This window comes from Pituophis catenifer, unplaced genomic scaffold (assembly GCF_029215685.1).
Source record: "Pituophis catenifer annectens isolate HBS135680 unplaced genomic scaffold, rPitCat1.0.hap2 SCAF_3, whole genome shotgun sequence".
Lineage (NCBI taxonomy): Eukaryota > Metazoa > Chordata > Lepidosauria > Squamata > Colubridae > Pituophis > Pituophis catenifer.
In genome coordinates this window covers 130,038,323-130,182,501 of record NW_027256883.1, presented here as the reverse complement: position 1 = coordinate 130,182,501, position 144,179 = coordinate 130,038,323, and the positions used below count along the sequence as shown (strand labels likewise).

The window sequence follows — 144,179 nt, the reverse complement described above, 5'->3', positions numbered from 1 at the left end:
TATAAACTACCAACAGGAATTTGGTATTAGAATTGTGTTACGCTCAACATTACTGCCATGATAAAATTTTGGAATAGAAAATGTGAATTTCAATTAGTCAGAATGATTGGAAGCAAAGGCATTAGTGTATGTTGGGGGTGAAGGAGACTCTCAAAAATGTCAAGATGTCTGTAACTCTGATCAAAGCCCCTTCCTGTTTTTTGCAGAAATTGTGTTTCCATTGAGGTCAACTGGATTGCCTTGTTCATTTGTAAATAACTATAGCAATATACACTACCATGTAAAAAGAGGTTTTAAGCATTGTTTAACAGCAACAGAAATGGCAGCCAGAGAGGGAATGTTATGGGTCCAATTAGTTAAGAATTTCAACTGGCAGGGTCTAGGAAGAGGGCCTTCTCTGCTATTGCCCCTGCCCTATGAAATAACTTACCCCTGGAGGAAGGGCAAGCCCCTGCTCTCCTGGCCTTCTGGAAGAGCATTAAGACCTGGCTCTGCCAAAGAGTGCCATGCAACCCTTGGGGTGCTTGGTGAGCTGAAGGCAGGGGTGAAATGCTCCCAGTTCAGACTGGATCACCCAATCCGGTAGCGATGGAGGTAGGTGGTTCGGAGAATGCTAATCAATAGTGGGTTTCACTTATCTTTGTTACAGGTTTGGAACTGTGAGCACACGTGTGTGTGTGCGCTTTGCTCTTGCACAGTGCTTCTGCGCATGTGCAGAACCTTCTGCGCATGCGCAGAACCTTCTGAGCATGCACAGAGCATCCATGATGATGTCCATGGGACATGGGCAAGTGGGCGGAGCCTCCCACCACCACCGTTACCAATTCGCCCGAACCAGTGTGAACCGGTAGAAACCCACCACTGGCGCTAATGCCTGACCAACAGAATCAGAAGGAATCAGTGCTGGTGGGCAGTAGATCCAGTAGATCCAGTAGATCTCTATCCTGCTCAGCTTCTGACAAGATTTATAGAAACGGGAGGGGAGAAAATCATATTTCTGAGAAACTTTTTCAATGAGTCACAAGCAATTGAGTTTTGAACCTCTTAGGGTTCTGAGAGCAAATATGACCCAAACAAGGTGTTTGAGTGTGGAGAACATGAGAACCTTCATTCATCTGGCATATCGTCCTGTGCCAGTTTTGCTAAAACCGAAAGCCAGACAAATACATGTTTGAAACATTTTATTGCCATGACATAAACCACCTGATACTATATTAGTCAGGAATTGTGTAATTATCCAATTACTAAGGCAATTAAGATTTAAAGATTCATAGAGAACATAACTTGTCTTGTAACTTGAACAGTTGGTGATCTGCTAGCAGAAGAGAGGCAGAGGCAGAGCAGAAACGGTTGTCTATAAAAATCCAGTTTGAGCCCCACAAAATTCCATGACCTTGTCTGAATAACAGGACAAGGAGCAAGAGGGATAAGAATGCAGATCCAAAATCAGAGAGGCGGCTGTTATTGTTGTTTTTTCAACAGAGGGACAAGGGTCTGGAAGCTGCTCATATATAACACCATATGTTGGAATGCCTTTATTAGAGGCCTTGCTATCTGCTTCAAGGAAATATGCAGATTGCCTATGTTCAATGCAGCTATGTGCCTGCCAAAATCTGAATCCAAATAACTGAGGGTCCGGGTCATCTGATGCTGCTGTAGGGATAAAATGACATCTTGGCTCTTTGCGTTGATCGTCTGATTTGTCTCTTCAGCTTTGGTCTCAGCTTTGGTCTCAGAGAATTCAGAGAAGAATTCTCTGATTTGTCTCTTCAGCTTTGGTCTCAGAGAATTCAGAGAAGACCACAGCACATATTCTGAACTAACTGTATATATCAGCTGCTTCTATCTATGAAATCCATCCAGTCTGCATTCTTGTTGTATCCCTCGCAGACGCTCATCCAATGGAAGGTATTGGTGAATATTGCCAGCACAACTCAGGAGATTGATTGGTGCTGTCTGTTTACCTGCAGCCTCTATTTGTCTTCTAAATCTCATCTTTACCAGATCTCCAGACCCTGCAAGTGGGAGGTAGAATTCCTGAATAAAAAGTCTCTTTTCCCATTGCAATCAGAGATAGCTTTTAATGCAGGGTAAACACAACTGGAGACAGTTCCCCGCATTTCTCTGTGTTGCAATATTTTCAGGATCAGACTCAATAAAGATAATAGAAGTTAGAGATTTAAATATATCTCTCTTTAATCATAATAGGCATTCTATATTCGCTGAATATTCAAGATAGAAGCAAGGAAAATGGGGAGGATGGCTCCTTATATATACAAGGGGTGGAGCCAAGAATGGGAGTGGTAAATTATGAATACATTAAAGTCCAAAGAATAAGTTAACCCCTGATGTTCCATATATACATTATTTACACATTAGAGAATAAGGCATTTACATCTGACAAATCCCCCTCTAAATGCCGGTTCGTTATACAACACCAGTTACATTCAGATTCAGGACAATATAATACATATAATTTAGAAGTTAAATATTTGTGTTGTTTAGAAGGTAAGGGTTTTGTTAATATATCAGCTAATTGTTCAGAAGTATCACAATGTATTGCTTTGATGAATCCGTCTTGAGATAGTTGTCTCACGTGCTTAAATTTTATATCAATATGCCTGGACCTTTGTCCAATTGCATCGGATCTAGATATTTCAATGGCCGCTTTATTGTCTTCATGCATAATAAATGGTAAAGTAGGTTTCTTCCAAACATCTGTGATCAAATCATTGAACCATACAAGGTTATTTGCAGCTTTAGACAAGCAAACATATTCCGCTTCTGTGGTAGAAGTGGCTACCAGTTCTTGTTTACCAGTATACCAGTAAACTGGACAATCGTTCAATAGAAAAACATAACCAGAGGTACTCTTTCTGCATGATGTATCACCAGCCCAATCTGCATCAGCATAACAAGTAATTTTTGGTTCTTTGTCATTATTTGGTTCCAATATTAAACAAAAATCTAATGTACTTTTCAGATATCTTAAAATTCTTTTGACAGCTTCCCAATGATACAAGGTTGGTTTGCTAACATATCTTGACAATAAATTGAGAGGTAATGCAATATCTGGCCTAGTCCAATTAGATATATAAAGGAGTGAACCTATAACTGATCTGTAAAATGTGTTGTCTTTAAACTCAGGGGAAGATTCATCAGTGTTTCTAAGAAAATCAGTTTGCATAGGTGTGTCACATGTTTTGGCATTATTTAAGTTACATTTGTTTAGGAGTTCAATAATTTTATCTTTCTGAGTAAGTTTGAATCCCCTTTTAGTTTTGTTAATTTGTACACCAAGGTATTTATTCACTCTACCTAGTGATTTCAATGAGAAATGTTCGTTTAACTTATTTACAAAGATTTCCCTGCTCTCTTTATGCTTTCCAATATATAAAATATCATCCACATAAATTAATACAAATTCAATATGATCATTACTCTTTTTTACAAAGAAACAGTTATCAGCAGTGGTGGCGTTGAAATCCATGGTCTTAAGTACTTTTACCAAACAATCGTACCATCTTTTGCCAGATTGCTTCAATCCGTACAGACTCTTATTTAATAACCAAATTTCGTTCTTATTAGTGTATTGACTGTGTGGTGCTCTTACATATATTTCCTTATCTAATTTTGCGTGTAAGTATGCAGTCTGTATGTCATATTGAAACACGTCCAGATTGAGTGCAGATGCTACTACAAGAGCTGTTTTGACACTCTCTGTTCTCACTGTTGGTGAATAAGTGTCAGTATAGTCTTCTGGATATTTTTGTGCATAACCTTGTGCAACTAGTCTGGCCTTGTATAAGGTATTACCTCCTTCCAAATTCTTAATTTTATAAATCCACCTGGTACCTATAATTGTTTTATCCTTAGGTGCGATCGCAGGTGTGAATACATTTAATTCTTGTAAACTTTCCATCTCTTTTTCCATAGCTAGTTCCCATTTTTCTCTTTCTTCACGGGGAAGTTTCAATACTTCCTCATATGTATTAGGTGTTATTTGTTCTCCATCCATATGCATTATGTAATCTTTGTATTTATTTGGTATTTGGTTTCTATTGTTTCTAATATTTCTTTCAGGTTTGCTATGGTTGTCATGCAAATATCTGGCTTCCTTTTTTGTTAATGTGTCTGTCTTTATTTTATGCTGACTATTTGTCCAAGTTTTGGTTTTGTTCTTACTTTTGTTAATATTTTGATTTTCTGTTGTTCCTTCCTCGCAAGATATATTATCTTTGCTTTTATTAGGAAATATTTCATTAAGGTGCAATTTAGACCAATTGGCCTGCTCATGGAACACAGCTGTTCTGGATACTATAAATTTGTTATTATTATCAATGAATCTGTACCCTTTGGTTCCAGTTTCGTATCCCATGAATCTTAATCTCCTGGATACGTTTTCTCCCTTTCTTCTCAATTGTTTAGGTATGTGTACGTCTGCAGTAACTCCAAATATGTGCATGTGTGCTAATTTGGGTTTTCTATTGTACATCACCTCATATGGTGTCTTATTCACAATACTGGACCATGTTCTATTTTGAGTGTAATTTGAATAATGTAAGGCTTCTGACCAAAATTGTTTGCCTAAACCAGCATCCTCTAATGTGCATCTAATCATGGTTTGTAGTGTGGAATTCTTTCTCTCTGCAATCCCATTTTGAAATGCAGAAAATGGATTGGACGTGAAATGTAGCATCCCTCTATCCTTTAACCATTGGGAGAATTCTTTAGACATGAATTCACATCCCCTATCTGTCATAATTTGTTTTATTCTGATATTATGCTGTGTTTCTATGCGTTTGTAGAATTCCTTAAATTTCTGAAAGGTTTCATCCTTGTGCTTTAATGTGTAAACAAAACCATAGCGACTGTAATCATCCACTATTGTTAGGAAGTAACGTTTTCTATAGGTAATTGATGGAGTTAATGGACCAACTAAGTCCATATGTACCAAATCAAAAATATTGTTAGTTGATCTGTTAGATTTTTTTGGTCTGGGACTGGTTTTTAGTTTGGTGGATTTACATACTGAGCATTCCAAATAATTTTCACAATTTTTTATTTTGACACCTTCTGCGTGTTCAGTCATTTTTTGTACTACGGGAAAGCTTGCATGTCCTAACTTCCTATGTAAGATGTGAGCACACTCATCATGAATTGGTTTACCTATTTTTGGTTTCTTCTCATTGTGTGTATTTTTGTTATCATGAGTTATTTTACATTCATCATTGTCACTGTTATTGACATTTTCATCATCTGCTTCAATACAATCTTCCATATTTGAATCAATGTTATGTAACCATCTTTCTTTGGTTATCAGATAGGGTAGACCCCCTTTTATCATCACAGTACCTACATTTGTTTTGTTCTTTTCTATAGTTGCTTTCCCCTTTGAGAAAACTATATTGATGTCAGATTCTCTGCTTAGTTTTATAGCACTCAGTATGTTGTGAGGTATTTCTGGGATTAATAATACCCCCTCTATTTTCCCTAAACCAGGCAAGGTCACATTTCCTCTGCCTAATACTTGAACCTTTTCTTGATTAGCTACCTTTATCACAAACTTATCTTCTGTAAATGAAGTTAATATACTTTTGTTGTTAGTGGTGTGATTTGTTGCACCAGAATCAATAAGCCAATTATTGTTCTCATCTTGTTGTGTTCTGGTGCTGTCTTGTTTATTTAGCCCATTTAGTGACCCAGATTTTCTCTCTTTTGAATTTTCTCTACCCCCTCTACTTTCTCTGTAATTTGGTGGACTTCTATATTTGTGTCTATCTGTGGAAGATTGTCTGTAATTGTATTTGCTCCTATATTCTGACCTATGTCTCTCCCTTGGGACTTTGGGACAGTCTCTTCTACTGTGTTCCCTGGATCCACAATTGTGGCATCTAAAGGCCTCATTATATTTATCTTGAAAGACTACTTTCCTAAAAGATTTGTGTTCTGTTTGGTTACTGGAACGATTTTTTCTTGAATTGTCTTCTGCTATCAATTTGTTAGATAGACTTTCTATTGATAAATATCCCAAATTAATGGTATCTAAGTGTGACATAAAGCTATCCCATGATGGATCAAGTGAATTGATAATAACACTTTTCATTGTTTGATCTGAAATCACTTCCCCCCTCAATTGCAGCTCAGCTCTTATTTTGTTTAGATTTATCAAATGCTCACTTATAGAAACCCCTGGTTTCACTCTAGAAGAAAAGAAATCCTTAGACATTCTTGTGGTTGTGGCTACGCTATCGCTGTGAAATAGATTAAACATGCATTGAATTATTTCTGATACAGTTAGGTTTGGTTTGATGCTATGATACATTGCAGGAGACACGCTAGAAATTATTATGAAAAATGCTCTATGATGTAAACAATCTATTTTTAAAGTCCAAGGTCTTCTTGGAGGACTAGTTATAAAGAATAGTAAATTTTCTTTCATGAAAATAACCTGAAGCTGTTGGTACCACTCTAAGTTTTGGGAAGTCACTGGGTAAGTTCCCCACATTATTTTGTCCATTACTTACAACCTGAGGCAGTCCGTGGTCTCTCAAGTGCAGGAAATTACAGAACGGCATTGGGATGCTTGTAACGAGTCTGCGCGGTTCTCTGGCCAGTTCAAGTCTTTCGGGGCCGTCTACGTAGTTTTGCACATGCGCGTTGCTCATTTCTTCTTTGGCGCCGTTGTGGAAGGTTCTCTCCATTTCAGCTCTCTCGATCCGCTCCTCTTCAGATGAGTCGGTCTCTGGCTCGGTTTTTGGGGCTTTGGTGATGGCGACGGTTCTTCTCTTTCTCTTGTGTGCGCTGGCACTCGATTCTGTCTGCGGTGTAGGACGGAATCGGCATGGCTCTCTGGGCTCGGGTGTCGTCGTTTTCGAAGTCAGGATGGGAGCGTGCAGGTCTTGAGTTGTCGGTTTGATTTCTTGCTTCTTCGTTGATGTCTTGGAGATTTTCAATCTTGGCCCAAAAGCAGCAAAAAGCGTTTTCATTGCTGACTTTACTTGAGACTTTGTTAAATCGTCTTCACTTTCTGATTTTGGTTCATCTGAAGAGTTTGAGACTTCTTTTTCACTTTCTTCGTCTGATAGCGTTTTTCGCGCCAGAAATTTTGAACTGAGCGTTTTGATTGGCTCTGCTTCACTCTCTTTTGAAGTTCGTTGAAACCAAGATGGCTGCCATTCAAAATTTCGCGCGAGGTCACATCTTTTCTTTTTTACAACTATTTTCTCAGTAGTCATTTCACTCACAGTTTTTTGATCTTTGGGTTTTTCTTTAATGACGTTTTTCTCTCTCGCTGCTCCGCTGTTCCTCAGCATCTCCTGGAGGTCCGCGATGAGGCTTTCATCATTCTTTTGGCTTTTTAGTATCTTTAATATCTCTGACCTGAGTTCGTTATTTTCTATCTCAATTTCTTCCTGGTCGTTGTTTTCACTCATCAGTTCTTCTTCTTCAGTGGTGTATTCTTCGGATTCTCTCGAAATCGCATTAGTGGATTCGTTGATCATCTCTTGATCAGTTTCTATTTCTTTGCTGTAGGCCCTGGTGTTGGGCCTATCTTTCTTGGACATTTTTAATTACTTATTGAGTCAATTAACCATCCTCTGCTACCAGCTTGTTGCAATATTTTCAGGATCAGACTCAATAAAGATAATAGAAGTTAGAGATTTAAATATATCTCTCTTTAATCATAATAGGCATTCTATATTCGCTGAATATTCAAGATAGAAGCAAGGAAAATGGGGAGGATGGCTCCTTATATATACAAGGGGTGGAGCCAAGAATGGGAGTGGTAAATTATGAATACATTAAAGTCCAAAGAATAAGTTAACCCCTGATGTTCCATATATACATTATTTACACATTAGAGAATAAGGCATTTACATCTGACACTCTGTGATCTCGAGAGTAAATATAACCCGAATGTGGAGGTTGGCAGCTGGGGCTCTGACCTCCCGATCCATGTTTCATGAGCTAACACACATTTTTTGAAATTAATGGGTCACATAGACATTTTAGAATTTAAATATGATTTCTGTCCTCACATAAAACCATTAATATCAAAAGTACTAAGAATTCTCTGAAGGTGGGTGGTGGTAGGGAGAATAATGATTTCTTGCTCTGGCATATTTCCAAGCATTTTAAATAGCTATACTAATATTTAAACTGTGAGAATTTTTGAGGTTTTATCCATTTATGTGTTTCAATGTAAAACATGATGTCCCACAAATAAGGAATGACAGAGGGATGTTAAACTTTTAAAACCACTATTGAATAAATGTACATAGTATGGAATAACAATAAGTAGTAAGTAAGTAAGTAAATAAGTAAGTAAGTAAGTAAGTAAGTAAGTAAGTAAGTAAGTAAGTAAAGTAAGTAAATAAAAAGCGTAGAGTCCCTGTAGAACATTTTGAATTCAAAACATTATTTTTAGCCATTCTGTCTATTACTAAGAATTGGTAATGTTCCTTTTTATTTCATTAGATATTATGTCTAATAAAATTTAATATTCAGCTGCACTTAAGGTAATGTTGGACTTGAATGATACATTTAGAGTTACATTAATTTCATAATGCTAATTGAACTTTTAAAAATTATAAAAAGCAGGCCAATTTATGAACTGGCATGCAGTTAAACTATGCAAGAGAAGACTACTAAGTAGTTCAATAAGTAGACTGAAATTCACATTGTAAGAGAATGAGTCACACCTTTGACAAAAACTTCTGTGAATGAATCGCCTATTAGATTTCTCTGCAGTAATGGAGGGGAGTATCCTCTGAAGAGAAAATTCTCAGGACAACATGTTCCCTTAGTGTGTGTGTGTGTGTGTGTGTGTGTGTGTGTGTGTGTGTGTGTGTGTACTGAAGAGATGGCTTGGCTAGGATGAAATATGAAGTCGTCCAGATGTGCACATTTCCATCAGTCAGCCTCTTTTGTGAACACAATGTAGACTCATACTCCACCAACGCTATTATCCAAGGCTTTGCTCAGAGCTATAAATAAATTAGTTGCTATTAAAAGTATTTCTAACTGTTCTGAAAGGTTACCACTATTACCCTGTTACTTTTCAAGATCATGCTTGATTCATGTACTGTAGCAGTTTCTAGAGGAGTGGTCAAGATAACTTGAAAACACAAGGCCAAAAGGTCTTACTGAAAATACAAAGCTTAGTAGCTGAGTAGATTGTAAAGCAATACTTTAAGTGTTTTACATTCTTAAATATGTATTGAAAATTAAGAGTATCTATTGGGGAGTTTTAAAAAGTCAAGATAGTGCCTATGACTATATGATCAAAACTCCAATCCTTTTGAATACTGTAGACAGATGTTTTGATCTTGGGCTATTTGCACTCTTTATGAAATTCCTTCATTTCACTATGAGGTATCTTAGATGTAAATCATGAATGATGGAACAAACGTTTCTGCTGGGTTGGAGGATATACTGATAGTCCTCGACTTACAACAGTTCAGTTAGTGACCATTCGAAGCTAAACAGCATTGAACAAAGTGACTTATGATGTTTTTTCACACTTATGACTGTTGCAGCATCCCATGGTCACATGATTTACATTCGGATGCTTGACAACGGACTCACATTTATGACAGTTGCAGTGTCCTGGAGTCACGTGATCCCCTTTTGCGACCTTCTGACAAGCAAAGTCAATCAGATTCACTTAAGAATTGTGTTATTAATTTAAGAATTGCAATGATTCACTTAACAAATGTGGCGAGAAAAGTCGCAAAATGGGGGAAAACTTACTTAACAAATTTTTCACTTAGCAACATAAAGTTTGGGGTCAATTGTGATTGTAAATTGAGGACTACCTGTATACTTCCATCTTGACTTGTATTATATTTGCACACATTTAATCTCTTTTACTTCTTTATTCCTATCTTCCTCAGCTGTGGACCACTGAATTCAGATTCTGAAGATCAAATTACTTACCGTATTTTTCAGACTATAAGATGCTCCAAAGTATAAGATGCACCTAGCTTTTTGGGAGGGAAAGAAGGGGAAAAAATCTGCCTCTGCCTCCCAACAATTTACCTCCTTGCAGCAAACAGCAAACAGCCTGGTCAGTTTCAGCACACACTGATTTAGCACAAGCAGCTGATTGGCGATGGGATCGGCCTCCTGGAATACTGCCTATCAGCTGTTCCAGGCTGCGGGGATTGTTGCCGCCGTCGCTGCCCATCACTGATGCTGCCTATTGCCACCTCTGTGTGCCCCATTTTTGGCCTCCACGCGTGCCGTTTTCAGCCTCCACACATTCAGTTTTGGCCCGTTCCAGGTGGCAGGGATTGCTGCCGCTGCTGCCTATCCCCCCACCTGGCAGGTGGGCAGGGCTTTGGCAACATTTGCTGTATAAGACGCACAGACATTTCCACCCACTTTTTTTCGGAGGGGGAAGTGCGTTTTATACACCGAAAATTACAGTAAATCTTTCTCATTGTTGACAGGAGGATATCAGCATAACAAAACAGGGGGGGGGGGCTCTCTATTAAAGTGATCTTTCTCAGTCCAGCTCGATTCATTGACTTTCATGGAAGATGAGTAAGCCAATGAACTTTAGAAACTGAGGAAATGAATCCCAACATCAGTAGAGAAAGAATGGATGCAACATCACCAATTTTAGCTCTTGATGGGGACGCTTTGGATCTCAACCTGAAACCAATGCCCACCTTACTGGTGGTGGTAGAGAGAGAGACTATACTGATGATATTTTTGTTCTAGAAACTAAGAGTTTGTTTGTTTGTTTGTTTGTTTATTTATTTATTTATTGGTTCGATTTATATGCCGCCCTTCTCTGGAGACTCAGGGCGGCTTACAATGCGTTAAGCAATAGCCTTCATACTTTTGTATATACCTGCTTAGTAGGGCTTTCGGGGCCCCCCTAAGCGGTGTTCTTGTTTATACAAAGTCAGCTTATTGCCCTCACAATCCGGGTCCTCATTTTATCTACCTCGGAAGGATGGACATACCTAATTCCACAGTCGGGTAACTGAATTAAACTGAAGACTTCAAATCTTAATAAAATCCATTATTATGATTAAGGATCAACATATTAAAAATAAAATAAAATTGTGATATGAGTTCAGACTGATCAATTTTATCACATTTGTACCAGTTATTTTTTTGTTTTCTCTTCAGCAAAAATATTTGGCTGCTGTGTGGGTAGTAGCCTAGTTGGAGTCTCAAAGTAAAAGATGAGTATAATTATGCTTCTGCCCTTCCTGGAAGTTATTACAGCAGGGGTGATATACCATCTTTGCATAGATTCCTGTAAAAATTACAAAGAAACTGCTGCACCGATTGGACTATTTCTATTTACCCAGAATCACATGGGCAAGTGTGGTCTGTTAGTGCAGTTTTGCTGAATCTGCCCTATAATAAAGTAGATAGACATTATGCCTAGCCCTAAAACTCTCCTTTCTTAAATTGCAGATGATTAATGTATAGTTTGCAAATTACCATTATGTCTATCAGGACTCTGTTGTTCCAGAAAAGGATGCTCACTTCAATAACTGAAGGCTTTGTTTATCATTCTACCTTATGATTCAGAGCAGTGGTGGGATTCAAATTTTTTTACTACCGGTTCTGGGGGCGTGGCTTGGTGAGCGTGGCGTGGCAGGCATGGCAGGGGAAGAATACTGTAAAATCTCCATTCCCACCCCACTCCAGGGGAAGGATACTGTAAAATCTCCATTTCTTCCGAATCAGCAACCAACTCAGGAAGCAGAGAATAGATGGGGGTGGGGCCAGTCAGAGGTGGTATTTACCGGTTCTCCGAATTACTCAAAATTCCGCCACCAGTTCTTCAGAACTGGTCAGAACCTGCTGAATACCACCTCTGATTCAGAGTAAATTAATAAGTTTGCATTTCTTAAAGAAATTAAAAACAGTGCTAATTAACATTCCTAAATACATAACATTTCAATTATAGTCTGTATTTAAAGGCAATTAGTCATCATCATTAGCCATAATGAGAGAACAATTGTTTTTTTGTATATGGGGAAACATTAATGATGTATGTGAAATTGTTCATTTTCTAAAAATAGATGGCCCCAATTATAACTGAATTTAAAATGTTACTGTTACTACCTGTTTACAACAGCTATTAATACTTGAAGTAAAACATGAATAGGATTTTTTTTAAAAAAAAAGTGATCTTAATCATAATGTCTCTAAATGTCAGCATAGAAAACTTGGAAAACCTGGAAAAAGAGAGTATGCTTCTGATAAATGGCACGCTGCCATTTATAAGAAATATATTAATGAATCTCAGTTCTCTGCAATTAAAGTATGTATATTGAAAATGTATAGCAAGATGAATAATATTTACTTATATTGCATTATAGGTTGCTTATCTTTTTACCTATAGAGTACAATCAATTTTTAAAATCAGTAAGATATCTTGTTTATAACTAGTATTATAACTAGTAAATTCCAGTAGTTAGTATTTCCATTTAAATGGAAACTTTAAATATGTGTTTTTATGTACAAGTCAGCTGGATTCTAAAAATAACTATCTCTTTCTATATGGATGGATGATAAAAAAAAGTTGATGCTTGACAAGCATACAAATATTTTTAATATAAATGGACAACATTATCAGTTGGATGATATAAATATGTATTAACTGCAGTCAGAAAACTACTCTCAAACAAAATATATACTGTATCAACAAGAGCTGTAACTTGTTGATAGGATAACAAATATGTTATTTATAAACCAGAAAGAAGTGTGATCCAACCAACCAGTGTCTGGAAAGGAATAAAGTGGCTCTGAAAGGAAATATTTGCCTAACTGAAATCAGAAAATTGACAATTAAGAAAAATTATCTCTCCGTTCACTGACACAATGTTCCTCTTTTCATGAAGTGCTGTAGAGAAGCAGAATGAGAATGCTCAAACAAGCATTGACTGTGAATTGTTGCCATTCCTAAGTGATTTTCAACTATGTGATAGAAGGATCACAAGCTAAAGGAGTGCTATAGAATTGTGGTCCCCCCCCCAGCAGAGTATTCATATGGCAAATAGAAAAGTGGGCAAATGAGGCTAATCAGGGCTTCACTGTAAGAACAGGTTATGTCAAGAACATAACTGTGAGCTTCAACACATCAATGTTCTTTCTTTAGGCAAACTTTAATTAAGAATCCAGGGTTTTCCTCTCAGCAATAATCGCATGAGGCAGATTCCCAGTCCAAGATGGTTAATGAAACTCAAGCCTAAAAGACTCTTCCCACAGCGAAGCTGAAGTGGACTTCACCAATCCTTGAGTAAGGACGGATATTTGCCATGCCCATTGACAATCCTTACATTGCCTTGACTTTGCCTGGCCCTCCCCACACCACCTTGCTGCCAGACACTTGTTTCCTTCCAAGACAAAACATGAAACCTCATAGACGACCCTCACTCTGTCAAGGATCTTGGATTATTTATTTATTTATTTATTTATTTATTTATTTATTTATTTATTTATTTATTTATTTATTTATTTATCTATCTATCTATCTATCTATCTATCTATCTATCTATCTATTTATTTATTTATTGATTGGTTCGATTTATATGCCACCCTTCTCCGGAGACTCAGGGCGGCTTACAATGCATTAAGCAATAGCCTTCATACTTTTGTATATACCTGCTTAGTAGGGCTTTCGCCCCCCCCCCCAAGAGGTGTTCTTTTTTATACAAAGTCAGCTTATTTCCCCCCACAATCTGGGTCCTCATTTTACCTACCTCGAAAGGATGGAAGGCTGAATCAACCTTGAGCCTGGTGAGATTTGAACTTGCAGTAATTGCAGGCAGCTGGTGCTATTTAACAGCGCTTTAGTCTGCTGCAGCACCAAGGCTTTCATCTCAAATGATCTAAGTGCCAGAGATCACTGTAACAGCATCACCAAAAAGGCATTAAGTTGTTAACCTAATCTTGTGTAGCTTCTTCTCCGGTAATATTGAACTGCAAACTAGGGCATACAAAACTTTTGCTAGACCAGTTCTTGAATACAGCTCATCTGTCTGGAACCCGCACTGCATATTGGACATTACTACAATCGAACGAGTCCAGAGATATTTCATGAGAAGAGTCCTCCACTCCTCTGCCCGCAACAGAATACCTTATGCCACCAGACTTGAAATTTTGGGCTTAGACAACCTAGAACTTCGCCGTCTTTGGTCCGACCTAAGCGTAGTACATAAAATTATCTGCTATAATGTCCTACCTGTCAATGAATACTTCAGCTTCAACCACAACAATATACGAGCACACACGAGCACACAATAGATACAAACTTATGGTAAACCGTGCCAAACTTGATTGCAGAAAATATGATTTCAGTAACAGAGTTGTTAATGCCTGGAATGCACTACCTGACTCTGTGGTTTCTTCCCCAAATCCCCAAAACTTTACCCTTAGACTGTCTACTGTCAACCTCACCCTATTCCTAAGAGGTCTTTAAGGGGCATGCATAAGCGCACCAGTGTGCCTACCGTCCCTATCCTAATATTCCCTTTTATTCATATCCATTTCATGTATTCATAATTATGTTTATAAGTATATCTGTTATCTAATACATGCTTGATGAAATAAAATAAACAAAAAAATAAAAATAAACAATAGATTTTATCTAGCTAGACTTTGGTGATGTTGGAATAAGAGGAAAATGCTACTTCGGCAGTGGTGTAGCTAAAGATGATTTAAGCCTATACAACTCTAAGAATGATTAACTCTAAGAGTTAATCAAGTGGACATGTTAGAAAAAAAATATATTGTTGGGATGTGGTGTGGACCAAGTGAGGAAAAGGTTTTAGAAGAAAAATGAGTCTTTCCACTCTGTCGTCAAATGATGAATAATAGCAAGCAAGAAAACAAGACGCCTTTTCCAAATTAATCTGCTTTTCTCTGACCAATAAATGTTGCTTGGCAAATTTTTTAAAACAGTCATAGGTCAAAGGATATTTTCCTCATTTCCTAGAAAAGTAAAGCTTTCCAGTTAATGATGATGGCATGTTATGAATTCAAGTGGTATTCCTCTTTCTGATTGACTGGGCAGTGAGCATTGTTCTGTGATGGGATTAGTATAGAGACACTTGTGGTTTTGCAAAGGTAACAGCTGATGTTTACTACTGTACTCATTCACATTGTTGCACCAGACAGCAATTCTGATTGTATTTCCTGAATGATAAGCTCATATGCTTAGAAAACAGACTTTCCCCCCTGTTTTTCTCCTTTATGCATTCATTCTTATTAAAGCCCTTGGATTAGTATTGAACTGAGCTGCTCCAAGATGGTACTGAATAGAGATGTTGCACAAAACAGAAAGTGTGATTTGTCTTGAGTTTAAACAAAACATCGCATCCTGAAAGATTCACTGAACCTGTGGGTCATGGGGTAACAGGACAAAACATATATCTTTTGGGGGCTGTGGGGTGGACTATGTTAAATTTGAATGGATGGATGAGGTAAGAAACACTATGGTTAACAGCTGTGGCCACCTCATCTTCCATTTGAGCCATGTCCAACAGCACTCAACAGTGCCTGGACCAGTGGTGGTTGTTCCCGGTTCTGTCCGGTTCTATGGAACCGGTAGTAAAATCGGCGGCCCCATTGTGAACCGGTAGTAAAGGTAAGTAGAACCCACCCCTGGCCTGGACCCTGGGAAATGCTGAGGTGCACTACACTAGATACTCTTTTTATTTTCACCCAACCCCAATGCATGGTGATGAAGGAATAAGAAGCATGCACTCCAGTGGTGGGTTTCTCCTGGTTGGGCCCGGTTCTGCCGAGCTGGTAGCGGTGATGATATGATGTCACCGAATTGGTTCTGCCCCCCGTCCCCCGCCACCCACCCACCCACCCCCTGCGTTATTCTTACCTTTTATTTGGCCCCACCCCCAATCTATTGCTGCCTCCTGAGTCCCAGCTGATGGCTAGAGGGAAAAAAACTGTTTCAACTCTTGCCACAGGGCTTCAAACGGCTGCCCTACAGCTGATCAGTGTTAAAAGAAAACAAATGAGTAGACCGGTGCCTGCAAAAATAAACGGGTAGACCAGTGCCTGCAAAAATACATGAGTAGATTGGTACAGCTCTACAAGCAGTTAAAAGCCTGGTAGACCAGTACCTCTGCTAAATCCTAAATAATTGTCACATGACCACCAAGCCACACCCACAAAATAAGTCACGCCCACAGAACCGGTAGTAAAAAAATTTAGAACCCACCCCTGATGCACTCATGACTAGAACAGAAGTTTAAGGTAAAGTGGGCATCACCGGTTAAAATCAGACACTTTCTCCTGGCTGAAGGTGGTAAATGGGAGGATCTGGTAGAGAGAGAAAACCAGATGGAGGAAAAGCTGGAAATCATTCTCTTCTAACATGTTGAATGGCTGTTAATACATCCTTCATCTAAGCAGCACCAGATATGTCTCATCTGATTTCTTTGGACCATCTTGCCACTTGTTGCCTGATGTCTACTTCCACCTTTCCTTAGAATTATCTTACTCTGCTTGTCTCTTCTTCCATATTTAAGACATCAATTCAATTGAGTCATTTGGAACCATTCACTCACTCACTGGGATGAATCCTGGGCTCATAACAGCATTGTATTGTAATATGCTATGTATTCCTTAAATGTCCATCACTTTGCTCTAAACCTTACCCAGGCTGAGCCAATAACAGGAAAGACATGACTGGCCCAAAGAAAACTTCAAAGACAATAACAAGAAGCCAGGCAACTTTCTCACATCACCAAAACCTGAATTCAACCCTTTCTACTCCAAACAACCATGTTTTGGGTTGCATCCAGAAGAAAGCACTATCGTTCCGGTTTGTTTTCAGATCGAAGCATCTGCAAAACTCATTTCATTTTGTATGTAAACCACTCAAACCAGCTGTTCCATTCTCAAAAATCCATATTGAATTGCTTTGCATTTCCTTAATAGTAAAGAATATGGCGTTGCTGCATGTTTTAAATTAGTAACCTAATAGTTCTTTTATGTTACCTTTGGGACATTTTTTTTTTTTTGAGGAATTACAGTGATAAGAAATACTGTAATTCCTTAATAAGAATACTGTAATAAGAAAAGGCAATAGATGTGTGTAAGAATATGCTTCTGCTCGATGTCTTAAAAGATGTGGTAGCTGAGTTTACCAGGTAAAATGTGATAGTTGAATGCAGTGGGGAATTGGCTCCTTAAAAAATCTGTATGTATGGTAGTAGAAGTAAAAATGGGTTGAGGTAGTGAATAAATGATAAATGAATGTCCACTGAATGCAAACATTAATGACCAGTATAAAAGAGGTTTTGCGTTGAATTGGTCAGATATAGAGAAAGAATGAGGACTAAATTATAAATAAATATATGATACTGTAGAAGAGTGAATGAGTTCAGAGAAACCGAAAGAAGTTAAGTCATGACTGAATCAAACTGATTAGATTCCCAAAAAGAAAAGGGCAGTGAGTTTAAAAACAAAAATCAGCGTATAAAATGAGTGGGTGAAAGCAAAAATGATTATAAAACTGTTACAGAATAGTTTAGAGAATGGAGTTGATTTAAACTAAACATAGCTGTATTTCCATTTTTTTCTTATCTGACATTTTAAATTTCTTTTGCTTAGTATTTTTAAAATCATTTTCTGCACTTTGCAAATTTTTGCCTACTCTGAAAAGGAATAGGATGTTGGGCGTAAAAAGGCATGAAAGGCATATTTCTCTAAAAAAGGCAAATTGACTCTTTTATAAGATGGGGTGTCAACTTATTTTCCAAAGCACCAGAAGGCAAGACAAGAAAGAATGGATGGAAACCAATCAAGGAGAGAAGCAATCTGGAATTAAGGAGAAACCTCCTAACAGCGAGGACAATTAACCAGTGGAAGTTGTGGGTGCTTCATCATTGGAGGTTTTTAAGAAAAGCCTGGACAGCCACCTGTCTAGAATGGTATAGGATCTCCTGCTTGAGGAGGGGGTTGGACTAGAAGACCTCCAGGGTCCCGTCCAGCTCTATTCTGATTGATTGATAGATAGATTGATTGATTGAATGACTCCTTCTATTGGCAACTATTAGAATGCCTAGAAACCCTGTCTGATTATTTCCTCATATCCTGCTGGGGGAAAGTACATATGATTATTTCCTCATATCCTGCAATGATAGAACGTATCAGAAGATATATTTCAAAATGTAGCATTTTGGGGAAGAGGTGGCAGAGAAAAGAAGCAGGGGACATGCAACAATTTCCAATGACGACAAGGGGTCCTAGTACCTCAAGCAAAGGGTCCCATTTAGACCATTTACTGGCAAGCATTTTCCTATCTACTTGCATGGAATCAATTCTTGATCTTTATAGATGAGCAAATACATAGATATTTACAAGCCTGATTTTAAAGCTTTCCCAAACTATATCTGACTACACACTTTGTGTGAGCGTGCCATTTTACAGCTTGTTTTGAAAAGTATAATTTGATGAACCACTCGCAGAAAGTCAGTGACTTCATTTCCTTTTGGAAATTTACACATTTTAAAACAAAGAGGAATTTTTTTTATTAGTCAGGATGTCGTCGTCGCTGTTGGATTTTTTTTAAAAATAGAAGATATTTCCTCGATGTGTTAACTATTTTAGGGAGCTAGAAAACAATTCTATGTATTTTAAAAAAAACCACTTGGACACACACCCTTGCACACATTTGGCAATTTGGAAAATAAACTATAATTCAAAAAGTTCTGGAATTAACTCAAGGCTGAATCCAAAGCAAAATTTGGAGAGTCAAAAACTTTGCACCTCACTTCAACTATCACGCAAAATATTTAATAAGCTGGACCTTTGTTGTTGATTTATTTATTGTTTACTTTTAATAGGTTTGTAGAAAATTTCCAGGAACATTTGATCTTTCTGGGAAAATGCAGATAGTCCTCGACTTAGGACAGGTCAGCTACTTATGACCTGGATTCCAAGTTCTAATGGCTGCCCCCCCCCCCAAGTCACATAACAACATTTTGCCTTCTCAGCAACCAGGTCTCATTTACAGCTGTTTGCAGCATTCCACAATCATGTAGCCACAATTTATTACATTTTTTGCCAGAAACCAATGTTTACTTCTGGTTTCCAGGAAAAAAATGGCAATTGCAGACAATGGATTTGCTTAACGACCGTAGCATTAGATTAATGACTGCTGCAAAAAAAATGTAGTAAAATAAGACATGGTCACATGGTGATCTGCTTAACAAGTGGCACAACCTACAACCATAAATTCAGGCTTAATTATAGTCATAAGCTGTATAACATTTCACAGTTATTTATTATGCTGGAATTTCCCTTAAATGTCTAATTTTTTTAAAATACATAAATAAAAAATAGTTTTCATTGTATTTTAACCAAATAGCACTAAGATGTTTTTGTAAAATGTCGTAACATGGAATAGATATGGAGGGTGAGTATGGTCCTGGAACCCCTTGCCAAATTATGCTTTTTGGTGTTCCTACTGCAAGTCAAAATGTTGATGCCATTGCCAATGTTCTTCAAAAAGTTCATGGCCACATTATTACTTAAGTTAATAACAGAGTTGGAAGGGACCTTGGAGGACTTCTAATCCAACCCCCTACTTAGGCAGGAAACCCTACACCACTTCAGACAAATGGTTATCCAACATCTCCTTAAAAACTTCCAGTGTTGAAGCATTTACAATTTCTGGAGGCAAGCTGTTCCACTGATTAATTGTTCTTACTGTCAGGAAATTTCTCCTTAATTCTAAGTTGCTTCTCTCCTTGATTAATTTTCCCCCATTGCTTCTTGTTTTACTATCAGGTGCTTTGGAGAATAGTTTGACTCCCTCTTCTTTGTGGCAACCCCTGAGATATAGAAATATATAAACCTATAATTATTGATAAGGCTAAAAAGGAGACATAAAATAGACTAACATTACATACAAATAAATTAATACAGTGACAATAATACAGATAAATAGCAATCATCAATATTTATACTAACCTTCAGGTATAGATTGGTTATACATGGCACCAAATGAGGCAACCTGAGAAAGTTATGTCAGGTTTCTGGTCAAGTGGGGTGGGGGTAGGGGAATCAGAAATAAGCACAAACAGAGCCTTGATAGTACAGGGGTTTAGTGCACCCTGTTATTAACACAGCTGCCTGCAATTTCTGCTGGTTCGAATCTCTCCAAGGCTCAAGGTTGACTCAGCCTTCCATCCTTTCTAAGGTAGGTGAAATGAGGACCCAGTTTGTGGGGGCAATAAGCTGACTTTGTATAAAATATACAAAAGAATGAAGGCTATTGCTTAACGCATTGTAAGCCGCCCTGGGTCTCCGGAGAAGGGCGGCATATAAATCAAATTAAAAAAAAAAAAAGCATTGCAATTTCTACCAGCGAAGTTCTTCAAAATCAGATAATGTGTCTTTCAAGATGCCTGGGAAAGAGAGCCACAAAGGAGCATGAGGCTTAGGGATTCCACCGAATCAACACCATGTAAGCATAAATGCTGCTGAAGCCACCCAGTATCACTGACAATGAGATGGGTAGCATATAAATGTAATTAATTAATTAAATACTGATTGAGGAATGTAGTGCAGCCAAGATGAAGGTCTAATGAAATTTCAGAATTAAAACTGAGGAGAGATAAGATGGTGGCAGATGCCCATTTGAGAAAAATTCCAAAGTTGGGTAAATACTTGCTTACCAGCTTACTAAAGCCAGTTGGGTAGTTTTAGTAGTTAAGGCACCAGGCTAGAGTAAAAGCCAGAAGTCTATAAATCCCACCTTAGACATAAAACCAGCTGGGTGGCCTGGGACCAATCATTCTCTGTCAACCCTGGAAAGGAAAACCTGGGAAAATAACTTGCCAAGAAGTCTGCAGCGACCTGTCCAGGTAATTGCCATGAGTCAGCACTGACTCAAAGGCACAAAAGCAACCAATCAAACAACTGCTTCTCTACCTACCAAGTATTTTAATCGTACTTTTAACAGTATGATTAAAATGCTTGGGCGTTATTATAGTTTTTTCCTTGCCTGCTAGTTTTCCCTTTAGCAAATTTAATGGTATGCATCCCTTGACATCTTCACTGCACAAAGCAGTGAATGAGGCCTTTGATCCAAAGACGTTGTCTATTCTTGATATAAAACATTGCCCATCCTGACATGATCTACACTGGGTACTCCAGTTGCTTGGTGGACAGTTGAATGAAGAAGACCATTTAGAAGAAAGACTATGAAGATAGAATAAAGATTGGGTGGAAGGATAAGAGAGAATAAAGATCAAAAACATGAACACTTCTCTTACATTATTTATGCATGCACATGCACACACAGAGAGAGACAAAGAAACTACTTTTAAATGCTGCTATGTGGACAAACAGATTAGGGAATCTCTAAGTAATTGTTCAACTTGATTAGAAAGTAGATCCATCGGTTCATTTTGCTTCTCCTTGCTCTTCTCTACTATCGCATCCTGTGATGATGATGATGATGATGATGATGATGATGATGATAGAGAGAGAGAGAGACAGAGAAAGAGACAGAGAGAGGGAGAGATATTAGCACAATACATGGTTTCTGTAGTGCTTGGGTAGATTCTCTGTCTTTCTGAGAGTGAAGGCAAAAATTTCAGAAAAGTTATGATTCCCTTCTAATACGTTTCAGTGCATTCCACTTTGTCAACATTTATCCAGAGCAGTAGAGTTCTATACAAAATTCAAAAAAATGTTTCAGCTAATAGCTGCGTAGATGAATCCGTGTTGATTGCTCCCTATTGTTCCAAAACAGGAGTCTTACTCTCCCAATTACCATAAAGAGATGTCATCAAGAAGCAACCCAGTGATAAAATTAATATCTATATCATTTTGTAAGCTACCCAGAGTCACCATAACAGAGAAATGGGCGTATAGATTTAATACTAAGTTTACAAAAGAGATATCTGTAAATGGTGAGTATTCCATAAATGTAGCGCTTTCTCTGAGCTAGTAATAACCGTGCTTTGTTTTTCATTTAAAATCCTTTTATAACATAAAATTTTGGCATGTTTTATATTGCTATATATTATGCCAAGTCTCCTCCATTAAACGATGTCATCTTAAAAGACCCCAGGACAGTGGTGGGTTGCCCCCGGTTCGGACCAGTTCTATAGAACCGGTAATAAAACCAGTGGGAGGCTCCGCCCACCAACCCTGCCGTCATCAGAATGCTTCTGCGCATGCGCAGATGAGCGTGCGGCCCCATTGCAAACCGGTAGTAAAGGAAGGTAGAACCCACCCCTGCCCCAGGAGATACCTTCTCTGTCATAGTGCTTACCCTCTGGAACCCCATACATTGCAGATAAGTACAAATCTCATCTTGAAAAGATCAAGCTGTATCTGAACTCCTAATAAGAATTTGTGTGTGTGTGTGTTTGTGTGTGTGTGTGTCAATGGTGGGTTGCTATCGGTTTGCCCTGGTTCGGGAAAACCGGTAGCGGCGGTGGCGGGAGGCACCGCATGCTCCCAAAGTGAGTGAGCCCACCCACGTGTTCCCAATAGCAAACTGGTAGCGCTGGGATTTGAAACCCACTACTGGTGTGTGTGTGTGTATGTGTGTTGGTAGTATTTTAGATATTTTTTTCTTGACATATAATGCTGCTTTCCACTTGTTTTAAAACAAAATAATCTCTTTTACATGCATAAATTGTCCAGTCATTCCAGAACTGGGCAGCCTTCTAAGTCTAAATAATTATGATTTGTCATAGTTAGCTGGATGCTTAAGACTGGATTTTGCATTTTTATCCGCCTACCAAGTTCTTCCCAAGGATGTATGTTGTTCCAAATAAAGCTGCTTTTTGCAATTGTCTGCTGATGATTTTGTCAATGCTGATTGTTTTCAAATATTGCTCCAGCTGTTTTGGAATTGCACCCAATTACTAGTGGTACTACATCTTTGCTTTCTTTTGCAACAGTTGTTCTACTTCTATTTATAGGTTCTTGTATTTTATAATTTTCTCCAGTTTTTCTCTCTTCTTTTCTGCTGTCCTCAGATATTGCCACATCCACTATCCAGACTGTTTTCTCTTTCTTATCAACAGTTATTAAGTCAGGGGTATTGTCTATTTGAATTCTAAAATCCTAGAGCACTTTGGTTTCTTCATTTTCTATTACTTTACTTGCCTATTTGTGGTTTCACCAGTGCTTGCTTGCAGAAAAATGGCATTTCTTATAGACCTTCCAATGCACTATTGTTGCTTCTTTTTCATGCTGTTGTTTGTAGTCAGTGGTGTTTTCTTGTAGCAGCTAACCAGGTAGTCCACAGTTTTTTCAGCTTCTTTGCCGAGACGGCACTTGCTGTCTGTTGCTGTCTTTTCAATTCTGGCTTTGCATGGATTTGTTCTTAAAGCTTGGTCTTGTGCAGCCAGAATTAGCCTCTCTGTTTCTTTCTTCAACTTTCCTGCTCTTAGACACTGCCAAGCCTTGTTGTTATCTGCTTTGCCTGCTGTTTTTTTTTTTTTTAATGTAGTGACAATATAATACTTTGCCTTGCCATTACTTATATCTATTCTTCATTTGGTCTTTCTTGTAGATCAGTTTGGCTCCTACAGACTCAGTAACTTTTCCTAGTATGCTAGCTCTTCATTGTCCTGCAGATATTCTTCCAGTGCCCTTTTTTCTTCTTCAGCTCTCTGGTGTACTTGCAACATTCCACACCCACCTATTTTCCTTGGTATGTAGAGTCTGTCAACGTCAACTCCAATGATGGGCATGATTCATTGTCATTATTTTTCTGATTTTCCTATCCAGGGCTTTTATTCCCCATCCGTTATTCCAGCTGTGCATCTAATGACTAGAATTTCCCACATGTTAATTGCCTTGATCATATTTCATCCATCGAGATTGAACCTTAAGGTCTTCTTCACTATGTTGATGTAGTCCCTTCAGCTGGGGTTCTTGATGTTATTTCCATAGGACATCTTGATTTCTTCAGTTTTCATTATTTTCTCCTGTAGATGGTGAAGGTGGCACATTTGAAAAGTCTTGCCTATATATATGGACAATGTTGAGCAGAGATTCTATTTCAGATGGTTTTCTATACACCTTTAGATCACCTATTTAAAGAAGGTGGAAGTAGCCGAGCAGATATGTTTGATGTTTGATAGCTATGACATGACTTGTTTAGTATTGTTGTCAGAGGAATCAGTGCAATAAGAAACAGTAGTGATGATAGCAAGTCTCCTTGATAAATTCCTCACTTGTGTGCCATCGATTTTTGCCCAAAGCTTTTGATATTTCTACTGAATCCTGTTACTTCTAAGCTCTGATTATTTAATCATGGAGCAGGGAGTCAAATGACTTCTTCCTTCTCTTCCTATTTTCCAGCATCATCTTGTCAATTAGGATCTCATCTTTTATTCCTCTGCTGTTTGGATGATTTCCTGTCTGGCCAGGTGGAAAGAGCTTCTTTTCAACAAAAATGCAGCTAACACACCACATTGTTATAAAAATGCCGAATCCAGTCTAAACTTCTGACTGTGCGATAAATTAACAACAACAACAACAATAATAATAATAATACAACCATTATGAAACAAAAAGCCTTAATTTTTTAAAAATCTTTAAAAAGCCTTAGTTTTTTAAAAATATTCACTAAAACAAACTTGTTTTTAACAGTTGTCTAAAATGGGCAGCTAAGAGCCCAATCATTTCTATTTTCACATTGAATTCTCTGGGTCCTAGTTCACTGTGTGTGTGTGTGAAATTATTGTAATATGGTGATGAAAGTTCTGTGAATGAGGATGTTGAACTTCTATGACTTCTAGTCTACCACAGGAAATCACATGGTTTATTTTAAAAGGTTTGTCCTCTATTTAAAAAGCGGTCAAAAACTGTTATCTAAAGTTGCTCATGCTAAATCCTGGGTAAACTAAAATGGTTTAAAGACAAAACACAGGACTCTTATCAGCAATTGGTAATGCAGACACACAGTTTACAGTTCAGGTCATGCAATCTCAGAAAAGTGGGTTAACCAAGCCAATTATGGTTACATTAAAGTCAGATTGTAAACTCTATCTGCCATGTTTCTGTTGTCAGGGATTGGTTCACACTGAGATTTCAAAGACTTTCAGCAGAAGTATTAACAGAGATCAAGTACCAACCTAAAGCTGCAAATCACTAGATCATTTACTGATTCCTATAGTGAATTTCTCTTGCATCAAAGGTTGGGTATGTAAGCCATACCCATTTTAATGGGTAGTCTCCCTACTCTGGAGGGCAATGTTCATGTGGATTCTTTATACACCTTCCTTTACTACTTCAAATTCCGCAGTCTTTTCAATTGCTTCTCCTAGAGCAGAAAGGACATTAATAGTCACCTTTACAAACCAATCTCAGGTAAGACAGTAATATTTTCATTGCAACAGCTACAGTAACAGTCCCACCCCTACCTATATCTCAGTGTGAACTAGACAGGGGCTTGTCTGAGGCTTTTTCTCAGGTGACTTTCTTGGCCTAAGCTCAACCCCTCTTATCTGATCACTGGTAGTCACTCTTCCCCGTACCCTTCAAGGCCAGTCCCCCTTCCCTCTACATTAGTGGCTCCACACCAATCTCTTTACTTCTTAGGAGTGGCTTTTGCTGGGGCACACATTCATTATGGTTGATGCTCGTTTTTAATATAGATTAGGTTTGCATGTTACAGCAAGTCAAAATCGTTATCTATAGCTTGTTGAAAAAGCTACGCACTCTTGGGTGTGCACAACTTGCAAAATACAAACTGTACTTTAAAACCATCACAGGCAATGTTTTGGAATAAAACCATGATATACGAGCTATAGCCTATTTCTGAACTGTTGATACGAAAGAAGGCAATGTGCTAGTACAGGGATCTTCAACCTTAAACACTCTAAGAGCCATTTGGACTAGTTTCCCACAGAAAAGAAAACACCGGGAGCCACAAAACCCTTCCTGTGCCTATTTCTTGAGCAGCCACAAAACTAGCATATGTAGTTGAATTAAATGTTCTGTTTTCTTCTGAAATTTTACTTTTCTTGGATTTATCCATGGTTGGCCTACCAGAGGTTGAAAAGGTCAATAAATCGAGTACCGGCAGGTGTTGCACATTGGCAGTTGTGACGCATAATTTGAGTGACAGGGAGCCGCAGCAGAGGGGTGAAAGAGCCACGCGTGGCTCCAGAGCCACTAGCATATGTAGTTGAATTAAATGTTCTGTTTTCTTCTGAAACTTTACTTTTCCATGGTTGGCCTACCAGAGGTTGAAAAGGTCAATAAATCGAGTGCCAGTGGGTGTTGCACATTGGCAGTTGTGACGCATAATTTAAGGGACAGAGAGCCGCAGCAGAGGGGTGAAAGAGCCACATGCGGCTCCAGAGCTGCAGGTTGCTGACCCCTGTGGTAGTAAATGCTTCAAGCCTCTCCAGTTTTGCCTGACAGAAGAAAAAATAGGTACAACAGATCTTTTGCAGTTCCAAATCAGTATATTGGAGCCTACAAACTGGCAATTATAAAGGAATTACATCTAAGAGCAGCTTTACATAGATCACGGCAACTAAAATAGAAATTTTCTACAGTACTTTATTCATCTTCTTCTAAATAAAGATCTGAATTTATACAACCCATATAAATTGGCAGAACCAAATGGCAGAGCCAATTTTCTGTCAAACACTTTTCCATTAAAAACTTAAACAGAGTGTCATTAAGTAATAGCATGGCATCTGTTACACTTTGTTCCCAGAGCTTTCAAACTCTTCCTAATGACCCATAAACAGTCATGAGAACCTCCCAGGTCTTACGGAATACCAAATGGAATGCATAACATTTTTTTTAATCTAGCACCTAGTGAGGTATGACCTCAATCTGAGTATTAGCTCAGAGATGCTGAAATATGATAGGATCATTATTTTTGGTTTCAACGTTTCATCATATTGTTTAATCACTCTGAGCCAAACGAAACTGTCATCTATAGGATTGTACAATTGCAAGGATGGCTTTTTAAAAGCAAGGCTTGCAGCTAAGGAGGTCTGGATTCAGATTGGATCCTGGCAGTTCAAATTAGTATTTGCTTTGGAAGATCTTGGCTCACCGAGAAATAGAAAAATCATTCCAGAAGGTGGTCATAGTAAACAAATAGGACTGCCAAAAATCAAAGTAAAACTATATGGATATGTCTATGTAGTAAGCAGAAAGACTTTGCTTACTACATAGATTCAAAGGACTCTCTACATTTAAATATGTTTTTATTTCCTTGCGAGTGAGAGAATTTTTTTTTATTCAATGAAAATAACAGGTACAGGACCTCACTCACGTTCACAGCACATCAAAGCCTATCTTTACAAATCAGGAAGGTCGGAATTTGTAATTGGCTTCCATGCAGTTGTTAATTACAGTGTTGACATTTAGCCCTGTTTTATTTTGAAAACTCAAATTGAAAATCCCCTTTGGAAAACTAACCTTAAGACTATTTTATTCTGACTCAACGATTAATTTAATTTAATTTAATTTAATTTAATTTAATTTAATTTAATTTAATTTAATTTAATTTAATTTAATTTAATTTAATTTAATTTAATTTAATTTAATTTAATTTAATTTAATTTAATTTAATTTAATTAATTCAATTTATATGCCGCCTTTCTCCGAAGACTCAGGGCGGCTTACAATACATTTAAAAAACCATTATAAAAATATTTACAAATTAAAACATTAAAACCCATTCACACCATTCATGGCCAGATCTCACACGATTGCAACAGCGAGATCAACAGCCCCCGGCCTGCCGGAATAGCCAGGTCTTCACCGCTTTTCAGAAGGCCAATAGGGTGGGGGTGGTCCGGACCTCAGGAGGTAACTGGTTCCAGAGAGCTGGGGCAGCCACAGAGAAGGCCCTCCCCCCAGGCCCACCAGCCGGCATTGTTTAGCTGACGGGACCCGGAGGAGACCAACTCTGTGGGATCTTACCGGTTGCTGGGAACTATGTGGTAGAAGGTGGTCTCGAAGATAACCTGGCCCTGAGCCATGTAGGGCTTTAAAAGTAATAACCAACACCTTGAATTGTGCCTGGAGACCAATAGGGAGCCAGTGCAGCTCGTGGAGAATTGGTGTAATCTGGGTGTATCTAGGCGCACCCACGATAGCTCGCGCGGCTGCATTCTGGACCAACTGTAGTCTCCGAACACTTTTCAAGGGTAGCCCCATGTAGAGTGTGTTGCAATAATCTAACCGTGAGGTGACAAGGGCATGTGTGACTGTGAGGAGAGCCTCCCAATCCAAGTAGGGTTGCAATTGGTGCACCAGGCGAACCTGTGCAAAGGTCCCCCTAGCCACAGCTGTCAGATGTTGCTCTAATCTTAGCTGTGAGTCTAGGAGGACACCCAAATTGTGAATGGTAAATTTCTATGGACCAATCAATGTGCCTCAATAGATTAAAGAACCCCTCACCATTTCACTTTATTATTGCAGAATTTAAACTCTGTTTCTGGATAACAGAAATAATTTTTTTTAAAGATATTAACAAATTCAAGACAGAGACAGGGGTTCATAGGCAAGATATACAAGGACTACAGTAATGTTGAAATAGATTTGGAGATTAGCATGTACCAATCAACAATTGGATTACACTATAGCAAATAGCAAAGAAGCTATTTAAGCCTTAAGGTGGGAAAGCTTCTGAACATGAAGGTATTAAATCCATATGAAAGTTCATTTCCCCCCAAAAAGTATTTATTTCATTATATTTTTAAAGACTCAAAGTAGATATTTTTACATTACTATTGGACTCCATCTAGGTAGTTCATGTTTCACATGGTTCGGTCTTCAAGCCCCATTCTAGGCTAGTCATAATGTCAAATATTTTTTTGTTCCATATATTTAGAAAATTTTTATGTTTTGCAGTCTCATCTATTACAATAAAGACGTTACATTTTGTGCGTACTGAACACTATATTATTTAAAAACACATCTCAGATACAATAATGTGATCAGCAGACTTGTGTGCATGCCTGTGTGAAATACATGGACTCGACTAATGAAAGAAAATGATTTAAATTGCAATCATAAATCATTTTTAAACAGCATGGGAAAATTCTATAATTAATTTACTATTTCCAAATGGAATTTCTCAAGGGGAAGAAAAATGGTGGGAAGAGAGAGAAGAAGGAATGTGACCAGAGTCAATTTTAAATGCCCAAAAGAAATGGATTGCTATTCTATCCCATTCCAAATCATTTCAAATATGCATTATATAGTAATATCAAGGAGTCCAGGCAAAATTAAAGATGAGCATGTGAAAATGGAATAAAAGAAAAACAAAGTATAATTAATTTATTGTTGCACATAAAAACGAAGTAGCTTCCCACTCACCCAACATATTTATTTTTACTAGCTATTCTCAAATTGACTTATAGCTACTTAAAAATGTCCAAAATGTCAGTGAAGATTTGCAGCAATTATGACTCTTACATAAGAAAATGATTTTGGAACGTTTATATATATATATTTATGAGCGTGCTAAGAATTCAAAAACAGTAGCTTGGCAGTAATCACAGATATAACAAATATGCATGTATTACACAAAAATCACATCATTTATACCACAGAGCCCAATTCCATGACCAGCATAGAAATCCAAATTAAAGCATCACTGACAAATTGGTGTCTAATCTCACTTCCCCAAAAGGAACCTCCACTTATCTAGGTTTCTAGTTTCACTCTTGTACTTACTATTTTTAGTGTTGGAATGTTTTTTTAAAATATTTAATGAAAATCTCTTAAGTTGAATTCATTATTCTGTGTCCTGCAATTTGGAATTATGAATAATAGTTTTTGCCAAAACATTCCAGGTATTGATCAACGTTATCACTGAGTCAGTCTTCTCAATACTAAATAATTTCCAATTCCTTCAATGTTTGTTCATACAACTTAGTTTCTAGGCTCCTAACCATCTTTTTTGCTCTTCCCTTTATTTGTTCCAATTTGTCTGAATCTTTTATTAAATGTGCTGTCCAGATGTGGTCACAATACCTGCAATTCAAAATAAAGCCTGACCAATTCAAAATAAAATAAATTATTATTTCTCATTATTTAGAAACAATAGACTTTGCTTTTGTCTTTTTTCAGCAAAAGAAAACCACATCATATTTCTGTCTCACTCTGCAATCCACTACTATTCTAAGATTTTTTTTTTCCACAAGTACTACTACAAAATCAGGTATCTCCATCCAATAACTACAGTATATATTTATTTTTTATGTGAATAACTTTGCACTGACCTCTGTTAAATTTAATTGCTATTTTCAGCTCACATCCCTAATTTATCAAAAAAAGTTTCAGATTTTATTTCTTTCCTAGGTTATTAACTAACCTACCCTACCTATCTAATTATACGCTATCTGCAAATTTGATTTAAGTATTCTTGTCATCTTTATACACATTGTGGAAGAATAAAAAATGCTGAAGAATCCAAGGGTGGACATTGTGACACCATTTAGTTGAGAAATAGTTAATAGGTACTCCTGATTATGATTTTTGGGTGAACTAGATGGCCACATAAACATCATTCCATTCAATCCATATTAGCTTGCTATTCAAAGTATGTGATAGCATATCTTGTTAATACTTTGCTTGCCATCATTTTATCTACAATATTCCCACAATCTACTGAAGAAATTACTCGGTGAAAAATAAGGTAAGGTTAGTCTGGCAATACGTGCTCTTCAATATACCTATGTTTTGACAAACCCATGCTGACTTTCCACATTCTTTTCAAGCTTGTTATAAATCAATCTTTTTTAAGAATTGCTTTAGAATTTTTCCCATGTGTTGATGTCATGTTTGAGTCTCCCCCACCCTTTTTTTTTTTTTTGAAGATCTGGATAATTTTTTTCCGTTCATCTGTTCTCCAGGATTTCACAAAGATAATATTTAACATTATAATATATATTAATATGACAATATTACACAGAGAGAATCAATTTGTAGTGGTTAAGGTATCAGGCTAGAAACCAGGAGACTGTTAAGTTCTAGTCCCACTTTAGGCATAAAGCCAGTTTGGGATCCAGCCAAATTTTTGCTAATCATGGCTCTATCAATCTCAATCTTCAGTTTCATCATTCTGCTGTCCACAGTTGAATGATACATAACATAACATATCCTCTTGTGGGAGAAGACTTGGAAAAAATAGTTGAGTAGCTCTGCCTTTCTTTTGTTGTTGTTGTTGCCTGTTAGCGCAGGGGTATCAAACTCGCGGTCTGCGGGCTGGATACATCACATGCTGGCCACACCAACCCGTTTAGCAAAGGGGAAAAAAGTTGTGAAATGTCATGTGACAACAACGTGACGATGCGAGTTTGACACCCCTATGTTAGAGTGTTGTGTAATAAATTACTATGGTAACATAACTATTTATACTAGATGTCAGAGTGTTTACAGCATGACTATTATCCGTGTTTTCCTGAAAATAAGACCCTGTCTTATATTTTTTGGAACCCCGAAATAAGTGATTGGCCTTATTTTCGGGGAGGTCTTATTATTTTGGGGCACATGGAGCAAGATGGGGCTCCTCTTGCCATCTTACCTGATTTCCAGGTGGTTGTTTACATATTTTCAGGGAGGGATTATTTTTGGGGGGAAGGCTTATTTTAGCACACGCTCAAAACCCCGATTGGGCTTATTATCAGGGGATGTCTTATTTTTGGGGAAACAGAGTAATTTGAGACAACCCAGGAGCAAAATACAGGCCACAGAGGTTTTGTCATTACAAACTGGTTTATGTACAAAACTTCTATATACATACATACATACACGTGGTAGGCAATCAATCAGTCTTCAACTCTGCACGGAGAACTACAATGCAGGTAGAACACAACGAGGAGAGAGATACACCCTCTAATGGCCTCCCTGATATAGACAGCTTCTTAATAACCCTGCTGACTCATCCTCAGTCTTAAAGGGCTGGTCAGCTTTAAATCATCATTACCCTGACACTATGCACACATTTATATTATGCACATGACACATACACCAGAGCTACCAATTTAATATATCTATATCTATATCTATATCTATCTATCTATCTATCTATCTATCTATCTATCTATCTATCTATCTATTTCATTTTTGGGCACCTTGCTTTTCTTTGAAGAATCCCAAATCAAAAGAGGATATGTTCCGATATATGAAACTTGAAAAATCTACCTAGCTGATACAAAATGAGAAATTGCTATCTGATTAGTAAACATACCTTCTTCTTGTTGTTGTGCCATATCCTTCATCAGACGCTGGCGATCGTGTTGGCGATCCTATTTTTATTAACAGCTGCAAGAAAAAGTGCTGTTGAAACATGCCTACAGAGAATTTTTAGTAACGATTTTTTCATTCAGTTATTGGGGAGAGGGGGGAAGTTTTTCCTGTGATAGTCAAAAACATTCTAGTGGAACAGAAGGATCTGCTAAGCATCACTTCTAACAAGAAACTGTCTATTTTATAATTCTGTATATCACAAGTAAGTTTACATATATACATACACCCATAAAATAAAATGGAATTTTTAAAGCTAGCCGTTCTCATTTATGAGATGTTATCCTTCACAGTTAAATCCCATAAAGGAGGAGTGGAAAAATCTCCTCTCACTCAATGGTTGCATTATTTCCATAAGCCACAGTAAAGAAGATCAAAGTCAAAATGAGGCAGAATGAGAGTCACACAAATACTGTATAGACTCTCAGTCTCTATCTCACACACAGAGATCTTCCCTCAGCTCCAGAATGATCAGCAATCAGACCTGAAAAGGCTTAGCATTGAAACTGGTTTGCCACTTAAATGGTTTCTTGCAGAGTTTCAACAAACATAGAAACAAAAGAAGAGCTCTTCCAGGGCCCGTTTCAATCCAGTATTTTGTTTTCCACAGAGTGTTCATATAAATGGTTTTAAAATTCTCCTAATGCATAGAAGCTTAAATGTAGGCTTATGCCTTTAAAAGGATTTGGAAGGAAAATGTTTATTTTATTTGCAGTCAATGGTTACCACACCCTGGTTTATATAACCAAACAGAATTTGCCCACCTTCTGAATCTTTAAAATAGTTCAACCTTCTTAAGAAACACTTGATCCTAGTGAAACTAGTTGAATAATGCAGATGTTATTTGCTTCTCCTCTACAGCAAATGGATTAGAAGTGGATTTAATGTGTCTAGCAAGAACAATCGTTAAAAGTTGACTCAGTTTTTTAAATATAAAAAACATTTTAAGTTGAATTCCAGCACATATGAGTTGTTACGTTATCACAAACAAAGATTATGCTGTAGACTTAAACATAACAACCCAGAAATATATTAATCAATTACATATATACTGTAATCAAGGTTGAAGACTTCAATCCTGAAAAGTTGTTCGAGTCCTATGAATGCTTTCTAGTGAAACCAGATGCTCAGTCATGTCAAAATAAAATTTCAAAGTAATCTTGTTTAAATTATGCTATAGGGTTATCTTAAAACATCCTTTGGAGACAAAGACTTAATATACAACAAATTTCATCTTAGCAAGAAAAGGAAATGTTATATACACATACAACACACCAAAATATGAGGAGTTGAATAAATTGCACTAGTAAGCAACTAAGACGCATTAAATTTACAGAAAGGAAAACATATGGCTACCAAATCTGGGTTGAAAAAAATGTAGATAACGATAAGCTGGAAGCAGTGAAATTTGAAAACTTTAACACCTCGTGGTGGTTTGGATTTTCACAGCCCAGATTTGATAAACTTAATGAAAATAGCTTCCGTTTACAAATTGTTTAAAATTGTTGTTGTTATCTAACTTTGCTGTTTTTGTTAAATATTGAATTTCAAAACTTTGTAGTTGTTTTTATAGGTCAGCATTTAGACTAAATTACTCATGAAAAATACCACTTAATTACTTTCAATGGAACTATCTAACTAGCCATGAAATCTAGAGACAAGTTGCTTAGAAAAGCAATCTTTAAATATGCCGATTAAATGGATTTATTTCTTTATTATTATTTATTGAATTTGTATACCGCCCTACTCCCGAAGAACTCAGGGTGGTGAACAGCCAAAAGATAAAATACATAAAATACAAATGTTAAAAAACCATTAAAATGCAATTAAATAATTTGGCCCAGAAAACAAAATTTAAAACACCCCAATTTTTTAAATTTAAAATTTAAAAAATTTAAAAACAGTTTAAAAGAGAGGTTAGGCCAGGTCGGCCTGCTGGAATAGGAATGTTTTGAGGGCATGGCGGAAAGTGCGCAGATCTGGGATCCTCCGTATCTCTGGGGGGAGCTCGTTCCAGATGGCGGGTGCCCCCACAGAGAAGGCTCTCCCCCTGGGGGCCGCCGGTCGACACTGTTTGACCGACAGCACCCTAAGAAGCCCCTCTCTATGGGAGCGTACTGGTCGGTGAGAGGCTACTGGGGGCAGAAGGCGGTCTCGTAGATATCCCAGTCCTCGGCCATGGAGCGCTCTAAAGGTGGTAACCAAAACCTTGAAGCCCACCCGGAAGACTACTGGGAGCCAGTGCAGCTCACACAGGAGGGGGGTCACATGGGAGCGCAACATCGCTCCCATAACCACCCACGCAGCCGCATTCTGGACCAGCTGGAGCCTCCGGGTGCTCCTCAAGGGGACCCCCATGTAGAGAGCATTGCAGTAGTCCAGGCGGGAAGTGACAAGGGCATGAGTGACCGTAATTAATGAGTCCCGATCCAGAAAGAGATGCAACTGGTGAATCAGGCGAACCTGATAAAATGCCCTCCCGGCCACAGCCGTCAAATGCTCTTCTAAAGACAGCTGTGAGTCCAGGAGGACACCCAAGTTGTGAGCCCTCTCTGTGGGGGCCAATCACTCGCCCCCAATAGTCAGTGATGGCACCAACTGACTATATCGGGACGTCGGAAACCACAGCCACTCAGTCTTGGATGGGTTGAGCCTGAGTCTGTTACTCCCCATCCAGATCTGTACGGCCTCCAGGCACCGGGACATCACTTCAAGGGCATCATTGGGGTGGTTCGGGTTGGAGATGTACAGCTGAGTGTCATCAGTGTACTGGTGGTACTTCACTCCGAAACCACAGATGATCTCACCCAGCGGCTTCACATAAATGTTGAACAGAAGGGGTGAGGGGACCGACCCTTGTGGCACCCCACATACAAGGGGCCTTGCGGTTGACCTCTGCCCCCCTGCCAACATAGATTGCGACTGGTCAGAGAGAAAGGAGGAGAACCACCGCAACATGGTGCCTCCCACCCCTAACTCTTCCAGCCGGTGCAGCATGATACCATGGTCGATGGTATCAAAAGCTGCTGAGAGGTCTAACAGGACCAGGACAGAGGAGCAACCCCTGTCCCAAGCCCTCCAGAGATCAACCAATGCGACCAATGCCGTTTCTGTGCTGTACCCAGGCCTGAAGCCCGACTGGAATGGATCCAGATAAGCCGATTCATCCAGGTACTGAGGGAGCTGCTGTGCTACCACACTCTCAACAACCTTCACAACAAAGCGAAGGTTGGAGACTGGACGGTAATTAGCCAACACTGCCGGGTCCAGGGAAGGCTTCTTGAGGAGAGGTCTCACCACTGCCTCTTTCAAGGCGGCGGGAAAGACACCCTCACTCAAAGAAGCATTTATAATCCCCTGGAGCCAGCCTCGTGTAATCTCCCGAGAGGCCAGCACCAACCAGGAGGGACACGGGTCCAATAAACATGTGGCAGCATTCAGTCTACTCAGTATCCTGTCCACGTCTTCAGGAGTCACAGAATCAAACTCTTCCCAGATAATATTCTCAAGACCTGCCTCCATCCTCCCCCCTAAATCTACCCCATCAGAGTCCAGGTGTTCCCGAATCTGAACAATTTTATCATACAGATACTGTACAAAATCCTCGGCTCTACCCTCCAAGGGGTCCTCCCGCGCTTCCTGAAGGAGCAGGGAGCAGGTCACCCTAAACAGGGCGGCCGGGTGATTATCTGATGATGCAATAAGAGCGGAAAAATAGTTACATTTTGCCGCTTTTATCGCCACTAGGTAAATCTTAATATCAGACCTTACCAGTGTTCGGTCAGATTCAGACCAGCTGGCCCTCCAACCGCTTTCCAGGTGTCTTTTCCGGTGCTTCATCTCCGTCAGCTCCTCGGTAAACCAAGGAGCCAAGGGAGATCAGCACCGAGTCAGAGGCCTCAAAGGCACGACCCGATCCAAAGCACCAGCGGCCGCCTTATCCCAGGTGGCCACTAGGTCTCCAGTCGAGGCGTGAGCCTGTATAATATAGACTAAAAAAGTAAGATAGTTGTATTCTATTCTGTAATAATCTATTAAAGTTTGAAAAGGCAACCTCTATGATGGAATTTTCTCCAAGTAGCAAATCCAGATCATTTACACTTATTGTAGAGACTTTACAAAATCAATTTCTTACAGTTTTGCCTCTAGCTCAATAGCTGTAGAGATGCAAATTCTTCCACCGACTTCTCCACAATATCTTCTCCATAATAGGCAACGTGATTGATCTAGACAGATAAAAAGTGGATATCTAAACAATCCCAAATTATTGGTATAACTTCTATATGAGTATTTGTAATTTTCCATATAATCAAACAAAAGTGTCTCTATAGTCACTACGCTAACTTTCTGATTCAAAGTTTTGATGCAATAAAACTCTGTTAACTATTTGTTCTTTGTTTCTTGAATGAAGAGCTGAAGAAACTTCTTGGGTGAGAAGTGAAATGCCCCTTCAAAGAAAAACCAGAAAGTCCAGTTGCCTCTTGAAAAAGCACCTTTGGGATATTCTTTGCTATAATATTTTCATTATAAGATCATTCATTCGCTTTTTAAAAGTTTTGGTCCTGTGTGTGTTTCTGAGATTTGAATATGCTTAAGTTAAAATAGGTAAATTAACCAAGCCTAGCTTTAACACATTTATTTTACCCTTCATTTCAATAAATTACCCCATCACCTGCTTGGGGGAACTTGAAAGACACAAAACTGGGTCATTTCATTGTCACCAGTGTTAAAAATTGCTCATATTTTTGTAGGATAAAGAAGAGAATATATGGGTTAATTATTGCATTGTTCATTGAATTATTGTTATGATCATTCTCATCCTGATTATAGAAGGCATTGACCAAGAGCTAAAGTTGAATTTGAAGTAGAATCCAACAGTAAGATGCTTATTCATTAGAATGTTCTCTTCTTCCCTGATCTCCCAGCAGATTCCTAGGTGCCCTCAACATCCACAGTAAAGAGATCCTCCAAAGATCTTTTGAGGTTGCATATATCTATACACCATCAATAGAAACTGTTTTCGGGGGGGGGAATCATATACAGACTTACAATCATTTCTTTATGACTATTCAAAGTGACAACAGCGCTGGAAACAGTGACTTTCGACCATTTTTCACATGACCACTGTAGCATCTCCATGGTCACTTGATCAAAATGCGGGCAATTGGTGTTATATTTATGACAATCGCAGTATCCAGGGGTCATGTGATCACCATTTGTGATATTCTGACAAGCAAGTCAATGAAGAAGCCATATTCACTTGTTGTAGTGTTACTAGCCTAACAACTGCAGTGATTCTCTTAACAGCTGTGGCAAGAAAGATGGTAAAATGGGGCAAAACTCATTAAACAACAGACATTTTGGACTCAGTTGATAGTAAATCAAGGACTATCAACTGAGTCCAAAATGTCTGTTGTTAAGTAAATCAAGGACTACCTGTACTGAGTTGCTTCATTTATCTTTATTTTACAAATCAATGCAATAACTGAACATGTCTTTTTTCAAATCCTGATCTTTTTAAAATAAAAACAAGGTACTATAGATTAAACAGTGTATTACATATTAACTTTATAAATTTAGGTATTTATGACACCGGAGTGCTTTAAACCTATTTTCAACCTGACATCAAAGCCACCATAAGTCAAATTCTTGATTTAAAATTAATTGAACATAATTCAATTAAGTTGGTACTTTAGTCCTAAATTGAGGGCACCAAATATAGTCGTTTTTCAATAAAACCATGGATAAACGTTATTTGATGTCTCCAGTTCACTAGTTACTTCACCGGCTGCTGAAATCTTTCCATGCTAAATTCCTAAAGCATTATATTGCTCTGATTTATATGAACATAATTTCAACAAGATGCCTGAAGGCATATTAGTATTGATAACAGGTACCAGTATCAACTTTCTGAAATTCTTAAGCAACAGCATTTTTCGACTAGTTTCAACTTAACATACTTGCTCAAGTAGAGTGTGTTTATGAGAGTTCAAAAGAAAATACTCAGCATTTGTCATAAAAGCACATCACCTAGCCAATGCAAATACAACTTCGGCGGAAACGATCTCACTTGTAGACGACCCTCACTTTGTCAAGGACAAAGCTAACTAGGGCATACAAAACCTTTGCCAGACCAATTCTTGAATACAGCTCATCCACCTGGAATCCATACTGTATATCGGACATTAACACGATTGAGTGGGTCCAGAGGTATTTCACAAGAAGAGTACTCACAATAGAATCCCTTATGCCACCAGACTTGAAATTCTGGACTTGCACAATCTGGAACTGCGCCGCCTGTGGTCCGATCTAAGCATAGTTCACAAAATTGTCTGCTATAACGTCTTATCTGTCAATGACTTCTTCAGCTTCAACCACAATAATACACGGGCAAACAATTGATACAAACCCAAGGTAAACCGCTTCAAACTCGATTGCAGAAAATACGACTTCAGCAACACAGTGGTCAACGCCTGGAATGCTCTACCCGACTCCATTATAGTCTCAAACCCTCACAGCTTCAAACTCAAACTGTCTACCGTGGACCTCACTCCATTCCTAAGAGCTCCGTAAAGGGGGCGTCATAAGCGCACCAGCATGCCTACCATCCCTTTCTTACTGTCCCCATTTATCTGTACTTACTTCCTTTGTTTATGTTTATACCTATACCTGCTATCTTGTACATGTTTGACAAACAAATAAAATAAATAAATAAATAACTGACTGTTTTGTAACTTTATGGCTATACTGTCTATACATTCTAAATGTATAGGGACCATAATTCCCAGGAACCCTGGCTCCTAAAATCTGGAAGTCACCAGGCTAGGAAATCTGTTCTATCTGTTGTCAAAACAAATGTGTTAATGATGTTAAATGTTGTTAAATGTTGTTAAATGTTGACTTTCAGAGCAGAAATATATATACTTGTCCCCAAGGGACAAGTAGCTCATAAATGTATTTGTATTTGTTACATTTGTATCCTGATGCATTCAAATTGACTCTTACCCAAACCTTTACAATATATGGTTAATTAAATGCACTGACATTAGATTCTGAATACCTGTACCCAAAACAAAAATAAAATAAATAAAATAAAATAAAACACTAATTCACTAACATGGAAGAGGAAGAATGGGATATTTGCTGAACGTGCAGTCAACCAATCTTTAAGTGACCTCGGCACCTATTGTAGGTTCTGCCTTCCTAAGAGCCAAGAATGAGCAGATATTGGGATAAAATAGGGAAAAATATCTTCATTACTAATCTCTATAAAAACATTTGCTCCCTGTTTCTCTGATCTGTAAGCAAACTGCAAGACCTTCTATCTAGTTAAGAAATGGATGGAGCAGCTGGCAACCATATGGTACTACATGCAGAAACCGTATAATGCAGGCTTGATTAAATGTGGGCACCCTAGAATGAAATGCTATTTTTTGTGATGGTTGTCTCACCTGGTCAACTGATGGTAATATTGTGAGATAGTAATAGCTCAATTTTTAAAAAGTGAGTTTTCCTGAGGGTGGAGCTCAACTTTGTGTTTCTCCAGCATTATCTAGCAAGTCAACTATTAGATCATTCTGGCTTTTAGTTCTGTTGAAAGCCAGATAAGCGCAACAAGGAACAAGGAAAGGAATCCAGGATCTCTATTCATGCAATGAATTCATATACATCTATGTAAAGAAAAAGCTACCGGAAGCCATGTGGCAAAGGGAGACAGGGCTAGAACACACACATACAATTCAATAAAATTAATTAATTAAAAGTAATTAAATCCACAATATTGATTAATTAAAATTTATTAAATTATGAACATTAATAAAATAAAATAAAATATCTTAAGATAGACTGACATTTTAACTTATAGGCAATTTTAATCAACACACTTTTCCCATTCTCTGTCATATATACACAAATCCTGGTCATATGTACTTTACATATTCTCCTCCCTTATTTCAATAAAGAAGGGGCAGAAAATATTTTTAATAGGGAAGGGCCTTCTCCCCACAAGGGCAGAGTCTGATTTCTTTCAGAAAAGAAATTTCAGGGAGGAAATGAGGAAAAGAGGAAATGAAGGGAACAAAACTAGGCACAGATGTGAGCAAAGGAAAAAAAATGAAATCAAGGAATGGATGAAAATAAAAAACAGAAGCCGTATTTAGATCAACAAGTAGAAGTTAATCTTCAAAGGCATCCATGCTTCAGATGTTTGCATCCACTTACACCTCTTACATATTCTTATATTTTCAATCATTCCAGAGACACCCTTCCACTCTCTCACAACTCATAGAACGTATGTGGGGAGTAACCTTTCAGTAGGAAGGTTTTATATATACTTATATACATTAATGCAGTAGGGGGATTTTACTGTGTTCTATTTAGACAACTTTTTCAGAGTTTTGTATCTATCACCATCCATCATTTCCTCAATAAGTGAGATAGTATATTTGATTTTAGAGATAAGCAATTCATGGAAATTTTTATCTTGACCTTTAAAAAAAAGAAAAGAAAGAAAACCTACATCCCTTCTATTCAAATATAGCACTACCAATTGCCCAGCTAAATCCAAATGTCATGTGTTCCCTTTCTCATTCTTCAAATCATGATTGCAAACTAAGCTTAATGAGAAAAATGTCCTTCTTAGCATTAGTACTAAATCATAGCAAAGAGGGAACCTTTGAAAGGGGCCAAGAGAAGGAAGAAAAAGAAATGCATAAATTTGAAGTCTTCTTAGTGTATCTTAATAGGAGATTATTAATGGGCTCAACTAGACATACTCTCTCTTAGGGCTTTAACTTTCCATTGAATTATTTAATTTCTCCCCTATTGATCTAGAATCCCCTCCTCCTGATTTGCTCATTTAGATCATCCAGTAAAGAGATTAAAAATTATGCCCAATTCCTGCTGGCTTTGCTAAAAACTACTTTCATACATAAAACAGAGAAATGTTACCAAATTAGCTCATGTAGTCCTAGACATATTTAATCATTTTAGTATGACTCCAGAATTATTAGTCAACTGACAAAAAAATTATTAGTTTACTTTCATGAAATTTGGTCATGAAGGAAATAAAACTTGCGGTTTTAATGTCTAAGTACTTCACTTAGAAATATTTCTTCTTGCCAGACAGGATAAACTGTCCTGTATGTACAAGGGCATAACTTCTAATATTTGGAATGTTGGAACTGTTTTCTAAAATATATTTCTGCACAACTGTCTTTTCTAATTACTCTGTTCTTTCCTTTCTAGTTCTAGTTTATATCAGTGCCTTATTCTAGTAAACACATTTTAAAGTGTTAAAGGAAAATTTATATATTAATTCACTCAACAAGAATAAGCAAAGCATCTTCAACTAATGTGATTCCAATGTATGTGTTGCGTAATTTTAAGGATCAGACTCAATAAATGATTCAAGAATGAAGTATTCAAACATAACACTATTTATTTACAGTAGGCATTCTATATTCTCTGAATGATTGTAGATAGAAGCAAGGAGGAGGTGCATACATCCCCTTTTATATTAACAAGGCGGAGTAAAGGATGGGAGTGGTTACATATGAATATATTAAGGGAGGAAGAATAAATTAACCCCTGATACCCCGTGTATATACAATTCCCCTATTAGAGAATAAGGCATTTACTTGTGACAAATCCCCCTCTAAATGCCGATTCGATATACAGCAATAATTACATTCAGATTCAGAACAATACAAAACTTGTAATTTAGAAGTTAAATATTTGTGTTGTTTAGATGGCAAAGGCTTAGTCAATATGTCAGCTATTTGTTCTGATGTTTCGCAGTGAACGGCTTTAATAAATCCATCTTGAGATAATTGTCTTACGTGTTTGAATTTGATATCTATATGTCTGGATCTTTGACCAATAGCATCAGATCTAGATATCTCAATAGCAGCTTTGTTATCTTCATGTATGATAAATGGTAATGAAGGATTTTTCCAAATATTTGATAATAAATCATTAAACCATACAAGATTGTTGGAGGCTTTAGACAAACAAACATATTCTGCCTCGGTTGTTGATGTAGCTACTAAATCTTGTTTTCCAGTATACCAGTAGACTGGACAATCGTTAAGAAAAAATATATAACCTGATGTGCTTTTTCTGCATTTAGTATCACCTGCCCAATCCGCATCAGCGTAACAAGTGAGAATTGGCTCTTTAACATTATTAGGTTCCAGTAGTAGGCAGAAGTCTAAGCTGTGCTTTAAGTACCTTAATATTCGTTTAATGGCTTCCCAATGATACATTAAGGGTTTGCTAACATACCTGGATAACAGATTGAGGGGTAAAGCAATATCAGGTCTAGTCCAATTAGAAATATACAAAAGGGAACCAATAACTGATCTGTAAAGTGTATTATCTTTAAATTCAGGGGATGATTCATCCATGTTTCTTAAGAAATCTGTCTGCATAGGAGTATCACAAGTCTTAGCATCATTCAAATTACATTTGTTTAGGAGTTCTATAATTTTATCTTTCTGAGAAAGTTTAAATCCTTTTTTGGTTTTACTGATTTGAACTCCAAGATATTTATTTACCTTTCCCAATGATTTTAAAGAAAAATGTTCATTTAGTTTTGTTACAAATGTATCTCTTTTCTCTTTATGTTTACCGATATATAAAATATCATCCACATAAATTAACACAAATTCTAGAGAATCACCCTCTTTTTTGACAAAGAAACAGTTGTCTGCAGTGGTGGCATTGAAATTCATAGTTTTGAGTACGTTGACTAAACATTCATACCAACGTTTGCCAGATTGCTTTAATCCGTACAAACTTTTATTCAATAACCAAGTTTCATTTTTGTTTGTGTATTGGCTATGAGGTGCTCTTACATATATCTCTTTATCAAGTTTTGCATGTAGATACGCAGTCTGTATGTCATATTGAAATACATCAAGGTTAAGTGCAGATGCTATAACTAAGCTGTCTTAACACTCTCAGTCCTTACTGTGGGAGAGTATGTGTCTGTGTAATCCTCAGGATATTTTTGAGCATAACCTTGTGCAACTAATCTAGCTTTATATAATGTGTTGCCTTCTTCCAGATTTTTAATTTTGAATATCCACCTGGTGCCTATAATAGTTTTGTCCTTAGGTGCAGGGGTAGGTGTAAATACACTTAATTCTCGTAAACTGTCCATCTCTTTGGCCATGGCTAATTCCCATTTTTTTCTTTCTTCAATGGGGAGCTTTAATACTTCCTCGTATGTGTTTGGTGTTGATGCTTCATTATTCATGTACATTATGTAATCCTTGTATTTGCTTGGCACTTGATTTCTGTTACATCTGATTGTTTTTTCTGGTTTGCTATCGTTATCGTGTAGGTATCTTGCCTCCTTTTTTGTTAATGAATCTGTTTTTATTCTGTGGTGACTATTTGTCCATGTTTTATTTTTGTTTCCATGTGTGTTGTGATTGAGTTCTTCTCTATCTATTTTATTTTGATGCTCAGTGTCTAAATTTGTGGTTGGGAATATTTCATTAAGATGTATTTTAGACCAATTGGCCTGTTCATGAAATACAGCTGTTCTAGAAATTATGAATTTGTTGTTATTATCAATAAATCTGTACCCTTTTGTACCTGTTTCGTATCCCATGAATCTAAGTCTTCTGGATACGTTCTCTCCTTTACGCCTCAATTGTTTTGGTATGTGTACATCCGCTGTGACTCCAAATATGTGCATGTGTGTTATTTTGGGTTTTCTATTGTACATTAATTCGTATGGCGTTTTGTTTATGATGCTGGACCAAGTTCTATTTTGTGTATAATTGGAATATAGTAATGCTTCTGACCAGAATTGTTTTCCTAAGCCAGCATCTTCTAATGTACACCTAATCATGGTTTGTAGTGTCGAGTTCTTTCTCTCTACCACTCCATTTTGGAATGCAGAGAAAGGGCTAGATGTGAAGTGTAGCATCCCTTTGTTTTTTAGCCATTGGGAGAATTCTTTTGACATGAATTCAGACCCCCTATCTGTCATGATTTGTTTTATTTTAATATTATGTTGTGTTTCTACACGTTTGTAAAACTCTTTAAATTTTTGAAATGTTTCATCTTTGTGTTTCAAAGTATAGACAAATCCGTAACGACTATAGTCATCTACAATAGTCAGAAAGTATCGTTTTCTATATGTGATTGATGGTGTTAATGGACCAACCAGATCCATATGTACCAGATCAAAAATTTGATTAGTTGATCTTGTTGCCTTTCTTGGCTTGGGATTAGTTCTGAGTTTTGTGGACTTACATACTGAGCATTCCAAATAATTTTTACAATTTTTTATTTTAACACCTTCAGCATGTTCAATCATTTTTTTGTACTACAGGAAAACTAGCATGTCCCAATTTTCTATGTAAAATATGTGCACATTCATCGTGGATTGGTTTTCCAATTGTAGGTTTTTTTTTATTGAATGTGTCATTAATAGATGTGTCTTTGTGGTTATGATTTGTTTCATGTTCCTCATTATCACTATTGCTATTGTCTTCATTTTCTATGTTAGTGTCATCTTCCATGTTAGAATCAATATTGTGTAACCATTTTTCTTTTATGACCAAATATGGTAGACCCCCTTTGATAATCACACTACCCAAGCTTGTTTTGTTTTTCTCTAGTGTTGCTTTTCCTTTTGAGAATACTATATTTATGTCAGAATCTCTACTTAGTTTTATTGCACTAAGTATGTTATGAGGTATTTCTGGTATTAATAATACCCCCTCTATTTTTCCTAGACCGGGTAAGTTTACATTTCCTCTACCAATAACTTGAACTTTTTCTTGATTGGCTACCTTAATTACAAATTTATCTTCTATAAAGGAAGATAGTATATTTTTGTTATGTGTTGTGTGATTAGTTGCCCCAGAATCAATGAGCCAATCATTATCCCCTGAATGTTGTATGTTAGTTATATTATGTTTATCTAATCCATTTAGTGAACCAGACTTTCTATCTCTCAAATTATCTCTGCCCCCTCTATGCTCTCTATAATTAGGTGAGTTTCTATATCTATGTCTATCAATGGATGATTGTCTGTTATGGTATCTGCTTCTATAGTTATGTTTTTGCCTTTCTCTAAGAAATTTAGGACAATCTCTTCTACAATGTTCTTTGGATCCACAATTGTGACATTCAATTGATTCTCGATATTTTTCTTGAAACACTACTCTCTTACTTTGTCTATGTTCTATGTGAGTATTACAGCGACTCCTTCTTAAATTATCTTCAGCTATTAGCTTATTTGATAAATTCTCTATGGATAAGTATCCTAAATTAATTGTGTCTAAATGCGATATGTAGTTATCCCACGATGGGTCTAATGAATTAATGTTAACACTTTTCATTGTTTGATCTGAAATTATCTCTCCCCTTAAATGTAGCTCTGCTCTGATTTTGTTTAGAGATATCAAATGTTCACTTATAGTAACCCCAGGTTTTATCCTAGCTGAGAAGAAATCTTTAGACATTCTTGTAGTGGTTGCTACACTTTCACTATGAAACAATTTAAACATGCATTGAATAATTTCTGAGACAGTCAAGTTATGCTTAATACTATGGTACATAGCAGGAGATATACTAGATATTAATAAGTAGAATGCTCTGTGGTGCAGGCAGTCCAATTTTAGAGTCCAAGGCCTTTTGGGGGGGTTAGTTATAAAGAATCATAAGTTCTCTTTTAGAAAAACAACCTGAAGTTGTTGACACCATTCCTGCAAATTAATACCATCTATTCTCAGTTTAGGGAAATCATTGGGCAAGTTCCCAATATTATTTGTTCCATTACTTACAACTGGAGGTAGTCCGTGATCTTGTAAATGTTGATAGTTGCAGAATGGTGTGGGTATGCTTGCAATGAGTCTGAATGGCTCTCTCTGCTCTTCATGTCCTCCGTAGTTGTCTGCGTGTGTTTGCGCATGCGCGTTGCTCATTTCGCTTCTGAAGCTGTCGGGAGAGGTTCTCGCTGCTGCAGCTCCCTCGTAGTGTTCTTCTTCCGATGACTCGGTCTCCGGTTCGATCTTGGGTGTCCAGGTGACGACTGGCGCTTGTTTCTTTTTGCTGAAATAGTTCTTGTTGAGGTGTCTGGTTCCTGGAATCGTCTGTGGCGTGGGGGAGTATTTACAGGGTTCTCTGGGTTCAGGCATCGGTGCTCTCGTAGTTTGGATAGAAGCGGGTAGATTCTGAGATGTTTGCTTGCTTGCTTGTCTTTTCTTTATTCCTTGATTGCTAGCTTTCGTTGATTCTTTTGTAATTCTTAATTTTGGACCGAATGTTGTAAAGAGAGTTTTCATTGCTGATTCTATTTGCATTTCGATTGAAGTTTCTTCGATGTCTGTATCAGATTCTTCTGAAGAGTAGATTTTTTTCTTTTTTGCTTTTTGCATTATGTAGGGCTTTTCGCGCCAGACATTTTGAATTCTGTTTTCTGATTGGCTCTGCTTCGCTCATCTTAGTGGTCTGTTGAAACCAAGATGGCTGCCATTCAAAATTTTGTGCGGGACCGTTAGTCTTCTTTTTTGTTATATTCTTATCTACAGGCAATTCGCTCACCATTTTTAGTTCTTTAGATTCATCTGTTACGATGTGTTTTTCTCTCGCTGCTCCGCTGTTTTTTATGATGTCTTGGAGGTTCGCGATGAGGTTTTCGTCATCCTTTTGGCTTTTCAAAAGTCTCAGTATCTCTGATCTGAGTTCGTTGTTTTCTATCTCGTTCTCTTCCTGATCATCAGTTTCATCGAACATCTCCTCGTTGTCTGTAGTGCAGTCTTCAGATTCTTTTGTTATTATAGTTGTGGATTCATTGATCATTTCTTGATCCGTTTCCATCTCTTTATTGTGTGCCCTGGTGTTGGGTCTTTCTCTTTTGTTTCTGGAGTTTTCTCTCTTAGGCATATCTGATTTTTATTGAGTCAATCCAACCATCCTCTGCTACCAGATTGTTGCGTAATTTTAAGGATCAGACTCAATAAATGATTCAAGAATGAAGTATTCAAACATAACACTATTTATTTACAGTAGGCATTCTATATTCTCTGAATGATTGTAGATAGAAGCAAGGAGGAGGTGCATACATCCCCTTTTATATTAACAAGGCGGAGTAAAGGATGGGAGTGGTTACATATGACTATATTAAGGGAGGAAGAATAAATTAACCCCTGATACCCCGTGTATATACAATTCCCCTATTAGAGAATAAGGCATTTACTTGTGACAGTATGTTTGGTTAATTACTCTTTTTATGGAAAAGATAATCTTAATAAACCGCTCCATTCAGCAAGTATCCTAATTATCTTTCTGTATATTGTGTGTGTGTGTGTGTGTGTGTGTATGCGTGTGTGTGTGTGTGTGTGTGTGTATAAATAACACAGGAGCCATGGAATTCTTTTTGTTATTTAAAACTGTTTAGAACTTTGGGGAACTTGAGAACACTCAAGGAATGTTTGTGTCAGCAAAAATATTGTCAGAGGAAATGTATCTAAGTCCAAGAAAAAATTACTGTGAAGCAGTAAGCTTTTTTGAAAAAATCAGTCAGGATGACAAAGTCATAAGCATGATCAAAAGCACAGGAATCACCAAATACAGAGACGGGAACAATTGTTTCCAAAAATAAAAGCGATGAATGTGCCATTCCATAATTATTTGGACTTGACAGAGTTAATAAATTCCTTCAAGTTGACCTCAACTCCTGCTGACTAATGGATATTTTGCTTTCTTGGCAACAGACTGGAAGTCATTTGCCTTCCCTTTCTTCCCAGATGCTTTTTTGATTTTCTGGTTTAGTTGAAAGCTCTAAAATACGCTGATTTTCTCCCATATACTGTAAATACTAACCAGAGTGAATTCTGTTCATTTTTTAAAAATCAAAATCAAGGTTGGAGGGCAGTACCTGATCTCATTAAAAGCTAGGTCCTACCACCCAAACAAAACTTTTCAAAATGTAGAGTGGGAATATTACAAGTTTCAATTTGTTTTGCCAGTACAAAACTAATTAAACTAAGCCATGTATTCCAAATTCTACATTGTAGAGGATATGGTTCAAAGTGATAAATATTGATTATAATTTGTACCTTTACTATTTCATATTTTAGTTCTTTCATAACAATCTTATGTTTATTTTCCATTTCTCCAATTCAGAAATATTTCCCTGTAGCTTTTCTACACTGTTCACTGATTTATCTAATTGCTTTTTGGTGGGGGGAAATCAAATACTTTCCTTAATACGTTACTTTGACACGTTAGTATATAGATATACATAAACCAACACCCACCCACAAAACAGAAGGGATTTTCCTCTAATAGCAGAGGAGAAAAAAAGAGATTTCAGGAAACAGATTGAAATCCCAGCTGAAAATCCTGGCGTTCCTAATATTATTATCATATTATGATGAATCAAAACTTTATAATTCAGTCTGGGAGAGTCTACTCTGACTTCAGAATTGTCAAAGTTAATACTTCAGTGCAGTATAATGAAAAACTCAGAAACAGTTATGTTCCTCGGTGTGAGCACACTCGTTCATCCGAATTTAGTTTGTGGAATATTAAAGAGAAAAAGTGCAATGTTTAATGAATAAGACTGGGAAGATTGCAAAGAGGCGGGAATTTAAAATAAATATTATGAAAATCTGGTTGAACAATGAAGGGAATAGAAGCAAAGTATACAAAATTGATTCTGGTTCATATGCTTACCTATGTTATATTGAAGTTTACTATGTCATTTGAACTTGCCATTTGATCATGGCTTGCTGTATTTATTAATTGCTTCGTTGTTTGCTTGCACTTATATACCATTAAATCTGCCAAGGACATCCTGCAGATTCAAGCTATCAATTTAATTCAACAATTCAATTTCTCTATTGAAATTATTGGTATTATCTTTAAATTTAAATATATGATTTCATAGATGTTTATTTCTTTCTTGATTTAAACCAGTTTGGTTTAGTGGTTAAGGCACCAAGCTAGAGACCAAGACACTGTGAGTTCTAGACCACTCAGGTATGAAAGCTGGCTGGGTGACTTTGGACCAAATACTGCCTCTAAATCAATGATGTCAGGCTCAGATGACAAGTCAGTCAGTCATTTCCTGTCACAGCCAATGGATCAATATTTGGTTGTTCAAAAAAAAAAAAGAAAGAAAGAAAGGCAGAGCCTTTACTTATGGGAGAACACTGAAAAGGAAAACAAAACCACATTTTTTTTTTCGATTTTAAAAACAAACTTTATTCAATATAACAAGATAAAAGATTGTACAAAACGTTCTTAATTCTAAAAAAGAAGGTACAATTCTAAATTACATATATACTAAAAAAACTAATAAACAGGATTATCTATCTATATTTGAACATGTAAGTACATATATACATTAACCTTAATTTCTTAATGACGGTGTAAATTTGTTATCCTTAATTTCTTACTAAGTTTAAAAACCACAATTTTGATAGAACAATTCTGGTACAACAACGTCATAAGCAATGGCAGAACTCTTTTCTAAATCTCCCAGGAAGAAGCTCCATTTCTACAATTTTCCAGAATTCTGTTAAGCAAAGAACAAGCTTCTTTTCTGAGGAAAAGCCATTGCATTAGACCAGAATCATATCCAAAGAAACAGTGATTCTGGCTTTGGATCCCCAGCCATCACAAAAGGGAGGAGGAATCAAGTGTCTCCTGGGATGTTTATAGGAGATAGTCTAATTGCATCTGGAGAATATAATCCTGCAAGCCACCCCATTTAAGGACTTGTTTGTAAACATCAGCCCTTTGAATTACACCAAGAAGCAAGAATCATTGCACTACCTGAAGTACAAATATAATATGCTTGTGATGCTGGGTGCCAACCTATAGTTAATACCAGACCATTGCATTTTGCACCTGGCTAAAACTCCCAAGGTGCTTTCAAAGGGTGTGATTTGAAAGAGATAACATATCCCCAATATTGCTAACTATCGATGATGGCATGAGTCACCACTCTTTTCCAGGTGAGGGCCACCTTTCTTTTCCAGGTAAGACCACAACTTGTCTATAGCCAGAGTTGGACAAAGGTCCTACCCACTCCGTCCCCCAGTCACAGTATTCACCTGCCATAAAGCAATAGCCATGAATCTGCCAAAGTTGCAGATCTGGTCTTACAAAGTTTATCTATCTTATCAATAGACATAATTTGAAGTGTTAGAAATTGCCCAGATGCAAACAGCATCCCTGCTTTGCAGGGATTTAGCCTCAAACCATTATATCTCATCTAACCCTAGCAGCATCCAGATACTGAGTCAAGGCAAGAGCATTTCCTCATAGGCCAGGAAAAATATAAAACTGTATCTTTTGTTATGCTGTGATAATAATATATAACCCAGCCAATAAATTGTCTGTCCTGGAATCGTCATGTATCTGTTAAGAAGCAAGGAGGAAAAGGCTGAAATCTGTGGTATCCCACAAGGAAGAGATTATCTGGTCAACCTCTTCTAGTCCAGGGTGTCAAACTTGATTTCATTGAGGGCTGCATCAGGGTTCTGTTTGACCTTGGGAGGGCTGGGGGGGGGGCATGGCCGGGGTGGGCATAGCCATCTTGACGTCACTCCTGTTGGGGGCGTCTGTGGTGGCCCGAGCGCTCTGTCAGTGAAAAAGGGGCTCCTGAGCTCCGTTTTTGGCTGCCATGGCCTCCTACAACCTTCACACAGCCCTCCGGAGCTCCGTTTTCACTGGCAGAGGGTAGTAGGAGGCCGTGGCAGTCAAAAACAGAGCTTAGGAGCCCCTTTTTCACTGACAGAAGCACCGCAGGCCGGTTCTTTACTGTTACTAGGGTGGCCCCCAGGTCAGATCTAAGTACCCAAGGGCCGGATCTGGCCCCCAGGCCTTGAGTTTGGCCTCCAGGCCCTGAGTTTGGCACCCGGGCCTTAAGGTGGTCCAGAAAGATACGATGGTTAATGGAATCAAATGCAAATGAGTTTAAAAAGAACAGGAATGGTGCATGCACGGCAGAGGAATAGATATAAAACTAAAAGCATAAGTGATCTGATTGTTTACGATTAAAGACTGAGAGAATTAGGAAAGCTTACGAAGATGTTTTAAATATGTTCTGAGTAGGAGATAGATTTTGTGGATCCTAGGAAAAATGGTAAAAAAGTTAAAGAAATTAAGTTTAAAGGGTAAGGAAGATGACCTTGACATAGATATACAGGAATCCTAACCTAGGTAAAGGGGACTGAAACATTTTTTAAAGTCCAGACCAACAAGATAACCTTTAGAAGCAACCTTTAGATAACCTTTAGAAGCAATCTCAAGCAGAAACTTCCTTAATTCATGTAAGTATAAAAAGGAGGAAGAGGTATAGCAAAATCAGAGTTGCAAGATTCAGTTTTATAGCCAATCTCAATAAAAATAGTTTCAGCCTACCTGTAAAGTTGATTTCCTGGTCTGGTTTATCTGGTGAGGCTAGCCAAGTAAAGTGATTACAGAAAAAGTAAGTGCAAGTCCTTTCCCAATAATGAACAGAAAAAGAATGTGGAAAAAGGAGGATATGGAAACCTCTTGGAAATTGCAAAAAGAATTATATTACAGTGTGTCAAAGAATTGTGTGGTGCTAGAAATGGAAAATCAGGGGAGGGGTAAGGTTTATTAAGTGAAATCGGCTGTGAATGAGAAACAAATGCTATATAAGAGAATAATTTCTGAAACAAATTATGAGAGAAATAGATGGCATAATGTATATGTAAAGGAAAATATATTTGCAAACAACAGAGGAAGAAAATATTAAGAAAAAACGCAGAACAATTTTGATAGAAGTAAAAAAAACCTTTGAAAATGGATGAACAGAATTGATTTCAACAGAATTATTGAAGTTAAAAACAATAATCATGAAATTATTTGGGATGAAGCTGCAATGAATGCTGGAAAGAGCACTATAGAGATTTGTATAGGAATTGATATGGTATAGCAAAAAGTGCAATTGAAACTAAGACTATTAATGGTAGTGTTCAAGAAAAACCTATGATAGAAAAGTAATAAATGCCTTGAGAATATTGAAAAATGGTAATTCTGCAGGTGTGGATGACATAACTAAAGAAACTTTAAAATATAAGTAGACTTTACTTACAGAATGTTTGTGCAATTTGGTTAAGGTATTATGAAGGATGCAATCATGCCTATTCTTGGGAACATGCAATTGATGTTCTCTTTCACAAAAGGAATGGTAACAAAAGTGAACGTGATTGGTTTAGATTATTACATGTACCTGGAAAGGTGTTTGGAAAAATTATGATTGAAAGTGAACAAGATGTGACAATGAACAAAATCTAGGAGGTGCTATTTGGCTTTATGCCAGGCAGGGAGTGTCTTGAACAAATGTTTGTGTTTCAGCAAGGCATTGGGAAATGTGTGAACATGGGAAAGTTAATTGAATACCGTATTTGTTGTTTTAGAAAAAGCTTATGATAAAATGAACAGGTCTGAAGTATGGAAAGTTTTGTGTGACTATGAAGTTGAATGGTAGATCTAAATGTAGTCAGGATGGTATATTTCTTAGTCTTATTGTTGGCTAAGAAGCCAAATTATTTCCCATTGATAGATTTTACGAAGCAACAAGTACAGATAATACATGAATGGCACAGTAGTTTTTCTTAACAAGGAAAAATTAAATGAATAATTACAAGTAATAGATAAATGAAGAAAAACTACTGCAAAATATATAAATTTGGGAAATGTTTACTAAAGAGGGGGAAATGATTGGAGACATTTGCAAATGTTGGTAGAGGAAAGCGAGAGTTGGCTATATCAGGAAAAACATAAAAGGCGTGTCCAAAGCAGTTTGAAAGGAATGCTTGTCTGTATTGTAACACAAAAGGAGATAGTGTCCGGAATGTGTGAATGCAGAATATATGTGGGCTGAATATGAAAGTGATTGTCATGAAAGTACAATGAGGTGGTTTAAATGCATAGAGAGAATAAAGACTGAATCACAAACCAATAAATGAAGGAAGAATGATTGAGTTAAGTGAGAGGCAAAGACTGGGAAAATCATGGGTAGGATGGAGTTGATGAGATCCTTAAAAATTTTGAATAAATGGATGTGGAGGAAACACAGGTGGTTTACTAAGGTCAGAAAGATATGGAGAAATATAGGGAATGATGCTGATACTGTGTAGATTGGGTTTAACTATATTTTCTTTTTTATATTCTTTTAATAATATTCTTATAATTTTATAAATTATGAATTTATCATTTATAAATTTGAATGTACATATTTAACAATAATTTTTAAATTTAATTTTGTAATTTATAAATTATTTCGTATTTTTATTTACATTCTTAGTTCGTATCTTTTTATGGGGTGTGCCCATTTTCTTACGCCTTTCTTGCATTCTGCGTAATGTTGCTTACATCAAAGAGAAAGCACCTGGATATATCTGCATGTATGTAATGGATAATGGCTTCTAACAGCTAGGAAGAAACAAATGAAATGGAACATAAGAGGAAGTAAGAAAATAGAAGAGATAGTTTGTGATACTCATTGTAACCATGGTTTAATATCTTGTTTGAACTGACCAGGTATGTTTAATTGATACATACTGCAAAGCCTTCCATATTTTCCCAGGGTGGCTTATTTTATTTTATTTTTTAAATTTGATTTATATGCCGCCCTTCTCCGGAGACTCAGGGCGGCTTACAATGCATTAAGCAATAGCCTTCATACTTTTGTATATTTATACAAAGTCAGCTTATTGCCCCCACAATCTGGGTCCTCATTTTACCTACCTTAGAAAGGATAGAAGGCTGAGTTAACCTTGAGCCTGGTGAGATTTGGACTTACAGTAATTACAGACAGCTTGATGTTAATAACAGTGCTTTAGTTTGCTGCGCCACCAGGCTCTTCATTTAATTTAACTGGTTTTGATGACCATTCAATTTAAAACATTTTGCAATCCTGCCTAAGGTTACAAACTGGGGAAGACTGACTTGCAAAAATAAGCAGAGATGGTCATGACCATGCTGGGATGAGTGATTTTATTGTTTAGCAGATCTTCCCTCTAGGGTAAACAATTTTGTAGGATAACATGCAATAGCAACAACAAGCAACAAGAAATTGCCAGTTATGTAATCTATTTAGAGAAAGTGTGTATCATTAAAAATTGAGCAGCATGACAGGAAAATATACATATATAACAGTCAGCTTGTCTTTATTCTTGGCAGGAAGCTTCTTTGTACACAAATGCATTCTACAACTTTTTTTGTTTTTACTTCTGGGCTGCAGTATTCATACTTCTAAAAAATGTGTCCTCACAATTCTGCCTTAAAAACAGATTATATTTGGAAGGCCACTGGTACTAATGCAGATCAGAATGAATAGATCATTTCCCATATACAGTTTCTGCATCCTCCAATAGCCAAACTGGATTTTGGGAACTACTCTATAAGCAAGTTAAACATCAACCTATATAATTTTGAAAGAGATTACTCTGAAGTATTTGAATCCAAAGAATCTTGACTTTTGTTTTTCGTACAGGAAAACTTTCAGTAAAGTGCAGAAAACCTGTTTGGAAGGGTAACTAAGCAAATAATAAAGATTCCTTGAATTTTTAAACTAAATGCCTCCTGCAAAGAATCAAACAACTATCCTCCTTTAAACGACAACAGGAAAGACATACTAAGCTAAAGGACAGCTAAAGGATTTAAATCAAAAGCTGTCAGTTTCAAGCACTGAATGTACTTTCAGTCAAAATTATGACCAGTCTAGACATGAAGAGGTGGCAGATTTCAAACTCTCCTTCAAATCACACCCTGGTAGTTGTGGTAATGGTAGTTAGCATTTAAGTTAATATTTAACTTAATAATGAGAATACACCCTTTCCAAATGTTTTATTTGTTTATTTATCCTTAAACTGAATCTTATTTCTGAAAATTGAAAAATGTCTTATTACTGAGAACTTTATAGATACTGAAATTAAACAATGATATTTATAGTTCCAACCCCCCCGCCCCACCTTGGCTTTCAAGATACGTTTTTAAAAGAAAAATCTGGCATATCAGAAGATTGGGGGAGGGTGAAAGAGGAAACCCATTACTTATGATTTGGAAATCTCTGGTTTTGCTATTTAGTATTTGGATATTTCTATATTTGAACAATAAATTCAATCTGATATTTTAAGAGTTGCATTCTAGATCCTCCAATGTATTTCCAAAACCTCTGTACATTTGCTGCCCAGAGTCAATTTGGATAGGGTGATATATAAATATAATAAATAAGTAAATTTGAGTATGATATCATTTGTCTCATTTACACTGGATAGAGGGTTCCTATCTTAATATTTGGTTTATTGGCTTCAGTAAATATTTTGACAAGTCTCCTTGATAGTCCTAGATGGGAAAGGAAATCTTTCATATTTCTTGGAGTAACTTTTGCTTGAATCTTGAAAAATAAGATAAAAATCAGGTAGTAGAATACAGACCACCAAAATAATAACTTGTGTATAATCCATATTCTTTTATGGGAAGTAATTAAGATAAGGTGTTTTTTTCTTACTCCAGCTAAAGGCCTGTCCTCTAGATTTGGAAGAGAAATATAGCAAGAAACCAAACTGGAACAAATCTAAGTGAAATCCAGAAAATAGAGGAAATTGTGCATGTGCTACGGTCCTTCCCGCTTTTAATTGGTTACCTCTCTAATACGGTTTTCTAACCAAATGTTGCAGTAAAACAGAGAAGGATTACATAATTCATGTTCTACAAACAATTCCGATTTATGTCACATTTACTGACATCGACATGTGTTAACATGTTAAATATGTTTTAGATTTTTTTTAATGCATCAATTTCCCTGTGGATGATAAGTTATGGATTGTAATGGTAGTCATTTAATCTGTATTGAAGATTAGGTAATCATTTAATGTTAGATAAATTGGTCTTATATAGGAACCATAAGTAAAGAATATGAATATATATGTTATGCTGGATATTTAATATATTTATTTCAAAATAAGTATCTTAGTATCTTAGTATATATATTAATGTTCATATATATGTGTGTGCAACATGTAGATAATACATTTTATGCATACACAGACATCCTTGTACAAACTAAGTAAAATACAATCCAAAGAATGGTGAAATGCTATCAGTATTTTTCATGGCTAAAACAGAAATGAGTTAAAAGGTTATATTTCTTAACAATTAACAGTAAATGAATATAAATAAATAATCAATCATTTCATTAAAAGATTAGTATTTTCTACTTTTATGCATTCACCTTTTATTCCCATTCAAAATTTTATTATCATTATCTCTCTGTATGCTCCCATGCTTATTTAATCTTGAATGGAACATCCTTAGTCTTGGTGATAAAAATTGCTTGATGGAATCTTTTAATAAGAATAAAAGTAGTTAATAATCAGGCTGTGCATGTCAGTAGCAATGCAGACTTGTTCAGTAGGTTTTTAGATACTTTATTTTCATGTTGGTAAAAGCGTAAGGGTATTTTCTCATGATCCCAGAAAAGTTTACAATTATACAGGAACCCACAATTTGGGGTGGATTATTTCCTTTAAAGAGTAATATTCCCTCTGCTGCTCCTTGGTAGCTCACTGAATACCTTCCAATTTGGGCAGTTCCTCTTCCAGTGTCACACTGACGTGTTCCACTGTGAATGTCCCCTTGACTTTCTTATCAGAATGCTGGAATGGGCCGTCATTTCTTTCTGCAATGGACCATATTTAGTCGGATCCCTTATCTATGGCCTGCCCATCATGAGTTATTTCTAGGAGTATAGGTTTAATGTTACTGGAATGTGCAAGCAATTAAAGGATCGCTATTGGTAGTTGCAATACACTTAAATAATAATTTTGATTACCAGAAAAATAACATGTACAACAAGACTCAAAATGATATAAAATGCACATTACAGTAGTTGGTATCTATCATGATTCATTTATTTAATTTGTAGGATGACAAGATACATATTAACCAAACAATATTAAGAATGTTGATATACCAAAGAAAAGTAAACAGCAATGTAGTAGGTATATAGCTTAGTTAGTTAATTAGCCTACTATAATACTCCGCCAATTTAATGAGGTAATTCTAGAATTAAATCCCTTTATTTTCAATAGGCCAATCCTCAAATAGGACTGCCGCATTAATATCCCATTATTATCTACATTAGCAATAATTTTAAAATGTAGATTCTGGAGTTTAGAATGACAATTGTAGCTCTTCTTGGCTGAGTTAATGATTTAAAAGATTGCGCAAACTAAAATAATTCTGGCTGAAACAGCAAAAGAATATTTCAACATCTTCCAATCCAAAATCTTTAACCATATAATTCTTATTCCCCCGCCCAAACAATATCCTCCAGATGTATGGCCTACAATTCCCAGAATTTCTATCCATCATGGAACTCTGGGAACTATAACCCCAACATATCTAAAGACTCTCAGGGAAAGCTGCCATAAAACTGCTATTCTTCAGAAGATTGACACTTCTGATCTGTAGACCTATTTAGCTCTTTGGGCTGGTGAAACCGATGGTGTAGTATGCTTTGCACTGCCATATTATCACCGCCCTCCCGATGATAAGCATCTTCCCACGATCTGTATCAGCAGATTTGGAAATCTCACTGTTTCCAGTTTTAAGAAACAAAGGAACATATTTTTAAAACATTAATAGCATGACAAAACTTCAGGAATTAAAAAAACAGGACTCAGTTCTAAGGCCTGTAAATCGATAACCAGTATCTACCTGAACACCTGCTCGTTGACAAGGCAACAGTAACAATTACAGCCAGCCAGCACAGCTGATTTGGTATTTTGCCAACTGTAGTCCAATATTTCTGCAGAGCATCAGATTATGGAAATATGGGCATGTATCAATAGTTATTAGGACGTAATTAAACTAAGGTGCAAGTTGTCTGCATCAAAGGTAATTAGAAGAAACCAATACAGTTTTTGAAAGAAAGAACACACTGTAGAAAAATCAGTTCTGTAGATCGTTATGTAATGAATGAGGGCAGGAAACAAGATTTGCTGGATGTAATTCCATTCCTTAAAGTACTGCAGTAATACTTCATTTTTAACCACAATTTGTTCCTATCAGTTCCAAAAGACAAAGCAGAATTTAGAATTCTACAATTCCTAAAACAGTCACTTTGTTGACAAACGCTGTTAACTAACTGGGTTTTTCTCTTGTGGTTTCTTTAGAAAAGAAAAAAGGTGAGCCTTAAACACACAAGGAAGCCGTGCCCTGTTTTAAAGATAAATTACAATACATGTCATTGCACACAGGCATCAAAATATCCCACCTTCCCGTAATCTAATTATGTCAGAGATGATGGGCTATAATTCCATTTATTGTCTTCTAATATTGTATGAGCCTTGGTGGCGCAGCAGACTAAAGTGCTGTTAAAGTAGCACTTAGCTGCCAGCTGCCTGCAATTACTGCAAGTTCAAATGTCACCAGGTTCAAGGTTGACTCAGCCTTCCATCCTTCCAAGGTAGGTAAAATGAGGACCCGGATTGTGGGGGCAATAAGCTGACTTTGTATAAAAAGAACACCGCTTAGGGGGGGCCGAAAGCCCTACTAAGCAGGTATATACAAAAGTATGAAGGCTATTGCTTAACGCATTGTAAGCCGCCCTGAGTCTCCGGAGAAGGGCAGCATATAAATCGAACCAATAAAAATAAATAAATAAATATTGTATGAGAGATCATGAGACCTGTAATCCAATATACATAAATAAGGGTTAGGTGGGAACTTGGGCGTAACAGTTATTCTCTATATTCATAATAATATTTAACAAAACCCGTATCTATGTAACTTTTTTGTACTTCGAAATGGAAGAAACTACTATGTTTACAATTGGAACCTCCTGGAGGAAAAGATACGAAGAAAAAGAAATGACAGCACCATTTCATTATAAAGAGCTACATCTGTTTTTCCACAGAAGTAGAGCTTAGTATTTGCCAGCATGAAAAATGCAATCTCATTTCTGCCAACTAAATCTACTGTGCTTTAAGAAAATCATCTTGAATCTGTCTTGGGATCAGGCAACCTGAGAAACCAACTTTATGACCAAATCTTGTGATGCTATTTAGAATCCCTCTATAGCATTCTCACCTCAGAATGCGAAATCAGTTAGATACTCTAAGAATGTACATGTGGGCAACATGTATTTTCCCAATGTAGATGAGAACATAGATAAACTTCGACTCTTAAGTCATACTCAATAAGATCAAGGATAAAATATAGCAATATGTATGAAAATACAAGTTATCACCTTGTTGGTTGCTGTTTCAAAAGAAGAGCAAGTCCAAACTTCAAAACTTGTACAAGTGCCTAAACTTCAATACGTGTGCAAGTGCCTAGATTCAGATGGCTAATACAATACGTTGCTGAATAAGACTAAATAATTTTCCAGGCCAGCACTTTATTCTCATAATTAAATGCCTGTAGAAAATGAGATAGCATCCTACTGCTCATCATCCCAAGAGATAAATGGTCTCTGATACTAGTATATGTTCTTACTCTCTAGAGTTCAACACATTCTAGTAGCAGAAATTTGGGGAAGGGAAGGGAAGGGCATTATGTAATAAGTGGGATCTCCTACAAGTAATTGTGCATGATATTTACCACTTATTTTAATATTCTATGCATTTAACAGGATATACTTTTATAAAAGACTGTTAGCTCTAGATTAGAAGCAAGATGTAGGAATAAATGTTCAATGCTGTCACAAGCTCCTGTTTAAAACGATTTATGCCCTGACACAGACAGAACTCATACAGTATTAAGCCACAGTATTAATCATAGTTTCATTAACTAAGCCGCAATTATTTTGTGTGTATATAATACTAAACTATAGGGGCTAGATTCATGCATTGTTCTTAAGCCAAAATCCAAAACAAGTGAATTAACTTTGTCAGATTGCAATGATTTTAATGCCTAAAACTATCCACATGATCCTCCATGGTGAATGCTACCTAGGATTGCACTAAGATCTAATAAGATTAGGGCTGTACACTTAAACCAAATAATACAACCTAGATCTATTTAATAATGTATGGAATTTATATGCCTCCCACCTCAATGTTGCAGGAAGTCTGGGCAGCTTAAAAAAAAAAGATTAAAAAAAAAAGAAAATACAAAACAATTAAAAGTTTAGAAAGTTTAAATAAAGGCTAAAAACCAAGATGATAAGCAACATGGGGGCCACAGCCACTTCCAGCATAAAGCACCCCTATCGGGGGCCCAGGCCAGCTGGTAGAGCCAGGCTTTAAGGCCCTTCCATAAGGCCAAGAATGTGAGCACCGACCTCACCTCCAATGGGAAAATAATCCAAAGGATGGGGGCCACAGCAGGAAAGGCTCTTCTGCTGGATCCTCCCAGCTGAATTTTTTTGGCAGATGCAATCCAAAATAGGCTTCTTCCATGGGAGCAAGTGGGAAGGGCTAATCCCACTGGAGTAAAATGGCTCTTCAGGTAACCTAGACCCATGCCATAAAGGACTTCAAAGGTCTTTGAATTGGACCTGGAAGCAGACTGGGATCTAATGCAACTCACATAACAGCAGTGTTACATGGGCTATCCTAGGAGCCTCCAGAACAGTCTGCACCATTGTGTACTGCACCAGTTGTAGCTGCCAAATGCTTTTTAGGGGTACCCTCATGAGAGCATGTTGCAGTAATCCAACCAAGAGATAACCAGGGCATGAGTGACAATGTGCAGGACCTCATTCAGCTTCTCTATACTTTATTATTTTCTGGTACCATTCATGTAATTCCCATAGAACTCCGCTTTATGACATTTAACAAACACGAAAACGTAGAAGCCATGGTTCCAAAGAAAAACTAAATTATTTGTGTCAAATTGTCTTTACCAATGGAATTATAAAATCAAAGTGTTGTAATTTAAATATCAACTCAGAGAAATAAAGAAGGTGAAAGCATAACAGGAATCATTTCTGTTTTCCCCAGCTAAAGAAGTAAAATTGTGTAATTTTCCAATGAGAATTCTTGCATACAAACTCTGCCCTTTGACCTACAGTTCTGCTTTAGCTGTATTCCCATTACTTCTGGTTTGGCTTGTAGCATAACTGACAAGTTCCTGCTTGCTGAAATATCAGGAAACTCATCAATTTTTGCAATCATTCGAAAGACGCTATTCTAATTCGAAATAAATCCTTACTCATAAAGCTATTCAATAGTACTTGAAAATTTTCTCCAAAAATTGTATTTTTGATAATCTATAAAATGCTGCATTAAAATCTGTTTTTCTTATGCAATGTATTTATTCCATCAGCCAGCATTTTTAGTCTGGTGAAAAGAGTACATAGTTGAAATCTCTCTTTCTCTCTAACTTGTAGCAAAGATAAAGTAAAAAAAAAATGTATGGAATTTTTACCACAGAATAGCAGCTATGCATTTATTTGATTGTATAGAGAGTTTGTTCCCCCAAGAACAGATATATTCTGTCTGCTAAACACAGAGCTCTTAAAGAGCCCCCAACTTTCCAGAGAACCCCAAAATTCCAGAGCACGTCAGGCAGGATACAAAGGTTATAAGAGCGTGTGGGCCAAAGCACTGGATCTTTTTTGTACTATGGAAATGTTTCATTTGCTATTGCAAAAGTTGAAAAGCTGCTTGTGGATTTGCAAAATAAGACATTGGAATCTAAGTTATAGTGCATTGAAACAATTCATTAGCCAGACTGATGAAGCAAAGTAAGAGATACAGATATTGAGCTAATAGTCTTTTGGAGATCCAAATTTAACATTCATAGAATGCACACATAGCACCTAATGGGAACACCTTAAAGCAGACATACCTTTTTCTGGGTTCAAACATCAATTATTTTAAGGTACTCATGACAGGTGCCAATCTTTGCTACAAATCACATTTTGATATTTGAATCTGGACCTCTACACAATAACAAAATGAAATTCAACCTAAATTAAACTACATTAATTGAAATTATGTTGAAATTGCATCACACTTGATCAGGACATGACTGACACTACGTGCCAATAAAAATTAATTTACATATTACTCCCTTAGTGGATTACAAAGAACTGACTAAAGGAACTTACGCCAACTATGTGCTGAACTAGCAGATCAAGAGCAAACATGAAGCACTTCAAAGGAGTTTCAAGCAGACAACTAGGATTTTGCTTTCTTTCCTTCTCCTCCCACATTTTCCAGAAACTGAAATGTAATTAGCTAATATTTTCCCAAATTGGAGCTCATACAATCTTCATATAATTACCCCAACATTTTTGTCCCTCACCATTCCTATACTGTATGTTCAGTGGCCCATTTTTTTGATCTGATGCTCTCCAGATATTGTGGAACAGAGATAATGAGATATCTGGAGAATTTAAAATTAGGCAAGGCCGTTAAATGTGATGCTTTTTAGATGTTTTTAAATGTTAGATTGAGATTTTATATTTTAATGCACATATTAAGTTACGTAAATTAAGTAAGTAATAAATTAAGATTACATATTATATAATCTTCATAATAATTGTTTGCAGTACCTGAACATTTTGCATATGACAACAGTTAAAAAAAATGTCTCCAAGAAACCTGCTGGATGCCTCCAAGACACCTGCTGAATTTCCAATCCCTGAAGATAGTAATTTGACTGAAAGGGATCAAGATAATTATTTCCTTTAAGAGCTTCTATAATTGAGCATCTATTGTTTTACTGGAAATAAGAAAATAAACAGTTGAAAGCCATGTTTTAATGGAAAGATGAATTTGCTTGCTTTTACATATTTTCTGAGACCATCAGTCAGGAGGGAGAAAATAAAATATTTCTTTGCCTTAAATCAGCTTCTTTAAATGCTGCAGCTTGCTTTGTGGAATCTCTCCTGCACAACCACATAATGATATGGTCATTAGTCAAAGCCCCTACTTCTTTTCCCACCCATAATCAGTCCCACTGCAGAATAAGCATCAATTTAAGAGTTTTGAGTAGAAACCAATTGTTTTCCAGGAATCCTCCTTTCAAAGGCAAATATGATATGTTTAGGACAGGGGTCAGCAACCCTCTGCTCTGGAGCCACATGTGGCTCTTTCATCCTTCTGCTGTGGCTGTCACTCAAAATATGCGTCACAACTGCCAATGTGCGACACCCGCCAGCCTGCAATTTATTGAGCTTTTCAACCCCCAGTAGGCCAACCATGGATAAATCCAAGAAAAGAAAAGTTTCAGAAGAAAACAGAATGTTTAATTCAACTACATATGCTGGTTTTGTGGCTGCTCAGGAAATAGTCAGGCATGGGACGAGTTTTGTGGCTCCCAGTGTTTTCTTTTCTGTGGGAAATGGGTCCAAATGGCTCTTTGAGTGTTTAAAGTTGCAGACCCCTGGTTTAGGAAAAAAGCTCGCTTCAGGCTTCTAATAGGCTCTGGAACTCTCATGTTGCTTTACATTCAGCATACTTTCGTATCAAATGTGCTACCCACATTTTGAGAAATGTTTAGCCTTTTCACTATTGGTGTACATCAGTGTTTTTAAAACTTGGCAACTGTAAGATGGGTGGACTTCAACTCCTAGGATTCCCCAAGTTTGAAAAACCCTTATGTATGCCATCTCTCTAAACTAGATTCCTCAAGCTGGTATCTTTCAAATTTGATTCATAATGCTTTCCAAGTTTCTAGCCTGCATGAAAGGTGTGGATTGGGAATGATAAGAATTGCAGTTCCATTTGCCAATGAGGCATGAGGTTAGGGAAACTTAACTCTAAAGAAAAAGGTGTTGTTGAGAGGCAACAACACGAACAGTAGCTTTTATATCAAGAATGACCTTCACAGCCAAGATTGCGTTGAAAAGTCAAGGGGAAAAGTGATTTTTTGTAATGTTTTCCTATTTACATGGATCAAAAATTACCATAGCATTTAACTTTCTTTTCTTGTTTCTGATGTATCAATTAATTCCCAAGAACAGTATCTTTCTTTTAATCCCTTTTAAACAAAGTAATTACAGAGTCTTTTTGGTGTAGTATTTAAAGCACGGGACTAGAAGCTGAGAGCCATGAATTCTAATCCTTCCTTAGGCACAAAATCAGCTGGGTGACTTTGAGCCAGTCACTCTCTTAGTCTTAGGAAGCAAGCAATTGCAAACTACTTTCCAAAAAAACTTGTCAAGAAAACTGCAGGGACCAGTCAAGGCAGTTGGCAGGTGTCAACAGTGACCCCCCCAAAAAAGTGTCTGATGAAAAGGACATAGACATAGAGTAATAATGATTGGCCAATAATATTGCCATCTGCAAAACAGATCTGTCTTACAGTGCTGCCTAAACCAATTTTTATGGAGGCAGAAGGAACTGTATGATCCCGTGAACATCTTTGCAGTTCAGATTTACCTAAAACTACTATCTTATTAACATAATCACGTTTTATTCCAAATATTAATATAAAGAAAGTTTTCTTCTTCTCTTGCTACCCCACCCATGTTTCGGATGTATATTGTAAAAAGGGCATCATCGGAAATTATCTGGACACTATTCAATGGAATTTAAACACCCAATGATATTATCTGACAATATCTCTATTATTAGCAGGTTTAGCATTACATGCATTCTCAGAAAGGTAAACTAGGGTTGGACCTACATACTATTTGCATGAGACACCATCAAGAAATAGGTTAGAGTAAAATGTCCCAAAACAAGCAAACAACCAAAAACCACACACAAGAAGCCATGGAGTATGGAAATAGCAAATCATTTTTATTTTGTTGCCAGGAAGTATATGAAAGTATCTCTCAAAGTCAAGCTTGAGTTGAAATAGAAATTACTTTATTATAGTTACTATTGGTATACATCACTTCAGATTTGATTTTAGACATGTCCTTTGGAGCATGGGAGGGCAAATAGCACTTTCCCGCACTTCTTTAAAGCAGCCACATCTTTGCCCTATATTCTATAGTAGTTGCAGAGGGGAAAATACAAAATAGGAGCTGTTTAATAATTACCATTATATTGGACATATTTTTGTATTATACACTTACAAAACTAGCAACAATGCAAAAAATAAAATAAAATAAACAACCCAGCAGATCTTGTTTTTGTTAAGTTTTTGTATTCAGGAAATCAGTACAGTAATAGTTTACTATTCCAGTCTGCACAAGTATGCTAAGGTTCTTCTCTCCATCTTTAGACCAAAAAAGAAAGAAAGAAAAAGAGAGAGAGGGAGGGAAAGAGAGAGAGGGAGGGAAGGAGGGAGAGAAAGAGAGAGAGAGAGATATATTAAATCTTACAGAAATATGAATGCAGGCTTCCTAAAATGGAATCTAGTGTTATCTTGTTATACCACTCCTGACTTCAAATTGAGGTTGGATTACATTATATGTAAGCAAAAATATTTGCTATAAATGAAATATGAAATCTTGAAAACACAAATCCATATAAACAAGATACTAATCCACGATTAATTAAAATGTAATTTGCTAGATTAGCCTAACTGCTTGGGTTCATACAGCATACAGAACCATAAATTAAATATGCTGACATGCTTTGCACAAACAGACTAAACTGTAGACTGATCAATCATGCTTTAGATTAGTGCATTTCATGTATCTACAGTTAGAAGAAAGTAACTGGATAAATACCATAATATAAACAGTATTACCCCTTGTTTTTAACCAGTACAATTATCACTTTCAATAAATTCTTCTAGCCTCCTTTCTTTTCCCAAAAGTATCATAATTAATGTAGCTGAGGGAAGAAAGATTTTTCTTACATTACCTCTTTTTCCCCCCTCTTAGCAAGATGCCTTCTTTACTACATCTACATTTTAAAGATAAATTTAATCTGTGCAACTTTCTCCAGCATCCAAATGTAACACAATGGTGTAAATCCCTAAATAATATATATATCTATATATCTATATATATTAAGATACAGTAGTTCCTGAAAAGCTAAGTGAAAAAATATCTGACATTGGTCCCAATTTACCTCTCAAACAAATATAGACTATGGATTTCAGAGAAGGCGGTACTGTATGTTTTGCGGGTGGTATATTTTGTGAGTCTTGGTAGAATCTGTGATTTTTACATTGGATCCACTCGAAAGCACCATCAGATTACAGGCTACATCTGCTTATATTTTTATGTGGAGTTGATGATACAGTAGTTATGGTGCAGACGTCTGGATCTCATGCAACTGGTGCGTGGAATCATCTTAAGGTTACAGTATTTGAAATATTATCTCTACATGGACGTCAGACAATCATTAAAAAAAAATGAGGTTAGCACCATAAACTATGTCAGATTTATAACTGTTATATGTCCACAATCTGTGATTTGAGAGTAGTTTCAAATGGAGTTCTTACCAAAGATTTTTTGCACTGAAGCTTAAAACCAAGTGTCAACCAGAGCATCTTAAAGAGAATCTTTTATTAAAAACAGCATGGAAACCCGAAGGTAGACATTTGATTTCGTACCTTTGGTTTTTAAGTTGCATTGGCAGAATGGAGAGAAAAAAACCCCAAACCTATTTACTTCCAATTCTGCGATGGGATCCACATGCCCTCAGAACCGGTCTACTGATTCGTGGTTCTTGTACACCCCCTTGATTTCAGCAAGGGTCGTTTCTCTAAACTGCGTTAGAAAAAGCATAATTATCCATTTTCCTGTCGCCCAGCTCTCCTCCTCCTCCTCCCCCTCCGCTACAGACGGCGACGGCGATCCGTGGCTGGCCCGTTGGTGCCCTTTCGTTCCCGCGCATCGCGGGGCGGAGCAAGGGGGAAAGCAACCTTCACCCCTTCGAGCCTAAGGCTCACTTCACCGGCTTCTTTTCCCCTCCGAAGTCGGTTGATTTCCACCCTAGGATACCTGGGCCAAAGGCGAGGCCGCTCCTCCCTTTTCCCGCCGCTGCTCACCTGGCCCAGATCCTGGAGAGAGAGCGAGCGAGAACCCACAAAGAAGGAGCGGTTCATCTCACGGCGGTGGCTCCCGGGCGTGAGAGCTGAATCACAGCCAGCGCCTGAGTGATTCAATGAGCCTCTAAGCCACCCGCCGTCTGTCCGAAGAGTTTCCGGAGGGGGGAGGGGAAAAGAGAGGGGGGGGGGAGGAATACTATAAAAGAAGGAAGAACCAGCCAACTTTTTAGTTAAAGCCGCTGTCTCGCAGGCACACACACACATACACGCGCGCTCACGCAACCCTGCTCTCCGTTTCGTGAACTCCCTTCGAAGAGTCCTGATGGCCCGGCGGCGTTTTTCCAGGACGGGAGTATCTGGCGCTCCAGCCTTGCTGCTCTGCGCGGTGCTCGCTCTGCTTCCCTCCGATTCAGGTGAGTGAGTGAGTGAGCGAGCGAGCGAACAAACGGTGCGCGGTCCCTTCCTCCATCCTCCCTCCCTCCGTCATCCCCGAGATGCCCTTTTTCGCGCCTTTGGACTTGGTCTCTGCGTGGTCTGCTTTCCCTCTGGAGGGGTTAGGCTGGATTTTCCTTGTAGATCCTGGCACTGGCCAATGCTTCTGAATCGCCAGTTTCTGTTTTTTTTGTATGGTTTCTTTCATTGTTTCCCACGGTTTTGCTATTGTTGTTGTTGTTGTTGTTGTTGTTGTTGTTACTACTACTACTATTACTATGATGATGATGATGATGATGATGATGATGATGATGATGATGATGATGATGCACAAAAATGACAATATGCACAGCAAACGAGATAACCATGCTGGATTTCGTATCCGAAATCACTAGTTGAACACTTCCCAAGCTTTTAGGACTGGGTGATGTATCGGGGAATTATGCGAGCAGATCCCAGTAAGGTGGCTTTCTGCAGCTGACCAATGGTGATCTTGTCAGCGCCAATTATTTTTAAGTGCTTGCCTAGGTCTTTCGGCACAGCACCCAGTGTGCTGAGTACCACTGGAATCACCTGCACTGGTTTATGCCAGAGTCTCTGCAATTCGATTCTCAAGTCCTGATATCTGATGACTTTTTCAAGTTGTTGTTGTTGTTATCATCATCATCATCATCATCATCATCATCATCATCATCATCACATTTTTAAATGTTCAATTGACTGAGTTTCATGTAAATGAATAAAATAATAATAAAATAATAATAATTATTATTATTTGAAATGGGCTAGAAGTCATCCTTGCATTTGGACTGCAGCGCAAGTCCGGTCTGGCTCTAGGGATTTGAGCTGACTAAGTTAAAAGCAATGAAACTGTCTGTGGGATAGAGGGGCTGCTCATCATTCTGGACATTTGGGCGGGGGGAACGGTTCAAGAAGTATGGAAAATACCAGAAAGGCTCAAGAAGTATATTGTGTTCAGAATACGCTAAAGCGTTAAGGATATATATTGTTCTCTAATCAAATCTGAGTATATTTCTCAAGCGCAAATAGAAAAATGGCACGATTTAAGTCCATATAGTCTGAATATCAATTAAGTATTTTATGTATCAAGTTTATTTGCCACCCATCTCGTGCTTCAAGGTGTGGATAAGTTTAGTGAGCAATTTATCATCTATTATTAACAATAGAAAAAAAACCAAGAATGTTTTCAAAGCAATTAAGTACATGTATAAGTGTTGTGCAATATTGGTACGCTTTTAAATCCTGTGTTAGTATCACGGTGGCATATTGAAACAATGCAGTTTCTTAATTTAATATCAACAGGGTATGGATAGATCTATTCCAGAAAAATGTTATGAGCTGACTAGCTAAGGAGAAGGCTTAGTATATCTGTAGTATAAAAATGATTGGAAGTGCTTTGAACCTCACATAAACATAATATGTACCTGCCTTTCATTAAAACAACCTGATCTTTTTTAGTTTGTGTACCTGATAAAAATTTGTAGTTGCTTTAAGAGTTGCACTGATGTTAGTAGGTATCTTAAAGCAGCATCTTAGGAAAACCTGCAAAAAAGCTGGACTACTTTAATAAATTTGCAGACACTGCAGTCTTTCAAGATTGGAAATACTTCTTCCCAATCAATGTTTAAGTGGGCACAGCCTTACTAAATTGTAAATCTTCAGTATAAGAACAGAGATGTATATTCATATATAATTGTTTCCCTGGATAGGTTTCTGTGTGTGAATGGGCTGCTTCTTTATTCTCATCTGATACAATTAAATGTAATATGCAAATGTGGAATGGGATTTTGGTACCAACTGGAATTTAAAACTAATGTGGATAATAACTAGAGGTGTTAACCACATTTGCACTGCGTGGTTAACAACAGAAGAGTCACTTATTACAGTATGGTTGAAAAACTGTGTGGGACAGAAATAAGATGGCAAAACACATATTCATAACACATAACACATGTTAACCACCTGGAATGCTTTAACATGCATGTAAAGATTCATAAGAAATGTTTATGACCATTACACAAACGTACTGCACATGATGTCAGTAAATTCACAAACTACAGAAAATTTTTGAAAACCTGTATTTAAAATATAATTTTCTTCTGAGTACATTATACAGTAGAGTCTCCGTTATAATGATAATCCTTAAAAGAAGAATTTAATCTAATAATACCAAGAAGCAAATAAAATCTAAAGAATCGCTTTGAATAGCTATAAAGCCTGCCAAAGACTGTTTTGTCACATGTAGTCATGTTTTCTAAAGAAGGAATGGAACTTTACGGTACCTTTCAAACTGTTCAATAGGTATGAGGAGCATATAAATGCAATTTGTATAAAAATGGTAATCATTGGAGCCTAAGGAGAGATATTATGCATTCTTAGACTTCCCTTTTTCTCAAGTCATAAAGATAAGAGCCAATCATCCTTTGAGTTCAATATTCTTTTATACAGGGATTAATCTTGGAAAGGCCCACAAATAGGGCATATATGAAATATAGCAGACAACTACAAAATGGCATAAAAGAATTAATATTTTCCAACAGAAGAGATTATATATTGCTCAGGGTGGAACTGTGCAGTCCTTAGTGCCCTCTGAGCTTGGGTGTTTCATTATCTGACTAGGTATCTACTAGTACTAATGATTGTGGAGTTTGCTCTCTGTTTATGTACAATAGTTTGCCCTGCAACTGTTGGATATGTGTGTGTGCTTTTCTCCTTGGTAGTTCCTTGATTACGGTGTTCTTTTCTGCTTCATTGTTTGTCTAGTGTTAATTCCTGCTTATCTGGGTGTATCTGCCGGAAAGGATATGTCCTGATCTGTTTGTTTCCTTCTTACCTTTTACTTTTACACAACATTCAAAGAAACAATAAAAAAGCTAAGGAAGAAATAAGACCAGTACACATCCTCTTCGGCAACCTACACCCAGATAAGCAAGGATTAACACCAAACAAAACATCAGACAAACAATCAAGCATATTTTAATCAAGGAACTACCAAGGAGAAAACCATGCCCCCCTTACCCTGGCAGATAAAGCTGCTGTATAGTAAACAGGGAACAAACCAGGGGTGAAATACTCCCAGTTCGGACCGGATCACCCAATCTGGTAGCGATGGCAGTGGGTGGTTCGGAGAACCAGTAAGAAAAATCCCTGCAACCCCCTCCCATGCCCAGCTGAGCTGTGCAATCATCACAGGCTGTTTTTTTAACCTTTAAAAGCATTTTTTCTACAACCTCTTCTACCAAAAAAAAAAAAAAAAGGCTTTTAAAAGTAAAAAAAAAAGCCTCTGATGATCACGCGGCTCAGCTGGGATCGTCAGAGACTTTTAAAAGCATTTTTTTCTTCAACCTCTTTGGCTGAAGAGGTTGTAGAAAAAATGCTTTTAAAAGTAAAAAAAAAAAAAGAAGTTGGCCATGCCCACCCAGTCACATTACCCCACCCACCCACCCACCAAGCCATGCCCACAGAACTGGTAGTAGCAAATTTTACATTTCACCACTGGAAAAAACCCCACACTCAGTTGTATTGCCTGTGTTACCTAGTCACTTAATGAAACATCTGTAAGCGAACAACCAAATTCAGAGAGCACCAAGGATTCCACATTTAAACACTTCTTTGCTAGCACTGAAAGATTATCCAGATCTTTGCAATGCAGATTTAATAGTCCTAAAAATTCCACTTCCAGTTTTTCTACAGAAATTTCATATGCCCACCATAACTAGTAACCCACTCAGTGTAAACAAAATTACAGTATCTTGATTCATATAACATTCTAAGCTAACATGAGGTTAGATAGTCTTTGTAGAGGATGACGGGAACCTAAACATTGAATTAGCATCTTGGGTGAACCACTTTAGCTCACTGAGAAATAATATAAGTTTAGATGTTCAGGTCCAGCATATTAAATGTTATTCTGTTCAATTTGTTCAATTTGTTATGGTTGCCCACTATGTTAAACTCTGGGCAGTTTACAGTTTTTTAAAAAACAAATAAAATGGTTAAAAACATACATAAGCAGGCAATCATTACTAAAACAGTCAAAATAATAAATAGCATAAATATGATGGATCCCACAAACACATTACCTCCAGGCCTGAGAACCAACTAGATCTTCTGGATCTCCAAAATAGCGGGGATACTGTACTAGAAACCAATGGTAGTGACAGAGAAGACATATTTCCTTGGTCCCACAAGATGGCAGTCTTTAAGTGAAGGAACTGGATTGCACGCACTCTGCCTGCATGTGCGGAAGTAATTGGAGATATGTGGTCCCTCAAATAACCAGATAGATAAACAACTATGCCATGAAGAGTTTTCTGGTGATGACCAACACCTTGAATTGCATCCAGAAGATTCCAGGCAACAAATGCAGTTTACGTAGCAGCAGTGCCATATATACATAATGGGAAGTGTCCATTAGCGCACTTACTTTGTTATGCAGGATTAAACATCATGTAAGAACCTAGCCAATGTGTTGGTACTAATGCAGAATCTCTTAGATATTCTAAATCTTCTCTAAATGTATGTTTTTTGCATGTTTTGGGTTATAGCTCAATGGACAAGTTAGAGGAAATTATGAGTTACAATCTATTGATTATAGAAGACTGCTTTATTTATAGTATACAGATTCAGCCTGTCTCAATTGTTGATTCAAGGAGACTCTCTGTTGCATGAGGAAATAATATATCTCATTTTTAAATTTTGGATTAACACAAATTAAACCACATGAACTATAATTCCTGCAATCTTTGCAATGAGAGCCAGTTTGGTCTAGTGATTAAAGCACCAGCCTAGCAATCAGGAGGGTGAGTTCTAATCCCACTTTAGGCATGAAAACCATCTGGGAGGCTTTGAGTCAATCACACTCACAGCCCAACCCACCTCACAGGATTGTTGTTGTGAAGAAAATAGGAGGAGCGGGGAGTATTATATATATGCCACCTCGAGTTATTTCTAAAAACCATAAAACTGGGATTAAAAATAAAAATATAAAAAAATACCTAGCCACTAGGGATTTGTTTGCTGAGAAGTCATACAAGTTGTAGACCAACCTACCAGAAAGATACCAGGTTGGGAAGGTCTGACTTATATTCCAATTTCAATAAGTCTTTTAAAAAAATAATTGATAAATTATTGCGTTTATAATATTGTTAGAGCCTTAAACAATGCAACAGTCCACACAGAATATTGTAATATGTGGAAAAACCACTAAATCATATTCCTCTCTATACATTTTCAAACAGGTAGCTCTACAGTACAGACAGCTGTAAACATAACTTGGTCATCAATCAATTTTAAGACTGTGCTCCGCTGGGATCCAAAACCAGTTGGTTATGTTTATACAGTTGAAATGGACGGGTAAGTTAATGTTTGGAAACCATACCTTTCCTTAGGTATTTCATCTGTTGTAATGGAGCAGTTTGAGAAATAACAAGAATACATATATGAAAAAACATCTCCATGATGTAACTTGATATTGGACATGAATTGACACTGTAAAATGAATACTATTGATTTCATATAAGGCTATAATTTGAAGCATACCTGCTTACATAAAACATGTAACAAGTGTACATTGTTGAAAGAAGAAATATGATACTCATCTAAATTTTCTTAAAGGTCTCCCTACATAATTTTTAATTTCCCCCCTTTTATGGTATGTCCCCTAGAACTCTTCCAATTTCAGGGGTAAAATTGAATCATATCACCTCAAGTGTTGAATCAGCTGGGTGCTTCAAACTTATAGAAGGCGACTTCTGTTTATATCTTTCACAGGCATAGACATAGGGCCCAGATTGAAATAAACAACCACTATGATCTGGGCAGTGGTGGGATTCAAGTAATTTAACAACCGGTTCTCTGCCCTAATGATTTCTTCCAACAACCAGTGTGCCAAACTGCTCAGAAAGTTAACAACCGGTTCTCCCGAAGTGGTGCGAACTGGCTGAATCCCACCACTGAATCTGGCGTTTCAGAAGGAAGTGCTTTGATTAAATATTGAATCTATCTGTAGTAGAGATTGTTACTATATTCCTTTAATGTACTTAGTTTTTATATCAATTTATTTGTAAGCTAGTTAATTTCATATTATATGTTTTATATTTTTTATTTCTCTCATTAACTTTTTAAATTACCTATAATTTTAGCTGTCTTGTATTATTGCATTTCTTAGTACTTCTAAGTCTGCTGTGAAAGCAGTTGTGTCTTATTCATTGTAGCAGTACAAAATATTCAAGGGCATAAAGGCCATTTCATGTTTTCCTAGTTACACTGTTTATCTCACTAACATGGACAATATTACTGCTGACCTTCAAAACATGTAACATTTTGCATTTTGACTATATGGATCAAAGTGAAAGTTATGTATTATGTATGTGGCCAGGATGATATCCATTTTTTTTCTGACCACTGCAAGGCATGTATGTATAACAGTCTTACTTCTCACACATATGCATAAAATGCTTGATTTATATTCTTGATCTTAATCTTTATAGGGATCTCTTAATACGAGATAAAGTATGCATTCATACCGATAAAACTGTATGTGATGTTACTAAGGTGACACTTCAGAATTTAAAAGATATTTACGTGGCACGCATATATTCTGAAATACCATATGATGGAGATAATTTGGAAACACCTCCATATGAAATTTCTTCAGAGTTTGTACCTTACACCCAAAGTAAGTATAATAAATATGATATATATTCCACTATCTTTAGTATATTTATACACAGAAAAGAAGATTAGGTATAAAGACTTATAAGGAGTGTGTTTTTAAGATTTATAGGAAAGCAGTACTTCCTGTTAATAGTTCAGTTTTGTAGTTTAGTTTTGAGAAACTGAATATTTTACATAGAGGTAGTCCTTGTCTTACGACCATTCATTTAACAATGATTCAAAGTTATGACAGCTCTGGAAAAAGTGATTTACGACCTGTCCTCAAAGTTGCAAATGTCACATCACACACTTGCAGTTACATCATCACAATTCAGGCACTTAGCAACCAGCTTGTATATATGACCAATTGCAGTATCCTGTGATTTGTGACCTTCCCAGCCAGTTCCTAACAAGCAAGATTGATTGGGGAAGTCAGATTCCTTAACGACTGTAAAATCATGTCTGGTCACATGATGTCTCACTTAACTACCCCTTGGTCTAAGTTGTCATAAGTCAAGAACTACCTGTATAATATATGGCTCTCCCAACTTTTAATTAAAAGCTAAAAGGGAGGAAAGGTAATTTATTCAGTTGGAACAAATCAGCATTAGATTTAATTGTTTGTTTCATTTTGATTTATTTATGGAGGATGTCACTGTCTTCTTCCTAGGGCTGAAAGAAAGTGACTGGCCCAAGGTCCCCCACAACCAGAGACTTGTTTAGGTAGTCACCAGGAATCAACCCTGACTCAAAGGCCCGCAAACACATTTTATGCAGCTTCAGTCATATACTATATTTTTATAATACCCATTGTAAATTGACCACACACAAAAAAAATAATCTGTGCTCAGAAATAAATAAATAAATGTTTGCCATTAGAACTGTAATGCATTTTCCCCCAATTTATGACAGCTGGTTTTAAAAAAGGGGGGGATGTTCCTTTTTTTTTGTTCCTCCCCATTCTATACAATTTCTTTGCCCAAGAGTTACAAGAACCTTTTGAAAATAATAACATTTGTTGTGCACTCTTTTTACATTATAAAAAAATCAAACTCGGTCATACTTTTTTCCTAGCTGAGCTTGGAACGCCAACCGTAACACATTTTGAACAAAAAGATGGAAAACTGAAAGTGGAACTAGCCGATCCACTAACACCGTATATAGTTAACGGTACCTCGCAAACTATCAGGGACATATTCAAAAATGATCTGGAATACCTGTTACACTACTGGAAGGATCAGAGCACTGGCAAGGTGAGAACCTAATTTCTAAAAATGTTTAACTTTTCCTGCTCAGCATTAACACTTTCTTTTTAAAACTCATTTGAATGTAAAAAAATAGTTCTGTGCTGTTTGACATTTTTTATTGTAGAGTGGGGTATGGTTCTCAACAATAAAGTTGAGTGGAATAAATGAAAAAGCGTAATTACAGCTAGTCCTTGACTTATGACCACAACTGAGCCCAAATTTTTGGTTGCTAAGCAAGACAGTTTGTCAGTGTTCCGACTAATGCGCCCATTGAAATCAGAACTCTGAAGCATGCAGATTCTTCGAAGAACATGTTTATCAGATGCATCATATCGGCACAGCCTGTAAAAGCCAACTCAGAGGTTTCCCGTGTTTGCAGCATAATTAAAAGAGCAATTGTTCCCCTCCCCAAGTGTCCCAGGTCACATTGTCCAATTATGATGTTTGGCGGGTTTCTTGGTTGCTCCTCTTCTCCTTCAACAGCCACCTGTTGGGATGACCTTGGTTCCCATGAGAAAGCTTTTTGTTATGACTGGTAGTCAGCCTATCTATTTTCCTTCCCCCCTCCCTCCAAAGTTCATGGCAACTATGAGGCGGCTAAAGATGGCTTCAGCCAGATTCGCTTCAGAGTTGACACAGCTGTTAAGTAAGCTTCACCCCATTTTACCCCTTTTTTGCCACAGTTGTTAAGTGAATCATGCAGTCATTAAGTGAGTCTGGCTTTGCTTGTCAGAAGCCAGCTGGAAAGGTTACAAAAGGTGATTCCATGACCTCAGGCTACTACAAATATTTACCTTCCGGTTGCCAAGCACCTGACCATGAGGGATACTGCAACAGTTCATAAGTCATTTTTTCAGTGTCATAAATTTGAACAGTCCCTAACTGAATGGTTGTAAGTAGAGTAATATATTTGAAAGCCTTTATGTTAATTCTTATATTAATAGCAATAATCATACACATACTGCTGTTTCTACAGCACAGGTAATCAGGTAGTCCTTGGATGTGTGACCACAATTGAGCCCAAAATTTCTGTTGCTGAGACATTTGTTAAGTGAACTTTGCCTCATTTTATGACCTTTCTTGCCACAATTGTTAAATGAATCAGTGCAGTTGTTAAGTGAGCAACATGGCTTCTGATTTTCCCATTGATCCCATGATCCCAGGGATACTGCAACGGTCATAAATATGAACCAGCTGCCAAGCATCCAAATTTTGATCATACAACATGGGGATACGTTGCAACGTTGTAAATGTAAAAAACAGTCATAAGTCACTTTTTTCAGTGCTGTTGTATCTTTGAATGGTCACTAAATGAACTGTTGTAAGTCAAGGCCTACCTGTAGTCGATTATAATTTGCAGTGTGGTGAACTGGAATATCTGCAGATAACTCTTTAAATACTTTTTTTGTTGCTTTTCAGAAATTAGCAAAGACGAAAACCAATCAATTTGTAGTTGATGTTGATAAAGGGAAGAGCTATTGTTTCTCTGTTCAGGCTAGTATTCCAAGCCGCTTAACTAACCAGAAGAGTCAAGAAAGCCGTGTAAAATGTACCAGTGTTAACAGGGAAGACTTGGATGGTATGTATTATGTGATTTCATACACGTTTCCTATTAAGAGTACAAAGAGTTGTGGTCTCACTTTACTCACTTTACTCAGATTGCACAAGGGATGATCATAAAAAAATTTCTTTTCATTTTGTTGCTTCATATGGATTGCACCAACTATTTTTTCCGCTAAGAATTGAGGAAATTCTTAGATTTCCATATTCAGAAAGATCACAGATCTGTGAGGACTGAACTATTCAGAGCAGATAAATATCTCAGGGTATAATAGTCCTTCTTGTCTAAATACCTACATTAGTTTGTTAAGCTAAGGTTATTCTTTGGATCCACTAACTTTTCTACACCAGCTTTGTCAGAATGTCAGTGCCTCTGGAATGTTTCCTCCCAGTTAGAAAGAAATGCTTTGGATTTATTATACCATTTAATGCCTCATTAATGTAGAATAGCTTCAGCCAGGGCAACGTTCAGATAAATACAAAGCATGCATCTAATTCAACTGACGTTGCATTTGTCTTCTTTCCAGCTCTAGATTTGGACAAAATCCTCATAATAGTAGCTGCTGCTGTCGGAGTCCTCATTCTGATTATTGTTTTAACCGTGGTGATATACAAGTGTAAAAAAGCAAAGAGCAGATCATCAGAAAAAGAAAACATGCCTCCAAATTTGTAAGAGCTAAACACTTAGCCCTGATTGATCAAAATGCTTGATATGCATTAATGTTGCAATGATGCCGTGGGGAAAAAAAAAACCTCTCTGGAAGCAATAATAACTGACTCTTCGTTGTACAGACATTTATAGTTTCTGTGAAACATCTGATTTTAAAACACTATTTGAAACTCCTGTTTTAACTTCACTGTTAAAACAATGAGAACTGTTTGAAATATATTAACTGACATATATGATGAAATGTTACCATTTCTACTGCACTTTTGGTAACATCTTTTTATATTGGGTGTTCTGGGTACATTAACTGGTGATAAAACTATAGGAATGAGTTTTTAGCAGTCTGATTTTGCATAAAAGGTATGGTACAAATTGCCCTTAAACGTTAGAATATATTGCAAGAAAATAACTGATAAAAAGGGAAAGATTCCCTTGAGCTGAACTTGACAATTGACCATGGAAGTGGTTCAGAAATGCCTTTCTTGGGCAGATATCTGGCAATAAGTCTTAAATAATTATTCCGTTTTAATCGAAACTGTGTCAACTATTTCGGCTGGTAACATGTTGTTGGCTGCCATTGCCAGAACTTAGCACTTTAAATATGTATTGGTAATTAACTGCTGGACAGAAAGAAATCTTAACTTTTTAACAATTCTGTATAAGTGTAAATACAGGTGATGTGAATTGAGGCTCTTTGTGGTACTATAATAACTTATTTATGATTTTTATGAATGAAAGTATATTTGTATATATTGCATTTATTTATTTAATATAATAAAGGTAAATGGGGACTACAGAAGTACGTTTCTTGATTTTGGGGATTCGGTGGTTTTTATTATCAAATGTTTTGCCAGTGCCGGCTAAAAATGGGCTTGTCATTGTACATTTTAAAACTCGTCAAGTTGACAGCTAAGCCACAACATTAATTGAGAAATTAGAGGAGAAATATATTTTCCCCTCAAGTACCATAATTAGGATTTCTTTTAACACATGCATTGTGCTTCTGTTCATTTCTGTACTGTAAAATACATACAATTACTTACAGAAATACATTTTGAGTGTGCCAACATGAACTCACTAGTAACACAAATCTTAGCTCCACCATCTGACAGAAAAATATATCAACCATGGTTTACTCAACTGATGATTTATAAAATTCATAGAACATTCTCTATTTGAAATGCAGAATATATTCCTATAATTCCTATTTGTGTTCTGTGCTGTAAGGAGTTCTTTACATAGAAAGTATAACTATGTTGTAAGGTGTTTGGGGTTTTTCTGCAAGTGGAGAAGTACATGTATATAATGTTAGGGTGGTACAAATAAGTAATTGTAATTATACATTTTTATAAACATTAAGATCCTATTTAGAAACACGGGTGGTCAACTAGTATCATACATTATAACAAGGTCAGCGAACAAATCCAGGCTATCAAAAGGTATGTCAGGAATGTAATTAGGAGCTTAATATAGAATGTGGTTTCTTGTGACTATTTTGAATAAAAAACGTGCACATGCAGTACAAAGTTCATTCTAATCTTTTCACCTAGATAACATTTCTAACGTAAAACATTTAACGTAATGATTAGATGGTAGTAGTAAAATTAAGTTTTAATACAAAATATCAAATAATTTAAATAGCCATAAATCTTCTAGATAGACTACATTGGGGCACTGAGTTTTGCAGCAACTGCCTTGCACCGTTTAGAATTAACCAAGAATATGTTAATTAATTTGTGTAACATTTCTCATCCCCCACTCAACTGCAATAAAATTAATTTCACTGTTTCAATTCATATGAAATTTGTATCAGAAATAAATTTACTGCTTTTAACAATCTGTAGATCACGGGGATCCACAAAGTTAGTACTGGAACTGCCTATTGCGGACTCGAATAGGCAGAATGGTAAAAATGCTCATGGGTTTCCACCACGCAAATTAAGTTGCTCATGACACTTTTGGAGAGTTTGTGAACTCCTGACCTTGTTTATTGCTAAAGCTTTTCCATCTATCATCATGTTTGATCTTTCTTGTCACAGTACACTCGCTTCTCAGCTTCATCCTGTTAAATCCATGTCAATTACTTCTACAATCTGTAGAACAAGATTGAACAGCCTTTTCTATCTGGTTTAGGAGACTAAAACTGTCAGTAACACATGAATACTTTCTCTAAGAAAGAAGTGATCCAGGCTACAACGTGGATATTAAGATATTTTTATTTATTTATCTAATTTTAAAACCTCATAATTTCCCCCACAGAGAGGGATGGCATTTTTTTAGCTATTCTAAAAATAAATATTTCGGAGATTATTTAGGCAATCATTCATTTCGGTACTGTATCAAGGCTGGGATGTTTAGAGTTTAATTACAGGTAGTCAATTAAGAGTTTAACAGAGTTGGAAGGGACTTTGTAGGTCATCTAGTCCAACCCCCTGCCCAAGTAGCAGACCCTGTACCAGGGGCTGGAAACCTTAAACACTCAAAGAGCCACAAAGGTCCTAACCAGAAGCCGACATTCAATTCTGGAGCCAACCGGAAGTCCAGTTCCCCCATCATAGTCTCCTCCTAGTGCAGCATCCTTTTTCCTCTACCTGTCCTAACTGAAAGCCCTATCGATTGTGGACGTGACCAGTAACAGGGAGCCACAGCAGAGGGATGAAAGAGCCACATGCGGCTCCAGAGCCGCAGGTTGCTGACCCCTGTCCTATACCACTTCTGACAGATAGCAGTCCTGTCTCTTCTTGAAAGCCTCCAGTGATGAAACTCCCACAACTTCTGAAGGCAAGCTGTTCCATTGGTTGATTGCTCTCACTGTCAGAAAATTTCTCCTAATTTGAATCTCTCCTTGATCAGTTTCCATTCATTATTCCTTGTCTGGCCTTCAGATGCTTTGGAAAATAGCTTGACCCCCTCCTCTCTGTGGTCCTCAGCTTACAACTGATCGCTTAGCAACTATTAAAAGTTACAATGGATCCCCCAAAATGTAATTTAGGACCCATTGGAACATATCCAAAGTTGTGACAGCTGCCCCCCCACCCATGATCACGTGGTCATTTTTTAGATGCTTGGCAACTGGCCTGTATTTACGACAGTTTGTAGCATCTGCGGTCATGTGATTATAACTTATGATGATTTTGCTGAAAACCAATGTTTGCTTCCAGTTTCAAAAAAAAAAAAAAACCCTCCAAAAAAAACGACCTAAAGGGTTTGCTTAACAGCCATTACAAAAAAGGTCATAATATCAGGTCAGTCATGTGATGACCTGCTTTACGATCTTCATAACTTACAACCAGAATTGCCAGGGTCAATTTTGGTTCTAAATCGAGAACTATCTTAAACAAAAGTAATTGGGGAGCCATTCCAACTTTCCTTTCTCAACCCCAAATTTAAAAAATAAAATAAAATAAAATAAAATAAGGAAAAGACAGGAAAAGGTGTTACAAATCAAGACCACCTTGTAGAATTATAAGATAAGGTAAATGCATCAGTAAAATATTGAAGTGAAAGTGCTACGGTAGTAAGAATTTCCTTTCTTCACATTGTGTATACTTTTACATAGTGTTTAAAACCACAAATGACTCATTTATCACATCTCTCTGTATTCTCTCTTGCATTACATCATCCAGCTGATTTTTATTCATTTTACCTCAAACTTTATATTGATTTTACTCTACAGCAAACATGTTACATAAGACACTGAAATGTTGCTCATTTTCCTAAAAATATATCAAAAGAAAGTTTCTCAGGAAACTAATTTTGTATCCAGTATCATATTTAATGCTTTCTTTACTATGTAGCACATCTATTGCACACATTTCTCTCATAAGCCCATCTTTCTTCTCCAAAACCAAATTCAATTGATTTTTTTTACTGATTTGTGTTTTTCACACAGCATGCTCTGTTCACTTGTTTTAATTGTGTAATGTGTGGATGAGTTTGGGGAAAGAGATGCTGCCTAGGAAGTAATAAGTCAAGAGAAAAGGGAGCCCAAGGATTTAATGGTCAGAGAAAGAAACGTAGGAAGGACTCACCCAAATTTATCAGATGGTTTCAGGTAGAAAGTTTGTACCTTCGGACTTGCAAAATTCAGTTAATGTAACCTTACAATAAGGTATATTTAGTTATCTGGTTGCATTTCCTGTCTGGTTTGCTTTGGAGGGGGCTGACCTCAGCGTTTCAAGTCTGAAGTTACAAACTTCCCTCTGCCATTTTTAATCATTGGATAAGTTAGGACGCATCTTTCCTAAGTTTCTTCCTTGGATAGTTAAGATTTGGGGGGCTCCCTCTTCTTTTGTCATATTGTGTCCTAGGCAGCATCTTTTCCCCTCTTTCCCCAAGGTCATCCATACATTCCATTACATAGCTTTCTTCTACCAGAGTCCATCCAGTCCAGTCTAGCACAATAAATAAAAATCCTAAATTACTATTTTTGACAAAGACACAAATCACATTTGAGGGAACTAATTATTGACTGCATAATTTCAAAATTGGCTACCCAGATTTGGCCTTTCCTGTAAATTCCAGCAGCCCAGACTGTCCTATGTTTGATGATTCATATGTTTTTGGAAAGTTACCAGGACAAGTTTTTTTTCAAACTGGAATGAAAGAAAAATGTTGTATCAGTACTTCACACTAATGTTACAGACAGACTACTATAGATAAACTAGTATACCACTAAAGCAGACCTCTGTTGCAGCAATAATTCTTATAAAATTATACATATCTCTCCCCATTAAAAATGAAATTTAATGTCCTCTGATGCTTTTGAAAGATTTTTCCCCTTCAGTCCTTCCTTTCCACTTTAAAATCTTGCAGACTGTTATTGAATTTCATCATATTTGGATGTTCCATTCAATGTACTTTAAAAAGTGTAACAACAATTGGAAGAAAAAATTAAAATGCGAATGAACTATAGATCCCTTAGTGTTAGCTATAGCGCCTTCAAAGATATAGTACTCACACTGTTTTCCTTGGATATTGGATTTGAAATGTAGAGGATGACAACTTGAGAGCAGTCTTTCCTTAACTGGGGCCCCTCCTAACAATTTCCTAAATTTTCTGGCCACAATGTCCATTTTTGAGGATTGTGGTTGTTGAAGCCTTCATGATATCAAATTCTGAGAAGACTGTTCCAGAGTATGTCATTTTTACACTTTCTGACAAAAGTAACACAGACCACAATCCCTTCCGGTGAGAAAATGTCTGGGAATAGAATAAGAATTAGGAATTTCTGCTCTTAAAAATCATGTTGAACTATTATTTTTATCAGGATCCTTGGTAATTTGGTGAATTGCGAATGAGGCTAAGAGTTGTAGTTCAACAACATTTGGATCATCATCATCATTGCAAAAATAATATTCTTTTAAGAATCATTATTGTGCAATAATTGGAAGGATGGATGGATGGATGGATGGATGGATGGATGGATGGATCACAGTGGAATATTGTCTCTAATGCCTTTTGGGAGCCAGCAGCACTGTGGGAAACATCCAGATCTCATGCTATCAAGCCACTTATTCATCATTTACCCATTTAGAGGGACATTATATTTGAATATCTAATATACCTTTTTGAGCATGAAAATGTACTTTAAATTGGAAGTCAAACCTAGGAAAAATTGTGAAATATTAAGATGAACAAAACAAAAGGGACTGCATGAATCAGTGTATGGAGATGATGGAAGCAAGGATGGTGCGTAAGGATAGAAGGATATGGTATTATAATTAGTAGTATAAACTTTATTTTCTTTCCTTTTATTTTACATTCTTTCTTTTAATTTATTTTCCCATGATTTGCATAATGCTGCCAATCCAAAAGGAAATTAGATGATAATGATGAAGATGATGATGATTTATTATCATCCTGACTCTCATTGACTTTGGATGGCTCATACAATTAAAAAGTACCATAAAAGTACCATAAAATCAATAAAGATAAAATATGGCAGGCACAATAAAGTGGGGGGTGTGTGTCTCACTTTCCCATACTGGGGTGAAGAGCCAGGTCTTCAAAGTTGTTCTAAACAACACCCAAGTGGGGGTTATTTGTATCTCAGGAAGAATCTTATTCCTGAAGGCAGTGCAGCTACAGAGAAGATGGGCTTCCAGTATTTCAACAGATAACATTGGTCCAGCAAAGGAACTTGGAATGTGTCCAACCTGCAGGATTGAATCAGCCAGGCAGATATCATGGGGGACAGGCAATCTGCCTCAAGTAACCAGGTCCTATGCCATGAGGGCTTTAAAAAAATAACAAGCATCTTGTATTCAGGGGTGGGTTCTAATTTTTTTTACTACCGGTTCTGTGGGTGTGGCTTATTTTGTGGGTGTGGCTCAGAGGTCATGTGACTAGGTGGGTGTGGCTAGCTGGTCAGAGTCATTTCTGAAATGTCCTCGCACTTACGACCAGTCCTCGCACTTACGACCTGACTCATTTGTTTGCTTTTAACACTGATCAGCTGTAGGATGGCCCTTTGAAGCAGAGTTTAAACAGTTTTTTTCCCTCTAGTCATCAGCTGGGACTCAGGAGGCAGCAATAGATTGGGGGTGGGACCAAATAAACGGTAAGAATAACGTGGGTGGGGGGGGGTGGGGGGACGGGGGGGACGTCATATCATCACCGCTACCGGCTCGGCCAAACCGGACCAAACAGGGAGGAACCCACCACTGCTTGTATTGCACTGGAAGCATACATATGAATCATATAAATGTATTAATTTATTAATGTATTAATTTAATAGTAGTAACTGTGAGAGGGATCTTGAGTCCTAGTGGACAACCATTTAAATATGAGCTAGCAGTGTGCTGCAGCTGCCAAAAAAGCCAAGTTAGTTCTGGGCTGCATAAACAGAGGGATAGAATCAAGATCACATGAAGTGTTAATACCACTTTATAATGTCTTGGTAAGGCCAGTGGTGGGTTGCTCCCGGTTCTGCCCGGTTCCGCCAAACCAGTAGCGGTGATGATATGACGTCACTGAACCGGTTCTGCCCCCTCACCCCCCACGTTATTCTTACCTTTTATTTGGCCCCACCCCCAATCTATTGCTGCCTCCTGAGTTTCAGCTGATGGCTAGAGGGGAAAAAACTGTTTAAACTCTTGCCGCGGGGCTTCAAAGGGCCGCCCTACAGCTGATCAGTGTTAAAAGAAAACAAATGAGTAGACCGGTGCCTGCAAAAATACATGAGTAGATCAGTGCCTGCAAAAATACATGAGTAGACCAGTGCCTGCAAATATAAATGGGTAGATCAGTACAGTCTGGTAGACCAGTACCTCTGGTAAATCCTAAATAATTGTCACATGACCATCAAGCCACGCCCACAAAATAAGCCATACCCACAAAATAAGCCATGCCCACAGAACTGGTAGTAAAAAAATTTAGAACCCACCCCTGGGTAAGGCCACACTTGGAATACTGCATCCATGATGTAAAAAGATGTGGAGACTCTAGAAAGAGTGTAGAGAAGAGCAACCAAGATGATTAGGAGACTGGAGACTAAAACATATAAAGAACGGTTGCTGGAATTGGGTATATCTAATTTAATGAAAAAAAGGACTTGGGGTGACATGATAGCAGTGTTCCAATATCTCAGGAGTTGCCACAATTTATTCCCCAAAGCACCTTAGGGCAGGACAAGAAGCAAAGGATGGAAACTAAAGGAGAGAAGCAACCTAGAATAAGGAGAAATTTCCTGAAGTTAGAACAATTAATCAGTGGAATAACTTGCCTCCAGAAGTTGTGAATGCTCCAACACTGGAAGTTTTTATGAGGAGATTGGACAACCATTTGTCTGAAATGGTATAGGGTATCCTGCCAGGAGTTTAGACTTGAAAATCTCCAAGGTTCCTTCCGACTCTGTTATTCTATTTGTGATTCTATTTTACTATGTATATATTAACATACAGATTAATAATACAAATACAAATTTTCATAGAATCAAGTGCTGTATTGTTTTCACACAGTAGACGTCTTGGTAGATACTTGGTAAGACAGTAGATTCTATTGTCTAAATAATAAAATTATACATTTCCCTGGTGTATCTCATACATTTGTGGGTTTCTCTTCTTTTTACGTACAAAATAAGTCTAAAATTTTATAAAATATGTTTTTATAAAATATGTTTTATTAAAACATGTGATATATGCTTCCCCAAATGAATCTTTCAGAAATAGAATTCTTTTCCATATATAGAGGTATAGGATCTTCGGTCCTCTGAATAATAGGTGGAGAATGAACATTCTTACGGTCTTACAGGATTGAAGTGTAAAGTAGTTTTCTGCTATCCTTCTACTCATTTCTAAATGATTTGTACATAATTCTTTTGAATTATAGTATACAACGCCTGTGAGTCACAGGAAGTTACTGTATTACATCACAGTATTATATGAACTGAAGGTTTGCAAATTCTTCGAAATGCAAAAAAGTGCATACAAAGCATCTCTTTCAGTGGAAAAGTGCCCAATGCTCCATATTCTCTCTGCACATTTATGGAATGGCTTTTGAATGTGGCACAAGAACCTAGAATAAGTCAATTAATGTTTGAACAATTCCTGCAATCTATAAAGCACCTCTTTCAAATGACTAATATGGTCTTATTATGAACTAGTATTGCATTTTAGAACTACCACACCTATCATTGGCTGAACACAACAACTTCCTTCTAAACACATATAGCTATCAAATTCATCCCAAAACATTTCAGTTGGATTAACTGAAATTCAAGCTAGAAATATGACCTATGGATGTCAAAATTAGCTTCTCCTGAAGTTCATGTACTGGGTTTTCTAATTATTTATTCCATATTCCTTAAATGCCTCACTTGGCATCTTCTGGTGTTTTTTTTTTAATGTAAGCAATTATAGACTTACTTGTAATATTTAAGAGTTTTTACTGCTATGTCTATTACTCTTCAAATTGATGTCAAAGAGTGTACTGCAGCACCTTGGGGCAATTGTTCTTACATTGCAAATCCTCTAACAACAAAAATCAGCTGGCTGAAACTGTTATTTGATCACCATAATTCTTAGATGGGCTGACACATGTATGCACAGCAAGAATTTATAATTTGAAGCCAGAGTGCTTGCGGTCAATAGCCTCTTAGGGGAGGCTAGAATCACAGTACAATTTGTGTCTCTCTGCTTTGCAACAAGATTTGCATGTTGTCAAATCTCATACAGCGCTTATGAGTTTGCTTGCTCGGCTGCCATGAAACGGGGGAGGGGGGGCAGGGGGCAGGAGAGCTACTGGAATGCCTGGGAGGGGGGAAGTGAGCTGGTGGAGAAGAGAAGAGAAAGTTTTCTTCAGCGTTTTCTTTGAAGCTGATAACAACTCAAGGTCGACCGTTGTGGCATAGCAGAAGGATGGCACCATCGGACATTGCACCCCACATGACCCCTGGGGGGGAATGTGGATTGAATAATTTTCATTGGACAGTTGGGGGAAGGATTTGGGGGATGCTTTCTATATGTAATTTTCACGCCTTTTGCTTCAGACCTTGCTTTTCTTTGGTTGCATTCAGTTCATACTCAGTAAAAGTACCTTTCTCTATGAAAATGGAGTCGGGGTTTTTCTTTCTTGAGTATTGAAAGGAGGCATACCTGACAGTCATACTAGTTCCTATCTTAATCCATATTATATATAAATGTCAACAAGGGTTTTATAATGATTTTTTGATACAGGGACTGGCAACCTTTGCAAATGCTAGACATTGTCAGGCCTGAATATAAAACAAATATTTAAGAATAGTTCTCACATTATTAGTTCATTAAATAGAACAGGATTCCCAAGAATCAACCCTGAGATTTTGTTAGAATTTTGAAATCTAGAAGATTCATCTATTGTATGTGATCACAATCATTTACAAATGATTGGATTTGGGTTTTATATGGACACCATCTATGAGCCTCATAAAGCACTGATGACAGTTTATGTTATGAAGGTGGCATAATAACATTATCTATGGTTTAAATCTGCATATTCCTCTACCATCTCATCTCAGAATTTTTTTTTTGCAGTGCTTAAAATTTTTTATTTGATTCTCAATTATACTAAAACATAGAAGTATGCATTTGCACATGACTGGAATTGGGCATCATCAAACCATATTAACTATTCATAAAAAGGTGACATGTACATGAAAACATTAGCACTATAGACACATGTAATTCATGGGAATCGTGTCCATTAATTTCCAAATACTGTTCAATGCTTTGTACATTTATGCGTATTAAAAGCATCTTTCCTATAAGTAAAATTAGAATAGACTTCATATATGAAACATCTTTGTATTTAGAAGAGATGTGTGCTTATCTGAATTCCCACATATTCTGTGGTTAATATTAAGAGGTTTATTATATCTATAATATAAACTTTTTTTATGGAAACAACTAGGATATGTTAATATTCCTAAGGTTATTAGCAAAGATTATCCTGTCTTCATTTGCTGGAGAAGCTGGATCCCACGGAGAAAAAAAATCCTTAAATTCCTTAAAACTTAAACAAGTTCTCCAGTTCTGTTGAAAGCTTTAAACAGGAGAGCCTTCTTGAAATGGCAAATTGTGCAATTTCTCAAGTATCTTCTTTCTACATTTCCACAATAAGTTTAAAAGTATGCGTTCATCTAGCATTTCCTGTTTTTAAGCTCCAGTGATGGGGAAAAAGCAGCTTGAATCAACTAAAAACAGATATGGTGAATTTTTTTGGGGGGGGGGGGGGGGAAACCATTTTTTCTAGAATCTTTTTTCTCACAAGGATAGCTATCAATGATGGAATGTTCCAGAAGATTAAGGGTTTCCTGCTTGTTTTTGCGTAACACCACTTCAGATAGTGGATCATATACATTTGTTCTTTTATACTCACAGCAAAAAGGTGTTTTACCTAGAATGAATTGGCATACTGGAAAATGATAGCGGGTATCATGTTGTAAAGATGAGTGGATATTATGCTAATAGCAGCAGAAACTGAAGTATCATTGCCAGAGAAAATATAGAGACAGAGTTGGAATCTGGATTTATGGTAGAGAATGGTCCACTTTCACACATACTGACCTGCCATTAAGTCAGGTGGAAGGAAAGTATCTATTTGTATCCCAAATTGTAGGATTGCCATTTCTTACAGTAAATTACTTCTGCCACCAATCTAGGACTGTTTTTCCTCCCATCCTTTACTTGCTTATTGATTGAGTGAGAAGCGTTTTAAATTTTATTAGTAAGCCTCTCCCTGATGTCTGAGCAGATAAAAGCTGTAACACTTACCTCTCCTGAAATCCAAGATTTATTTTTTCTGGTCAATGTTTGAGTTTCAATAGAAACTAAAATCCCATAAGTATCTAGAGCAATTTGTGCCTCTAAAGCATAGTACCTGTATGCACTATGTACTTCTATAATGATGTTTAGAATGTGAGTATATTGCATGGAATAGCATTGGTTTAAATTGATGGTATGTCTGTATTTTTACAGTTGCCTATAAAATGGAAATTTTTTGCCCAATTTAATTATGGACAGTTTCAGGGTTTAGATCTCAACTCCTATCACCCCTATTCGTCTCAGCCAAGAGCAATCTGATTACTTAGCTATGATCTGATGAGAACATTGACAGATCTAACCCCTTTGATGGATAAAAGACTATCAGAAGATGCTGTATTACTTGATTAAAAGAGATAAAAGTTTATGAGAAGTAGAAAACTGTCTGAGATCTCACTTAAATATCAATTAAAAAACCCAAAAGTGACTATGCTTAATAATGTGAACAGAGAACTAAAACCATTTTTTCCCCTTTTAATTTTTCCCCCCCAAGAGGGAGGTTCAACAGAATTTTAAGCTTGGCTCTTCCAACTCCAGTGGATAATCTGCCAAGCAAGGCTTTTAAAATGAATAGGAAACTGCTCTATTATAATAAACAGGGCCTTTGAACAGACATGAATGACAGGGAATGCTTTAACATGCCATGAATGTATTGTCTGAAAAAAAAATCCATATATAGTGCTAAGGTCTTTTAATAGCAAGTATAAAAGTGCTTCAATCAAAACCTGTTTGCATGTTGATCACAATATTCAAATATTCAGAATTTTGATTCCTCCTTCCTATTCTAAATAGCTTACTTCATGTTCGAAAACTGCTTGCATAATCCGCCACTGATTTAATTTCACATAGATCATTTCCCCCCCCCTTACGTTTTATTACTGCGTAGTTCAATGACAAGTATTTATAATGTAAACTTGTCCTCTGCAGTCTGGTTTATCTCCCATTATGGTAATAAAGACCAAAGGGGAGTTAGATATTCATCAACAGCTTTGCTTATACAGAGATCAGTGTCATGGAAACTCATCAAAGCTATTGAAGTTTCTCACATAAAACAATTCCATTACTTATTCCTGGTTTAAAAAAACCCCAAAAGACTATATTAAACATATGTGTGTATATGCATGTATTATAGTATAAACTCACATAATACTTTTATATATGCATATATATGCATGTGTGTGTCATAACAGCTTAGAAGAAATTATTTTCATGTATAAGGAATGTAGTCGTGTATGAGGTATGTGTGAAGAAAAATGGTTAGATAAGCCTTGTCATGTTGCAATCAGAAACCACAATGCTGTAGTTGCTCATAAGATGTGAAATGTCAGCTCCTTAAGAAAATCCTTTTAACAATCACTCTTAGCCAGGTGTTAAATGAACACTTTAGTCATGGTAAAACAGGTGTAATCAGAAAACCTTTGTAAATTATTTACTATAAAAAATACTCCTCATATTGGCTAAGTTCAAAAATTACATGGAACAATCGTTTAACTTTTGAACCTCAATGGCTGAGGTCAAGCAACATGGAGATAAAATGAAACGAACCATAATGTATGAAATTAGTTATTGTGTCTTTAAAAAGTACAGCAAAATATGTTCTTAGCAAGCAGAAGGCAGCTGGATTGATGCACATCCACATAATATAAATTTTCCAAGTTGAAAGTTTCTCTTACTTCCTTTGTTTTACCATGTAGCAAAAACAAACAGGAATTGCAATCAGACTGGATTTAAAAAGTGGTCTTGAAACGAAATCAAGGCTATTTATTTTACAGTAGGTTCTTCATTTTCTGTTGACTGGATCCTGTGTTAGAAAATTGAAAACCAGCAGGCATGCATACTGAATTTGGATTCAGTAACGTTTGTAATTTAGGCTTGATATGATAAAATAATTTTTCACTTTAACTGGAATCAGCCCCTAAAATTATGAAAGCTGAATCACTATGGCAATCAATTGTACAGTTGTAAAAACTTTTCATTGACACCAATTAAAAAGAAAAAAAATACTAGGTAGTTATATGTTTCAATTTTATTATCCAGAGGCACTTATATAGAAAAATCGTACATATGCCTTTCTTCTAATTGACTTTACAAGCTATAAAATAACAAATTACTGCAATTATTTCCTACCGAAACCAGAGTCTCTTGTGATCAACTACAGTACAAAATACTACCAGGTTAAATGTGGTATAAAGTATGGCGATGCTTCATTCTTGCGGACTTTTACAATATACCAACATTTCCAGTTTAATAAATCGTTAACAGTATCAATCAAAACATATGACCATGACAAGACCATCATGGCTGATTTGTGGATCATTTTGCATAACCTTTGAATCATTACAGATGAAAAGGATAACGTTAACAACTCTTGTCCCCTTGAGCACTGCTCTGGTTACTTTTACCTTCATACTAGTTCTCTCATGGGGCAGGTTGATTTTTGATGCACTCTGAATAAAAGTATGAAGCCTGAGCTTAATGAAGGTCATCCAAAATCACCATTTTCCATTAGGATTTCATGTAGCACAGAAGTAAATCAACCGGTATCACTGATTAATAGTTACTGAAGTTAATCAGCTCCGTCTGAGAGGTAACATTTTTAAAAATTGTGCCCAGTGGGTAAAATTCATTGGAGAGTTTCCGATAAGTAGAAATGCTTTTTTGTTCAAAGAATGTGGAGGCCTTCCCAACAGCATATATCCCTCAGAATCTTCTGGATTCAGAGAAGATTTTATAGGGTTATGGTGGCTGAAGGGAGATTGGAGAGTAAACAATTAGCTCTACTTCCCAAGCAATGCAATGTCCCACTCTATGAAAAATGTTGCTATTAAGCAATCCTGGATTTTCTACAAAAGATGCTATATGGTTTAGGGTGCTTTCCAGTTAGTAACAAAAACATACATGCCATTTTTGACTATTACTCACTTGTAGCCCAGATTTCCTGTAAAAGGATATATATGTTATTTTAATAGCAGGTTTTTTAAATAGGAATTTCTTGAGAAAGCTAGTCTCAGTAGAATAGCCGCACAAAAAAAGAATAGAAAAAGATCATATATGGAAAAAGAAGTTTTCACCAGAAACGTGGCAACCAAATTCAAGTCAGAGCTTTGTTTATTCCTGATGTCAGATTTCCATCCAAGCTGAAACAACCATTCCAAGCAATTGATTTATGCTAAATTGGTATCAGAGTCTTGCTGCTTGGAATGCTTGTTTCAGATTATGACATGTCCTGATGCATTGTCTGTAAACTCATATCAACTAATACAACCAATAACAGCTTTTAGGGAGAAAAAGAAATCGAAGTAATTATAAAAAAGGCAATTCGTTCTTAAATATGAAATGGCAACAAACTGAAACTAGTTATTTAATATTTAAACTGAAAATAGTTATTTAACATTTATTTTTGCATTTCTCAGATAATTTATCCTAACCCAACTCTCCACCCATTTAGCCAAAGCAAACATGAAAACACATTTAAAAACCCCGGCTTTTTGGAAAAATACCAAATCTGATGAACTATTTGGAAGTTTGACAAATTCCAGATTTCCCATGAAAGAGGGATAATTAATGATTGACTAATCATTAAGAAGAAATGCTGATTTTAAGCAAAGAGTGGGGGGGAAACCAACCACATTTATTTTCCATGTAGTGCTTGCCATCATGTTAAGTGCATGTGGATATTATATTAAAAGGACAAAATCACGTCATACAGCACAGCTTTTAAAGATTTGTTAGAAGAATGGTAGTCAATTACATAGCCAGATTAACCAACTCACATCTTCCAGGCCCATCTATGTCAATAAATCTGGATAATAATTTATAATCATCATGTGTAAGTTTTATCACATACTTGTTTCAAAAATGCTTATTTATAGTTAAGCAGTTATGTTGTTTTTATAAAAGTAATTGACAGGAAGCCAAACAATTCTTCAAGTAATAACTATAAAATAGTTCTAAAAGATTCTGAACTGTTTCTTGGTGACTCTGAACTGCTGTGTCTCTGGCATTACTTAGTTTACATTCCTTTTTTTTTTTTTTTAAATCACATATTACAGACCTACATGTCAGGTACAAAAAGCAAATACCTTCTCTGAAAAATCCAAATCCTTGTGGCAGATATGTATGGCATTTCATTTCGAACTTGCACACTACATTCTACAAATTACAAAGAGAACAGACCTCTCATAAGCGAGAATGTCCATGATCTTTATTCCATGACAAGGATTTGGGAATTATTTTATTTCTTTCTTCTTTATTTTTTTCCCCCATTCTCATCCCTCTTATCTGTCCTTCTGAAATTGGAATATAAAGGTCAAATGAAATATTGTTATTTTATTTGCGCTGAGCAGGGAAAAAATCGAAAGACAGGATTGAAGGGTAGTGTCCGGCAATGGCCAGAGGATGTTGGATGGAGTTTATTTTTTTGCAAAGAAATTCTAAGGGTCTTTTCTCCCATGAATACAGCATATTGCTGGAAGGAGACTGTCTCCACAGCCACTGCTAACATAAAGGCCAATTGCCCTGTAACTATGTTACAGTAATATAACAAACCCTATCCTGAAAAGAGTACATATAATGAACTGATATATTAGGATGATGACATAGAAATTCATATCTGTTATAATGGATACAGAAGAGGTAGTGAATCTAATTTGAATAAGGGCCTTCCCCAGAGGAAGTATGGTCAAACAGAAGTCAAAATAGTTGACTTCAGACTGTTTACATCCCAGGATGAATCAACATTTCAGTGATTTAAGCCCAATTTAATTTAGGCAGATTTTTTTTTTAAAAAAAAACACAAGAATAAGAACATTCTTAGAGCATATTAATAATTAAACCAACATGAACACAAATTAGTAGTATTCTACATAATAATAAAAGTACTGACAGCTTGTTATCGTATTCCTAGTAATCAATTTAAAAGTAAGTCAAGTAGCTTTGTTACACCACAATGTATGTTTTCCAAGTCCAGTGTTGTTAACAGTCACGGCTGTTGATGGCTGGGGATGGAAGTTATGAACCAAACTCAACCGTTTCTTCAGTAATTTTCTTGAACTCATAGTTGCCTCTTCCATCCATGTGAAGATAAAACTGGAGAGACAAGGAAACAGAGTCAGCAAATTTGGATATTAAAGAGTGAAAAGTATGCATCTGTTTAGATAAAGATCATTTAGAGAAATTCATATTCAGACATTGCTCTTGGGAAAAAGAGCTCTGTAAAATGTGGACATTTGATCACCATCTGCTGGCCATGATAATTCAACCAGGGGCCTAAGCCTTATCCATCAAAAACTGAATTCAATGCTTTTTATTATTGAAACTCACAAATTGCTAAATAATAATCCTGTATTCTTCAAATAGTGATTAAAGACAATGGGTATTGAAACAGGTGATTTATCAGAAATTTTTTTTTTAGCTACAACAAACTAATGACAAAAGTGACCTCCCATAGACTAGACTAGACTAGACTAGACTAGACTAGACTAGACTAGACTAGACTAGACTAGACTAGACTAGACTAGACTTCTTTATTGGCCAAGTGTGATTGGACACACAAGGAATTTGTCTTGGTGCATATGCTCTCAGTGTACATAAAAGAAAAGATACATTCATCAAGAATCATAAGGTACAACACTTAATGATAGTCATAGGTAACAAATAAGCAATCAAATCATATTAGAAAACAGCCAATATAAATCGTAAGGATACCAGCAACAAGATTATAGTCATACAGTCATAAGTGGGAGGAGATGGGTGATAGGAACGATGAGAAGATTAATGGTAGTGCAGACTTAGTAAATAGTTTGACAGTGTTGAGAGAATTATTTGTTTAGCAGAGTGATGGCGTTCGGGAAAAAACTGTTCTTGTGTCTAGTTGTTCTGGTGTGCAGTGCTCTATAGCGTTGTTTTGAGGGTAGGAGTTGAAACAGTTTATGTCCAGGATGTGAGGGGTCTGTAAATATTTTTACAGCCCTCTTTTTAATTCGTGCGGTATACAGGTCCTCAATGGGAGGCAGGTTGGGAGTAATTGTTTTTTTTAACTGTTAACAAAGTTTTAATTATATTTATGAGCAATCACAATGTGAAGTATTAATATAGAAAAACCAACAATCTTCTTTAATTATCCTTGAGATTAAATGCACATGATTCAGAGGAGTAAAAAATTGGTTTTATTGTAATGGTTTATTGTAATGGTTTATTATAGTTTTATTCTTCCATTATTCTATTCTAATATATATGTATACTTTTGAAAGGAGGTTTCAGTGACAATATGGTTATAAATTGAATAAATAATAAATTCTGAACTTAGAAATTTAGAAGAAAAATATAACAGAATCTAAACAAACCTCTGGCTCTTTAACACTCAAAAATAAGGGAAAATATGCAGTGAATTTTTCCATTTATTTACTTCCAATGTCAATTTCTAAGGCTGCCCACTCGCCAATGACACGGGGCAGCTCACACAGAGTTAAAAAGAACACAGGAAAAAAAAATCATAAAAAAGAGTTGCACTGAGGGGATAAAAGGACAGGAACTAAACAATACAGTCTCAGAATTCAAAATGCTGATTCATGCAATGTCCCAGCACGGTGTCTCTGGGAACAGCCAGGTTAGTAATCTAGAAGTGGCTCGTAAGTGGGAGGTTTGTGACCTGGGGACTTCCCATACTTATTAAAAGCGTTATAATGCCTTCAAGCTAATTCCTAGGCTTAAAACTTTATGCTTTGAGACCAGAGTATTTAAAGAGTAAGTCTTCTGTTTGATTCTACCCCTTAATTCAGATAATAAGAGCTCCTATGTATGTTATTGTTTTCAACCTATCCAGCAATAACATACCAAGATGGTCTTATTCCCTTAGCAGACACAAATAATGTAGAATGGATTTTATGCATTAGGGAAAAAAAAGCAGTTAAATAAAATAAGCCTTACATCATGGTGCTTCCAAAGTGATTTTCTGTGAGAAACAGTGAAGAGAGTGATGCCAACCTGAAATGCCAAAACACAGTTTAAGGGTTATAATGAGCTTTAGATTGTTAGACATCTATCTGCACTGAAGCACATGAAACAATAAGAAAGCCAACCATATATGATCTACAGAAAAATAATCTAATTTTCCAAAGTATCCCTTTTTCTAAAAGCAGCTACTGAAAGAGGGAACATTTAGAACAGGATTATAGTGCTGGAATGACACTTTTTGCTCTGTTTAATTTTATGCTGCATAATTCCCTTTTGTAACCAACAGTTGCATTGTGATACTTGTACATTTTCCCTACAATAAATAATAGCAGCTTCGAGTTGGGTGATTCGGAACAGGGAATCTACATAGGAAACATAAGAATTCACTCCCTTCTCCTAACCCTGGCCTCCCATTCTGCCCTTGGATTAAAAATCAGGCTATAACTCCTATGTCATCTTTACTTTTGGGTTCCAAAATTAAATAAAAGATACACAAATCTTTTTCATTGAATTCGCCAGAGTTGAAGACCGATTTTCAGAAATCGCTTCATAATTACAAATATATTTTAACCATTTTTAAAACTTTCATTCCAAGGCAAAGAAGAAACCTGAATGCAGTGAATGAGAAAATATGTGCATGAATAGTCAACTCCGGCTTCAGCAACTGCACAATTCTTATTTGCTTTGGCCATAAGACAGACAAAACAACTATTCAGGGCAGGACCAGCTCTAACTCAGTTTCAACTGTCAGATGGGGAAGCATATATATTTAATAAATTAACTTAAATAAATAAATAAATCCACAAAATATCCAGTTAGCCCTCTTACTGCATTATATTCCTCCATCCCCTATCCAGGACAGGGTTGGGCAACTATGACAACCTGTACAGCTGACTTAGGAATTCTGGGAGTTGAAATCCACATGTTGTAAAGATGTCATAGCAGCCTACCCCCTGGTCCAGGAGCAGCTTCTTTGACTGAAACTGGAGAATTAATTCTATAAAATCCCCATTTTTTTTTCACTCAGCCACTATCTCCCCCCTTTTCCCTCAAAACAATGACCCGTATTAATCAATGAAATAAATCACTCTCATCCTTTAATTCAGAGAAATGACCTTCAGGTTGGAGGGACTTCATGAGAAGAAGGACAGACTTTAGTTATATTCTACAGAAAATATCAAAATAAAAATTGGCTAAAGCAGACTGTCGTTATTCTTCATGCGATTTTTCTCTCTGCTGTTTTATTTTGTCTTCTTTAACATATTTTCAAGTTAATATGTTAGGGTTCGGTTCTGTAGGCCTAACGTTACTATAGTCATGCAGTCATACCCTTTTCTTTTTTAAACATGGCATTAAAGTTGGATCTTAAACTAGCAGTGCAAGATTAACCGCAGAAAGACATACTTTCCGACAATGGCTGTAGATGTATCCCTCCACATCAACACTAACGGCACTCGTACATTCATCCAGAATGGCAAACTGGGGTTTATGGTAGAACAATCTAGCCATCTGCAATGGAAAAAGAAACGATAAAGGATTACTATATAATCCATACATATGAAGAACATTAAACTGGATTTTTTTTAAAAAAATATCTCAGATATTTTGCAGATAATCATAAAAAATAAGCCACATTATATGATGGGAGAGACGTTCAAATCACAACAGTACTATACAAATGTCCATTAATTCCACCACACTCATATTCCCCAGAGAGTCACATTATTTGTACGAGGTCCTTTAGTAAACGTGAAAATAAAAACAAAGCAAATTTTATATGTGGCATACAGTTCTCTCTCTTTTTTTTCTTGAAGTAGATGCAAAAATTTCATTCTGTTGCCATCACACAGAATTATCTGAAAATATTTCACTAAATTTCTGACCCTCTTAAAAGTAGCAATTAATGGGAGACTTATCTATGACTGAGAACTGCTGCCAGTCTGTGTTAATTCTAGATTAGAAGAACAAATATTCTGAACTGGAATTAAGCAGATTCCCAACTGTAAGTAGTGAACTTATTATTTTTTTAAAAGCTTATTGTCAAAAGCAGACATTGTAACACATTTTGTTCCTATGTAATACTGTACTAAATTATTAATCAACAGGTACAGGTAGTCCTCAACTTACAACAGTTCATTTAGTGACTGTTCAAAGTTACAACGGCACTGAAAAAATTAACGCATGACTGTTTTTTACAGTTATGACCATTGCAGCATCCCCAAGGTCATGTGATCAAAATTCAGATGTTTGGCAATTTATAACGGTTGCAGTGTCCCAGGGTTGTGTGGTCACCTTTTGCAACCTTCTGACAAGCAAAGCCAATGGAGAAGCAGATTCACTTAACAACCGTGTTACTAACTTAATGACTGCAGTGATTCACTTAACAAATGTGGTAAGAAAGGTCGTAAAATGGGGCAAAACTCACGTAAGAAATGTCTCGTTTAGCAACAGAAACTTTGGGCTCAGTTGTGGCTGTAAGTCGAGGACTAGCTATAGTAGATCCAGGACGATGACTGGGGCATCATTTTACTTCAATTCCTTTCAGCTTGTGACCTCCAACAAAGTGAATAGGATGCTAAGAACTCCTCAAACATCTATGGTTTTAATCTTTGCCCTACTTAGCTCCTTTGGGCAGCTAAAGAAGAGGGAATTTCTAGATCTGGACCTAGGAGATTATTAATGCCTCACCGAAGGATGGGATGCTAACAGCAGCTTTGAGGGAGGCTGTGATACACCTCCTCAAATAGTTCTTTCTGGATGCAGAAATATTGGATGACTATTGCCCAGTCTTCAACCACCCCTTTTTGGGGAAGGTTATTGAAACCACTGTTCAATAACAATGGCATCAACTATGAAGCATCTTATATGAAATGAATTTTTGAAGGACTCTACATTTAGGAATAGAGACAACCCTGGTTGCTCTAGCAGTTGATGTTTGTTGGGACCTAGGGATGTGGCGGACTATAAATGTAATTAATAATAGTGGTATTAGACCACCGTTTTACTGAATTTATGTCAACACGTCAATCAAAACAAGTGTTAGAAAATTGCATACAGTATCGAGGGACACTGTGAAGGCAACCTACCGCCATTCTCTGTTTTTCTCCTCCGCTGAGAACATCCATCCAGTCTTGAATGCTATCCCAGCCTCCTTCACGTTCCAAGATCTGACCCAGCTGGACATTATCTAAGTATTCCTTTAACACCTGCATCCAAAACAGTAAACAAATATTGCTTAACAGATTGCCGATACGTTTGCTAGTACCTCCCTCTTAATTTATCTAATCCTTCCCCTCTTTGACAATTTAGATTGGTTTAGTTCAAAAAATTTTGTCAGATAATTGTACCAAGCAACAATATTAACTGAGTTAGATTATGTACTTTAAGTGGTATTGAAGTACATGATAAATGTTATGCAGCCTCACATACAATTGGCCTGAAAGTGGTTCTGATTCACTGACCTTCCCTTCTGTTAAAATAGACACTCTTAAGTAACCATGTGCTCTCTTTCACCAGAACTGGAAGAGCCTTGGTGGCGCAGCGGACTAAAGTGCTGTTAAGTAGCACTTAGCTGCCAGCTGCCTGCAATTACTGCAAGTTCAAATCTTACCAGGCTCAAGGTTGACTCAGCCTTCCATCCTTCCGAGGTAGGTAAAATGAGGACCCGGATTGTGGGGGCAATAAGCTAACTTTGTATAAAAAGAACACCGCTTAGGGGGGCCCCGAAAGCCCTACTAAGCAGGTATATACAAAAGTATGAAGGCTATTGCTTAACGCATTGTAAGCCGCCCTGAGTCTCCGGAGAAGGGCGGCATATAAATCGAACCAATAAATAAATAAAAAAATAAATAAACTATAGTTTTTTTCCTCCAATTTCTCTGTGATTCAAGACAAAAATCACAACAGCATTGCTACAGAACCTGGCATTTAACTCAGCACAGATTTCAGATTCAATCAATATTCTCTTTTTCTATATAGGAATCAGAGTTCTGGGACTTGGAAATCCATGTGTACAGTTATAAAATTCTCCCCATCTTGAAAGCTTGGCAGAAATTAAAGCAGAAGAATAATTTCTACGCGAGTACCAATGAACTGATGCATCTCTTCTTTATTACTTTCATATCCTTTAACGGTATCAGCAGACAGGGAGCTATGCACCTGATTTTTCTGTCCTATAGCTTCAGGTTGGTCACATAATATAGCACATTTTCCTATCTGCCAAGCGGCAGTGTCTACAATAAATTCAGAAAATTAGCTTTTATGATTCTGCTTCTATAATAATTCAGAGTTCTACAGTAATTGAGCAAATTAAAGGTTGTATGAACAATGTTGTAATTAACTTCAATTAAAAAAATAAACAAGAATCAACCTGAAACACAGATGCCACTACAACAGCAAATCTGAAAACCAATGAAACCAATACTCTATCCAGAAACCTTATTCTTTTGGCATACTTATCTATAATAGATACATATTTACTTTTTAAAGTATTATATCTTTCTCAGAGCAAGACAATTCAAAATGTGTAGAAACATTTATGAATTTCCCTTCTTCTCTGCTCCCATTAAGGTTGTAATAAATACAAGAGTATCCATCCATAGAGATTTTGTACATATGCACTGAGACAAAACTGGCTTAAATCACCGGGATTTCAAATTATTACATGCGTTTAAAATTTACAGTGATTTCTGTTTTTTAAATTTGTATTTATTTTTATTATATATCTACAGTAAATATAACCTTTAAAAATAGATAGACAGAGCCAATTTGATCTAGTGGTTAAGGCACAAGACTGCAAAGCAGGAATCTGTGAGTGCTAGATCCCATTTTAGCCATGAAAGTCAGGTGGGTGACTTTGCATCAGTCACTCTTTCTCAGCCTAACGTAGCTCACAGGGTTGTTGTTGAGGGGAAAGTAGGAGGAGAAAAGTTTGTTGGATATGCTAGCTGCCTTGAGTTATTTGTAAAAATAATAAAGGAGAGATTCAAATAAATAAATTGTAGGAATAATAATGCATTTCACCTGGTCAGTGATGCCTTTCCTTTTTTGATCTTCTATAGTGTCTGGATAAATTACTTGGTCTCTCAACGTCCCAAGTGTCATATATGGTCTCTGAAATTAAATTTATAAGGGATGAGAAAATTGGGACATTTATCAGAGAGAAGAAATGCCAACAGTTCTAGTGATTTGATTTACCTGGGGAACATAAAACAACTTTCCTCTCTCGGGTTTAGTTAGACAGCCGCCAAACAAAGGCCACAACTGCAATAAGAAAACACAATTGATTAGAATAGAAATGCAACATCATTTTTTTTGCCCTTAAATTCAAGTTTACTTTAGCCTTTACTTACTTCACCAAGGACACGGAAGAGAGAACTCTTTCCACATCCATTTGGCCCACAAATAAGAACATTTGCACCAGATTGCACCTGGAATATAAATCAAGAAGATATTGAAAGTTTCTCAAATACTAAAAGCTACAGTATATGAATTACCTTCATAATGCATGAGGTTCGCTTCCATTAACTTGGGAACATATATTTGATCTGGCAAATATTTTCTAGGTATTCCTTTGAAACACAAGCGCTCAAAAGCATTCAAACCTTGAAGTGTTTATAAAATTTGGTAGAAGGAAATTAAAAACCTACATGCAAATTTTCGGCTCACTACGGGGCGGACCTGCTTTTTTTTTAAGTACTAAAAGGTTCAGTTAAATTGACAGGTTTTTTGAAATAATCTGAACTAGACTGTTTTATCAAAATAAAATGCAAGATTCTGATATTGTAGCCTGTGTCAGTCAAGTATAGTTCTGATCTTCCTGCAGAATGATTTCTGATCTGGTCTACCTTAAAGGCCATCCCTCTGGCTACTTATTTGTGGAATGCCACAGAGATTGGTCCTCTCTCCCCCCTACTCTTTATCATTTATATGAAGCCACTGGGAGAAGTCCTGAAATGACTTGGGGTGCTGATGATACAAAGTTATACGCTGCCACCCAAGTCTGAAATGGACTCCATCAACTGTGGAGTTCTTTTTTCTTTGTCTCGAAGCTATAAGGATCTGGATAGGAGAAAACAGGCTGTACTAAAACCCTCGTAAGGCAATCTTGGAGCTACACAAAAAATATTATGGAATGGATATTCTGGTGTATATTATAACTATCTAATGGGGAAAAAAACCAGCCTGATTAATGTATTGTTTCAAATTCCTATATTTGTGTTGACTAGGTCCATGGAGAATAGCAATCTGTTTGTCAAATTTCTCCTGGTTTCCATGTGTACAACATGATTATTAATAGGTTTCTGCAAATATTTAGCATTATGCATACAGAAGATGGGAAAACTACTTACAGCCTACCTGGGTTAGCTCCCCTCTTAAAGTTTCTCATATAGAAATCTTTCCTTTTTCTGCCTCTTGGCATTTCCCCCCAAATTTAAAAAAAACATTCTTGATTGTCTGTGGAAGGGCCCTATACTGAGAAGGAAACATTGCTCAAAATTGGGTAGATTTCACTGACCAAAATACCTCCACTAATTTTGGATAGTTTTTCACTTAATCTCCCTCACTTTGTTCTGAAATAATCTTCCAAAGACAATGCTTTGGGATGGGAAGAGGAACAAAACAGATTTTTATTCTTATTCAGCGAATTATTTCAAGATAAAATTGTGAATGTTGCAAGGTACCTCAAAGTTGAGATCTTTAATCAGCATATCGCCATTTGGTGTGGCCAATGGAACGTGATCAAATCTTCAAGGAAAATAGACATATCACCATTAATTATTAAAGATATTACCATTCACAAAAAAACCTGAATTAATAAACTAATTAGTAAACTGTCTACTAAATTTACTAGTGATTTACTGAGAGAGATTTTCAAAGTGCTTGCAACATAAGCTATGCCACAAAATAAGCGTTAAGTGCAAAAAAACAATGTGTTTTTCAAGTCAAAAAAGGGGAAATATATGAAAATCTACAAAGTTGAAAATATAAATACTTTTATGTTTCACAGTCATTAACCTCTGTCCCTCTTTTTTAATATTTGTAGATGCTATTTCTTTTCAAAAATGATACGGGTGTTTGTCAAGTTACAACCATTTGTTCAGTGACTGTTCAAAGTTACAGGTGAATGATACACCTTGTCCCTGAAGCTACGGCTGTTGCGGCACCCCTGCAGCCTAGTGACCAAAATTCAGGTGGTTGGCAGCCCATCTGCACTTACAATCACAGGGATGCTTCAATTTCCCCCACCCATCTTTACCACCTGTGTCAGAACCTAGAGGGGGTTCCTTCTAAGCCTCTTACTCTGCAGATGTGGGTAATGCTGTCATTGTTCCCTAGGCAGCCTCTGTTTGTCCTGTCTCCCAAGCTCTTTCCCACATACCCTATTACACCTTGTCAGCAGTGGGAACAAGGAAACAGTAAAGTTTAGCTGGGGCAGTGGGAAGCAGGACGGCAGGGGCCTCAGAGGAGAGAGCAAAAGGGCAGCTGGTGTTGGGGCAGTTGTAACTTCTTGAGATGGCTGGGGTTTCCCATTGTGATGGTTGTAGCTTCCTGGGGCAACTGCAGCTTTGTGCTGGGGGTCAGGACTCCTTGCAGCTCCAGAGCTGTGGTAAGCCAAGAAGCTCCTGAGCTGCAATGTGGCCAGCAACCTCTAGGCTGTGCAGTTTTTGGGCTGCTTGCCACCAAGCCAAGAGTGATTTGCACTGGGGATGGGTCCTCAGCTAAAGATGAGTGGAATTCGGTTCACAATTGCAATTGGGGCTGCCAGGATTGCTATCGCTAAGCAATGCAGTCACATGATATCAAGCTTTATAATTGCACTGTTTAACGGTGGAAATTCCAGTTCCAATTGCCATCATAACTCAAGGCTACTTGTATATAAAAGAGAGCTAAAGGTGGAAATGTGTTGATGTTGACCGTTTCCTTTCGAAAGTTTGGATATGTATGAACAGTAACAGTTCAATAACTTTTTGACTGTTGTTTAATAAAGCCTGCTTTATATATTTACTTTACTGCAACTCTCTCCTACAAAGCTTCTTGTAGATCCAAGAGATGGCAATAGTTCTTGACAGTTGGAGTAAAACGTTGATCCATGTAAAACTGCTGTCTTAAATCAATCAAGTCAAATGGCTAGATAATTCTGCCAACTGAACAAGTAGTGGCTTGTGATACTCATTCATTAAACATTTCAAATGTACTGCTGTTTGCTTTTTAACTTAATTCATTGAATCCCATGCAGATGACACAAGCTCCAAGATCTGTGGAAGCATGTCCATACAGAGGCCTACATGATTAGGTTGGTTTTCTCCATTCAGAAGACCACAATTGGGGGTGGGGAAGAGGAAAAAAAATGGCATTGGCAGGAAGCAATTGTAGACATGGTCTCACAGCTGCTTCTTGTACAGCTTACTCTTCTGGGTAAGAGGCATGTGCAGAGATCTACCACAAATGTATTTAGATATAGCATGGATAGGTATGCAAAAATGAAAAAGATTAATGGGACACCCTAATAAGAAATGAGGGATTTTACCTACTTGATAATGTTATCTGTTATGACAATCTGTCCTGTACCAGGGATCAACGGGGTAGCTTGCTTTAGATCTAATTCTTAAATTAAAAACAAACAAACAAGTAATCAATAGCAAGGTTATTATGTGTTTTTGTATTAATTCCTTAATCAACATCAGAGCATCATAGTTACCTTTGTCTTGTGCTAGCATGGTTCGTTGATATTTCCCACTGTTTAGTTCCTTCAGAACTTGCATTAATTCTGTAATTCGAGCTGTGAAGCTAAAGGTTATAAATCTATTAAACTGACAGACTTCAAGAATTTTTCTTCAAAACAGAATGTTCATCAAAAATAAACCAAATCGACAGTTTAAAATAGGAAGCAAAATAATACATATCACGAGTGCATATTATAATTATTTAGAAAGTACTTTTTTTCTGTAAATGATGCTCCAAGCTTTGTTTAAATAGGTACTTCATGTTTAATATTTCAAAATGATCAAATTAATCTCAGTTATCTCACAATTAGAAATTAATATGGATTTGGGGTTAACAAGGAGGATAAAATAAATTTATTTTATGAATGAAAATATTGGTCAATCTAATTGTTGGGAAACTGTTGGCCAGGCTGGAAGCAGGAGTCAAGTGAGGGTCTAGCCAAGCTTGACCTCCTTCAAGATCCATAAAGCCTTATCTGATTGTTCTGAGGAAAGTGAGCAGTCTGAGGAGATTCTTGTAACACAGGTAGAAGTCAATAAAATTGTTTATTTTAACTATTTATGGGTGGCTCTAGCTGCTTATACTTGACACTTACCCAGCCAATCGAGTCATTTCACGACCAGCTAGAACTATTCTGCCAAGGGCTTGAGACATTCTCAGTAGCATTCTTCCACTTTGGTAGTAATCCTTAAAACAATGAAATATAATTTTTTTCTCGCAAAAACGAACAAGCAACATGTGTGTCATTTATTATAACTACTGTAGCAAATATATTACTCACCTCCAAAAGTTCAGCATGGGTACTATTCTGATGACGAGGATGAGACAAGTTTAGAAATGGGTGGCTAACAACTAAATAGCCAACTACGGTTGCAAGATCTAAAACATTTGAAGGAAAAAAAAAGTATTTTTTAATTCCATGTCATTATTTTAAATGTGGCTTGATCCAACATTCAGACAGCAATTTAATGAAACACTGTTTTATTATTTTCAGTTTAATACAGGAAGTCCTTGTTTAGCAACCACAATTAGCGAGTCCGGGTTGCTAAATGGTAAATTGTGTGACCGCAACTGGGATTTCAGGCTTGAAATTGACAATGAAACTGACAAGGCTGATCAGTTTTTGTTTGCCTCTTAACCATTCCCCAGACCTTTGGAATGCTGACTCCAGCACAAAGGAATTGATATTTGCATTTATATTCACTGGAGAGGAAGGGAATGCAAGACAGTATAGGAGCCCTTGCGTAATGACCACAATTGAGCGCAGAATTTTGATCATAAATCATTGCGGTCATTAAGTATGTGCCAATGTAACCTGATTCAATTTTAGAACCATTTTACAATGATTGTAAAGTAAGCCACAATGGTCATTAACCAAATCACATGACCATTAAGTGAACCAAGAGGTTAAATGAATCCAGCATACGCAATGTGTGGTTTTTGCCATTTTCTGCTGGAAAATGTCGAGCTGGCTGTGCCTCCTGGGCCACGCCTGGTCTACTGTGACCACCCCAGCCATGCCCCTCCCCACCCGGCCCCCAGAGGTCAACCACAATGTTGATCTGGCCCTCAATGAAATCAAGTTTGACACCCCTGGTCCAGGGTCAACAAAATGTGAATAAAATTCTGCTATAAAACCTTTCCTTCTGCCCAAGGTTGGGGAAACTCCTTAAATGGTAAAGTAATCAAAAGGGAGAGGCTGGTATTTAAAAATCAGAAAGTAGATACTGGCCCTATCGAATTTTACATGGCAAAATGCCTGTCTTGGGGAAAGTACTATTAAGTTCTATAACCGGGGGGGGGGGGGGGGGAAGGCGAGAGAGAGAGAGAGAGAGAGAGAGAGGGAGGGAGAAATGTAATTAGATAAAGTATCTCAGACATTACCGTCCTTAGTTCTCATGAAAAGGAGGGAGGGAGGGAGGGAGGGAGGGAGGGAAGGAAGGAAGGAAGGAAGGAAGGAAGGAAGGAAGGAAGGAAGGAAGGAAGGAAGGAAGGAAGGAAGGACTGAACACTTACATTTAGCAATAATGGTGTCTATGAAGCCCATTGTAAACCGGAACAAAATGAAATTGTGCAAGTGCTCTACCTAGGGCAATGAAAAATAGGAAAGTTATGTCAATACATTTTATACATGATACTTAAATGATGCATTAAAAATAGATTGTGTCTCAGTCTTTCTTAAGATGTATTTATTTTATTTGGGGGGGGGAGAAAAATGTTGCATTCTACAATATACAGGAGGAAACTGTAAGTAGCAGGCCGCTTTTGGCAACCTCTTTTGTTGTGTTTTTTAAAAAATAAGCCACAATTTTCGGAAAACATATAGTTGATTTAATTGCTATAGTATATTTTAAAAATTGTTATAATTTCAAGATAACCTTTTTATTCACTATTTATGTATTTTTATATTAGATGTCCGTGGATGAGGGAATCATGATCCTTTTGAGGCAATGACAATCACTGTGTATTGTTGAGAGTGCTCAAAAATAAAAATTAAAAAAAAAAGATTTAAAAAAACTCATGATTATCTCATGCAAGAATAGTAATCTTATGAAATTTAGTTCATTTTGTGTAACTTCACTGCATATGCCTCTCAGTTGGTATCATGCAGGCAATAAATAGCACATTGGCTTACAAAGTAGTCTCTACATTAAAGATCTTAGCTTGCATAGAACAGCATGAGCTTGCTTAAGTAAAATAGCACTTTGGTTGATTTGGTGCCAAATCCTATATGAAAAATTTTAGAAGAGATATTAATCTCCCATTTAGATGAACAGAAAGTGGATATAAGGAAAAAGAATGAGAAAATTGTTTGGAAGAGTGTGAAATGATGTATGCTACAAAGTACCACAAAAATATGTGGAGTTATGAGAAGTCTGTGAAAAGATACTGTACTTGGTGGAATGTTGATGAAAAATGCTACAGGTGAGGAAAAAATCGTTACTACAGAACAGTGATGGCTAACCTTTTCTGGACCGAGTGCCCAAAGCGTGCACGTGCAAACCCCCAAAATGCAATGCACGCGCAGCCCCCGCGCATGCGCGCCCCGACCCCCTGCATACCCCCTGCCCCCCACGCATGCATGTCAGAGACCCGAAAACCAACTCGCCAGTGGGAGGCACGCGTGCATGCACGGCGGAGCTGAGCTGGAGCAACAACTTGCATGCCCACAGAGAGAGTGCTGCGTGCCACCTCTGGCACACGTGCCATAGGTTCACTATCACTGCTATAGGAGGACAGCAGCATGAGGACTAGAAAAAAACAGTGTGTGTGTGTATGTTTGTGTATGCTGCAAGAATGTGGTCAAAGAGAAAAATGAACAGTTAAGATTAAAAATGGCATAGAAAATGGAAAGCAATTTTGAAATACATGCACGTATATACATCTTAAAAAAGAATAACAGAAACTGTATCCAATATGTTGATGACTCCCAAGAATAAACTACGCAAATAGGTAAAGACAGGTAAAGCTCTTTGAATGTCACATCCATTAGGAAACCTGTGGCACATTAGAAATTAAACTTGAATTGTGATATGACTTTTCAGAGGCAAAAGTCTGCAACGTGAAATAGGTCTTTGCCTTTTAAACTTCATACATCAAATTTATTAAGCTTTAACAATAAGATTTGTTTTGCCTCTGATAGGGCTTCAACTTATTCACAATTAAAAAAGTGAAATTATACTTATAATGCAATATGGAAAACTAAAAAAGTGAACTAATGGTGAGGAAAAAAAGACTTTGGTGCTTGTAAACGGTGCTTGTAAAAGTCAAATACATTTTTTTTAAAAAAATTCCACATCCAGGATCAACAAAGCTCACTGATTCTGAAGTCACTGGGTCTAAAGCAGGGGTGAAATCTATTTTTTTTTCCCTACCAGTTCTGTGGGTGTAGCTTGGTGGGCATGGCAGGGGAAGAATACTGCAAAAACTCCATTCCCACCCCACTCCTGGGGGAAGGATATTGCAAAATCTCCATTCCCACTTCACTCTGGGGCCAGCCAGAGGTGGCACTTGCCGGTTCTCCGAACTACTCAAAATTTCCACTACTGATTCTTCAGAACCTGTCAGAACCTGCTGGATTTCACCCCTGGTCTAAAGGGAGATTTAAATCAGACTTAAGGAAAAATAAAAGATATAAAGACTGAGACGGGAAGAAGGTGATAAGCAAGTTTGGCAAGATTTTTGGAGAATGGATATAATCAAATTGAATCAAATCAAATTGAAGGAGACAAAATCCTTACTATGACTATAGCATTTAGGAGGCCAATTTATAGAAAAGGCTAATATGCTCCAATCATGTCCCCTCCTTTTTAACTATATCATTTGTCAGTACCCATAATCCTTAGGCATTGCTTTGAAAAAATATATAGTGTCTTTCACCTATTACTTTTCACTTTGCATTAAGTGATTGTCTCATGCAGATATCCCTCTAACACAGAAGTCTTTCATAATCTTTAACATCACTGCACCAAATGTTGTGGATTGTTTACATTACCGAATGGTTTGAAGCTAACTTACCAATTTGTGAAAAGCTTTGTGAATTGTCTGTTTTTCCCTTTGATTTCCATTATAAAATGCAATTTCCTCACTGTAGAAAAAAAAAAAAGGTCTAATCAGCACATATTGGCAAGCAAGATCAAACTAAGCAGCAGGAGAATGAGGTGGGGTTGTCTATAGGCGATAAAAGTGTAATGGCACCTGCCGTTTCAGACAACCGGTTGGAAGTCATAATTTTAAATGCTCCCTCAATTTCTTTCCCTGCTTACTACACATGTTTTAATCTTGCCCTGCAACACAGAATCATACTGGCTGTTTCAACATTACATGATTTTCGATTTCCCACATGTCTGGACCAGACCTTGAAACTAGTCTTGCAACTAGTGAAAGCTTGCTGCAACAACAAAAATAGCAAAATGTTCTTATTTAAATGACCAAGCAAAATAACTCAGAGTATATTCATTCTTAAATTCTTAGTTAAAGCCATACTCTTGGTTCTGTACCAGAATAACAATAACTACTCCTGATTTTCACTGCTTTAGCAGTAAAGTTCACATTAAGTTCACAACACAGCACTATTAACTTCATTTATTTTAATAAAATGGGTATTTTAATATTTTTTTTAAGTAAAGAAACCAACTATCTTAGGACATGCTTCCTACAACAAATTAAATTGCACCAGAACAAATTATGACAAATCAAACAAACATCTTATTCATTCAGTTTTCAGATGAAAATCGTTTGTTTTCATTCTTCAGCAACCAATATAGAGGTTTAACATGAAACATTTTAAAAGGTTTTTTTTTTTAAATAAATAACAACATAAAGGACTTGATTTAGCTTATAATATTTGGCCTAATGAACATTAATTTGTCTTGAAACTATGTCATACCTGTTTGTAATGAGCCGTGAATTGACGTATCTATACTCGCCTTCGTATTTTTGTTCTGTAATTGTCATCTTACCGATAGGTCTTCTTAAGCGTGTAAGGATAAAGCCTGAAAAAATCAAGTAGGCCATCATGGAAGCAGGGCCCTGAAAATATCAAAAAATAAAATAAGACACAACTTCCAAAATAAATCTATTAACAATATTTTCTTTTTCAAAAAGGATGCATCTAGCAATCCGTTGGTGCAGAGGCTGGTTACAAGGAAAGGTATCACCTGACTACAGGTTAGAAGTTACTTCCAACTGCAGAAAAATGTAATCAATCTTAAAGTAAGACCTGCCAATTCTGAAATTAAATAACACTTAATTATTTTTATAAATGACAGCAGGTTCCAAATATAACGACGTTTGCTTCTGAGTAAATACTTACATGGTATTGTATATGTCAAGGGCTGATCTATGATAAAAAGCTTTCCTGAAAGATTATGACACAATGACACTTAACTTTTTAGAGTGGCTTATTAATACACCCGTTTCTATTACAAAAAATGTGTGCAGGGATGTGGGCATGCATGTCTGTATGTGTTTGTCTCTGTGTTGACGCCTGGTCACAGCCTGGATAAGTCCCTGCAATTTTTTTGGGCAAGATTTCAGAAATGTATTGCCATTGCCTACTTTCTAGATCTTAGAGAGAATGACTGGCACAAGATTACCCAGCTGGCTTTCATGCATAAAGTGGAATTAAAATTCACAGTCTCCATATTACTAGTTTGGTGCCTTAACCACTACACCAAACTGGCTCTCTACAAGAATTTTAATGTATGTAAAATTCTTAAAACTCTGAATGATCTTATCTTTCTACCTATTACATTATCAAGATATTGTTAAAAGAATATCCCACATTATATTTACCATCTGTTTATAGAGCTCTGGTGGCTCAGCAGACTAAAGCACTGTTATTAACATCCACTTATATCTGCTGCCTGCAATTACTGCAAGTTCAAATCTCACCAGGCTCAAGGTTGACTCAGCCTTCCATCCTTTCTAAGGTAGGTAAAATGAGGACCCGGATTATGGGGGCAATAAGCTGACTTTGTATAAATATACAAAAGTATGAAGGCTATTGCTTAGCGCATTGTAAGCCACCCTGAGTCTCCGGAAAAGGGCGGCATATAAATCAAATTAAAAAAAAAAAAGTATGTAGCACACATTTGACAAATTATAATGGTAGAAAATTCTAAATTTCTTGTAGTTTTACTTCCAAATACTTCTCTTTTTACTTTACTTTTTACTTTTATTTGATTTGTATACCACCCTACTCCCGAAGGACTCAGGGCGGTGAACAGCCATCAATAAAATACATACATACAAAATTTAAAAAAGCAGAAATAAAATCGAATTAAATAGTTTGGCCCAGACAGATTCTCAATATTACATTATAGAAAATTCTCACTAATTCATCTCTCCTATTGGAGAGTATATAATTCATATTTAAAGTGCATAAATAAAAATAAAATTTTACCTGTGCTCCTATTGCACTTGTTAGTTTGAAGATGTATAGAACAATATCCAAAAATGGCTGCAAAATAAGATTTAATTGTAAATATTGGGTCATGGGAGAAAGCATGCCATATGAATTTTTATTTAAAAGGACACTTTTACAAAGAAGATATCAGGTTTTTCGAATAAACATAGCTAAAATGTCTCATCTTAGGCTCTCAAAGGCTATGTGAACATTCTGAGTCAATTTTAAAAAACTAAAAACCTGTATTAAAAAAATTCTTACAATATAAATCAGTTTCTCAAGAATTTTTACTTTGTCTACTGTTCAACAATTACTTAAATGCAAGAAAAATCTCTAATTCAGCAGTTTTTCAGTTTCATGCTGAGAACGAATATTTAAATTGCTACTATGTAAATTATATTTAAACATGCAGATGACAACATAATCACTTTTTTTTCTTCACACTTACCTTGCTGAGGTTTGAATATAGGTCCACTACACTGTTACAAAATTTTTCGACGTCTTGTGTAAGTAGTTGATCAGGATTGCCTATTCTGTTGTCTAGATTGCCCATTTTGTAGAATGTGAAACTCCTAAAATGTCAGGAAATCAGTAATATAACATAGCAGTTTCACTGAATGATTAATTACAATTATATTTATTTATTAAAAATGTTGCCAGCCCTCCCACTGCAAGGCTGCTTACAAGATTAAAAGAAATAAAACTATACATATACATTTATATATGTGTGGATAGACAGACAGACAGACAATAATTAAAATTATGGTAAAAAGATGGAGAGGGAGAAAATAAAAACTGCAGGGGTGAGGTGGGATCTGCTATGAGTTCATCAACCACCTCCAGTTTGATACTCCCCACTGGAACAAGACAGTGGTAGAAAGATGGAGAGGGAGAAAATAAAAACTGCAGGGGTGAGGTGGGATCTGCTATGAGTTCATCAACCACCTCCAGTTTGATACTCCCCACTGGAACAAGACAGTCCCTCAGGTAACCTGAATCCATGCCATGCAGGGCTTTAAAGATGATAACCAACACCTTGAATTGCACCTGGAAGCAAATCAGTAGCTCGCGGAACAGCAGTGTGACATGGACCACTCTAGGGGCCCTAAAGACACACTCTGCCAAATGCTCCTTAAGGGTAGACCCATGTACAGTACATTGCAGTAGGCCAGATGTGAGATGACCAGGACTTGAATGACTGAATGCAGGGACTCTTGAACCAGGAAAGGCTGCAACTGGCACACAACCTGAAATTGTGCAAAGGCTGCCCTAGCCACAACTGCCAGCTGCTAATGAATCCATGAGAACCCCCAAGTTGCGAACCAGGTCTCTGTGGGGTAGTGCCACCCCATCCAAACTAAAGATGTCAAAGTCTGAGATCTTGAAGCTCCACACTCCCAAAGCCATTCAGTCTTGTCAGAGTTCAATTGAAGTCTGTTGTCCCTCATCCAAGCCTCGAAAGCCTGGCAGAAACAGCATCACTCGGGTCACCAGGGATGGAGATACCTCAAAGTACTGATGATACCTCAACCCATGGTGATGAATGATTTCGCTTGGTGGCTTCATGTAGATGTTTAAAAAGAGAGGCAAGAGTAACAAACCCTGTAGCAGGCCACAGGCTGTAAGCTGGATCTCTCACTCCCTCACGCCTCACGATTGAGACCTGGTCTTGGATAAAGGAGTCAAACCAGCACAAGACTCTGCTGCCCAGCATCAAACCCCACAGCCGGCCCAAAAAGATATCATGGTCAATGGTATTGAAGGCTGCTGAGAGGTCAAGGAGATCAAGGATGATTAAATTACTCCCATTCCACTCTTGCCAGAGATCATGCACAAGTGTAACCAAGGCTGTTTCTGTCCCTTAATTGGGCCTAAATCCTGACTGAAAGGGGTCCAGATAATCTGTTTCATCCAGCATCCTTTGAAGCTGCCAAACAGCCATCTTTTCTATCACCTTCCCTAAGAAGGGAAGATGGGAAAATGGACCAAAATTATCCAGGCAGGTGGGATCTTGCAAGGATCATGCAAGGAGGCAAGGTGAACAAGGGCCTCCTTATACATTAAATTATACATTACAATTTATATTAACTTTAAAGGAGTAGAGTTTATTTAATTTTAATCTAAATGTAATGTTAAAAACAAAAAAAAATCACTTACTGTAGGTACTGATCATAAAGATACTTGGTAAGTCGGACACGGAAACACAACTTAAGTTCATTTAGTCCATATTTCAAGAAGTTATTCACTAGGGAAATCTATAAATAAGAACATATCAATAAGAACACATAATCTAATGTGCTTAAAGCCCACCACCATTTTAGATCCCAACAGATGGCAATCTAAAATCCAATTTAAGAATACAACCCACAAAGAATTCATCTGCAAACCTAGAAATGTTTATTTGGGAAATAAGCCCCAATAAACTGAATGCAATGTAAACCTGCATAGGATTGTGCTGTAATCAGTATTTTTTTAAAAAAAAAAACTTCATGAAGAAATACATGCTTAGATACAAGGGACCAAGAGGAAGCTTGAAGTGTAATAGTACTTGCTACTCTGTGAACTGTTTTACCAGATAGTGACAGTTTCCCAGGGCACAATATCACAATATACTGGGGATGATATAAATTACAGCATGTTGGTGAGTAATCTTTTATCTGTAAGAACCACATATTGATACCACAAAAGAAATAGAAAGCAGTAGCAGTGGAGGGGGCTTTGTGTGAATCAGGAACGTCTAATTCTTTCTTTGATTCTGAAAGCTTTTTGGTTTTTTCCTCATTTCTATGCTAGGACTTGTTCTGCTGGCTTTTCTACACACACAAAAAAGCTTTAACATGCTAATATCTTACTACACAGGTCTCAACTATCTACAGCAGAGGTGTCAAACTCAATTTCATTGAGGGCCACATCAGAGCTGTGGTTGACCTTGGGGGGCTGGGCGTGCGTGGCCAACTTGGTGGGTGTGGCCAATTGGCTGGGCGTGGCCAACTCGGAGGCATGGCCAGCTTGACGCCACTCCCCAAACTGCTGGCCTGATCTTTCCTCTTTGCATTGGGGAGATAGACCGGGACGAAGCTACACTGGCCTGATCTTTCCTCTTCACATTGGGTAGGCCAGGACGGCCCCGCAGGGCCAGATCTGACCACATCGCAGGCCAGATCTGACCACATCATGGGCTGGATCCAGACCATGGGCCTTGACTTTGATACCCCTGATCAGGGGTGAAATCTAAAATTTTCCCCTACCGGTTCTGTGGTCGTGGCTTGGTGGGGAGGTGTCCTGTGACTGAGTGGGCATGGCCAACTCGATGTCACTCACAGCCACGCCCACTCAGTCACAAGACCCCCTCCCATCAAGCCACGCTCACAGAACTGGTACGGAAAAATTTTTAAATTTCTATTTTGCCGGCGTGTCCTTACCTTTCTCCCGCGGCTTTGCCCACCCGCCCATTCCCGAGTCAGGGAATGCACCATTCCCCGACTCCGGCCTTGCCGCGAAGCCGCTGCCTGCTCTCCCTTCGCCATGTGGCTCCGCCCACCCACCCCATTCCCCGACTCCGGCCTTGCCACGGAGCCACTGCCTGCTTGCCCTTTGCCATGCGGGTCTGCCCACCTGCCCCATTCCCCGGAGTCGGGGAATGCACCATTCCCCGACTCCTACTGCTCACCTTTCTCCTGCAGCTTGGTGTCAGGGAAGGCAAGCGCCCGAAAGATACTGGAGTCGCTCACTCTCCTTCTTGAATGAGCCGCTCTGGTTCACGTGCCGGCTGTGCAAGCGCACACCCAACCTGCCGCTGAATTAAATAAATGGTGTGCGCTTGTGCAGCCGGCGTATGGACCAGAGTGGCTCAATCAAGAAGGAGAGTGAGTGACTCCAGTAACTTTCGGGCGCTTGCCTTCCTTGACAGCCAGCCGCAGGAGGTGAGCAGTAGGATACACTGTGTGGCGAAGGGCGAGCAGGCAGCGGCTCCGCAGCAAGGCCGGAGTCGGGGAATGGTGCATTCCCTGACTCCAGGGAGTGGGGCGGGTGGGCGGAGCCTCCAGCTGCCATTGCTACTGGTTCTCCAGCCACCATCGCTACCTACTCGCCCGAGCCAGTCCGAACCGGGAGCATTTCACCCCTGCCCCTGATTTACCGTAAGGATTCCACCTACCTAACCATTTGATATGTTCTTCCTGGAAGAAGCTTTTGCACATACCCCACTTTTATAAGTAAGGAGAATGGAGGTCACGGGGTCCTACTTCTCTGGCTTTGTGAAATGGTCTTCCCTTGGAAATAAGACCAACATTACCCTTCTATCCTTCTTCACATTCTGAACTCTTCCCCAGAATGTATAGGGACTGGTTAAACTGCTTCAATTCCCTTTAACTTGTGTTTCATGTTTATCTTACATTTTGATTGTGCTATTATTTTCTCTATTGTCTACGTATCCAAGGTCCTTGGTAAGGACTCGACAGGCAGTCAAAAATGCCAAATGCAGTCTGAGCACCTGGCTGAAATCGGGATGAACCATAATGATATTATTAACGTTTACAACTTTTATTTTAATGATATTTACTGTGGCAGTTTTATTTGGCTGTATATTTTACTGCATTGCTACTAAAATTGTTTACACTTGCTATATGATGAGGAGTCATGATGAAGGGGGAAGTCTTTTTCTTTCCCTCTCTTTACTATATGTTCTTATTTTTTTCATTTTAAAATATTTTTATTTTATTTTTTATTGTTGTATTAATTTTTTATTGCATTGTACTAAATTTTGTATATTGCATTGTATTAAATTTTTATCTAACTTACAATTTTTAATAAAATCACTATATAGAAAAAGAGGAACTTGGATTGGGGAATCATTTTTCTCATGTCATATCCCTTTTAACAGAGAGGAAAAGAATTGGCCAAGAGTCAATTGGCCAAGAATCTTGAACTCAGATACTTCTGAATTTGATTATGGGTATCAGACAATTATTTATGCCACCAGGCTTAGTTTCCTACCTACCACATTCTGCCCTATCACAAATCAAATCCATTTATGCTCATATCTACCCTTGCTCTTACTTTGATGTAGAGCAAAAAAAAAAAAAAAAAAACCATTAAAAAAAAATCCTCTCTTGTATAAAACATTTCCCCATCAATCTGGAAGAGGAGCTGTTCCATTAATGAGGTGAGAAACTACAATTTTGTTAATGATAAGGAGGAAAAACTACACCAAGATTGTATCTTATGTACTTTGATTCAAAATCAAAACGGAATGAGCAGTTTATCAACTTTTAAATATTTTTTTTGCACTGTTAAATACAAACTTTCCCTATGCTCTTATACTCTGGACACAGAATATTTCATTCCTCCCGTTTCATTGTAGTTGGAGTGACATTAAAGAAATCTTTCGCATTAAGATCAAGGGTAGGTAACTTGGAGCACTGCAAATAGTTTGAATGAGAGTTTTCATAACATTGTGCCATGGGTTGTACTAGCTTCGCTTGATAATATTGTAGACCTAACTTCTGGAAGTCACTATAATATAGTGAGCGCATAATTAAAGTAGGGGGAAAAAATGAAAGACTGCAACCCCATAAACCTTTTCAGGGTAATAAATTTCACGGGAGTACAAAGTGGTCAAATGTTACTGGAAAAGTTGTGACTGAATACCTATTCATTTTACCCCAAAGAGGTCAAGAACAAAAAAGCACCACTTACAGCAGGCATGGCAGCGATGAAGTTGAACAAGTACCTCTTGAAATCTTTTCTACTGCGGCCAATGATAGCACTGCAAACCACCACATGCACAAGATTAGTGGCAGAAGCAAGAAGACCCATCCCATAATATTTCCACAAGGACAGGTGGAAAGTCGTGAAAACGAACACAAGAAAAGGTCAACAAAAGAAGCAGCAAGACTCTCTTTACACCATATCAACATTCAGATGTGCTCCCACAACTGTGGTCAAAGCGACAACTGAATCAGTGAAAGCCATCACCTCTTTTTTTGACCCTTGGTGAAAGCCATCACCTCCTTTGCTACCCTTGGTGAAAGCCATCACCTCCCTTGCTACCCTTCACACTAATGGAACTGATTATACAGGCGGTGGTGGGTTTTAAACTTCCACATACTGTTGCCCATCTCCTTGAAGACACCACACTACAAAGAAAGCTATTGCCAAACAAGCCTATTGTTAAATCCCATGCCTCCATAACGCCTGGTTATTAATCTACACTTCCATCCTGACGTCACTAAGATATGTATTTTCCCCATTTCTGCTGGCATCGGGATATGGGATAAGTTAGCTCTTCCACAGGAGAAAGCATGGGCTGCCATTATAAAAGGCAGTCCTGTGCTTTTTGTAAAAAATAATTTTAAAAAACCTATATAATATATTATATTATAGCAGCAAATGTAAAAATTTTAATAAATAGGATTCGAATTGGATAAAAGCCAACATAGAAATACATATAGAGAAAAAAAAACAAGAGCTGGACAAGGAATAAAAAATTATATTCAGGAAGGTGAAGAATTTGGTAGGAAAAAAAATAATACTAATGGTTTAGAAACATAGCAGGAAGAAATTTGACTACAATGATCAGCTATGTTTCTTAGTGTGCTCATCCTCAACTTCCAGAATTCTCAGTCAGCATGGCCAAAGCTGGAAACCACACTCCCAATACACTAACTGGGAATTAGATTAAAAGCAATCTGGACCAAAATTCAAGGTGGCATTAGTGGCAACTGAGACTGTTAACCTACTAAGTGGTTGTCTTTGGAGTAGCAGAAAACAACAGTGAAAGTCACCAGCACCATACTGTATAATTTGTAAGAATACAAATTATACAGTATGCTTCAAATTGTTTTGAAGCAATTAATAAAGCTTTAGAAAGACTATGGAGTATACAATTTAGCTGATATTATTTAAACTAAATATCTCTGAAGTCAAAAACCACTGGGGAAAAGAAGCAATTGTTTCATTTATGCATCAGTTACGAGCATAAACATTGTAGATACATGCTAATATTTATGTCTCTTTACCAGTGGAATGGAAACTACAAATTTAAGAAAGAAATTCTTGAATAGCGACAGATCCCTGCTAACGATTGCACTGAAAGAAAAAAAAATGTACAGAATTTAACATTTTTATTTCTGACTAGGTAAAATAATAATTATATACTTTTATTGTACAAAGTGTAATGGATAATTACTGCAGGTAGTCCTCGACTTACGACCACAATTGAGCCCAGAATTTATGTTGCTAAGTGAGAAATTTGTTAAGTGAGTTTTGCCTCTGACTTTTCTTGCCACATTTCTTAAGTGAATCACTTCTGTTTCTAAAATTAGTAACATGGTTGTGAAATGAACCTGGCTTCTCCATTGACTTTGCTTGTTAGAAGGTCACAAAAGGTGAATACATGACCCCGGAACACTGCAACGGTCATAAATATGAACCAGTTCTCAAGCATCCAAATTAAATCATGCGACCATGGGGATGCTGCAACGGTCACAAGTGTGAAAAATGGTCATAAGTCACTTTTTTCAGTGCCGTTGTAATTTCGAACGGTCACTAAATGAACTGTTGTAAGCCGAGGACTACCTGTACTACAGAAGTCTAATAAACAACATTCCTGAATAGACATCAAAAATTGTAAGGTAAAAAGAACAGCCATCTGTTACATTTCATAGAATACAGGATTATTGCATGAATGTCAAAATGGAAAGCTTAAAATAAATTCCTCTTCGTAAGATTTGTTTAAAATTGAGTCTTGATGCTTAGAGCAAAACTCTTGATATTGAAGAGTATTCATGGTTTAGATCAGGGGTGGGCAAATGTGGCTCTTTTACAACCTGTGGCCTTCAACTCCCAGAATTCCTGAGCCAGCTTGGCTGTCTCGGGAATTCTGGGAGTTGAAGGCCACAGGTTGTAAAAGAGCCACATTTGCCCACCCCTGGTTTAGATCATTTGTGCCTACAATACTACATTGTATTTATACTATATGCAACACGGGAATAAAGAATCATGTATTACCTTCCATAAAATAAACTCGTACGTATATGCGGTTGACTGACACACTTAAGTATGTTGAAATACCAACTTTAAAAACTCGCAGTCAACATAACTGATAGTCATGTGACTAGGGAATTCTGAGAGAGAAATCCCAACATAACTGGGATTTGGGAGAAAACTATGATTTTTGCACCTCTAAGAGGGCACCAGTTGAACAAGGCTAACCCTTAAACTATGGTTTTTGCTTTTGTATGAGCCACACTGGTTAGTTTAAAAGTGGAAGTTTCTTTTCCAGGCAGCTCCAAGAGAGACTAATAGGGTAGAGGAGAGCCTGTGGCTTAACGTGGCATGCTCCCTTAGAAAGAAATTTTGATTTTGTATTGTACATTATATTTATTTATATTTAGTCATGCACTGTGTTTCTAAAAATAGCAGTATTAGCTTCTGATATATGGTAACAAAGAATAATAATGGTAGGAAATTGGTTTGGAATATATAAATGACCCTTACCTCTCGATAACTGTTCCATTATGAATCATCCAGATGTCACAATATGTGCGAAGTACCAACATAATGGCAATAAGTATCAAATAACCTGTCTATTATAAGAAAGATAGAAACAATATTTAGAACTGTATTAATTTTAGGACCTCTGCACAGAAAGCATACAGATCTTTTCCAACCATAAAGAATCAGTACAAATTAGACTCTAAAATAAAGCTAATCTGTTCTAAATACGAAGTACAGATAGTCCTTGACTTACAACCAAAATAAGGACCAGAAGAAAAATCACTGTTAAGCAGTGTGGTCATTAAGTGAGACATGATGGAACTGAATCTGAGTTTACAATTTTTTTTACCACGGTTGTTAAGCGAATCACCTAACGTTGAGCAAGACATCATGTGACGATGACTTGCAACCCTCTATCAACTCCCCCGTTGGCTTCGCTTGTCGGAAGCCCGTTGGGAAGGTTACAAATGGCAATCACATGACATATCATAAAAGTGATTGAGTTTTTAAGTGCCTGGACTGTGACCATGTGAATGCAGGGACACTGCAAGAGTCGTAAGTGCAAGGACTGGTCATAAGTCACTTTTTTCAGTGCTGTTGCAATGGTCACTAAATTGACCGCTACCTATGTACTAGAGATGCAGGGATTATTTTTGCTGCATCTCTTAGGTATTTATTAAGTGTTTTAGCATAGTTGTATACCGCCCAGGGTTACTAATAATATGAATGAGCAACTGGATTACAGCTATAGAAACTGGATCAATCAATCAATGCAACTCTAGGGAGTTGTATTCCAGCTGCTTATTCATATTATTTGGTATTCTAATTAGGCATTTCAAATTTATGAAGATGTATAGCTATAGGAATCTGGACACTACATTACAGGGAGGTAAGATGCCTAGTCTTGGAAACAGGCTAATATAACATTAATACCTAAAGATGGTCAAGATTTAACTTCCACAAAAAACTATAGACCAATATAACTACTGAAGAGTGTTTATAAATTATTGGCAGCAATTTTGGCAAATAGACTGAAAATAATTCTACAAGAAATTATTCATGAAGGCCGATATTATATATATATATTTAACCTAAATTACAAGTTAATGTCAGAATTGTATTGGACATTATAGGATATTCGGAAGAGCACAATGAAAAACAAGCCTCATTAATTTTTTTTTAGATGCAGAGAAAGCCTTTGACAATTTAAATTGATGCTTTTTGTTTAACGTTTTAGAAGATACAAACATTGGAGAGACGTTTTATAAAATGGGTAAAATCAGTGTATACTTCACAGAATAAATTATTATTAATGAGGACTTAAACCTTGTGAGGTAAGGAAATAAGATAAGGCTGCCCAATGCCCATTATCCCCCCTTTTTTTTACTTTGATTTTTGACATTATGAATAGATCTATAAGGCAAGATGAGAGGATAATGGGTATAAAAATGAAAAAAAGAAACTTTTGCAGATGATTTGGTGTTGGTATTATGAAGTGATGTTGTTGTGACCCCAACTCCCGAGCCTGTCCTAACAGAGGAAGAGGACTCAGAAGGTGATGGGGAGGAACGGATAAGGCCTCCCTCTCCAGGACCCTCCTCTCTGGCAATGCCTCAGGTTCCATCCAAAGGCCAAGAGGAACAGCCTGGGATATGTCAGGAGGAAAGCATATCGGAACAACAACAGATAGGGAGCGAGGATGATGAATCCTGGCTTGATCCCAGGCAGCGTCGGAGGGAAAAGCGTGCGCAGCAACGAAAGAAGCGTGGGAGGGCCAGAGATTGAGCTGAGTCACTGAGCCACACCCCACAAGGAATAAAAGTGGGTGTGATTGCTCTTCAGGCTTTGTGATGGTCAAAGTTAAAAACCTGAGAGTCACATCGCGTTACCTGAAATCTGGCTTGTGCATATTTGGATTGGACCTTGGCTAACTCTTGCTTCGTGGATTACTTTTTGCTACTGAACCGGACTGAGGATAAACTCTCTCTTGCTTACTGTGAGTGAAAACTGACTTGGCAGGCATTTTGCAGTTTACTGCCAAAACTCTTATCTGCAAGGGTTTCTAGTCTGATTGCTTAATAAAATCTTGGCAGGCATGCCTGGTTGTGTGTTTGCCTGTGTGGGGAAGGGGGACAGAACAGATGTTATAAAGTGATGTAAAGTGACATTTGTCACTGGACAAATTCTCTAAAACATTTAAAAGTACCTCGATTATGGAAGTATGGAAGTTGGAAGTATGTACAACAAGAGAGGACTTTTTATTATGCTAAAAAATTGGATTCAAGTACATATATTAATTCAGAAAAATTTAAAAATTAATATACAATTGAAATCAGAGACATGCCTTTTGGGACTGATGGACAGATATTGATTAATTTTAATGCTGATTAGAAGCTCTTTCTGGACTTTTTTCAGAAACAGAAAAAAATGAAATTATGACATATGGATTTGATGTTATAAAAATAGTAGATAATGGGAAAAAAGTTTTTTGTAAATTTAGACTGAGTTTAATGTAAATTTATACTTATATCTGTTGTAAAAGAAAGTCAGAAGTGATTTCTTTGATTTCTTTTTCTTTCTGTACTTTTAACTTTCTTTTCTTTTTCATTCTTTACTTTTTTCTCTTTTCTATCTTAATTTTTGTTAGTTTTTGTTAGTTTTTATCTTTTTATTTGAAAAATCTAATGAAGTTATTTTAAAAAAGGAATCAGGACTACAGTCAGCCTTTTTTTATACGTACTGTTATAAAAATTCAGGTAAATAATAGTTTCTCTCTCAGTTTCTAAGAAATTCTCATCTTGTTTCCTTTCTTTTCAATATAAATGCAAAGCAAAAAAATAAAAATAAAAATAAGCAGAGTAAAAAATTATTGTAACTGTTATATATTAGAAAATTCCTGTTGCTACGGTCATGTTTAATACTGTATTATCTTCAATTTAGTTTAATTAGTTTTCAGTTCATTATCTGAATGATCAAGATAGAAAAAATCAAATTGGACTTTTGAAGGGATTGCACGCTTTTTGTGTGTGTGTGTGTACAAAGTTTATTTGCATGCATACACTTTTTCGGGGCAAGCTGACTTCTAGTCCTAATATGATTGTTATACTTTAATCACGTCTCTCAGATGGCTGACTTGTAGAAAATTCAATGCAGCGAATTAATATAGCATACAGTACAAACGAAACATGCAAAATTGCTACAACTTCTAACACTATTTGTGTTTGTAAAAACAGGAACAACAGCTCAGCTTTAGGACGCAATTTGTATCTTTAATGAACAGAGTGGCAAATCTGCACTGTCTATCAAATAGACTTTGAAAAAGTTACAAACTTTATAAACAAGAGTGCCAGTCTAAAGAAAAATCCTAGAAACACATTACGTTGTACTTATTCATACCCACTGCATTCTTCCATGGTGATGAGGCTTAATGCTATGAGCAGACTTGTTATTCCTGATTGCTGCTTTGGATTCTTTTAAGAACATCTACAGCAGTCAAACTACAGCATATGCTTTTCAATGTTTAACTAATTCAAGTTAATAAGAATAACCATCCACCAGATACTACATTAGTAAGTATAGGTTTAACATGGGCAATCATAAAAATGTTCAGGAGCCAGTTTGACATAAACAGCAACTGCAAATTACTAAATTTTCAGTCTTCAATTGAGTGAAATGAACAGCCTTTGTGTTGAATTGGCATTCTAGAGATTGCAGCCAAAATACATCTGAAAGACCACAAGCTAGTAAGGTTTCATAACAAAAGGTTTAGACTGGTTATTCTCTATTTGCAACTTACCTCTTTACAAAATGTCCTGGGGACCATAATTTTCAGAATTCGACAAATTCTTGCAACAAATACTTTATCTACTACCGCTCGCTCTTTCTTGACTTCTTTCTGGATATTGAAAGATTACAGGAGGAAATTTATTTATTTATTTATTTATTGAATTTCTATACCGCCCTTCTCCTGAAGGACTCAGGGTGGTGAACAGATTAAGATTTCATATACATATAATAATTTTTATTTTATTTTTTTTATAAACAGTAAATAATAAATTGAGTCAACTTGGTGTATCTGCTAAGACTTTGGCATAGAATTTAGATGTTTATGCTAGCCCTGCTTGTTGAAACAGAAAGGTCTTCAGGGCACGTCGGAAAGTGCGAAGATCTGGGATTATTCGTATTCCAAAATGGTCTCAACAAAACAAGTGTATCTTAATTATTTCAACACAGCTACATAATTTAATGGGAATTATTTTCTGCATCCTAGATCTGTCAAACAGGGTGGATTTGATTTAAATCGAGTTGATTTAAATCATGATTTAAATCACTAGTAAAAAGACTTGATTTAAATCAAAATTTTTAAAGAGCAACTGTCATCTCTGCTACTCCTTTGACCCACTGTTGACTCACCGATAGTCCCAGTGTTGCAGAATATACAGCCTTGTGCTACATAACAAAGCTCCATTTCATGCTGAATAAACTAAATTATTTATGTATCTTAAATAGAAAACTATCTTACGATAGATTTTTACCCCAAAAGTTTTTTATTAAAATAAATTCAATAAAAATCAAAAAAATCTGATTTAAATAAAAAAATCCAATTTAAATAAAAAAAATCTGATTTTTTTTATTTTTTTAAATTTCAAAAATTTTTATCCACCCTGCTGTCAAATAAAGAATACCAATACTTTTGCTTTGCAAAAGAAACAGGGCTTGCCATGTTCTTGATTATTATAACACTGTTATCTTTATTTTATCAATACTTATTCCTGAATGAATCAAATCGATAGGTTGTAAATCTAGCGAGTCAGGATAGACCAAGAAGACTGAACTGAGAGATGAAGTTAGTAGTACATGCCTGCCTTTTCTTCCACTTCCCACACCAAATTGGGTTATTGCAAGTAATTTTTCTGTTATTTCCAGATGAAAATTCAAAAAGGCAAAACAGCTCTCTTTCTTTTGGATTATATTCAGTAATAAAAACATGACCTTACTTATTTTAACAGCGCAGGTGAAAATTGCTTCCAATTTGTTAGGATATTTTACAGTGGGAGTGTTTTAAAGAGGTGTTTTGCAAAGTGTGAATGAAATCTCTCCCTTTGAAGCGTTAAAGCAGTCGCCTCCTTTGCGGGGCTCATGTGGCTGTTTCAAAGGCTGTCCCTTGTCTGTCTGAATGCCAGCACAGCTATCAAATTTAGGCCCAGAAAAACAAACACAGCCCTCTAAGTAGTCACACAAACTTTGCAGAAAATGCAGCTGCTTTAATCTTTTAAAAAGAGGAGATTTATTTACACATGACTTAACTCCTTTGAAAAGCACTTCTTTCAAATGTTTTCCATGTCCCTACTAAGTAGGTACTTCTCATTCATCCACACATGTATGACCAGTTCTTAAGAACTGAAATGTATATAGTATAGATTTAAGGAAAATATTTTAACTTTGATATATTTTGGCCACAAAAGGAAAACTATTATAAAATACTTTAATAAACCTACTTATTAAAACAGCTTACACCTAAGTGATATCAATTGAGTTCACTATGATGTAAATATTGCAAAACAGATACCATCTTAAAGAAAAGCTGCACTGTTTAAAACATTTTACATCAGCCAATATAAAACATCTAGTTATCATCTTCCTTTTATTAAGACTAGTGGATATAAAATTTTTTTCAAATTTGTTTTAGCAGATCAAAGCTGTAGAATTATTAAACCATTATTAAACCATAACGTTCTACTGCTTCTACTACACAGCAGATCTATATTTATTACTCAATCTTTAAAATCAATTCCCTGAAAGCTTTATGGGCAAGTACTGTATTTTATTTTTGTATTAACCAATATCAAAAGAAGTGTGATTTTTTTCTTGCCAGATTCTTTTTTTCCTATACAAATTTGTCCCAGAATTTCTTCAGCTTTTATTTTTATTATATGTTTTGTATTTATTCTTCTCTAAAGTATGATGAAGTATTGTAATAAAAATTGTATTCTGACTACAAGTTGCTCTGTGCAGCCACTATATAATTGGATTTTTATGGGGGTTTATATTATAAAAATAAAAAGAAATGTATTATAACTATTTCAGTTTCTGAATGAAGCTACATACAATGATTTAGTGCTAGTATATCATAATATTTTATTTATTTGCTTGGAAATAAGTCCTACTGCAGTCAGTGAAATTCCATATGTAGGATTATATAATATACATCACTTAAATAAGTACTCTATTTTCCCATTGTATAACAGAAAATATGGCTAAAACATTCTTCTAACCTCTTCTTTATTGTATTTAGCATATTTCTACACACAAAATAATTTCATGGAATTTCAGCAATCATCTGATCTAGATTTGATAGCTGTAGTAAAACTTACCTCATTGCTAGATAAATTTTTTCCATTTTTCTTTCTGCAAATAATAAATTTATTTTACTTATATTGTTTCTTACAAAGTTATTTACAAAATTAACAGAACATATTCTTAAAGTTGTTTCTTTACTAAATAAATTCAAAATACACATACACACTATCCATTGGATATTTTTAGTTAAATTTATATTAGCTAATTTTGTTTTAGTTTCTCCTGATTTTATAATCTTCAATAGGATTGCTGTTCCTGTATAATTTAAATGATAAAGCATCTGTGCCTGAAACCATAACTCTAAAAATATTTCCCAATGTTATTTGAGAAAAATAAAAACAGAATTACATAGTTTCAAGATAACAAAAAAAGATGATAATAACCCAGATACACCTAGCTGGTAAAACCAATGCATAAAAATAGCTCCATTTGCACAGAAATTCTCTTTAATTTTCACTGGATGAGGGTATTAATCTATAACTTATTTTAATTAGATTACCGGTAAGTCAATATATTTTAATATCATTTATGTGAATTAATTGAGAATATTTTCCTCCTAAACTAGAATGGAGAACCTGTATCCTTTCAAATACCGCCAAGCTATAATTTTTGGTAGTGTCATCTGAATGGCAATGGTCAGTTCCCAGGACTTGTAATTTAGTAATATTTGGGGATCCTATTCTAAAAAGCAAAGTATTTTTTAAATATCAAGATACAATCAGAATATTAGGCGGACCACTTCTAGAAAATATAAGTTATTTGTTGCATGCCTATATGAAAAATATAGATATCACAATGATAAAATACAAACCAATTTACAATATCTTTAATGTATCAAATAACTGACAATCTTTTAGACCCTGTACATATTTACTTTATTTCACTCAAATATAGATCACACTGTTTTTTAATGGTTATTTATTTATTACATTTCTAGGTTGCCCACTCTAAATGACTTTGGGAGGCTGCACAATGTTAGAATAACAATTCCATTAAAAAATGAACAAACAAATATAAAACAACTGTCCAAAGAAATAAGCCCATTTTTCCACAAGTCCATTCAGCTTAAAGAGACCACCTTAAGTTGGGTGGTCCACCTCCAAAGCTGGGGAACCAGCCAGGTTTTTTTGTTACTTGTAGTAGAACACAAACATTTAATAGAAACAAAAGCAAAAAAAAAACCCAACATTGTACTGGAGAAATACTCTAGTGGACAAATGCAAATTAACCAAAACTCTATATTAATGTACAATTATCTCTTGTCCTAGATTATAGGAAGCCTATTCTTACATCTGTCTGTCTGACTGACTATCTGTCCATCTGTCTGCTATCTATCAAATTTTTATGTCACCTATCACACTTGCTTGCCTCTGCCTTCAATTCTTTGCTGCACCACCTAAAAAGTTATCAGAAGCATCCATGACTTGATGTTTAATTTTGCCAAACAAGTATAATAGCTAAAAGAATACGCCAGGATTTTAATGATAAAGATAAGAACAACCAGCATGTCAAAGAGATAAGATGATGTTTATGCAATGTTTATGCAATGCATTGCATAAAAAGAATCTCTGCTTGTAGAGGATGGTGATGGGAGCACAAATTAGCATTTGTGCCCATGGCTTATTTTAGGTTCACTCTACAAGTTGATGTCAGGAAGACATCAGAAGATGAAATAGTTACATTTAAAGAAAACAAAAGGTGCATGCATATAACACAAGAAGTCTCTGTAAATTTAGTGGACTATCAGAAGTACCTGTAGAATAATAAAATGATGGCTAATCAGGAATTACGTTTCTTGTATATTTCAAATACAACCAAAATGAAGTTAAGAAATTATTAGCAACGGGAACAAACCAACCAGCATGAATGCTTTCATGTTATTTTGATTTTTCACCATTCTTCATAGGTTATACCTACAAAGACAGTTTTATATTTAGTATAAGGGATTTCTTGATGTATTTCCAAAACTGGGCAATATCAGACTAGCTGTTTTCCTGACTTCCACATGTTGAGCTCTGATCAAATATGATTAATTTTGCTACAGACGTATTTCCTGCTATATTTGATTCGTTCATGTCCAATATCTGTTTGAAAGGACAGACAGAATTAAAATAATCCCATTACCTGAATGCAAAGCAAAATTGTAGATAGAAATATTAATTAATTAAACATGCCTCATAACTTTTAACATCATTCAGCAAACACCAAGATGAAACCCAAGACAGGTAAGTCTTCGACTTACAACCATTCTTTTAATGACTGTTCAAAACTACCGCAACATTGAAAAAAGTTATTTATGAACAGTTTTCACATTTATGACCTTTGCAGCATCCCTACAGTCATATGATCAAACTTTGTTTGCTTGGTAACTGGCAGGTATTTATGATGGTTGCAGCATCCCAGGTCCTAGGTGTCAACCCTAAAACTGACCTCACCTAAGCCACTTTGAAGCTTTAAAGTCAGTTTTCACCAGAACTGTGCCAATATGATATATCCAATAAAACTATTCTTTGAGGAATCTACCTGCATTGGAGTTTTGTTTGCTATGGATGTATTACTTGGAACCCTGACACTAGGATTGTCATCTGCAACCTTCTTAGGGAGCTTTTGACAAGCAAAGTCAAAGGGAAAGCCAGATTTTCCTAAACAACCACATGATTCATTTAACAACTTCAATGATTCACTTAACAACCATGGCAAAAAGGTCATAAAATGGAATACAATTCACTTAACAACTGTCTTGCTTAACAATGGAAATTTGGGACTCAGTTGTGGCCGTTAAGTCGAGAACTACCTGTACTTTAAATGTTAGATTATATTAGCTTTTGATCTTTGTTTTCCTTGTAAATGTAGCCAATGATGTGCTTTTAGTTGCAAATAGGGGGAATTCCTCCATCACACAAGTATTGGACCTGGCATCTCTGGCTGCATGTGGCCTTAAACTCCTTTGGTCCATCCCCCAGAGCTCCTTCAAAAGTTCTCATATGTATTACATGTATAGGGAATAATCAAATTAATTGTCATTAATTTAATATTTAAGTGAAATCAAATTTAGTTCTCCTCCTAGCCTTCCCCAACTATTTATTCTAGCTTCAGTTGTTCTTTGCTTTCTGGTAATCTATTTCAAGGCAATATGCAACTTTGCGCTAAAAGTAATTGTTATATATTCTTGCTTTATTGTTCTTTAGTCCAGCTGAGGGTCCTCCTCCAAGAAGGTGCCTTTATGGTGCTTTCCAAAAGTAGAATTCCAAAATAATGCTTCTTTTTTTTGAAGCTGGGTACCGGTCTTCCATGCAATGAACTCACACATGCTCAGAATATGATGCTCACTCACCCTTTCAATTCTTATATTCTTTCTTTTAAATACAAACATGAAATGTTAGCACAGGTATGTATGGGACAGACCCTACAGATAGTCCTTGACTTACAACAGTTCATTTAGTGACCATTCGAAATTACATCATCACTGAAAAAAGTGACTTATGACCATTTTTCAGACTTACGACCGTTGCAGCATCTCTATGGTCACATGATTAAAATTTAGCTGCTTAGCAAGCTGATTCATATTTATGACAGCTGCAGTGTCCTGGGGTCATATGATCCCCTTTTGCATCCTTCTAAAAAGCAAAGTCAATGGGGAAGACAGATTCACCTAACAATGACATTACTAACTTAACAACTGCTATGATTCACTTAACAACTATGGCAAAAAATGTAAAAGGGGCAAAATTCACTTACCAACTGTCTCACTTAGCAACAGAAATTTTGGGTTCAATTGGGGTCGTAAGTAGTTCAGATATTGAGCCTATGTATTTCCTAACCTGCTTATGCTACTTTTGGCACGATATTCATCCCTTTAAATCTACTTATTGACTAAATGATGAATTTTAGAATCAGACAAGTAAATTATTGCCAAATGAGTATCAAGCAATTCTATTGTTATTCAAACCAATCATTAAAAAAGACACAGCAAGAAAATAAAAACGAACACTAATCTAATTGCTGTCATACCCACGGCTTTTCTTAAAAAAACGAAATAAAAACTATATTGTATGATCCATACCAGGATCTTGGACACATCCTAAGAAAGGCAAGATTTCACCCAAGAATTTAAAAATAGAACCTTCCGCCTGGATGTTGGGTCAGAATAAATAATTCAACTTTCTATAAGAAGATATTCCTAAATGAACCATAAATAGCGACAGCACTGTAAGACAGGACAACCAGAGCTATTATTCTTTGCTTTGAATGAGAATAGAGAAGACATCTAAGTTCTCACACCAGTTCTCATTATTCTCTGTGATGAAGAAATGACTTCTAAGGAACTCTTCAGATGGCAATCTGAAGACACCATTCTTCTCACAGCCCCTTCAGAGGTTTGATTTCATAAGAAGCTAAGATTTAAAATATCCTGTCAGACTACTTTTTTTTTTGCTGTCACTGCTCTTTCTCTCCCACCCAGTCTTGGAATATCAAGGATTAATCAATAAACACAAGAAACGCCTTCCCCTACTGTGCTTTTTCCAGATTCTGCTCAAATATCACACAAGATCAGAACAGATCCCTTCTTTTCCAATGGGGAACTGCATTTGCTGTCACTGTGTTGAAAGGATAGAGCTGTGAGAGTAATTTCTCACACTGATAACAAGCCTAGCAAACAATTACAAAAAGAATCAACAGATGCCGCCATGCCTTCAAAAAGCCAACCCTCCTTGAAGGAAAAAAGGATGAGAAAGTGGATCAGAATTTTGCCAAAACTATATATAGTTTTCTTATTGCAACATGAAAAACTTACTGGAATTCTTGTGCTAAAGCTTTACCTTTTTTCTAATAACTATTGCTAAAAAAAAAAAAAAAAAAGCTCTAAAACACCTCTGCTTCACATTAATAGTTTTCAATCCGCATTGCTTCAAGGGAAGCCTGACAACTGCTCATAATCCTAGATGTGAACAAAATGACATTTTTGCAAATATATCCATACCGATCAAATTCATTTCTGGCTTTTGCCTGGTTTGTAACCCTGATTTGTCTATTAATGAAAATATTTTACAATGTGTTTGGTTTTCTACACTTATTTGCTGTTAATTATCAATAGGAATCAAAATCCCAAAGAATCAAAAAGTAACACATTGACTTGCTGGGAAGGACAAGCTCTGTGTTACAATAGTCAGATGAAATGTTGCTTCTTTTCTATTATCATAAATAAATTATCTTTTTTACTTTTACTATTTTACTGCAAAATTCATCCTCATGCTTTTATACAACAGTAGCAAAGCTACTGTAGCAAACCAGTACAGTTCTATGTGTTCTGCATTAGTCAAGTCCCATGATATTCACTTGGGAGAAACTACCAAAAGAATAAAACATGAATGATTCCAGATACTGGATGAGACTGCTATAGTCATGGAAATAATCTTGATTTAAGGGAGCATTTATGCTTGGCTTCAATCAATTTCCTTGCAACGAAAAATTATTTCCCCTTGACTGAATTTTATCACAGGTAAAGTTAATATACCTTTCCTTAGTGGCAATGTGTAAGAATCCCTCAAAAAGTAGCATTGAAGAATTCAACCTGACACTCTCTAAATCTGTAATGAGGAAACTATGATCTTCTAAAACTTGTTAGCTAGGCAAATAACAGGAATTTAATTCAGTAACATCTGAAAAAATGAAGTTTCTCTACTCCTATTCTACATACTACTATCCTGTGTATAGTTTCCCCTTAATTTTCATTTAGCTTCCTACTACCTTTGGAAAGGATATACTATGGCACAACTATTTCTTTAGTTGAATAATCAAGTATGATTCATCTCAGTAGAACAAAGGTTAAAAAGTCTATCTGTCCTTGCAACATAATCCTACCTCCTACAAAATCCAGAAATTATGGTTGCCAAATGCTGTTTTATATTATTTGAGTGTAAAGCCTTCTATAGTACTTGGGATAATATCAAAGCTGTTGCTGCTGCACTGTGCAATTCCTATTTGGATAAAAGTATTTACATATCGTTTACCAAGTTAAAACATTTATATCAAAACATTTCCAAACATGTGAATTCACAAATCCATTGATGGATAGAAAAATTCATTTATTTATGAAGAACACTAATAATTTCACAGATGCAATTTTGACTAGAATTGCTTGTTTATATTTCAAGGGTTATTCCATTTAAGATGAGATCATATCAGTTCGTTGTGGTGCATTTTATTTACCACAATGCTGAAAACAATACAAATAAAACAGTAATGATACTTCCACTAGAATTCTAACAATCCTGTTCTTCACCACATACTCATCTGATATACTGTAGGTATTCTAATTTAATGTATGAACATACTTACTTTACTAGACTAATTTTGAACACTAAGGATGATAGATTTATTTTAACCAAGTAAAATTCACTAACTAAATCATTTCACATGAATGGTCATTTAACCATCCAAAGGTCATTTAATTTAATAAGGATTTCCATAGATTATATTTATTTGAATATTCATTCTAATAAAATTCACCAGAAAAGATTTGAAAGGCTGAAGAGACAGTATTAGAAAAGAGTTCATTGTGTGACTGGAGAATCACTGGATGTCATAGTATGAAATAAATCTATATATATGCTTTTACTATAAAAGTAATGTGGCAGATGTGGCTAGGGGGATTTTGCACAAAGCTGTCTTGTGCACCAATTATGCCCTTTCCTTTGGATTACTGCAATGAACCCTACATGGGCCTACCTGATCCAAAGGGCAGCTGTGTGCACAGGGCTGGGCATCTGTAAGTTGACCCATATTACATCCCTGTTAAATGAGCTCTGGTGGCTTCCAGTGTCTTTCTGGGTTCAATTAAGTTGCTGATTATCACCTTTAAAATCTTACATGGCATGGAGCCAGGTCACCTGCAGTACTGCCACTCCCTGAATGTACTCATTCCACCAAAGCAGATAGCGTGGGCACAGTCCCTTCCCTTAAACACTACCATCAGGTGCTGGGAAGTGTGCCTTCTCCATTGCCTTATGGAACAGTGATCCAACAGGCCCCCATCCTTTTAACTCCCAGGAAAGTGATGAGACCTGGCATTTCCCTCTAGTGTTGGGAATAGAATGTTGGACGTTGCATCAGGAAAGTGTACTTGTTGTGCCTGGAGTTTTTAAAAATTATTTTGTTTTTGTTGTTTGCATATATTGGTTTATGTTTTCAGTTGTAAAACACCCAGTGTTTGGCTTTAAAATGAACAGCTCTATAAATGTTCTAAATAACTAACTAAAATAGGTTGCATTTCCATAAAGGCAACATGCATCAGTATGTATATAGGTATGAGCTGCTTGTCAGGTAATTTATAAAATACACAAAACCTGTTGCCAAATCAAAGGAGTATAACAGATCACTTAACAATTAAACAGAATTTCAGGAAAACAAAGGCACGATCAAGGTCTAAGGTTACACTGAAAAAAAGATAGCTACTGGATTTGACAATTGGATAAACTGCTTTCCTTAGTTCTGGCAGCATATAATGTGTGTGTGTATGTTCAACTCATGTAAAACCTCAATTTGCTTGTATGAAGACAAACAACTAAATTATTTGTTGCCTGATTACTTTAATTCTCGCAATACCAACCTAAAAACCTTTAAAATTGTTGTTTGAGTGCTAAATTAAAAAAAAAAAAGTACACAATTATTTTAGCCTGAGTTATCACAGCTACAAACCTGAAAGCTATATACAATAGTAGTATGCAAAAAGGCCATCATTTGATTTGATTTGATTGGTAGCAAAGTTTTAATGACCGTCCATAATTATTTTTCAGTCTTGAATACCACATCTTGAATATCCAGTTTGTTTGATTTCCCTCTGATTGGTCTCACTGATGCAAAAGAATAATTTTATGTCTGTCAAATTCTTGAACTTTGGCATTTTGCCTGGAATGATGTGATGGAAAGTTGGTCTTATTAGCAAGCTTCCGATGAATTACACTCATAAAACATGTGTCTGCATTGTTTGTAATGCTCAAGAAGGCCTCGCACAAACCTAATATAATAATACCTTTTTGCATAGCGGTCATTTTGACATGTGGATGCATAGAGTTGACCTACTTCCCAGTACTTAGGGCTCCATTCCATTTAGGTATACAGGAGCCAGGTATCTGCTATTGCTCAAGTGTAAGGAGAGGTCACGCTAAATACTTGTCCCTTTAACCTATGGGAGTTGTTTCTTCTGCTTTTTCCTGCTTTTGAATACTGTATTTTCTGGTTGTTTTCTAATGAGGAGAGTGAGATATAATTATAAATGGCCATTATATAATTGCTACAACTAATCTAATGGTGGCCTAAGACTTGCACAGTACTGTACATACCAGCAACAATATGTTTACCCACATTGCAGTGTTTCAACAGGGAATCTTACAAGCTGAACAATAACGCTATTTGTTAACTACTTTTCAGAAGATTCAACTTTTACAGGAATTTTTTTTTTCTCCACGGGTCCATGCATACATCATGTTTCATATAGGACAGTCTGCAGTTGTCCTCTGCAGTTTGTGTCAATTAGATCTTTTGTATAAGAGCCACTGAGTATATTGTGAAGGATAATTATTATGATTGTAAGATTAAAATAATATACATTTTTGAAGTAGTACAATTTCTTTCCCCTAACAAAGAAGAACGGCTGTCAACTATACTGTATATATTTCTGGAATCAAAAGACAGAGCAAACACCAGTACCACTTAGCAAGCAAGTCACTGTAAGTCCAAGATGGATATCATAGCTTCGATTTCTCTTAAAACTTGGTCACGGTTACTGAAAACAAACCCATACAAATCATTGGAACATTGTGAAGTCGTCCCTAAACCCTGCATCCACTATTTATGTTTTCCAATGAACTGGGTTTCAAATATCAGAAAGAAATCATAGGAGACCCTCCAGATAAAGGTTTTGAGTGCTCTCTCATCACAAAGGGCAGCCCAAGATGGCCTGGGATCCTTTGGTGACCCCACACAGTTCCAAGCATGCAGGACAAGATCAAGAGTGGGGAAGGGACAAGAGTTGGGTTGAAAGAAGCTTTCCAAGATCAGACAAATCGCGTGCCTTCCCCCCCCCCCATCCTCGTTGAAAAAAAAGGCACACCTGCTGAATATCCACCTGTTTTTCCAGGGATCAGCAGTTCAACGGCGCTTTTTGTTGACCTCTGTCAATTGCGAAATTCCCTTTCAGACTTTCTTACCACCTTCCGAGTTGGAACTGGCCCTTAGGTAACTGGAGGAAAGGGGAAGATCATCCATCCCAACCCAATCTTGCCCAACTCGGGTGACCTTGTATTCCTCGGGGCAAATCCTGGAGAAGCCAGCCGGTTGCCCGGCATCGCGATCGCAGCCGCCGACCCCAGCCGATTGCCCCACCACCACCAGAACCCCGTCACTGACCCGTGCAAGGCGGCAGCGGCTGCTTTCCGCCGCTTTCTGAGCAGGCAGAACAAGGCGCAGGCGGCAGCGGCGGTGCCGGCCATGGTGGAATAGCGCGCGGTGAGGAACTTGCTGTAGACGGCCATGGCGGCGCAGCAAGAACGAGAAAGGGCGAGCGCAACCCCGAGCGGCGAAGCGGCGGCTGCTGACCGGAGGACAGGTTCGCCGCAAAGAGGGACGTCGGGAAAAAAAGGTGGCGTCTGCCGGCAACAGAGAAGGCTCGGGCCTTGCCCTCTTTCTGGCAACCCCGCCTTGGCTCCTCCTCACCCGGCAGCCGGGCCTGAACGGTGGCAACCTCAGCAGAGAGCGCCGAAATCACCAAGGCCGGGCGAAGGAGAGCGAGGGGGATGGGGAGAGGGAATTCACTACAATAGAGGCGCTTGCTTGCGTCTGAGTAAGCTCAGATACCCACGAGCGGCCGTGGACTGGAAATGAAGGTGGTGATATTGGAATGGAAAACCAAGCAGGGAATCCCCGGCTTCGAAGCTAGACTCGAGAAGTCCTCAAAACACCCAGGAAGAAAGCAATAGTTTTCTATGTCTATGGAGACTCTCAAGTCATCCAGATCATAGTTGTCCCCAAAGGTCTTTTTTTTTTTTTCAAGAGGCAACTGGACTTTCTGATTTTTCTTTGAAGGCGTTTCACTTCTCATCCAGAGCTGAAGAAGCTTCTTGGATGAGAAGCAAAACGTCTTTCAAAGAAAAAAACCAGAAAGTCCAGTTGCCTCTTGGAAAAAGATCTTTGGGACAATAGCAAGACACTTCTTGGCAAGAACACTCAGCTAAAAATCAAAGAGATCTTTGTTTCAAGAGCAGCTGTCAAAGCAAGTGTTGTAAGTCGAGGATTACCTGTATTCTGTATATATAGGTGGCAGCTTTTATTGCCCGATTCCCTTTTGTTATGTGTCTACTGCTGTAGCTGTAAAAATAAAAAACAAAAACACAAGCTCTAGAAATAAAATGTCATCAAAGAAAGATCTCAAAGAGGAACAGTTATACAGGTAGTCCTCGAATTATAACCCCAATTTCTGTTTCTAAGTGAGAAATTTGTTGTGAGTTTTGCCCCATTTTACGACTTTTCTTGCCGCTATTTCTTAAGTGAATCACTGCAGTCGTTAAATTAGTAACACGGTTGTTAAGTGAATCTGGCTTCCTCATTGACTTTGCTTGTCAGAAGGTCGCAAAAGATGAACCCGGGACACTGCAACCGTCATAAATATGAGCCAATTGTCAAACCTCTGAATGTATGTCACATAACCATGGGGATGCTGCAATGGTCATAAGTTTGAAAAAATCATAAGTAATTTTTTTCATTGCCACTGTAACTTCAAATGGTCACTAAATGAACTGTTGTAAATCGGGGACTACCTGTACCTCCAGAAGCAGCCAGTGCTGTTCACCATCTCTGCCTGGAGATTTTTGGGGCAGCAAGAAGAGATTATCTTCTCTTCTAATTGTGACCTTGCAGACTTTAATAGAAAAATCTATCAAGGCAAATAATCTTTCTGATAGCTCTCTACAGTTAATTGTAGTAGCTTGCACATTTAATTCCACTGTCATTTCAGTGTGTTCCTACATGCATATATGTGTTTTTGCAAAATGTGAATGGAGGCTCTAGGTGTCCTGTTTTACCTTTGCTACCCCAGGTGTGCAAACAATGCTTTTTCAGTAGGGTGTGAAATAAAGTACAGGTAATTCTTGAATTATGACCACAATGATACAAACAGAGAAAGTGGATGACGAAATGGTTATGTTACAATACAGATCAATGGAATTTGCCCTGAGGCTGAGAGGTTTGAAAGAAAAGAGTGGTGAAAATTTAAAAGATATTTGTTCCAATGCTTTAGCAGAGCTGATTTCAGAAAGGCCAGAAGATGTGGCAATTCAAATGGATAAAATCTACAGGGTTAACTCCTGGCTGGCAAAACAAAAGCAGCTATCAAGAGATGTGGTGATTTATTTCACAACAAGGAGAATTAGAAATGACATTCTGCAAGCTTCTTATAGAAACAAGATTAAAGTGGATGGACAAGAGCTGGTGGTCCTGAAAGAGCTTCCTCCTAAAATGTTAAGAGACAGAAAGCAGTTTGGCTTTTTGGTGAATGAACTAAGAAACCAGCAGCTCCAGTACAGATGGGATGTCCCATTTGGGATAATAGTGACATATGCTGGGCAAAGACATCGCTTAAACACAGTTGGAAAGGCAAAAGATTTTTACGTCAATGTTTTAAAGGCTGGAAGGCCACCCTCACCAGGGGGTGCTAGAAAGCAATTGGAAATGATACAACAAGAGAAAGATGGAGGGCAACCACAAACTTATGCTCAAGCATTAGCTGGAGGAGCTAATTTGGAAGAAGATTTACTGTTGAGTGCGGGTCCACCACCAACCCTTGAGCCATTAAAGATGATAGAGCTGCCAAAAGATCAACGATTGACAAGAGCTACTTACAAACAACATCTGGCACGACAGCCTCAAGATTCAACCCAACAAGTCCAAAAAACACAAGCAGTGGGAGGAGCTAGGCCGAAGTCTAAAATGGCGGAGGAGGTTCAGCTGATGCTCTCAAAGCTTGGAGGGCCCAGAGATGGCAAATAAGTTTTTATCCTGGAATGTCAACGGTTTAAATTCTCCACAAAAAAGAAGGAAAATATTTCACTACTTGAAGCAATTTCAGAATGATGTTATTTGTTTGCAAGAAACGCATATTAAATCCTCAGATCAAAAGTATTTGATAAATTCGAAATTAGGTACACATTTTGTGGCATCAGCACCAGAGAAGAAAAATGGCCTAATTATATATGTTAAAAGAGGCTTATTGGTTAATTTAATTGAGGCTGACACTCAAGGTAGATATATTGTAATTGAATTAACAACACAGAATGGGAAGCTGCTTGTAATTGGAGTATATGCACCTAATCAACAACAAGACAAATTTTATAAACTTTTATATACTAAAATACTACAATGGGATTATAGATCTTTACTTCTAATGGGTGATTGGAATGCGGTAATAAATACCCAGAAAGATAAAAAAAGTCTTTCCAAGATATCTATGCATGCTAAATTGCCTAAATCTTTTTTTGATATTTTGGAGGATATGGAGCTTAGAGACATTTGGAGAGAAAGGAACGTATTGGAAAGTGATTTTACTTTTTTTTCAGATAGGCATCAATCTTTTTCTAGGATTGATTTTATATTAACCACAAATGATCTTTTTTCTAGGGTGAAGAATACGAAGATATGTCCAAGAACTTTAACTGATCATAGCCCGGTTTGGGTGGAACTAGAGCGGGAAAGAGGGGAAAGGAGGTCTTGGAGGTTAAATGAGAATTTATTTAGATATGAAGATAACCTGAGTGAACTTAAAAAACAAATGAAAGAATTTTTTGTTAACAATGTGAATAAAGGAACCTCGATGGAGATGGTATGGGATGCTAGTAAGGCATATATGAGAGGAACATTAATTTTCTTGAACAATAAATATAGACTAAAACAACAAAACAGACGGAAAGAGATAGAGGAGGAAATTAAAAAGAAAGAACAATTGCTTATAATTAACCCGGGAGATAAAAAGGCAAAAGATATGATTAATATCTTAAGAGAGCAATTTAATATGTTAATGGCTGGGCAAGTAGCAACCAGCATACAATATGCCAGACATAATACATTTTGTAATGCTAATAAACCTGGGAGATGGTTGGCTTACACGATGAGAAAAAACAAAAATTACATGTTATAGACAAGATAGAATTTAGAGGTAAGGAGATTTATCAACAGAATTTAATAAAAAAGGCTTTTTTGGAGTTTTATACAAAGTTATATGCTAAAGATGTAATTCAAGATGTTGATATTGATAGATATTTAAAGATGGAGATTCTTGAATTAACGCTGGAACAGAGAGAGAGATTGAATCAGCCAATAACTTCCGAGGAAATTGTTGGGGCAATTAAACAATTAAAAATAGGAAAGGCTCCGGGAACAGATGGGCTAACAGCTGTTTATTATAAACATTTACAATCTGAAATGTTAGAACCACTCAAAATCTTATTTAATAAAATACAAGTAGGAGGAGGAGTACCACCTTCCTGGAAAACAGCCTTTGTCTCACTAATTCCAAAGGAGGATCAAAATTCCATCAAACCTGAGAATTTTAGGCCAATTTCACTTCTGAATACTGATTATAAGATTTTTGCTAAGATACTAGCTAATAGATTAATGCCAGTTATGCAACAAATAATTCATAATGACCAATCAGGGTTTATAAAAGGGAGACAAATGAGAGATAATGTTAGACAAATTGTAAATTTACTGGAATATTTGGAAAAAAATAATCAAGTCCCTGCAGCGTTTATATTTTTGGATGCAGAGAAGGCATTTGATCGCTTGAACTGGCAATTTTTATTTAAAATAATAGAGAAAATGCATTTTGGGGAATATTTTACACAATCAATTAGAGCGATATGCCAGCAGCAAACAGCACAAATTATAGTCAATGGAGGTTTAACAGAGGTTTTTAGAATTGAGAAAGGAACAAGGCAGGGGTGTCCTCTGTCCCCATTATTGTTTATTTTGACTTTGGAAGTACTATTGAATAAGATACGTGACTCAGAAAAATTGAAGGATATTGTAATTAGACATCAAGATTATAGATTAAGAGCATTTGCAGACGACTTGGCTGTTACCTTATCCCAACCTATAGAGTCGGCTCCATATATATTGGATATAATTGATCAATACGGGAAAGTATCAGGATTTAAAGTTAATTCACATAAGACAAAGATGATAGTTAAAAATATGCCTATACTTGAAAGAGATAAACTAGCAAGATTAACAGATTTTGAAATAGTTAAAAAGGTTAAATATCTAGGAGTATACATAGCAGCTTCAAATACAAAATTATACAAAAATAACTATGAGGTTCTTTGGCAGAAGGTACAGAAGGATATGGAGAATTGGAAAAAATTACAGTTGTCTTTATTGGGAAGAATTGCAGCAATTAAAATGAACGTGTTACCTAGATTTTTATTTTTGTTTCAAATGATACCTGTGCTTAAGAAAGATGAAAATCTGAGAGAATGGCAGAAAGGTGTTAATACTTTCATTTGGGCTGGGAAAAAACCCAGAATAAAAATGAAAATTATACAAGATACACGTGAAAGAGGGGGTCTCAAAATGCCTAATTTAAGACTATATTATGAAGCAGCGGTCTTATCACAAATTAGTGATTGGTTTAACTTAACTGAGCGGAGAATTTTGAATTTAGAAGGTTATGATTTGTTATATGGATGGCATGTCTATTTGTTATATGACAAAAAAGTGGATAAAGTATTTAAGGCTCATATACTTAGAAATGCTTTGTTGAGGGTTTGGAAAAAATATCAATATAAGTTAAATTATAAGATACCAGTATGGGCAAATCCTAGACATGCAATAGAAAATATAAGTATAGAACAAAAACAGGCGGTGATTACGTATAAAGAGCTTCTTATTATGGAAAGGGAGGTAATGTATTTGAAATCTTTAGATACATTGAGAGAAGAAGGTATAATTTATACATGGTTTCAGTACTGTCAACTTCAAGCTAGATGGAAGGAAGATAAAAAAACTGGCTTTGTGCAAAATGAGGAAAATTTGGTAAAACAAATCAGAGATCAAAAACAAATGCATATTAAAAGGTTGTATAATGCTTTATTGGAAATAGACTCTGAGACGGAACTGGTTAAAGACTGTATGATTAAATGGGCACAAAACTTTCAAGAGCCAATAATGATGGAGACTTGGGAAAAGATTTGGATTAGAAATGTGAAATTTACACAAGCACAAAATTTAAGAGAAAACTTTTACAAAATGTTTTATAGATGGCACTTAGATCCCAAAAAATTATCATGTATGTATACTAATGTGCAAGCTAAATGTTGGAGATGTGACTGTGATGATGCAACTTATTATCATATATGGTGGACTTGTAGAAAAATCAAAGCATTTTGGATAAAGATTTGGTAGGTGATGCAGAATATTCTTAAAAAGAGACTGAAATTTACTCCACAGTTGTTCTTATTGGGTATAACTACGGACTGTACAGTTGCAGAAACTAAACTGATTTTGAACTTGATAACAGCAGCAAGATTGTTGGTAGCACAACATTGGAAGAAGGACTTTTTGCCTACTATTGATAACTGGATATTGAAAGTAACTAATTTAGCTGAAATGGCTAAAATTTCAGCATATTTGAAGGATCACACACAAGAAAGGTATATACAGGACTGGAGAAGATGGATTGATTATATACAAAATAAGTATCAGACTAAAAAATACCAAATAGCTTATGAATGATTTCTTTTATTCGTATAAGCGCTATATAAGTGATATTAGAAGTTTTATGTCTAAGAAGCAGGATTTTATCTATGGGGGTTAAGAATTTTTTTTTTTAGGGGGTGTTAGTTTAATGATTGGTTAAGCAATTTAGTTTATTGTTAAAAGTCAACAGAAATACCTTGTGTTCTGCTCTGGGAAGTCGGGGAGGGGGAGGGGGGATTGGGTGGGAGGGTTGTGGGGAAATTGTGTTTGTTTTAAAACTTTTTCAATAAAAAAAAAAAAAAGAATTATGACCACAGTTAGCACCAGAATCTCAATGGTTGACTAAAATACTTATTAAGCAAGATATCATGTGATTGCTTTGCTCAACAACTGCATTGCCAGTTGTGGTTGCTAAGTGATCTTGCAGGTCATTAAGTAGACAGAGCACGTGAGGAGCATGGGATACTGGGGGAGGGGGGTGAGGAGATCCTGGGAGGCCTGGTGCAGGTGGCATATAAGTGTCTTTCCACTCAGGAGCTGAAAATCCTCCCTGCCAAAATTCTAGCAGGATTTTCAGCCCATTGAGTGGAGAGAGACACTAGTGCACAAGCTATGCCTGGCCTCCTTGCACACTTCTGAAGTGCCTTGCACTCTATTTTGCTGTGTTGCCGCTCTGCTCAGGGATTAAAAACTCTACTTGAATTTCAACTCCCTCTCCTCTCCGTGGGCTGGCTGAAAGAGTTTGGTGTTGAAGGATTTCAATTGCACTTATGCTGATTTTTGCACAGGACTTTTTCAGCCAGACCCCAGAGTTGAGACGGAGTTCTCAATAGAAAGCAACAGCTTGCAACCTTCCCTGCCAGCTTCCCCATTGACTTCTGGGATAGCCTGCAGAAAAAAAAATAGCAAATGGCGTTTACATGATTGTGGGGGCTTGGCAACCAGTCATACATGCAAACAGGTTGCCAAGCACTCAGATTGTGATCACGTGACTGAGGAGGGGAATGCGACATTTTGCAACAGAAAGTGCTTTGCAGGCCATAAAACACCCTTTCTCAGAACATCATTAGTTTGAAGTGTTATTAAGCAAACAGTCATAAACTGAAGACTGCTTATACTAAGACAGAGAGTTTGGTGTAGTGATTCTTGGCTAGTCACTCACTCAGCTCTCACCTCACAGGCTTCTTGTGCAGAAAGTAGGAAGCAAGAGTATTAAATATGTTTGCTGCTTTAAGTTGATAGGCAGGCAGACAGACACACATATGTACAAAACCTGTATCCCATTGGGTGATTGTTTCAAAGGTGATTATTTCTTTGCCTGAACAGAGAAACATGACCAAGGATAGGAAAAAATACAGTGGGAGCAGGAATGATTTCTGACTTCCTGCTGGCTTCCCCACTGAGTTTCCATATGGAGCAGGGAGCTGAAGGAAGCATTGGAAATCCCCTTCCGCTCCTTTTCCCAGCAAGCAGATAAATGACTGCTGCTGGGTGGGAGACAGAGGAAGGGATCTCAAGACTGGCTGGGAAAATATTATGGAATGTTGAAAATAAAGATCACATAGTAGCCCAGTAGTAAAGCAGCAGCCAGTAGCATTAAAGCAACTATAACTTTCCAAAATTTCATTCCCTCAGGAGTCATGGATTTTGGATGCATTCTGTAGAAAGCCCATTTGAGGTACCATTTGGGTCAAAAATTGTTTAATTATTTATTAATGCCCATTTCAACTGACTCAAAATTGTTGCCCTGTCATGGACCATTTCACCCATTATATGATGTCCTTAATACGCTTTTCTTCATCTTTCATTTTGGTGACCAAGTGAACCCATAATCTGAAACAAAACTGCCCAGAGTGGCTTCAACAGTGAGATAGGTGGCATATAAATTTAATTAATTAATAAAATCTCCTGACCCCCCACCCCCCCAAAAAAATTCAAAAGTACATTAGGCTAGAACTTTT

At 36.9% G+C, this 144,179-nt stretch overlaps 2 protein-coding genes across 2 annotated transcripts; one reads left to right on the top strand and one right to left on the bottom strand.

The window, feature by feature from the left end:
• Positions 1–68,014: 68,014 nt before the first annotated feature.
• F3 (coagulation factor III, tissue factor) lies at positions 68,015–77,792 on the top strand. The gene is made up of 6 exons (XM_070941070.1): positions 68,015–68,030; positions 72,834–72,948; positions 74,085–74,272; positions 75,325–75,503; positions 76,917–77,076; positions 77,585–77,792. The coding sequence occupies exons 1-6, from the start codon at positions 68,015–68,017 to the stop codon at positions 77,728–77,730; spliced, it is 804 nt and encodes a 267-aa protein (XP_070797171.1). The 3' UTR covers positions 77,731–77,792.
• A 13,240-nt stretch (positions 77,793–91,032) lies between these two features.
• On the bottom strand, positions 91,033–136,075 carry ABCD3 (ATP binding cassette subfamily D member 3). The gene is made up of 23 exons (XM_070941184.1): positions 135,883–136,075; positions 126,489–126,522; positions 123,911–124,009; positions 120,115–120,203; positions 117,313–117,382; positions 113,773–113,870; positions 112,064–112,187; positions 111,613–111,669; positions 110,095–110,237; positions 109,224–109,293; positions 106,722–106,791; positions 105,487–105,584; positions 105,301–105,392; positions 104,680–104,768; positions 104,513–104,585; positions 102,662–102,725; positions 101,330–101,407; positions 101,175–101,240; positions 101,001–101,090; positions 99,065–99,184; positions 97,383–97,487; positions 95,952–96,008; positions 91,033–94,112 (listed from the first exon to the last, which is right to left on the bottom strand). The coding sequence occupies exons 1-23, from the start codon at positions 136,005–136,007 to the stop codon at positions 94,035–94,037; spliced, it is 1,989 nt and encodes a 662-aa protein (XP_070797285.1). The 5' UTR covers positions 136,008–136,075; the 3' UTR covers positions 91,033–94,034.
• Between the last annotated feature and the right edge of the window lie 8,104 nt (positions 136,076–144,179).

What these genes read in the sequence shown, in the direction of transcription:
- F3 (XM_070941070.1), top strand. An exon ending in GTTTGTACCTTACACCCAAA is followed by an intron (nt 74,273 to 75,324) that starts GTAAGTATAATA and finishes CTTTTTTCCTAG; the next exon opens with CTGAGCTTGGAACGCCAACC. An exon ending in AGGATCAGAGCACTGGCAAG is followed by an intron (nt 75,504 to 76,916) that starts GTGAGAACCTAA and finishes GTTGCTTTTCAG; the next exon opens with AAATTAGCAAAGACGAAAAC.
- ABCD3 (XM_070941184.1), bottom strand. Translation starts at nt 136,007, where the DNA reads ATGGCCGTCTACAGCAAGTTCCTCACCGCGCGCTATTCCACCATGGCC. An exon ending in GGAAAGGCATCACTGACCAG is followed by an intron (nt 99,185 to 101,000) that starts GTGAAATGCATT and finishes TTTTGGATGCAG; the next exon opens with GTGTTAAAGGAATACTTAGA. An exon ending in GAGAAAAACAGAGAATGGCG is followed by an intron (nt 97,488 to 99,064) that starts GTAGGTTGCCTT and finishes TTTCCATTGCAG; the next exon opens with ATGGCTAGATTGTTCTACCA.